We start from the raw sequence: 144179 nt of genomic DNA on the forward strand, positions 1-144179 counted from the left end.
TTCATCTGAAAATTTCAGGGCAGATAGTTCTTGACCTGATAAACATTTTTATCCCATGTCAGATTTCCTCAAAATGCTTTGGTTTTTGAGTTATAAGCCAAAAACTGCATTTTACCCCTATGTTCTATTTTTAGCGGTGGCGGCCATCTTGGTTGGTTGACCAGGTCACGCCACACATTTTTTAAACTAGATACCCCAAAGATGATTGTGGCCAAGTTTGGATTAATTTGGCCCAGTAGTTTCAGAGGAGAAGATTTTTGTAAAAGATTACTTTAATTTACGAAAAATGGTTACAAATTGACTATAAAGGGCAATAACTCCTAAACAGGTCAACTGACCATTTTGGTCATGTTGACTTATTTGTAGATCTTACTTTGCTGAACATTATTGCTGTTTACAGTTTATCTCTATCTATAATAATATTCAAGATAATAACCAAAAACAGCAAAATTTCCTCAAAATTACCAATTCAGGGGCAGCAACCCAACAACCGATTGACCGATTCATCTGAAAATTTCAGGGCAGATAGATCTTGACCTGATAAACATTTTTATCCCATGTCAGATTTCCTCAAAATGCTTTGGTTTTTGAGTTATAAGCCAAAAACTGCATTTTACCCCTTTGTTCTATTTTTAGCCGGGCGGCCATCTTGGTTGGTTGACCAGGTCACGCCACACATTTTTTAAACTAGATACCCCAAAGATGATTGTGGCCAAGTTTGGATTAATTTAGCCAAGTAGTTTCAGAGGAGAAGATTTTTGTAAAAGATTACTTTAATTAACGAAAAATGGTTAAAAATTGACTATAAAGGGCAATAACTCCTAAACGGGTCAACTGACCATTTTGGTCATGTTGACTTATTTGTAGATCTTACTTTGCTGAACATTATTGCTGTTTACAGTTTATCTCTAACTATAATAATATTCAAGATAATAACCAAAAACAGCAAAATTTCCTCAAAATTACCAATTCAGGGGCAGCAACCCAACAACCGATTGACCGATTCATCTGAAAATTTCAGGGCAGATAGATCTTGACCTGATAAACATTTTTACCCCTGTCAGATTTGCTCTAAATGCTTTGGTTTTTGAGTTATAAGCCAAAAACTGCATTTTACCCCTATGTTCTATTTTTAGCCGTGGCGGCCATCTTGGTTGGTTGACTGGGTCACGCCACACATTTTTTAAACTAGATACCCCAATGATGATTGTGGCCAAGTTTGGTTTGATTTGGCCCAGTAGTTTCAGAGGAGAAGATTTTTGTAAAAGTTAACGACGACGGATGACGACGGACGACGACAGACGACGGACGACGGACGCAAAGTGATGGGAAAAGCTCACTTGGCCCTTCGGGCCAGGTGAGCTAAAAATGGACCAACATTGAGCACACATATAGTACATTTGCATATTTTAAAAGGTAAATAGGCTATTTGCCAATTCCCGTAATTTACCCTGTAATTAGCGATCCCTAAAAAGGTTGTTTTCCTTATGAGGGACATTAATTTTTATTTACAATGGAGAGCTAGTAGAAAGAGCAAATCTATCTGTGCGTAATGTGAGTAATTTATAAGGTTTTCAAATCTTTTAATAACATTAATTTGTTGTTTAAATACTTGTGACATCAGAAATTATTTTTCATGAATTTTTTCCGGTATGGAACTAGTCTATGGTTGACAAAGGGAAGTAATTTGCTTAAAAAAGTGTTGAATAACAGAATCAAATCGGTAATTGGCAAATGGAATATTGCATGCATGTTTTGGTTTAATATATTTGTGATATTGGTGAATTAAGTTATGTCAGTTGCACACTTAATGTAGTTATGTATAATATAAATGATATAAATGAGTTTTTGGAAAGGTTTATATACACACCCATGTGGATTTTGGAGACACATTTGGTCACACAAACAACATTTCCTTGTAAAATTTTATTTTCATCTCAAAGACAACAACTTAATATTGAATAACAAATACAAAATGTATAAAAAATCTTAAATGATAAATGTTTGTTGACAGTGACATGAATTGTTTTGGCCATTTAGTACTTTACAATATATCCCTTTTAGAATTAATAAATTATTTCATTTAACAATAATTTCATTTACACAATTAAAAACAGATTATTTTCTATTTGGAAAACAAATAACACTTGTTCCACAAACCAAATACGACTGAGGTTCATGACCTGGGCCAGGCACATTTACACTAGACAAGGTAATACAATTATCATACAAAATATTAAAAATTTATTCAACTGTTTTATGAAGCACTATTTTCTCTTATTTCTTTAATGAATTGAAATCCAATGCTGTAATATTGCACATGTTTATCAGGTGTTTCCTCCAAGCCTATTTAACTCAGCTTGTGACATCTATAAACAAAAATGTGTCCATAGTACATGGATGCCCCACTCCCATTATCATTTTCTATGTTCAGTGGATCGTGAAATTGGGATAAAAATACAATTTGGCATTTAAATTAGAAAGATCATAACCTAAGGAACATGTGGACAAAGTTTCAAGTTGATTGGACTTCAACTTCATCAAAAACTACCTTGACCAAAAACTTAAACCTGAACAAACGAACGAAAGAACGAACGAACGAACGAACGGACAGACGTAAAGACGGATGGACGCACAGACCAGAAAACATAATGCCCCTCTACTATCGTAGGTGGGGCATAAAAACAGGTCTTGAACTTCAAGTACATGCTATATTGTTGGAATCATTTGAACACAATAAAGCTGTTCCACAAATTGTTCCAGTATTTTTATGTCTGTATCATTCACTATCTAGGTTTTGCTGGTTCCATACAGTTACCATCTGGGTATCGCTCTTTAAATCTGGCCACAATATCGGGATCCTTCAATCTCACTCCCTCTGTCTGATTACCTAGTGTTATCCTGTCATAAAATAAACATTAACATCATTTATAAAAAAAAATATTTGTTTGATTTATAAGGGATAATTTATTTCAGCAAAACAAAAATATATTGTTTAATTTTAATTATCTACCAGACTTGACCTGATGATAAAATAAAACTGCATAAGATATTTTATAAGTCAGGATCCACTTATCTCTTTTATGAAATCTTATTTTGAAATTGTTGACAGTTTACCCATCCAGGGGTCATTTTCTGGTGGTTTTTTTATCATGAAAAATTCCCATTGCATGAATTGAACACTTGATATTGGAACTTAAGGAGGTTTGCTACTCTGATTCAAAATAACAAGCTTTTCATAACACTAGTATATATTGATAGGGGATAAATAAAGGAACCAAAAAGAGTCAAAAAAATATATAGGTCAATGTGCTTGTTTTTTTTAGAGATATTAGCCATTGAAATTTTGGTGGGAAAATGTTCTCTCTTGATTTTTCATAGCTGTATCATTGACAAGTTTATGTTCTCAAAAACTATTAAAAAATAACAAAGATTTTATAAGACTTTTACAGATGGCTCATAATTATACATATAAAAGATTAATTAAAGGAACTAGAGGCTCTAAAGAGCCTGTGTCGCTCACCTTGGTATATGTGAATTAAACAAAGGAAGCAGACAGTTCATGACAAAATTGTGTTTAGGTGATTGTGATGTGTTTGTACATCTTACTTTACTGAACATTCTTGCTGCTTACAATTATTTCTATCTATAATGAACTTGTCCGTGTAGTTTCAGTGGAAAATGTTAGTAAAAATTTACAAATTTTATGAAAATTGTTAAAAATTGATTATAAAGGACAATAACTTCTTAGGGGGTCAATTGACCATTTTGGTCATTTTGACTTATTTTTAAGTCTTAAATTGCTGAACATTATTGCTGTTTACAGTTTATCTCTATCTATAATAATATTCACGATAATAACCCAAAACAGCAAAATTTCCTTAAAATTACCAATTTATGGGCAGTAACCTAACAACGAGTTGTCCAATTCATCTAAAAATTTCAGGGCAGATAGATCTTGACCAGATAAACAATTTTACCCTGTCAAATTTGATCTAAATGCTTTGGTTTTTGAGTTATAAGCCAAAAACATCATTTTACCCCTATGTTCTATTTTTAGCCATGGAGGCCATCTTGGTTTGTTGGCTGGGTAACAAAACACAAATTTTAAACTAGATACATCAATGATGATTGTGGCCAAGTTTGGATTAATTTGGCCCGGTAGTTTCAGAGAAGAAGATTTTTGTAAAAGATCATGGAGATTTACGAAAAAAGGTTAAAAATTGACTATAAAGGGCAATAACTCCTAAAGGGGTCAACTGACCATTTTGGTCCTGTTGAGTTATTTGTAAATCTTACTTTGCTGAACATTATTGCTGTTTACAGTTTATCTCCATCTAAAATAATATTCAAGATAATAACCCAAAACAGTAAAATTTCCTTAAAATTACCAATTTAGGGGCAGCAACCCAACAAGGGGTTGTCTGATTCATCTAAAAATTTCAGGGCAGATAGATCTTGACCAGATAAACAATTTTACCCCATGCAGATTTGCTCTAAATGCTTTGGTTTTTGAGTTATAAGCCAAAAACTGCATTTTACCCCTATGTTCTATTTTTAGACATGGCGGCCATCTTGGTTTGTTGGCTGGGTAACAAAACACAAATTTTAAACTAGATACATCAATGATGATTGTGGCCAAGTTTGGATTAATTTGGCCAAGTAGTTTCAGAGAAGAAGATTTTTGTAAAAGATCATGGAGATTTACGAAAAAAGGTTAAAAATTGACTATAAAGGGCAATAACTCCTAAAGGGGTCAACTGACCATTTTGATCCTGTTGACTTATTTGTAAATATTACTTTGCTGAACATTATTGCTGTTTACAGTTTATCTCCATCTATAATAATATTCAAGATAATAACCAAAAACAGTAAAATTTCCTTAAAATTACCAATTTAGGGGCAGCAACCCAACAATGGGTTGTTTGATTCATCTAAAAATTTCAGGGCAGATAGATCTTGACCAGATAAACAATTTAACAGCATGTCAGATTTGCTCTAAATGCTTTGGTTTTTGAGTTATAAGCCAAAAACTGCATTTTACCCCTATGTTCTATTTTTAGCCATGGCGACCATCTTGGTTGATTGGCCGGGTAACAAAACACAAATTTTAAACTAGATACATCAATGATGATTGTGGCCAAGTTTGGTTTAATTTTGCACAGTAGTTTCAGAGGAGAAGATTTTTGTAAAAGTTAACGACAGACGACAAATGACAGAGGACGGACGCCAAGTGATGAGAAAAGCTCACTTGGCCCTTCGGGCCCGGTGAGCTAAAAAGTGCTTTCGGGTTCTAATGGTCAATGATGGTTTCCTGTCGCGTTTAAAAAAAACTTTAATTTAACATTGAAAATAGATTTTAAATATTAACATGAAGCAAGTAACACTAGTAATGGTGTTCATTTATGTCTTTTGAAATATATTGTGCAAAATAAAGAAAATAAAGATTGGTTTCCTGTTAAGTTTCCTGTCACGTAAACGGTGAATCAAAATGTATTAATTTTTTCTCGAAAAACTCAATTGTTCCATTAATACTATTCTAACACCAACACAACCCACAGGATAAAAGTTAAAGTTTTAGAACTTGTAACTAGAGGCTCTAAAGAGCCTGTGTCACTCACCTTGGTCTATGTGAATATTAAACAAAGGAAGCAGATTGAAAATTGACTACAAAGGTCAATAACTCCTAACAGGGGTCAATTGACCATTTCGTTCATGTTGACTTATTTGTAGATCTTACTTTGCTGAACATTATTGCTGTTTACAGTTTACCTATATCTATAATAATATTCAATATAATAACCAAAAACAGCAAAATTTCCTTAAAATTACCAATTCAGGGGCCGCAACCCAAAAACAGGTTGTCCAATTCATCTGAAAATTTCAGAGCAGATAGATCTTGACCTGATTAACAATTTTACTTCATGTCAGATTTTCTCTAAATTATTTGGTTTTTGAGTTATAAGCCAAAAACTGCATTTTACCCCTATGTTCTATTTTTAGACGTGGCGACCATCTTGGTTTGATGGCCAGGTCACCGGACACCTTTTTTAAACAAGAAACCCCAAAGATGATTGTGGCCAAGTTTGGATCAATTTGGCACAGCAGTTTCAGAGAAGAAGATTTTAGTAAAAGATATATAAAATTTACGAAAAATGGTTAAAAATTGACTTTAAAGGGCAATAACTCCTAAAGAGGTCAACTGACCATTTTGGTCATGTTGAATTATTTGTAAATCTGACCTTGCTGAACATTATTTCTGTTTACAGTTTACCTATATCTATAATAATATTCAATATAATAACCAAAAACATCAAAATTTCCTTAAAATTACCAATTCAGGGGCCGCAACCCAAAAACAGGTTGTCCAATTCATCTGAAAATTTCAGGGCAGATAGATCTTCACCTGATTAACAATTTTACCCATGTCAGATTTGCTCTAAATGCTTTGGTTTTTGAGTTATAAGCCAAAAACTGCATTTTACCCCTATGTTCTATTTATAGCCATGGCGGTCATTTTGGTTAGTTGGCGGGGTCACCGGACACAATTTTTAAACTAGATACCCCAATGATGATTGTGGCCAAGTTTCAAATAACTTGGCCCAGCAGTTTCAGAGGAGAAGATTTTTCTAAAAGATTAATAAGATTTACGAAAAATGGTTAAAATTTGACTATAAAGGGCAATAACTCCTAAAGTGGTCAACTGATCATTTTGGTCATGTTGACTTATTTGTAGATCTTACTTTGCTGAACATTATTGCTTTTTACAGTTTATCTCTATCTGAAATAATATTCAAGATAATAACCAAAAACAACAAAATTTCCTTTAAATTTCCAATTCAGGGGCAGCAACCTAACAACGGAATGTCAGATTCATCTGAAAATTTCAAGGCAGATAGATCTTAACTTGATTAATATTATTACCCCATGTCAGATTTGCCCTAAATGCTTTGGTTTTTGAGTTATAAGCCAAAAACTGCATTTTACCCCCTATGTTCTATTTATAGCCATGGCGGCCATCTTGGTTAGTTGGCAGGGTCACCGGACACAATTTTTAAACTAGATACCCCAATGATGATTGTGGCCAAGTTTGGTTAAATTTGGCCTAGTAGTTTCAGAGGAGAAGATTTTTGTAAAAGTTAACGCAGGACGACGACGACGGACGACGACGCCGGACGCCGGACGCCAAGTGATGAGAAAAGCTCACTTGGCCCTTTGGGCCAGGTGAGCTAAAAATGGGTGTCAATAGGCAAAAATTGGTAGGGTATTCAAATGGATATACCAGAGGATTCCAAAAATCTGAGAAAAATCCCAAAACATGACAAGCGAACATCCTTAACCCTTGCATCAACATTTTAAGTATAGAAATCATGATAAATATCAATATTTAAATTTAGTTTCCTTCCACCCTATAAAAATATTTACCAGTTAGGCTGTACATTATGTGGCCGACCAAACAGCTCTACTTTCCTTGTCCCTGGAGACAACCTCTCTATCATACCATACACTTCGTCAGGTTTGTGACTGGTAGCTCTTACCTAGAAAAGGAAAAGTGCTTATGAGTTGTTGTATCTCAATTTTAGGGAAATATATTACAATGTTTTATGCGGATTTTAAAAAGTACTCTTTTGTTTTACCTTAACAAACTGGTATGTGACCCGCCTGACCTGATGAGAATATGAGTTAAAAAAAAATTTACATGACTAGATACCTTACCTTACGATAATAAAACTTTCCTCAGTATCCATAGTGCAAAATGTGTATTTAAAACACCAAAATTTGTATTTTGAAAGGTCATTTTCTATATTTGTACACCAGATGTTTAAACCATTAGCTATAAATTAATTGTGTTAATTTATTGGTGTCTGTTCAAAGTAACTAGAGGCTCTAAAGAGCCTGTGTCGCTCACCTTGGTCTATGTGCATATTAAACAAAGGACACAAATGGATTCATGACAAAATTGTATTTTGGTGATGGTGATGTGTTTGAAGTTCTTACTTTACTGAACGATTTTGCTTCTTACAATTATATCTATCATGAACTTTGCCCATTAGTAACAGAGAACCATATTTGGTAAAAATTTACATAAATTTACCAAATTAATGAAAATTGTCAAAAATTGACTATAAAGGGCAATAACTCCTTAAGGGGTCAATTGACCATTTAGGTCATGTTGACTTATTTGTAGATCTTACTTTGCTGAACATTATTGCTGTTTACAGTTTATCGCTATCTATAATAGTATTTAAGATAACCAAAAACGGCAAAATTTCTTTAAAAATTACCAATTGGAGGGCAGCAACCCAACAACCAGTTGTCCAATTCATCTGAAAAATTCAGGGCAGATAGATATTGACTTGATTAACAATTTAACTTCTTGTCAGATTTGCTCTAGATGCTTTGGTTTCATAGTTATAAGCAAAAAACTGCATTTTACCCCTATGTTCTATTTTTAGCCGTGGCGGCCATCTTGGTTGAATGGCCAGGTCATTGGACACATTTTTCAAACTAGATACCCCAAAGATGATTGTGGCCTAGTAGTTTCAGTGGAGATTTTGTAAAAGATTACTTAGATTTATGAAAAATGGTTAAAGATTGACTATAAAGGGCAATAACTCCTAAAGGGGTCAACTGACCATTTTGGTCATTTGACTTATTTGTAGATCTTACTTTGCTGAACATTATTGCTGTTTACAATTTATCTCTATCTATAATAATATTCAAGATAATAACCAAAAACAGCAAAATTTCCTCAAAATTACCAATTCAGGGGCAGCAACCCAACAACCGATTGTCCGATTCATCTGAAAATTTCAGGCCAGATAGTTCTTGACCTGATAAACATTTTTATCCCATGTCAGATTTCCTCAAAATGCTTTGGTTTTTGAGTTATAAGCCAAAAACTGCATTTTACCCCTTTGTTCTATTTTTAGCGGTGGCGGCCATCTTGGTTGGTTGACCAGGTCACGCCACACATTTTTTAAACTAGATACCCCAAAGATGATTGTGGCCAAGTTTGGATTAATTTGGCCAAGTAGTTTCAGAGGAGAAGATTTTTGTAAAAGATTACTTTAATTTACGAAAAATGGTTAAAAATTGACTATAAAGGGCAATAACTCCTAAACGGGTCAACTGACCATTTTGGTCATGTTGACTTATTTGTAGATCTTACTTTGCTGAACATTATTGCTGTTTACAGTTTATCTCTATCTATAATAATATTCAAGATAATAACCAAAAACAGCAAAATTTCCTCAAAATTACCAATTCAGGGGCAGCAACCCAACAACCGATTGACCGATTCATCTGAAAATTTCAGGGCAGATAGATCTTGACCTGATAAACATTTTTATCCCATGTCAGATTTCCTCAAAATGCTTTGGTTTTTGAGTTATAAGCCAAAAACTGCATTTTACCCCTTTGTTCTATTTTTAGCCGTGGCGGCCATCTTGGTTGGTTGACCAGGTCACGCCACACATTTTTTATACAAGATACCCCAAAGATGATTGTGGCCAAGTTTGGATTAATTTGGCCAAGTAGTTTCAGAGGAGAAGATTTTTGTAAAAGATTACTTTAATTAACGAAAAATGGTTAAAAATTTACTATAAAGGGCAATAACTCCTAAACGGGTCAACTGACCATTTTGGTCATGTTGACTTATTTGTAGATCTTACTTTGCTGAACATTATTGCTGTTTACAGTTAATCTCTAACTATAATAATATTCAAGATAATAACCAAAAACAGCAAAATTTCTTCAAAATTACCAATTCAGGGGCAGCAACCCAACAACCGATTGACCGATTCATCTGAAAATTTCAGGGCAGATAGATCTTGACCTGATAAACATTTTTCCCCACGTCAGATTTGCTCTTAATGCTTTGGTTTTTGAGTTATAAGCCAAAAACTGCATTTTACCCCTATGTTCTATTTTTAGCCGTGGCGGCCATCTTGGTTGGTTGACCGGGTCACGCCACACATTTTTTAAACTAGATACCCCAATGATGATTGTGGCCAAGTTTGGTTTGAGTTGGCCCAGTAGTTTCAGAGGAGAAGATTTTTGTAAAAGTTAACGACGACGGACGACGACGGACGACGACGGACGACGCCGGACGCCGGACGCCAAGTGATGAGAAAAGCTCACTTGGCCCTTCGGGCCAGGTGAGCTAAAAAAGAAAAATCATTTTTGAAATATACACTATATTCAGAACAAATCAAGGGTGTTTTCTTGCTTTATAATACTTTTAAAATAGTAATAGTGAAGTCATTAATGTTAGTGTAATATCTTTTGATATTCTATTTGGATATACACAGCCATACCTCTGCTACAATAACATCACAGTCCAAACCACAATTTACACCTTTAGGATTTCCTTTTACACCAACCTGTAGTAAACCAAAAAATAAATAGTTATTGATTTCAAAATGTTTCAAAATAAAGAAAAAAGTTCATGGTTTAACCTTAGCTAGCAGTAATATAGTTCTAAATAAAATGAAAGCGACCCAAATAAAATACAATTTAGCAAATGGATGCAAAAAAAACATTTCTATTTTGTCAACATTAAAAATATGACCATTTTAGGGTGAAAAATATTTACCAGACAATGTTCTTTTCCATGATTCAGCCAATGACCAGTTCTTCCTGTCCTTATTATTCTCTGTAGTTGATTGGTTTTCACCCATATTATTTCATCCATTCTTGTATATCTTTAAATTAAAATGTAAATGTAAGAAATATCTATCAATCAATATGTCACCTTTTTTAGTTTTTATTTTTTCGGTGAGGAATCAGAATTTCTATAAAATCAACTTCAACATTTTGAATTTAGTAAATGGTGATGGTGCTTATCAAAATTTTTACAACATTTCAATCTGCCTAATATCAAGAACATGATTTAAGCAATTTAAATATATAAACAATTGACCACTAAAAAGACTCCATACATATATATACATGTAAAAAACATGTGTTGACCTGGTATGAAAATCACTCTACCATCATGTAAACTATAATACAAAATTTATGTAGTACAGTGCAGCCAAGGTAACATTATAACAATAAGACTTACCCCCACAGATCCAAACATTCTCTTCCTAATTCCATAGCTCTGAAAGAAAAGTTTGGGCAAAAATGTGAACGCAATACAAAATAAATTTTCATTTATAGTTTATTTTCTAATCATATTAATCAATTATCACAAAGATTAATGAACCTCAATCAAATTACTTGACATCTAAGTGTTGTGAAGTCAATAAGGAATCACTTAAGCTGAAATCAATAACATCTTGATAACTCAGTACTTTGGAACTGTCATTAACATAGTTTTAAATTCAACCTTTACAGGAATATAGAAGCTTATCTAACTTGGAAAGCTTAAAAAAATACTGACAGGCATATCCTAAAAAAAATGAAAATTGGTAAGACAGATTCACATGGGCCTTTTATAACATGTTCAAGAGGATCATACCTTCCTGTGACCCACAAAAATATATATCCATCATCTTGTAAAGCTGGGACAGGTAACTTTCTCATTTCATCATCCTGCATTGTTCCGTAGGGTAATTCCATGTGGATATCCCACGGTGGATCAGCCATGATAACGGCACATTTACCCAGCACTGACATGTCAAAAACTCGAAGATCACACTGAATCCACTGAAAAAAACAAATAATATGGTGACTCTAAAAAAACAACAACACATTTACCAGAACAGTTATTGAAAAATCAAATCTGCTATTTAAAGAATAACTACTGTACTTTTTAATAAAAAAAATCAATCATCTGAGTTAGCTCCACTTATGAATCATGATCATCAAAATTTGGGATAAATTACTTTATCAAAAAATGTCCAAACTGTACAAAATCTCTTAAGTTAAATCAGAGAAATATATTACAAGTGATTTAAAACTAGATACGAGTTATTGGTCGAGATAGATTTATGTATATATACCTGAGGTGGAAACATTTGTACGTCAGTATTTTCTACTTTCTTTGTGACAGCTAATTCTTTGGTAAGTCCTAACTTAGCTTGGTATTCAACCTCATAATGTACATACTGAAAAATAAGAGAGAACATGCATAACACAATTCTACTAAAAAGTAATAGTACTTGATTGCTATTTATTTAATATTCAGTCTCAAATATTCAGAATAAGAACAAATAAGACAACACATCAAGTAAAGAAATATTTTATAAGGTATTATATGTATATGACTCTCTACATTATCTAATTTGTTCATTTTTGTCCAAAATATTGATCAAGCAGAAACTAACTGTGTGCTTTTTGTCTTATCTGCAATGCACATCACAGGAATTAGACAGATGTAGCGCAACTGCAATTTTCTTTACATTTTATATCTTTTCCTCTGTCAATATTTTTTTTTTAAATATAGAGACAAAGTTACAACTGCAAACTATCTTAATTGTTTAGATATTTTGTTTGGAAGATTATAAAAAATTACCAGTATCTTTATACTGTAAACCAATTTACCTTTTATGAGTGATTTATTTTTGCCACTTACGGGGATAAAAATCATCACAAATATGTCAAATTCATATCTTTCCTTCCACATCAAGTTACTTATAAAATCTTGAAATAATTAGCAGCGAAGTTGACTACTGTGAAAGTACTTTAATTCGGGGGTATTAATTTTCGTGGTTTGATCAATATAAACATGATCGTGGGTTTCTAAATTCGTGGATTTTAGTTTTTTAATAAAAAAAAATAATTGAAAAATTAAAGCCTTTAGAAACGAAGGTTACAAATAGTCTTGATTGAAGGAAATTGCAAAGTAAACATTGACCGTGTAAATCGTAGTGATAACACTAATTAACCAAAGATAAAGTAATGAACAGATTAAGACCATCAAAGGTGTTAATTAGGCCATAAACAAAACAATAACATAAACAAATGCTTTAAACGTATCTTGAATGGTCAAATAATTCTTATCAAAGTCAAGCCCAGCATGAAATTATTATTTCCCATATGTACGATATAACTATGAGGATATAAAATGAACACTTTATCATACTGACATATCAATACCGGAAATCTGACTTACGTCGATCAAAAATATTTTTTATGAGAATTAAAAGATCAAAAGTTGTACAGTTTAGGTTACTAAAGAGTAAATGGGTATAATCCTGCATGCATTTGTAGTTCTGTGACTGCTATTAAAGTATTCTCAGATTTGGCGTTATTCAATATTTCTCTAGATCATATCAATAGTCAAACCTACCGATGGGGATCTTTCCATGACTTGATTTGGACAATGGTTGTTTTATTTCGTTGAACACTTAAATTCGTGGATAAAGTCATCCATGAAAACCACGAAAATTGGTACCCCACGAATAAAAGTACTTTCACAGTATATAAAAAAAGTCAAATGTGAAAGAAAGTATCCATGATAAATAAGTTGGTTTACAGTACCGTATATCTTTCTTGATTTCAGACTTTTCTTTTTAAAATAATTGTTGTGTAGTGTATATACCTCATTTAATTGCTACCTTCATACACCATCATACACAAGTAGTAACAGAAGGTTATCAACCCCACAATTTTTGTTTATAACATTACCTTGCATGTGTCCATATGGAAACAAGTGTTCAGGAAAGAACAATCACCCAGGGATTCTGAAAAAATAATAAAAACATTTGTATTTATATGTATATCTTATGTTTTATCTAGACGTATAAAATAATCTACAATGTATCTTCATTTTTAGTCAAATATAAAATTGAGAATGGAAATGGGGAATGTGTCAAAGAGACAACAACCCGACCATATAAAAAACAACAGCAGAAGGTCACTAGCAGGTCTTCAATGTAGCGAGAAATTCCCGCACCCGGAAGCGTCCTTCAGCTGGCCCCTAAACAAATATATACTAGTTCAGTGATAATGAACGCCATACTTATTACCAAATTGTACACAAGTAGCTAAAAATAGAGGCTCCTGACTTGGGACAGGCGCAAATATGTATTTTTTACTAGAAACATTGAATGAAACCTGCAACTGTATATACTTGTCCAAATTCAGGAGACAGTTAGCCAGTGGTTGTGGTTCGTTACTGTCAGTTATATTTGTTTTTCTATGTTGTTTTGCACACAAATCAGGCAATTGTTTTTTTAATTTGAATTGCTTATACATTTTGTTATGTTGAACCTTTTATAGCTTGCCGTGGTTACCGTAATGTTTTTGGTCATTGTTGTTACATTTGTTCTTTCCTCGATAGTTTTCTCATTGGCCACATTATACCACATCTCCTTATTTTATTTTTTTTAACTTATCATAAAAACAATTTCTAATGTGTACCATCTGTGTGTTTGTTGATGATTTTTCTGAAATGAAGTCTTTTACACGGCTTTGATGATTCCTTTGATCTGGAACATTCTTCTCTAGTTCCAAACTGACAAAATTCCTTCAGTTGGGCACCTGTTGGAAAAAAAACCACCATCATATAACTAATGTAAATTCAATAAAGTTTTATCTCCAAAACAATCCTAAAGATGTCACTCACATCAATAAATAGATGTTTACATTCTTTTTCATTTATAACAGAGATCTTGGATTTAAAATTCCACTTGTTGCAGTGGTGGAATCTATATATAACTATGATGTCATAAAGATGTGACAAATTACATAATTGACCTCAAATAGCATATAGATTTAAATTTTTGAAATGGGTAACAAAATAAATTCTCCTTGTATTCAAACACTGACATTATTTTATTGACTGTAAAAATGTTGATAAACAAGTGTTGCATGTCCTAAATTAATTGACAAAAACATATTTCAAGGAAAGTTGCTGATTACATCAAGTATTGAGTAAATCTCAGAACAAATATAATGATAACATATATACCTCCTGAGTAAACATCAGGACAGAACCAATATAATGATAACATATATACCTCCTGAGTAAACATCAGGACAGAACCAATATAATGATAACATATATACCTCCTGAGTAAACATCAGGACAGAACCAATATAATGATAACATATATACCTCCTGAGTAAACATCAGGACAGAACCAATATAATGATAACATATATACCTCCTGAGTAAACATCAGGACAGAACCAATATAATGATAACATATATACCTCCTGAGTAAACATCAGGACAGAACCAATATAATGATAACATATATACCTCCTGAGTAAACATCAGGACAGAACCAATATAATGATAACACATATATACCTCCTGAGTAAACATCAGGACAGAACCAATATAATGATAACATATATACCTCCTGAGTAAACATCAGGACAGAACCAATATAATGATAACATATATACCTCCTGAGTAAACATCAGGACAGAACCAATATAATGATAACACATATATACCTCCTGAGTAAACATCAGGACAGAACCAATATAATGATAACATATATACCTCCTGAGTAAACATCAGGACAGAACCAATATAATGATAACATATATACCTCCTGAGAAAACATCAGGACAGAACCAATATAATGATAACATATATACCTCCTGAGTAAACATCAGGACAGAACCAATATAATGATAACATATATACCTCCTGAGTAAACATCAGGACAGAACCAATATAATGATAACACATATATACCTCCTGAGTAAACATCAGGACAGAACCAATATAATGATAACATATATACCTCCTGAGTAAACATCAGGACAGAACCAATATAATGATAACATATATACCTCCTGAGTAAACATCAGGACAGAACCAATATAATGATAACACATATATACCTCCTGAGTAAACATCAGGACAGAACCAATATAATGATAACACATATATACCTCCTGAGTAAAGATCAGGACAGAACCAATATAATGATAACACATATACCTCCTGAGTAAACATCAGGACAGAACCAATATAATGATAACATATATACCTCCTCAGTAAACATCAGGACAGAACCAATATAATGATAACATATATACCTCCTGAGTAAACATTAGGACAGAACCAATATAATGATAACACATATATACCTCATGAGTAAACATCAGGACAGAACCAATATAATGATAACATATATACCTCCTGAGTAAACATCAGGACAGAACCAATATAATGATAACATATATACCTCCTCAGTAAACATCAGGACAGAACCAATATAATGATAACACATATACCTCCTGAGTAAACATCAGGACAGAACCAATATAATGATAACACATATATACCTCCTGAGTAAACATCAGGACAGAACCAATATAATGATAACATATATACCTCCTGAGTAAACATCAGGACAGAACCAATATAATGATAACACATATATACCTCCTGAGTAAACATCAGGACAGAACCAATATAATGATAACATATATACCTCCTCAGTATACATCAGGACAGAACCAGTATAGTGATAACATATATACCTCCTCAGTAAACATCAGGACAGAACCAATATAATGATAACATGTATACCTCCTCAGTAAACATCAGGACAGAACCAATATAATGATAACATATATACCTCCTCAGTAAACATCAGGACAGAACCAATATAATGATAACACATATATACCTCCTCAGTAAACATCAGGACAGAACCAATATAATGATAACACATATATACCTCCTCAGTAAACATCAGGACAGAACCAATATAATGATAACATATATACCTCCTGAGTAAACATCAGGACAGAACCAATATAATGATAACATATATACCTCCTGAGTAAACATCAGGAAAGAACCAATATAATGATAACATATATATACCTCCTGAGTAAACATCAGGACAGAACCAATATAATGATAACATATATACCTCCTGAGTAAACATCAGGACAGAACCAATATAATGATAACATATATACCTCCTGAGTAAACATCAGGACAGAACCAATATAATGATAACATATATACCTCCTGAGTAAACATCAAGACAGAACCAATATAATGATAACATATATACCTCCTGAGTAAACATCAGGACAGAACCAATATAATGATAACATATATACCTCCTGAGTAAACATCAGGACAGAACCAATATAATGATAACATATATACCTCCTGAGTAAACATCAGGACAGAACCAATATAATGATAACACATATACCTCCTGAGTAAACATCAGGACAGAACCAATATAATGATAACACATATATACCTCCTGAGTAAACATCAGGACAGAACCAATATAATGATAACATATATACCTCCTGAGTAAACATCAGGACAGAACCAATATAATGATAACATATATACCTCCTGAGTAAACATCAGGACAGAACCAATATAATGATAACATATATACCTCCTGAGTAAACATCATGACAGAACCAATATAATGATAACATATATATACCTCCTCAGTTAACATCAGGACAGAACCAATATAATGATAACATATATACCTCCTGAGTAAACATCAGGACAGAACCAATATAATGATAACATATATACCTCCTGAGTAAACATCAGGACAGAACCAATATAATGATAACACATATATACCTCCTGAGTAAACATCAGGACAGAACCAATATAATGATAACATATATACCTCCTGAGTAAACATCAGGACAGAACCAATATAATGATAACATATATACCTCCTGAGTAAACATAAGGACAGAACCAATATAATGATAACATATATACCTCCTGAGTAAACATCAGGACAGAACCAATATAATGATAACATATATATACCTCCTCAGTTAACATCAGGACAGAACCAATATAATGATAACATATATACCTCCTGAGTAAACATCAGGACAGAACCAATATAATGATAACATATATACCTCCTGAGTAAACATCAGGACAGAACCAATATAATGATAACATATATACCTCCTGAGTAAACATCAGGACAGAACCAATATAATGATAACATATATACCTCCTGAGTAAACATCAGGACAGAACCAATATAATGATAACATATATATACCTCCTCAGTTAACATCAGGACAGAACCAATATAATGATAACATATATATACCTCCTCAGTTGACATCAGGACAGAACCAATATAATGATAACATATATACCTCCTGAGTAAACATCAGGACAGAACCAATATAATGATAACATATATACCTCCTGAGTAAACATCAGGACAGAACCAATATAATGATAACATATATACCTCCTGAGTAAACATCAGGACAGAACCAATATAATGATAACATATATACCTCCTGAGTAAACATCAGGACAGAACCAATATAATGATAACATATATATACCTCCTGAGTAAACATCAGGACAGAACCAATATAATGATAACACATATATACCTCCTGAGTAAACATCAGGACAGAACCAATATAATGATAACATATATACCTCCTGAGTAAACTTCAGGACAGAACCAATATAATGATAACATATATACCTCCTGAGTAAACTTCAGGACAGAACCAATATAATGATAACATATATACCTCCTGAGTAAACATCAGGACAGAACCAATATAATGATAACATATATACCTCCTGAGTAAACTTCAGGACAGAACCAATATAATGATAACATATATATACCTCCTGAGTAAACATCAGGACAGAACACATATAATGATAACATATATACCTCCTCAGTAAACATCCGGACAGAACCAATATAATGATAACACATATACCTCCTGAGTAAACATCAGTACAGAACCAATATAATGATAACATATATACCTCCTGAGTAAACATCAGGACAGAACCAATATAATGATAACATATATACCTCCTCAGTAAACATCAGGACAGAACCAATATAATGATAACATATATACCTCCTGAGTAAACTTCAGGACAGAACCAATATAATGATAACATATATATACCTCCTGAGTAAACATCAGGACAGAACCAATATAATGATAACATATATACCTCCTGAGTAAACATCAGGACAGAACCAATATAATGATAACATATATACCTCCTGAGTAAACTTCAGGACAGAACCAATATAATGATAACATATATATACCTCCTGAGTAAACATCAGGACAGAACCAATATAATGATAACATATATACCTCCTCAGTAAACATCAGGACAGAACCAATATAATGATAACACATATACCTCCTGAGTAAACATCAGGACAGAACCAATATAATGATAACATATATACCTCCTGAGTAAACATCAGGACAGAACCAATATAATGATAACATATATACCTCCTCAGTAAACATCAGGACAGAACCAATATAATGATAACATATATACCTCCTCAGTAAACATCAGGACAGAACCAATATAATGATAACATATATACCTCCTCAGTAAACATCAGGACAGAACCAATATAATGATAACATATATACCTCCTCAGTAAACATCAGGACAGAACCAATATAATGATAACATATATACCTCCTGAGTAAACATCAGGACAGAACCAATATAATGATAACACATATACCTCCTGAGTAAACATCAGGACAGAACCAATATAATGATAACATATATACCTCCTGAGTTAACATCAGGACAGAACCAATATAATGATAACATATATACCTCCTGAGTAAACATCAGGACAGAACCAATATAATAATAACATATATACCTCCTGAGTAAACATCAGGACAGAACCAATATAATGATAACATATATACCTCCTGAGTAAACATCAGGACAGAACCAATATAATGATAACATATATACCTCCTGAGTAAACATCAGGACAGAACCAATATAATGATAACATATATACCTCCTGAGTAAACATCAGGACAGAACCAATATAATGATAACATATATACCTCCTGAGTAAACATCAGGACAGAACCAATATAATGATAACATATATACCTCCTGAGTAAACATCAGGACAGAACCAATATAATGATAACATATATACCTCCTGAGTAAACATCAGGACAGAACCAATATAATGATAACATATATATACCTCCTGAGTAAACATCAGGACAGAACCAATATAATGATAACATATATACCTCCTGAGTAAGCATCAGGACAGAACCAATATAATGATAACATATATATACCTCCTGAGTAAACATCAGGACAGAACCAATATAATGATAACATATATACCTCCTCAGTAAACATCAGGACAGAACCAATATAATGATAACATATATACCTCCTGAGTAAGCATCAGGACAGAACCAATATAGTGATAACATATATACCTCCTGAGTAAACATCAGGACAGAACCAATATAATAATAACATATATACCTCCTCAGTAAACATCAGGACAGAACCAATATAATGATAACATATATACCTCCTGAGTAAGCATCAGGACAGAACCAATATAGTGATAACATATATATACCTCCTGAGTAAACATCAGGACAGAACCAATATAATGATAACATATATACCTCCTGAGTAAACATCAGGACAGAACCAATATAATGATAACATATATACCTCCTGAGTAAGCATCAGGACAGAACCAATATAATGATAACATATATACCTCCTGAGTAAACATCAGGACAGAACCAATATAATGATAACATATATACCTCCTGAGTAAACATCAGGACAGAACCAATATAATGATAACATATATACCTCCTGAGTAAACATCAGGACAGAACCAATATAATGATAACATATATATACCTCCTGAGTAAACATCAGGACAGAACCAATATAATGATAACATATATATACCTCCTGAGTAAACATCAGGACAGAACCAATATAATGATAACATATATACCTCCTGAGTAAACATCAGGACAGAACCAATATAATGATAACATATATACCTCCTGAGTAAACATCAGGACAGAACCAATATAATGATAACATATATACCTCCTGAGTAAACATCAGGACAGAACCAATATAATGATAACATATATACCTCCTCAGTAAACATCAGGACAGAACCAATATAATGATAACATATATACCTCCTGAGTAAACATCAGGACAGAACCAATATAATGATAACACATATATACCTCCTGAGTAAACATCAGGACAGAACCAATATAATGATAACATATATACCTCCTGAGTAAACATCAGGACAGAACCAATATAATGATAACATATATACCTCCTGAGTAAACATCAGGACAGAACCAATATAATGATAACATATATACCTCCTGAGTAAACATCAGTACAGAACCAATATAATGATAACATATATACCTCCTGAGTAAACATCAGGACAGAACCAATATAATGATAACATATATACCTCCTGAGTAAACATCAGGACAGAACCAATATAATGATAACATATATACCTCCTGAGTAAACATCAGGACAGAACCAATATAATGATAACATATATACCTCCTGAGTAAACATCAGGACAGAACCAATATAATGATAACATATATACCTCCTGAGTAAACATCAGGACAGAACCAATATAATGATAACATATATACCTCCTGAGTAAACATCAGGACAGAACCAATATAATGATAACATATATACCTCCTGAGTAAACATCAGGACAGAACCAATATAATGATAACATATATACCTCCTGAGTAAGCATCAGGACAGAACCAATATAATGATAACATATATACCTCCTGAGTAAACATCAGGACAGAACCAATATAATGATAACATATATACCTCCTGAGTAAACATCAGGACAGAACCAATATAATGATAACATATATACCTCCTGAGTAAACATCAGGACAGAACCAATATAATGATAACATATATACCTCCTGAGTAAACATCAGGACAGAACCAATATAATGATAACATATATACCTCCTGAGTAAACATCAGGACAGAACCAATATAATGATAACATATATACCTCCTGAGTAAACATCAGGACAGAACCAATATAATGATAACATATATACCTCCTGAGTAAACATCAGGACAGAACCAATATAATGATAACATATATACCTCCTGAGTAAGCATCAGGACAGAACCAATATAATGATAACATATATACCTCCTGAGTAAACATCAGGACAGAACCAATATAATGATAACATATATACCTCCTGAGTAAACATCAGGACAGAACCAATATAATGATAACATATATACCTCCTGAGTAAACATCAGGACAGAACCAATATAATGATAACATATATACCTCCTGAGTAAACATCAGGACAGAACCAATATAATGATAACATATATACCTCCTGAGTAAACATCAGGACAGAACCAATATAATGATAACATATATACCTCCTGAGTAAACATCAGGACAGAACCAATATAATGATAACATATATACCTCCTCAGTTAACATCAGGACAGAACCAATATAATGATAACATATATACCTCCTCAGTTAACATCAGGACAGAACCAATATAATGATAACATATATACCTCCTGAGTAAACATCAGGACAGAACCAATATAATGATAACATATATACCTCCTGAGTAAACATCAGGACAGAACCAATATAATGATAACATATATACCTCCTGAGTAAACATCAGGACAGAACCAATATAATGATAACATATATACCTCCTGAGTAAACATCAGGACAGAACCAATATAATGATAACATATATACCTCCTGAGTAAACATCAGGACAGAACCAATATAATGATAACATATATACCTCCTGAGTAAACATCAGGACAGAACCAATATAATGATAACATATATACCTCCTGAGTAAACATCAGGACAGAACCAATATAATGATAACATATATACCTCCTGAGTAAGCATCAGGACAGAACCAATATAATGATAACATATATACCTCCTGAGTAAACATCAGGACAGAACCAATATAATGATAACATATATACCTCCTGAGTAAGCATCAGGACAGAACCAATATAATGATAACATATATACCTCCTGAGTAAGCATCAGGACAGAACCAATATAATGATAACATATATACCTCTTGAGTAAACTTCAGGACAGAACCAATATAATGATAACATATATACCTCCTTGAGTAAACTTCAGGACAGAACCAATATAATGATAACATATATACCTCCTGAGTAAGCATCAGGACAGAACCAATATAATGATAACATATATACCTCCTGAGTAAGCATCAGGACAGAACCAATATAATGATAACATATATACCTCCTGAGTAAACATCAGGACAGAACCAATATAATAATAACATATATACCTCCTTGAGATTTGAACCTCTGAGTCAGGAACTGTTCCTGAAATATAAAAAATATCATTTTCTATTATAATGGTCAAATGTTGACTTAAAAGTCATAAGAAACCTCAAATCAAAAAAAAATAACGCATATGTTTTTTATAACTCAATGGATAGTTTTTATTGTAAAACTTATGTACATATACTTTTTTTTGAAGAACATTCTTTAATTTATTCATATTTAGAAGAAGTTTACTTTATTTGAATTGCTTCCTTCCAGCAAGCAATTCCCCCGATATATTTTCCGTATGCAAGGTGACCTCAGTGTGACCCATCTCGTAAAAATCCGGTGATCACAATATGCATGGATGTCCTTAAAATAAACTATTATCTGAATTTACATGTTAAACACGTGCTCAATTTCCATGCTTTTTTGTTTATTTTTCGTCAATTGTTGACAAACAGGTGACAATCGTTAAACTTCGGCTTCAAAACACGAACTTTAATTACCTGCCATATTTTCACAACAACACTGACCGATTGAAAAAAAAATTGACGATTATACGAAATTTACACGAAAAAAATGATAAATTCGAGCACAGAAGACTAAGTTTATGATGTTTGTATGCATTGGTTTTAGAATTGGAAGAACATTATTTTTCACTGGTCACTCGTTTCTTATGACTTTAATCAATATTCTGAGTATAACTCTGCTATTAGAAACTATTGTCCCAAGTACAAAGTAGAATATTGTCTGATTTTAGCTTGTACTTTGTTAAGGATAATAATTTATTTACAATTAAAACTTATTTTGAGTGACCTTGACCTTTGTATTTCTAACAAAAATTTTTAAAAATCATGTAATTGAAGTTTTACCTTTGCTGTGGGCTTATCCAACAATTCTAATATTTCTTCATTCAACTTTTTATTTTCCTTCTCTTTGGCTGACTCCATTGACAAAAGACTCTGGAAATATAACAAACAACATAAATTCACAATATATTCATGCTGAAAATTATCATACCTTGGACATATTTTCCATAATAAACTTCCCCACAAATGCTGTGTATTTTCCCCAAACCAAATTCTACTTCTCAGCATACATTTTCAAATATCAGCCTTTTCATACAACAAAGCAGATAAAATAATACTGAAACAGAGACTGTCAATGACTCTGACCATCAATCGTTGAATTGACGGAAAACATTATTCAATCAAAAGTGGTATTATATACAGTGATTTTGCTTGTGTCTGTCATTTTTGACAATAACCAAATGTTGCTACAATTTTTAAGCCCCACCTATGATAGTAGAGGGACATTTTGTTTTCTGGTCTGTGTGTCTGTCCGTTCATTTGTTGGTCCATCCCTGATCTGTCCTTTCATCCATTCGTCCCGCTTCAGGTTAAAGTTTTTGGTCAAGGTAGTTTTTTTAGGAAGTTGAAGTCAAATCAACTTGAAACTCAGTACATATGTGCCCTATGCTATGATCATTCCAACTTTAATGCCAAATTAGTGTTTTGACCCCAATTTCAAGATTCACTGAACATAGAAAATGATAGTGCAAATTTCAGGTTAAAGTTTTTGGTTTAGGTAGTTTTTGATGAAGTTGAAGTTCAATCAACTTGAAACTTAGTATACATGTTTCATGTGATATGACCTTTCTTATTTGAATGCCAAATTAGATTTTTACCCCAATTTCACGGTCCAATAAACACAGAAAATGAAAGTGCAACTGGGGCATCTGTGTACTATGGACACATTCTTGTTTAACTCATAACTTCAATTGTTTATTCATATTTCTGATCATTCTTGATAAACCAGAATTATTCAATATGATATTACATAAAGTGTAAATGTTAATTGAAATAATTTAGCATACAAGAGGTGAAGTGCAAAACAATCTTGTTTGTGAATATTAAATCCATATGCAAAAATAAGTTAAAGTCTGAGTCAGACTTTTTTTTTAGCTATTTTTAAAACTCAAATATCTTGAAAAACAGCCTTACTATGTTTTTCAGACATATATACAATAAAAATTCTACTTCCTAATTTTTTTAAAAGTTAACCATAGTATATTCTTTAAAAATCTATAAAATACCTCAATGCTGTTATCTTTAGCTTTGGATTGTTTTCCTCCTGGTTCTTCAGAACTACTATCTCTGGAACAAAATCAAATCATATCAATCACAAATCAATATAAATTACAAAAGCACAAATTTATCAAAAAATTGAAATTTCATGTAATTTTGCTTAACCTTGGATAGACCTTACAGTTAGATAAAACTATAATATACTGTATAGCGGGTTATTTTCACGGGGTGCAAATTTTTGCCTATTTTCGCGGATGGAACAAAATTGCCAAAATAAACTCCACAATTTAAAAATGTATTGAGGTTTTGAATCGGCCAAAATAATAACCGCCAAAATATTTCGTATACCTTATTGAATTAAAATCGTGAAATTTTACACCTGCGAAAATAATCTACTATACAGTATTTGATAAAGGCCAAACAGTGCATACCTGAACGAAATTGGTCTCAGGTACGTGGTTGTATCATTGAAAATCAAATAAATTCTTATTTTAAGAATATTTTATAAATTGACAATAGTTTTAACAAGTGGGTTAATTCTATATTAATTTTACCAAGAGCTGTACTAAAAAGATATCTGCTGTCCAAACATATCTCAGGCTAATATTTAGGAAAATTATGTGTATCAAGATGTTTCACATGAACAAAATAAATTTGAATACTTGGAAACTAATGAAACAGTTTTAAATAAAATTTTATTTTTTTGTAAGCCACTTTATAAATGAGACTTTCCTAGAGATCCAAGTGATTTGTGTATGAATTATGTCACATGATACGTACCCTTCATGTTTCCGTTTCTTTGATACTTTGTCATCACTTTCTTTCGTCATTGCAGATAACTGAAATAGAATAATATGTTATATATAAAAAAGATTAAGCAATGCTTGGTATCTTCTAAAACACAGTTAATAAATAAACTCATCATAGATATAAGGACTAAATTTAGTATATACGCCAGACACATGTTTCGTCTACAAAAGACTCATCATTGACGCTCGAATCCAAACAGTTAAAACAGTCCTTTGTAAGGAAACCTTGGTGACCTATAGTTGTTAATGTCTGTGTCATTTTGGTCTCTTGTGGATAGTTGTCTCATTGGCAATAATACCACATCTCCTTTTTTATATTGATTGATTATGATATTTATATTTTAATGCAATTCTTTTGATCGATTTGTATCCATGAAAAGTAAATTGATGATGACTGCTTGAATTGACGGGAAAACACCATCCAATCAGAATTGATGATATATGTCATATTGCATCAAATCAATATCTTTATCATTGACAGTAGCAACAAGACTTTGTGAAATGGGAAAGTTTTGCAATCATACAATTCTTTGTAAGGAAGCAATTATAAATTGCAATTTAAATTTTTTTTTTTCAATTTCCATACCAAATCAAATTTTCAACAACATGAAGAGCTACCATCGTGACTTATAATTAGCATGCATTCGACTATTACTGTAATTTTGCCCACTTGTAATAGTTACAGTAATTCAGACCCTAGATATATCAACACCATTGACAGTAAATAATCTTGATATTGATATTATAAAGAACTGAAATGTTTACTATCTTTCATAATATATTGTATATTCAACAAGACAGACATAGTTTCTTGTGTACAATTTCGAGTTTAGTATGGCGTTCACCATCACTGAACTAGTATATATTTGTTTAGGGGTCAGCTGAAGGACACCTCTGGGTGCTGGAATTTCTCGCTACTTTGAAGACCTGTTGGTGACCTTCTGCTGTTGTCTTTTCTATGGTCGAGTTGTTGTCTCTTTGACACATTCCCTATTTCAATTCTCAATTTTATACCTTAGTTATATCCATACTATTGACTGTTATTTTGCCTTGTTCATCTTCTGAGCTGTCTTCTTTCACTGTTATACTGAAAAAGATTATACATGATTTAAATATTTTGAATGTTTTAGATTTCTATTCATATAACTTAAAATTGGTATTTAAAGTAAATTGCATGTATAATGTTTTGATTGATTGATTGCTGTCTAAAGTCTGTCGTGAAAATTGTCATAGAAATACATGCCTTGCCTACACTAACACAATGTAACAGGTTGAGATGGATTCTTAACAGGTCACTTCAACATGTTATCCTGCACTTACTACATGATTACAACCAGTCTTGCTCAGATTACAAAATGCTGTAAGCTTTAGCTTGGAAAATAAGCAGCACATATCAATTTTAAAGTCTTAAGTTTATACCAGCAAGGGATAAAACTCACTATCTTGTGTATTCTATAATTCAAGGACAAGCACTCTACCACGAGAACACCTTTGCAATACCAAAGAAACAGATATAATTACCAAAAGGGGCAGTAAATCATTATTCCTTTGGATTTAAGATTTAAGATATTTTTGTTTATGTGTTGTTGCTACATGTATAGCAATATCATATGTATATAGCCCATATTTCATTTCATTAATCATATTCATACTAATTTCACCTACTTAATCAGCTGTTGTCCAGCAAATTTTTTAAGTAATTCTTCCACGACATCAAGTTTAACAGTCTGTTTGAGTATTTTAGATGAATGTTCGGCTATAACACTAGAACTACAGGGTATGTCTAGGTCTATGTCACAGAGGGCCAACATGACTTTCTTCTCTAAGACAGGGTCTATCTTTGTAGGTTCGGCAGTCTGTATGGACTTTACTGGACTGGAGGAAGTAGATGGTATTGCTTTAACAGGGCTGGATGATTCTGATTGGCTCTTTGTATCTGTAAAATATAAGTTCATGGTATCAAAATTTTATTTAAATTCAATTTTTTTTTTATTGGTATTGATTCCAATATGAAGAGACTTACATAATACATATACAAAATAAATATATAAATGTATATGGAATTTGACCATTGGACACAGATGATGCGATGCCCCTGCTTGCATATCACATAAAGTTATAAAGGGACAAAACGGTTTGAAAAGTGTGATGGTACCCAAATTTCCTCAATCATGATCTGTGATAATAAGTATTGTGTATAAGTTTCATAACATTTGGTAGAAGCAATCTTAAGTAAGACATTTGTAAATGAACGGAAACAAAACATTCAGCAACTTTTCAATGTGTGAAGAGACAGAACTCTTTAACAGTGACACCACCAAAATTCAGACTTAATCTGTATCTCTTTTTCTACAGACAATCATCTAGAAAGTTTAGTTATATGTTCAAAAATTGTATTTATCTGTTCTATTTGTTAGAAGTATAAATGTATGTGTTTTGTTTGTGAGGGCATCAAGGTAGATTGTATTTAGTGAATGCTAATTGAGTAACCCTCTTTAAATAAAGTCATTATTATTACTAATATACAAAAAAAAAGAAAAAGAACAGAACAGATTTCCAATATGTTTCTTATTATATCTTAGAGAAATGAAGGCTTTATAGCAATTGCTTTAGAGTAAATGTAATGTGATTTTCAATATAATTAAAATTTCAAAGGGGAATAACTCTTTTAAAAAAATTTGAACAGCACTCATTTTCTAAAGTATCAAAAATATTTCTGATATAATAGATATAGGAAGATGTGGTATGAGTGCCAATAAGACAACTCTCCATCCAAATAACAATTTATAAAAGTAAACCATTAAAGTTCAATGTACGGCCTTCAACACATAGCCTTGGAAGTTGGCTCACACCCAAACAACTAGCTATAAGGCTCATTAATGGGCCCCAAAATTACTAGTGTAAAACCATTCAAACAGGAAAACCAACGGTCTAATCTACATAAAAAAGCCTGATATATAAGTTTCATAAAGTTGATTCTGACTGGCAATAATTGTTTCAATGAGATGTGTGAGAGCTTACAAGACTAGACCACCTGCAGACTGAGGCTCCAAGCCAGTATTCTATTTCCCCCTCATTGCTAATGTGGGGAACAAAAAACATATACTCATTTCATTTTAAATGATAAAATTTCTCCAAGTAACCTATTTATAACAAAATATTAGTTTCTAATTATAAATCACATAATCTAATGATTTAATTTTGGATGTAACACATCTTCTGATTGGCTGACGTTATTTTGTTATGAGCCCATAGACATAATTTAGTCATGTGACCGTGATGTCATCAACGTTTTTTCATGGTTTTCTACGGTTTAAAATGAAATTTAGAATTAAATTATAAGAAATGACTGTAATATTTTTTCTGTCTATTCCAAATAACATAAAAAAATGTGGTCCACACTGTGAAATAACCTGCTACACGCGTTATTCAGTGTGCACCAATTTTTTTATGTAATTTCTTCATAGACAGAAAAAATATTACAGTAATTCCTTAAATAAATAAGTAAAAAATTAGCCATAAATAAAAAAAACTTGACTGTTGACTCATCCGTTTATGTGCTTTTGATAATGCATTGTTCCGGGGGACAGGAAAATTATACAATCTTTTAAATGTGTCTGATGTCCCAATTTCTGTTGAAAAAGTATGCATAGCACTAATTCATATATGACGTATAAAAACATATTCCATGATCTGACCATTGACAATGCAACCAAGATCATTTTTACAGGAACCTTTGTGATGTCCAGTAATGATGGTAGTAATGGCATGAGGAATAACGGTAAAAACTAGAGCCAAATGACATTAACAAAAATTTTTGGTGTATAACGATAAAATGTACACTTTCTGTTGGACGAAAAAAAATATAGACTGATTTTAACACATCACGTTAAATTTCCCCCAAAATGACACTAACGATATTTATATGAGTCCTCTGACAAATAACTGTAAGGATATTTTGACAAATCACGGTAAAATTTTAACCAATTTGACTCTAATAGTAGCTGAAAATTACCGTTTGACGCCTGACGGTATCAGCCATTACTACCCTTAGTAATGGCGTACAAATAGCGATCAGATCGACATTGACAATAATGAAAAAAAATGATATGGGTCAGTTATTTGATGTGCTAATATTTAGTGGCAAAATGGACAATTTCAATGAGAAAAAGACGGTCTCACTAATTAGCGACAACAAGAATTTTAGCGACAACAAGCGTCAACAAGAATTATTTTAGCGACAACAAGCGACAAGAAAACATATTTTTTTTAATTAAAATTAATTATTGCAATAAATATTTAAAGAATATGCAAAAGAAAATAATTTTAGCGACAAGAAAGTTAAAATTGATAGAAAAAAATGAAACATTATTGCGTAAACCCCTGAGGGTTTACGCAGCATATATTGGACGAGTGATGTAGTCTTTCGGAACACTGGATGTTATTCGGAACACTTCTGTTCTTTCTATCACCACCTTTCAAATACATGCGCAATATCTATGACCACCTTTCAAATGCAGGCGCAATAGCTTACTAATCTGTTGAATATGCATTGGCATCTTAAGTTGCTATAGAGATATTTTACGTATGATCTGAAATTTATTATGATATAATATTTTCTTGCACACCATTACAAGCTGCTAATATTAACCTACATGCGTATTATTTTAATTAGTCAAATGATGTAACCAGCTGTGTTTAGATATGAGATAAGATTTCATGTAAACAATGCGCTTTATATTCTGAACGAGAATAATTAAAAATAAAATCTTTAGAAAGAGTTTTAGTAGCATTTTATTTTAGATTTTACGTTTAGTGAAGATGTACCTGTTGTTTAAAAGCAAGCTATTTATTTTTTTATACCGAAATTAAAAGGAAGTCTTTCTTGCACATGTTGCATATGATTAAAATTACAGTTATTTTTTTTGGTTAAATATTGCAACTTTAATAAAAAAAAAAATGGTTATTAAAAATAAAATAAAATAGTTATTGAATATGAAAAAATCAAATATTTTGAAACGAGAACAATTTAAAATAAAATCTTTAAAAAAAGTATAAGCACTTTTTGAAATTTTACGTCTAGGATAGACCAAGGACATGGAAATATAATCATAAATACGTGCCTCAAATAGGTGTAAAATAAGGATTTAAAAAAAAAAATCGTTTATCGAAAATAACGTTTAAATTAATTATGAAAGTTATGTCCGTATTTATTTTCATTAATATTGCAAATTTAAAGTTATTTTCTTTGTTTAAATATTGCAACATTATTTACTTTTTTTTTAAAACAAGGAGGTCACATAATAACCTCTGAATCCTTTTCGTCATTAAAATGCGACTGATAAGTATAGATATTCAATAAGAAGGGGGAAAAAATAACCGTGACTGAAATCTAAATCTAAAATTTATTTTTAAAAAATACACATTTGACCGTGCAGATGTAAAAAATTATACTTCAAGCAATGAAACAACGAATTGAATGTGCCACTTTAATTACGACTGATAACCTAAAATGAATCATGCATGCATTTTTAGCAGACTTAGATAAGATATCGAAAATAAAAAAGAAGATATGGTTTGGTGTCAATGAGACAACTATCTACAACACTGTACAAGAAACCAAAATAACACAGAAATCAGAAATACAAACTATGGGTCACCGTACGACCTTCAACAACAGGCAAAGCATGTACCGCATAGTCGACTATAAAAGGCCACGAAATGACAATGTAAAACATTCAGTCAAAAAAGAAAATTATCAAAGTCCGTATCATCGTATGCGTTACTTAGTTGCTCACCAGAGGAACGCTACCCAAGCCTTTAAACCCGCGATTCATAAGTTTGAAGTACGTCGAAATGCAAAGGTATACACTTGGTGAACGCTTTTACTTCAGGAAAATTTTAATGGAACATAAAAAAAATCACTCAGCTCAAGCTTTTGTCACGCACATAATATACACGCTACACGAGCGTTGAAAACGCTACAGATAAGTTTGAGACACGTTAAGGGCACATTGCATACAAAATTAGTAGTCGCCTTAAAGCTTTTATTCAGGAGAAAATGTCCGATACGGGTGAAACTTCATCAAACCTACAGAAGATATTACATCCTCTCCAACCATGCAACATGGGACTAGACATAAGAGTACAGGAACTACTCCCATTAGTTTGAGCTGTACAAGATCTACAAAAATATCCCACCTGCCTCAAAGGTGCATAGGATCGACCACTAATGAGACAAGTACCAACCAGAGTTACAATGACGTGGTAGTAAGTCTTTAAGACCGAGCGGCCTCCAAAACTAAAAACAAAACACTATTTAGTCGGCTATTAAATGCCACGACCATTGGCACATAAACAATGTGGTGGCCATAAACCCAACCCTCCCAAATGAACCAAACCTTAAGGACAACACATCGCAAGAAAAAAATGTAAAATATCAGTTGCAATTCGCGTCCCTAAAAATATGGGTACGGTGCACAATAATCACTTACATAAAAACAATAGACACAAATCACAGAAATAATCGCACTTACCGAAAGCTATTTCAAAGCTAGTGAACATGTAGACGAACCAGTGGACATAGACGGACTGGTAAGCATGTAAACAGACGGGCGAATGTGACAGACTTATTGACCTACATTGACATATAGACAGACCTGCAGAATGTAGAAAGACTAGGAGAAACGCTTAGGTACGCTTTACGCACACCCAATACACGCTTTTTAAAAGCTCGTTGTGCACACGATACAGATATGATTGACAGGTTGAATGCATTAAAATTACTAGTGTATTGGTAGCGTGCATGATTTTTTTACCACGGCCGACGTATGTCAGATCTATACGTTGATGTGTGAAGCCAGTATTACATTAAGTAAACAGGCAATGTCAGTTTCTAATTCTTATCTAAACAAAAGTAATATAAGACAATACATCTTTATTAAACAATTATCTAATATATATATAATGCCAAACAAGCATTTGGGTTTACGATTGCATTTCTTTTTTTTAAAGAAAGCAACTTGTTTACATATTTATTTTATCATCTATTATGTATAACAGCCAGTATTACGTTTAATTATTGTATTATGAGATTACTTTTCCATGTGTTTTAGAACATATTATTTATCTTATAATTTGTTTTTTAAAACTCTTTTCGTGCATATTCTTCATATTTAAAAAAAAAAAAGAAGCTCAATCTCTTTCTTCTTCAAAATTGTTTAATTTCTTCATCTACCAATATACTAATATATACTTCACAATCTCTTTCTTCCTCACAAATGTTTCATTTCTTCGTCTATCTTTATAATAAAACATTTTGATTAGATATATCTGCTCGCAAATTTAAAAAAAACCATTGCATACAAATTTCTTTATATCTAATAAAAAAAATGTTTTCTTGTCGCTAAATAGTCTTTTTGTAGCTTCTTGTCGCTTGTTGTCGTTTGTTGACGCTTGTTGTCGCTAATTAGTGAGACCCGAAAAAGACAATGGTGTTTCACCTTCACTACTTGTTGTTGGTGAGATGCTAGACTTGGTTATTTCGGCTGCAATTCCCTCTCTTTCTTTTCGTCTCTGGAGCATTTTAGCTCTAAGGCTACTTTGTTTGCTTTTGATAGCTTGGATATCGCTCCATGCATCTGAATCTGACATGGCTGTGTTTTAAATCTTTTTCGTAAATAGGTAAATGGTTCGATCTCGAAACCAATCTCCAATTTTTTTAATTTGTTCAGTGTCAATTATTTGCAAATTAAACAAACGATATATTTCCTATTTTAAAGCGCTTAAAAGATCCAAAAGGGCACTTTGCTAACATAACTGGTTCCTTGTTTAGAATTATGTTGCTGATTTGCCTCAAATCAATGTAAAAAGAACCAGAATAAAGTAGGAAAACATTGACAATGGCGTCACATGGAAGAGCACACGGCGTTCCCCACGGTTGGCCTAAACAATCTAATACTGCATCCTTCCCAAAATATGGCACTGCAAATTCTATCGTTACTCTCGACAGACCAATCAATTTGTAAGCACTCTAGCCACATACAGTACGGGTAGGGACTTATTTTTATGGATGTCTTAATCCGACTAGTCGGATATCAATAATCGGACATTTTTATGGTAGGTAGTATGGCCATCAATCAACAAATCCAGGTGTGATTGGCAATATATTTGTCCTTTCATCTTAATCCGTGCTGCTAGAATTACGGTTCACTGATTTCAGAATCAGGTTACCTGTAATTTTAACCTCTCAGTCACTTTATTGATTACATCGTTTTTGACATAAAATATTTTTACAGGTGAAGTACTGGAGAACACTTTGTTTTAATAAAAATAGCCTATTTTTTAATTATGGTTTTTATATTTCAACTGCTATTTATTTTCTAATTTGTTCCTCAAAATTATTTTTGTTCTATGTTCTTTGTTGTTTTTTTTTTTTTTTTGTGTATCTGTTTCTTATTTGTTTGCATAAAATTTCAAACATTAATATTTTTACATGTATTCTATTTCTGGAAGCTTACGGTTATTTTTGTTTTACTCGTAATTCCATTAGCAGAATGCTGTCTCCAGGGTTAGTTTGACGCGGCCACATGCAAAATATTTCTATAATATGTATTTAATATTCAATTCAGTCTGTGTTGGGTCAGTTCCGAGATATAAAAAATAATTACAGTAAGCAATACTTGTATATTATTTAGTAGATTGCTGATTCTTTGTAGTTTTTACTTTTTACTGTAAACAATTTATTGTCCGAAACTTCAAAGTTGGAGATGTATCAATAAAATATAACGCAAATAATAACACTAGAAGAAGATATTGATTCTTCCCGGACATAAGTTTATTTTAAGATTTCCGTGTTTGTTCATTATGTTAAATTTATATAATTGATCTGCATTTGGGGGTAGGGGGTAAATAGGGTCCGGATCTCGAAATCCTGGGCTTAAAAACACGAAGTCCCAAGGTCCCGAATTTAAATAAATCAAAATCCCGACATCGCGAAAAAAAGAATTCCCAGATCCCGAAGTGTTAATCCCGAAATCTCGAACTTAAATTAATTGCGTAATATTAATATTTACGCACAATCCATGTAAAAAGGAAACTTGTATGTTATATATTTTTAACAGCAATTTGTTAAGAAAAATTTGCCGTGAAAAGATAATTGCATGATACACATATTTGTGATCAACAGCGTGTGCACGTGGTTGAACTTTAACTTGACTCCACTCACAATATTATTGAATGCTATTAAAAGATGTTAAAGATCGATTTTGTCCACTGCACGAGATTCTTATATGGCGGGAAATGTCGTAACAGTAAACTCAGGTGACCTTACTGAACGACCGTGGGAAAATCCATTCATGATTAAATTTGGAATGATTGACAGTATTGTGCGTTAGTTTTGAGGCTCTTGATCGATTGACCAGAATAGAAATTTAATCAATTTACATACATGTAAAATCAAAACAAGATTTAGTCTTCTTTAACTATTTTTATTTTATTTTTATCAGTCATTTCCCGGATTCCCATTTAAATATTCTACTTTGGAGAACTCCTTAAAACTTCGGACAACATCGATTTAAAAATTCTTACGGACTGCGCGAGCTATAGAATGACTAGAAGTACGACGAAAAAGTAAAGACAGCTGATCATGAATAGTACGATTAACCTTTGGGGTATAAATGTGCATTTATTCAATAAACTATATAAGGTTAAATTTTGATTTTCGTGTATCGATTCGTAAAATATATTTATAATAAAAACACCGGCGATTTTCATAAAAGAGTCGACTGAGACATGAAAATAGAAAGGCAATATTTCGATTGTCAACAATTTTTTGTTAAATTAAAAATAGGAATCGAAATATGATCACGGCGTTATAAATATTGTATTTAAAGAAACCAATTGTTTAACTTTCAAAGAGATTAACGGGAAATATGTCAAAATAGAAAGCACGAGTGATCTGTCTGACCAAAATGTTTTACTTGCGAGAAATGATTGACAGGTGTGAATTGATGTAGAGGCTCCGACGGGGAAAGTTGTATCAAAAGGAAAATAACTTTATACATATTTTATAAATACGATATGTTGGCCTTATACTTAAAATTGTGTTTCTAATAATAACATATAAAGGAACAGGACCTTAAAAGGGGGAAATAATATAACCATCAATGAAAACTCGTATAATTTACGGGATTGATGTCTCAACAATTTGATTTCAACTTCGATTGAAAACAGTCTTGGTTGTTATTAGGCTTATTATTTTGAATTAGATGAAATATTTTCGGTTTACAAATACAAATGCAAATACAAAATAGTTTATTGGCACAAAACTATTATAATAATTGGCAACACAATATATTGTTAAAAATCGTATTTATTTCATTTTCAAATTATAAAAAAAAATCCCACATTCATGATATTCAATTTTAATTTTAATTCTAAATATTCAATTTTTAATTTAAATTCTTATATTTAATTTTAATTTCAATTCTTTCTCTTTGAATACAAAACAATATTTTACATTTATCTCTTCTCCATAAATACAAATATATATGTACAGGTAAAATTTAATTCTAATCAAGCTGGTACAGATTGATTTACGACCTTCCACTTGGATATTGCACAGCAGGTGTTTATTACTCTGGGACAACTGTCCGACCAGTCTGACATCTAGACGGATTAAGGCTTCCATAAAAATAAGTCCCTACCTGTACTGTAAGTTCATGTGTCTTTTTATTTATCTATCAGAAATTCATGATCCTTCTTTTGTAGACTGCTAGTACTAGTGCAACACGCCAACAGCATGTCAGGATCTGCATGATTCCGTATAAGTGTTCCTGGTTATTTAGTTATTTTGAAGTATGCATAAACCACAGACCACTTAATCATGTCATAAACCAAACCTGCCAACCCTCATGATCACGTTGCAAGCGGGAGACGGTATCTGGATCGTTCGCCCTGATTACATGTTCGCCCTAGGTTCGTTCGCACTGAGTTTGTTCGCCCTGATAGTCTGTTCGCCCTTAGTTTGTTAGCCCTATATTCATTTATGATAGGTATATGTTACATCAATGAACGAAATATATATAAATATAATATTAAAATGCTTGTACATCTATTAAAACTGAAAGTAAAATACAGAATATTTGCCAAATTTATATTAAGTAATTAAATAAAATTCTGGCTACATTGTTGCACTTTTATTTTATAATTACTTTTAATTACTGTTGATTGACTGTCGTAGCAGCAAGACAACGTCATAATAACTTAGTCTTTAGTTGTTTTACATTTAAAAATCCAATGTAGTGCTCAATCTCATTAAAATCCGATGTTGAGGGTAGCGTATCAGAACATTGGATTTTAATGAGATTGTGTAGTGCTGAAATTCACAGAAACTTATAACCTAGTAGCAAGCAGCTAGCTTTAGACAAGGTAACATGATACATCGTAAATATTTGGCGAAATTGTAGACTGACTTCAACACTCAACGCAACACTGTCAACACTATAAACTAAAAAATAAAATCAGGGCGAACGGACTCTGGGCGAACAGGTATTAGGGCGAACTGAAACTAGGGCGAACCAGAATCAGGGCGGACGGACCCGGATTCGCGGGAGACCCTAGTGCAAACAACAAAATTACGGAAATCTCCTGTTTGTCTGTCCAGTCCCGCACAGAATTAAAATCGCTCGCCTTTGTATAATTTTTACCTGGAATAATATGACTTCAAAATTCTCTGCCTTTTTCATTACTTTCAATAGAATTTTAAGCTTTCTTTATAATTTGTTTCCTACATGTATTATACTTGTACATTAAATTGTCTTCCTTTTGGCCATGCAAAAATGATTTTTGGTTGTTTACTTACTTTTATTTTCTCTTTTCTTCTTTTCTTTTCTTTTTTTGGCAGATGAAAAAATAAGAGTTGTTTTGGTTTTAAAATTGTCTGATAATCTCTAAAGTTTTTCAACATTTCTCAATTCTCATTCCTTCAGTTTCACATAGATTAAACCACCATATAGAATGCTAAAGAAACATTAATTGCAGGTTTATAACAACATTGTTCTCTGTAGAATGAAAATTAAAATTAATTAAAAAGTTTTTCCTGTCTGCCTGGCCGTGATTATTTTCACATGTTAGAGGAAACCAACATTCATTTTTGAATGGCCCTATGCTGATGATCTTGAACTGCTTTCTGAAAAGGTTTACAGAATGCATTAAATAAGCTGGAAATATATTGTCAAAATTGAGGGTTAGAAGTTAATTTAAAAAAACAAAGTCTGTAATGTAGTTTTAATACATCTGGCAGTATTAAAGATGCACATGTACAGCTTTCATATAGAGACACTTGCATCCAAAGTACCCAACAATTTTTATAATTATTCTGCTCATTTTGGGTACCATGTCAGATTGGCAAATAAAATAGTTTTATGTTTGTTTGTACTTTTATCATTAATTTATTTAATATAAATACCCATTGATGGACCAACTGCATTAACCGTTTGGTCTATCATACATTTTTCATGTATACTAGATACAAATTATTGTGTGAATATGTTAATATAACTTTTTTGAAAAATCATATACATGTACTTATAAACATGTGTCAAAATCATTATAACATCATATAAGATATAGTTTTCCGATCATATTTATTAGCTTTCCAGTTAATATTCAGCTTTGGAGTTCTTAGGAAAATGTGGTTTTGATGATATAAACCAGTAGACCACTCTCCACTTATGTCCTTTACTGGAAAAGTTTGTCAATTATACATTTAACTGCTTTATGACATCATTAATCAGATGGAGGGGATTCCTTCTATCTATCAAGCTTCTTTGTGATTATAATTATGCAGCACAAACTAGAAATAAAACAAAGCGAATTACACATGTATATAATAGAATGTGAATTACGTATACACATGTACCTGAATTGAGGTGTAATTCACTGATTGATGGTTATTTCTTTTATGTTAATTATTTACTGCCTTTTACACTGCAAGAAATATCTTCTTTTATCTGTTTTAGAAAATTGGAGAATAATATGTTTTATAATTTTTTCAGGTATCCTTTAACCAACTACACATTTGGTACAAAAGAGCCTCTTTATGAAAAGGATAGTTCTGTACCAGCCAGATTTGCCAGGATGAGGGAAGATTTTGAGAAGATTGGTATGAGACGATCGGTTGAGGGTGTATTGATTGTACATGAGCATGGTCTTCCACATGTACTCCTGTTACAGCTTGGTACAACTTTCTTCAAATTGTAAGTTTGTTAGTATATAAACACTTAATATATCACTATATCTTGAACCTTTTATGGAAGTATATTTTTCTGAAGAAGAAGCTTCGATTGGAATTAGCATGATGGAATGTTGTTTGACATCCAGTGGCAAATAATACATAAAGAAACTGGAATAGTATATGTTTGTACTTCTTTTGAAGTTCATAACTTAATTATCTCGTTTTATTTCTTTTGAAGCATTCTGAGTTAGATTTAACCAAAAATGCAGTTCTAAATAGTTGTCATGAATTGTTGGAACCCAGAAAGGCAATCTAGATTGCTTGATTAAATCAAATAAAACCAGAAGTTGGATTAATATATTACCATCAACAATGAGTAAAAAGTGCTGACAAATGCAAAAAAGGCTGTAGAATAAAACTATTCAAAAAGAAAACAAACAGCCTAAATTAAAATTAAAACACATCAGAAGCAATTTAAAATCAGTTTCACTTGAAACCATATTTTCACACTATCACTTATTACAGAATAAGAACTAATATTGTCTGTGAAGTGTGTCAAATATTAATGTCTTATAAAGTACCTTTCTTTTACAGACCAGGAGGTGAATTAAATACAAGTGAAGATCAAGTTGAAGGCCTTAAAAGATTACTTACAGAGGTGAATTACGTACTTAAAATTGGACCATGTTTAGATAAGTTATCATAACATTTGATCTAAGTTGAGCTTTTTATATAAATATAAATTTTGCAATTCTGGTGGCAAAAGAATTATAGACAATATTTAAATGAGTTTCCAGATTGTTATATACATTTAATTTCCATTTTGCCTGTTGAAACGAATTTTCAAGTGTTTTGCTTAGCTTGTTTTAAATTAGAGACTTACAAAGTTCATTGGAAAAGAATTATGAAAAATATAGTTAGTTTTAAGTGTTTTCTTTTTGTTTCAATTAAAGCTCATTTTGATTATTTCCTTAGAATCCTTACAATTTCTACATTATATGTAAATACAATACTGATCCTTTGTAGTCATATAATTATTTATGGTAGAACATAACTATAAGTTATGTATTACATGTATTATGTATTACTGTATAGCGGGTTATTTTCGCGGGGTGTAAATTTTCGCTTATTTTCGCGCCAAATTAAAGGTGTACATGCAAAAGTATTGATAAAAGTGTTCATACGCCAAAATAATAACCGCTAAAATATTTCTTATACCTTGTTCAATGAAAATCGCGAAATTTTACTCCCGCGAAAATAACCCGCTATACGGTACTTATGGTTAATTATACTTAGCCATTGAACTATTAAATATGTATTGTATTGTATACAGACACTTGGTAGACAAGATGGAGGGACCATGGAATGGGCCATAGAAGATACGATAGGAAATTGGTGGAGACCAAACTTTGAACCACCACAGGTAAGACTTTTTAGATACTGTGTATTCATTTATATTTTCGTGAGTACCAATTTTCGTAGATTAAGAAAAACTTTTCGTTGATATATAATTTCGCTGTTTTGCCATATTGTGTATACAAGCCTGTAGGAAATTCGTAATTTGTTGAATATTTGATTTTGTGGTTCATCACAAATTACACAAAAATTGATATTTAACGAATATTATTGAATCCACAGTAGAAGGTGGAAATATTTTATAACCTCTTCAGGTACATAAATAGAAACTAAAAGTAAAATAGTACTACACTTTATTTGTGTAATGGCTCTTCGTTACAGTTTAAAAAATTTAAACCAAAACCTTGATTTCTGATTTCTTTAATAGTATTTTTAAGTGCTTTTTTAGTTAATAAAATTGAGAATGGAAATGGGGAATGTATCAAAGAGACAACAACCCGACCATAGAAAAAACAACAGCGGAAGGTCACCAACAGGTCTTCAATGTAACGAGAAATTCCCGCACATGGAGGTGTCCTTCAGCTGGCCCCTACACAAATATATACTAGTTCAGTGATAATGAATGCCATACTAAACTACATATTTTTCTAAAGTGAAAATTTAATTTCAGAAAGGTGCTTAAAGTATTTCTAGTCAATTTGATTATCAATGTGTTTTTTACAGTATCCATACATACCAGCCCATATTACAAAGCCAAAAGAACACAAAAGATTGTTTTTAGTACAGTTACCAGAAAAAGGTACGGTTAAAGTAATTTGTTTGAAGTAGAATAAACCCCTCTACAATCATCTCAGAGACTGCATTAAAAACACAGAGACATCTCATGAGTACTTCAAGTTATGCGTTTATTTTTATGCCCACCTAAGATTGTAGAGGGGCATTATGTTTTCTGGTCTATGTGTCTGTCCATCTGTTTGTCTGTTCGTTCATTTGTCTGTCTGTCTGTCCTGCTTCAGGTTTAAGTTTTTGGTCTAGGTAGTTTTTGATGAAGATGAAGTCCAATCAACCTGAAATTTGGTATACATGTTCCTTATGATATGATCTTTCTCATTTTAATGCCAAATTAGAGTTCTAACCCCAATTTCATGGTCCACTAAACATGAAAAATGATAGTGTGAGTGGGGCATCTGTGTACTGGTGACACATTCTTGTTCATCATACATTTAAGCATAAATACAAATTTACTGGAAGAGTATTGCTAACTTTAATGTTGAAGGTCATTCAGTAAGTTGGTGATGTGACCCTTAATGGAAGCGTGTTTTAGACATGTTTAGTTTAGGGCTGTTACTTCCAAATCGTGAAAAATAATAGAAGATTTTAATCTGATTATTTCAATTTTTATAAGAGCTCCATTAATTTAACTTGTTTTGGTTGTAATCTCTCAGTTTTTTCTATTTATTTCTTTTAAATTTACAAGGTCTTTAAAAGTTTAATGTATGTTCATTTCAGCATTGTTTGCAGTCCCTAGAAATTACAAATTAGTAGCAGCACCATTATTTGAACTGTATGACAATTCTGCTGGATATGGTCCTATAATATCAAGTTTACCTCAGGCACTGAGCAGGTAAGGCAATAAAAGAATAATTGACATCTCAGCTGCTAGATTGGGTCCAAATTTACAAAAAGTGTGATCAAAACACTGATCTCTCAGTGTAAATTATAAATTTATGGTAGATGGACCTATTCAACGATATTTTTTTTAGAAATATTTTTATTTGACTAATGCATGACCACTGAAGAGGGTACCTATATCAAAACATATAATTTTGATTTAAACTTATTGTATGAAATTTAAAATTTGATAAGGGGAGATAATATTGTTCAGTGTGTAATTGTTATAAGTTGTCTCCCATGTAATACAACTTAAAGCATATAAGTTTGCAAGTCAATTATGATTCCTACCTACTTTATTTAAAAAATAATAGAGCTTAAATTTTATCAATGAAACATAATCTATAGTTAGATAATAATAGCTCAATGATATTGAAACAATGTAATTATCAAGATCCTCTCATACCAGATAATGAGCAATCAACAATTATTGGTGCTAGATATTTAGAGTACATACAATCTAACTCTCTTTCATCTTGTAACAGTATTAAAACATTTGACTTTTCTACTCTTTACACAAGTATTCCACATTCCAAACTAAAAGACAAATTTAAAGAGTTGGTATTACTTTGCTTCATAAAAAAGAATGGCCAACGTAGATACAAGTATCTTGTCTTAGGGAGGGATAAATCCTACTTTGTAAAGAATCATTCTGATTCAAACAAAAAATTCTCTGAAACCAATATTATCAAGATGCTTGATTTTTTTATTGACAACATATTTGTTACGTTCGGAGGACATGTTTTTCAATAGACTGTCGGCATCCCAATGGGAACAAACTGTGCCCCTCTACTTGCCGACTTGTTTCTTAATTATTATGAGGCTGACTTCATGCAGGAACTTCTTAGGAAGAAGGATAAGAAGTTAGCAATATCCTTAAACTCAACTTTCCGCTATATAGATGACGTTCTTTCACTAAACAATTCAAAATTTGGTGACTATGTGGAACACATCTATCCCATGGAATTGGAGATAAAGGATACTACAGATACAGTTAAGTCGGCTTCATATCTTGACTAACATCTAGAAATTGACAATGAGGGTCGGTTGAAGACAAAACTTTACGACAAAAGAGATGATTTCAGCTTTCCAATTGTGAACTTTCCATTTCTAAGTAGCAACATTCCAGCAGCACCTGCAATCCTGCATACAGGGTATATATCTCCCAATTGATACGATATTCCCGTGCTTGCATTTCCTATCATGATTTTCTTGATAGAGGGTTACTGCTCACAAGGAAGCTATTAAACCAAGAGTTCCAAATGGTGAAGTTGAAATCATCCCTTCGTAAATTTTACGGACGCCATCACGAGTTGGTTATGGAATAAACATTTCACAAATGATATCGGATATGTTCCTTACATCGTAACTACAATCCCCTTCTCTTTCATGAATGTGACCTACCAAATTAGACTATTTACTGGATTTGTAATCACATAAGCAACACGACGGGTGCCACATGTGGAGCAGGATCTGCTTACCCTTCCAGAGCACCTGAGATCACCCCTAGTTTTTGGAGGGGTTCGTGTTGTTTATTCTTTAGTTTTCTATGTTGTGTCATGTGTACTATTGTTTTTCTGTTTGTCTTTTTCATTTTTAGCCATGGCGTTGTGAGTTTGTTTTAGATTTATGAGTTTGACTGTCCCTTTGGTATCTTTCGTCCCTCTTTTATTTAGTTTTTTTTTCAACTTCATCCTTTAGTTTTAGATTAGTGTTATATTAACAAATGTATTAATAAAATATTGAATCTGTGTATAGTAACAAATGTAAGGAAAAAGTAACTAAGATTATACAGAACTTATGTTTTGTTAAGGTTTAATATCTTTAAGATCACATACAACATTTATCATTATTTGTGCACTGTCACTAGTTAGTTATTTATCTCATAACTGTTGTATTTCTGTATCAAGGTGTACATTATATTTACTTTGTTCAATTGTTGACACAATTACATACCTTGGACTTTTTTAAGAATATTTATAAGTTACAGATCAAGTTATTGCTTATTTTGGACAAATTTGATTGAAGAGAACTTCCTTTAAAGTGGCACATGTAGTTCTCATTTGAAACCCTTTTGAAAAATCACTAAAAAATATTCATGTTATTCTCCATGTTCTCTGAAAGAACTATAACTAAGTTTTGCTGGAATTATGTATAGAAGAGCCTATACAATAATTTTTATTTTATTTGTTTTCTAATAGTAGGAAAAACACATTATACCAGCTGAAAAAGCTTCATGTTCTTTATAACATAAGATAAGTTAATATTACATGTATGCATATATGTATGAGCCAGTCCATGCAAAAAGGTACAAAAAGTTCATTTGATAAACTTTACAGGACACGTTATCAAAGTTTGTTATAATATTTTTGAAAAACGATTTTATCCAGAAAAAAATTTCATTAATGTAAACATTCATAAAATTGTCAATTCTATCCTGAATTTCTCAATCAAAACAGAAAAAGGCGTAGTAATATCTGAATTTTTGATATTGAGCAAGTGTTAAATCATTTGTTCCCCTGACTAATGCTATACCGACCAGAAACTTAAAAATTTACGACATTACAGAGACAAAAGTCAGTAATTTGCTTCAGTTCTACAGGATTAACAATAAAGACAACATTAAAACATGAGGGAAGTGACAAAACTATGACATCTTGTGTTTTAAAAATTTAAATTTAAGTTAATTTAAGTTAAGTTATTTTTTAATTTTATATAAATCAACTGTTTTTGCCCAGTTTGATTCCATTGATATCAGCATCGTTAGTGAGAGCCTTATCCCGACTGCTACTGTGTTTAACATTATCATTTGGCTAATTTGGCCATTTAAACTGTCCTTTGAAATATATGAAATAATTCATTAAAAATATTGAAAAAACTAAAGAAGTGGGGGGTTCCAACACTTGTAGATGCGTGTAGCTCACGGCTTAAGGATATGAGGAAAAGTTTATGTGTTTTATAAATCACAAGTCTACTACCAACAATTATGCACACTTTATAGAATTTTGTAAAATTTTCGTTTTTATACCTTTTTGCATGGACTGGCTTATATATCAGGGGGGGGGGGGGGGTGTCACATTGGTGTGTCTGTTCCATGATCCCACTTATTGATTTTGCAGATTCAGGCTTAACTGACTTTCATGTATCTCCCTTACAAAAAAATCAGCCAATCCTGCATCTTGCTTGGACCCCAAAAGAGACCCAGGAATATGTGATCTCCTGTATGCATAACTAATTGCAACAAAAAGGCTGATCCTTTAAAAAAAAAATATATAAGTGCATGAAGTAACTTGTGTCTTATATGAATACACCATATATGCTTTTTTTATGAGCTCACCTGGCCCAAAGGGCCATGTGAGCTTATGCCATCACTTGGCGTCCGGCGTCCGTCGTCTGTCCCCCCCCCCCCTGCGGAGGTGGTACTCAGCTGGCCCCTAAATAAAATGTGTACTAGTTCAGTAAACATGGACATCATACAAAACTCCAAAAAATATAAATGAACTAACATTAAAAAAAATATATATACAAGATTAACATAGGCCAGGGACTCCTGACTTGGGACAGGTGCAAACAATTTGGCTGGGTTAAACATGATTTGTGAGATCTCAACACTTCCCCTATCCTTCTAGCCAATGTAGAATAAAGAAACACACAGCAATAAGGTAAGTAAATATAAAACTCAGTTAAAAAGAAGTCTGAGTCCATTTTCAGAACAGGTAATAAAAGGTGCTAAGCAAAATGACAATGATACATAAATTAACAGAGGTCTACTAGCAGTTACTGACATGCCAGCTTCAGACCTCAAATAAACTAATAAAACGATTATGTCTTCATCTTATAAAAATCAAGCACAATCCCTTCAGGTAGGGGTTTAGTATCATAAATATACAATAGTTTGCAGATAAAGGATTTCAGCAGCAAATAAGAATAAATAATGATATTCCAAACTTAATTTGAAAAAATTAAACTGAAAATTTACTAAAGAAAGGCTATAGTAACTACAATATGCTTTTCATGCAACTTCAAATCAGGACTGAGAGGAATTTCATATTAATTTGTTATTTTCATTTAAATAACAGAGAAGAAAAAAAAAACATCCCAAGTTATTATTCATAAAAAAAATAAGTCAATTTTGATTTTTATTATTGATTCTTCATTGTACCTTTTAATTTTGTGAAGCGTTGGAAGAATTGTTGAGGAAGTTTCCTTTGTTATGTTGCATTGTTGTGATTTGACTCCAGACATTAAGGCGTTAATTTTGTCTGACACATAAAAGACTGGGATTAAAACAATGACATGTTTTTTATAGAATTTTCTTGAAGAAAATTTGAAGACAGCCTCATTTGCATACAATGACAAAGATGACACTTGTGTATTCAATGAGTCACTTGTTCCCCATCTGGCTCAAAGTCCAGCTTCATAAACAAATTTCCTCCCGACGCTTCTTAATTTGACGTAATAATTAATCCTTTTTTAGACTTTATCCTTTTAAGTCGTCAAATTGGTAATGGGTTCGCATTGGACAACAGAAATTAATTGCATTTTTAGGTTATGACAAAATGTGATAATTGGTATGGAGAGAAAAGTTATCAAATCAAAACATTCCTATGAGGGGGAAAAGATGATTTAAGTCAAATTGAAACTAGACGTGTTTAACTTTAATGACAAAATTGATGACTGGATTTTCCAGAGTAATTAAATTTCATATTTTCTTGTTTAATATTCCTGATTTTTGTTTTTTTTATATTAAATTTTTCTTAAGACAATGAATTTCTTTTTCAGAATAAAAACTAAATATGAAAAATATAAATTTTTAGGGTTTTGAACTTTAGAACAAAACCTAAATTTTGAATCTCAATTAAGTTATTGTTGAAACAATCATTTCAGCAGGTAGACTCTTGTGTTACAGTAACTTAAAATGTATTGAAAAAAGGAGAATTGTCTCAACTTAGTTGACAATACTTTATGAGCCCCCTAGGCCTCATTGTTGAAGGTCATATGGTTGCCTATATTTGCTTGCATCCACTTTATTTGAAATTGGATGGGTAGTTGTATCACACCACATCTCTTATTTTTAAAATTAATTGTATTCATGTTGTTTTTTGTTTTTTTCTTATACATGTCAATTTAATAGCTGAAATGTATGGAAAATTTCAGGACAAAATAGCAATGTATGTGTGAAGTTAAAAAAATTGTACAAAATGAAAATGCTTTACAACACAAACAAATCTAAAATATAATTAATTTCCATCTAGACTCCACAACAATATTTAAAGAATAGTGGTTTGATATTAATCTCATATGAACAAAACATCATAAGTTCTATATCTCTGTCCTGTAACAACATTTTCTATAAAAGTACAAAAGGACTGTGAATACTGTGAGTAGGTTGTTACTGTGCCTACATGCAATTCCAAACACTCTCACATAATATATTATCTTCTTGGGGATGTATATCTTCCCTTTGTTAGGCTAAGACTATACTTAAAGATTTATACCATGTTACTAAACCTTCATTAGCCTTATAAAATGTTACAATAACATCAGAATTGAACCATAGATCTAAATTTCTTACTACGGTATGTAAGATTTTACACTTTATTGTGAAATCCAACATGTTTTAGTGGAGAATTCAGCAGGTTGGATGTCAGTCCAGGATTTATACTTCATTTAAATTTTAATCATTTATTGTTCTCAGTTGGACATAAACCATTAAAATTGAAAATTCATCACCTGATTGTGCAAGGGAGAAGATGCTACATGTCTTGTTAACGGGGATTAATGTACGCAACTCCGCCAAAAAAATCACCAGATTTATTGATTTTGAAAAGTTAAATGTGAAAAGGCTTGGATTGATAAAGATAAATTATTAACTCTTACAGTTACAACTTCACATTGCCATTAAAGTAAAAGACAATCAGGTATCTATCTTAATTAGCGCAGATACAAGTGGCGTTGATTTCAAATTAACCCGTCCCAGAATCTATCATTTGTCAATTATCTCCCCTTATGGAATCTATAGATCAAATAGGTTGTAAAATATCTGCTAGTGCCTATCCAAGTCCAATTCTGTATCATGCCATACAGTGATGCAGATGAAGGAATCTTTTTTTATGATATAATAAATTTTTTATAATATGGCTTTTTCAACAATAATATTATAATTTTTCGAACACAGTGCTTGTGATAATATCAGTGTCACAGCTGGTTGTTAAAAGATGCAATATTGAAAAAAAGCATATAAAATATAATTTAGAAAAAATCATCTTACACCATAGCATCCCAGTAAACTGAGAATTTTGAAATACCATCTTGTTTGTAAAATGTCTGACAGTTGATATAAATATTCTATCTTATTATGATTTCTTTGATAAAGGGTTTTTGTTTTCCAGAAAGCTATTGGAAGGGGTCTGTTTATTTTTGCAAATGTTTTATATGTCCCTATTATAGATATCAGACACAATTGACAGATTTTATCTGGGCCAAATCTATATAGTGCCATACTAATGTAAAAGTCTGTCTCATGATACAATAACTAACACAAGAATGTGGTGCTAGAGTATGTAAAGAAAGAAAAATAATAATGAAAAAAAATATAAAAAAGGACCACCCATCTCAACCCTCAAATAGGGAATGAAATGTAAAATGACTGGCTCTTACCTTTATATATGCCATACTTTGATATGGATGCATCTCTTTAATACTTTAAAAAATCAATATTTATTAAACTTGTTAAATACTTGTTTTTCAAATTACATAATGAAATCATTTAACTTTGAAATATGAATAACTCAACAAAAAACTGAAAATTGTATCAAAAACAAAAATCATAATTTTATGAGAAAAAAGCCATAAATTGTGAAAAAATATTTGTCATTGTATAAAAAGTGTAAATAATTTTGAACATGGGACATCTGGAAAAATGACTAAAAATGTGTGATTCCATCTCATGATAATATAGCTCTAAAGTAGTTTTGTCAATTTAAATCAAATTCCTTACCAAATATTCATCAACAAGGAACAAAGAGATACAAGTCTCATATTACCATAAAGCATTAAGATTTAATAACAAAATAATGAAGAAATTTTGAGAAAACTGTGAATCTCTACCACTTGGAACTAACATTGTGTTATTTAATCGTTAATATTAAAGAGTTATACATTTATTTGGCTTGAAGAAACCCCTGGGCAACAGATTCCAACGTTCAATTATAACAGGGGAGCGTGTTCCTCTCATGCATAATAAGAAAATCTCATAACGTCAGACAAATTATAAAAGCCAAATTTCTATTGTATGGTAATATAGCAGCTTTTTTTTGTATGGGTCTTTTGACGTCTTAAAGAAGTATAATCCGGGTGAATCACGCCCTTGAATCATGGATTTTAATTGTTTGATCAGTCTGTTAAGAATTTTTTCTTCAGAATACACACTTCCATTGTTCTTAGAAGAATGGAGCGTTACAGACGATTTCAGTGAAAGTTATAATTATGATAAGAGGGGTGGTGATGTAGAAATATCAGATTAAGGTTTATCACATCACGGCAGACAAAGGACACATCCAATCGTCTGTCCGTGTTATTGTCACATTTTTTTAGAGATAAGTTTCAGAAGCTTTTTAAACGAAAAAGACAAAATAGGAAAAACAGAACTTATGTCATTATTTTGTTACATTTTGTTACATGTCTATGCATTAATTACAAATTACAGACTATGTTATTCTGAATATAAGGAACTGAACAAACACGAAACTATTGATTGAGACTGTCTTATTTATTTTGTTAATTGAGGAAATTTTTTGGCCAAAAAAGGACCTTTTTCTTTATTTTCAACGATTCGGATAATTTGATCAAGATAATCTAAACAAAAGATGTAATTATGAAATTTATGGAAAACTTGCAGAAAACAAACCAACTGACATTGTCTTGTAGAAACATACTTTAATTACTGAGATTGACTGTTGCTTCCCTTTATGATTGACCACGTGGATGACCAGTGCTGACCATTGTTGTGGTCAGTACAACAGTTGGTCAAACTGCTTGACCAGTTCACTGTAAGGACACTTTAATCATACATCTATTAATAATTCATTGATCAAATGAAGTTTATGATTTAATCCTCATATTTGGTGTTTGGTTGAAGAGTTCAAATGAAAAATAATTTTATCAAAAACAATACCTAAATTTAGAAAAGGTATATCTGGATTTTTCATAGAAATCTGTGATAGATAAAGTTAATGTTCAACATTTAAAAAAAAAATTGAATAAAAAAGAATTTCAAGATGGGTTACCTAGAGTATTTTTAAGATAGAATTCTTTAAAAGTCATAAAAAATGCAGGCTTGAAAAGCAAAACAAGTATTAATTACAAGGTGTAAGAAATTTTGGAGGACAATATACTTTTTATGTTAGAATCATAAAGCAAAGACACAAAAAAAATGTTTATGAAATGAAAGATTTTTATCAAATAGATTTTTCCTTTCCATCAAGTATTTTGTAATTTATAACCCATATAGAACATGATATATAATAATATTGGTGTGTTAGGTATTTTCAATTTTAGATTTTCTGCAGTGAGTTTCTGTTAGTGGTTCATTTTGAATATTCAAACAAAAGAACTAGACTTTTTGACATGAACTTAATTGACCAAGTTAGTGGTCATTTGAGGATACACCTGGCTGACCAGGTAGTATCCTACTGTACTGACCATTGGTCAGTCGAGGCCATATTTTATCCTAAATTAACCTGGCTGTGGTCAGTTTGTCCTAAAATAACCCTGGTCACTCAGGTCCAGTTAGCTCTGGACAATGGTCAACAGATGACCACCTGCTGAATAATAATCAGGAAGGGTCAACTGGTCATTTGGCTATAGAAAGTGACCATTTGGTCCGAATTTTTATATTTATGGATTAATTTGATTGGTTTGAATATAATCAGTTGATGCAGAAAAGTTATTATCTTAATATGAAAATGGTGATTTTATTTAGAATATGATCTGAGTAATTAGAGATGTTACTAGTGCCCACATCTGTTGTTAGATTGATGTGATGACCACTGGTGAACTTTGATATTTTTATATCAAATTCGTTCTATCCTGTAGGAAAAAACTGTTTACATCTCTGGCTCATTATTTCATGGTGTATTGTTATACAATGTGACATTCAAGTTTCTCTCAATCATTTTTGTTTTTAAATTTATTATAAATAAACCAAATATATGTGTTAGACAAAATTTTGTATCAAGAGTCAGTCTGGTTTATTTGCAAATGATAAAATAGCCAAACTTCATTAAGCATTTTGATTATGATTCAAAAGACAATATAGTGAGAAAAAGTTGTTAGTTCTATTTGTAATTTTGAAATATAGTTGGGCCATAATAAATAATAGGTTTGTTTGCCCAAACGCTAGAAAAAAGCTGCCTACTCAAATTCTTTTATTGTCCTGATTTGAAGAAGTTTTTTTTTAATCAAATAGGCATGAAGACTAATAAACATCTGATACTACAATTTCTTTTTTTGAAAAAAAAAAAAGAAAATGCCTACCTACCTACCCACTGTCTCAACCTTTGGGTAGGGTTTGGGCAAACCAAAATATTTTTAAGTGTGGCCTTGCTTGTACCATACTAAAACTTGTAATAGTTATGTTTTCTTAAAAATCAATTATGGCTCTTCATTCTGATGATGATGCTGTAATAACATAGTCACCCTAGGAGGGGTAGGTGTGATATATTTCTACTGGTTAGTTTAGACTAGGAATAATATGTCTGCATAAATTATTTTGTATTCCTTTTAGCTGTAAATCTTAATCAGCCTGTCAGACAAGTATGACTTTGCAGTATGGTGACCTATAGTTGTTAATTTCTGTGTCATTCGGTCTCTTGTGAATAGTTGTCTCATTGACAATCATACCATATATCTTCCTATGAATCAGGATAGTTTTATGTTACATTAACTTGTTATCTTTCTAAATGTACATATTCCAGTAAGCTGCAGCCAATCAATCTATTATTCTGATAAAGGCTTATCTAGGATAAACTAAAAAGAATAAAAAGATACAGAGTATCTAATCATATCAAAAGGACATTCAGAGTCAATAGTTGAAAATAAACTTGACAACACCATGGCAAACAAAGTATACATTTATTTTTGTTACTTAGAATCTGGGTCTGCTGTCAAAAAGAACTTTTATGAAGCTCCTGCCATAACAGATGAGGCATTAAGTTTTACTGTTGTCTGTCTGAGTACGTCCATCTGTACATCCCATAATTGGATTCCGTTCTCTAACTTATGTAAATGTTATGAAACTTATACACAATGCTTATTACAACAAAACACAGATCTAGTTTGAATTTTGGTAGCATCACATGAACCGTTCTAGAGTTTACAAATGGAAAAATTGCTGAATTTTCGTTTCTGTTCTCTAACTTTAGTTTTCCTCAACAAAATGTTTTGAAACTTACATGTATATACAATGCGTATTACAACAAAACACAGATCAAGTTTGAAATTGGGTAGAGTAACTAACTTTTACTATTTTGGAGTTATGTCCCTTTACCAATGAAAAAAAATACCTAATATTTTTGCGTACTTTGCCCAAAGGGCCAAGTGAGCTTTTCCAATCACTTGGCGTCCTTTGTCTGTTGCTGTCGTCTGTTTTCGTTAACTTTTACAAAAATCGTCTCCTCTGAAACTACTTTTTTGTCTTTGGACTTGGGAAATAAGTTAATCTCACAAGTGTCTCTAACATCTAAAGCCAAAAAGGAGAGAGAAAAAAAGTTGAAAGTAATTGTTTTCTGGAACCAGGGTTGCTTGAGGACATGTGCAGTTCGACAGATGAAAGTTTTTTTAAGGGTTTATGGACAGATGGACAAAGCCGTCAAATAAAAAAATTGTTGTGAATAATAGATAGAAACATGCAAAGATAAAAATGCTTAATGCTAGCTGTCACATTACAAACCTGCTATTTAAATCAGTTAATGTTGGTGCACAATAGAATCTAACATGTTTATTTGAATAGGAAGATCGCTGAATAAATATTGGTTTAAAGTGTTGATTTTATAAAAGAATAAATTAGATACAAATGGTCAAGTTCTATTGTTGTACACTACAAAGAATTAGTCCTCTTCTTATTGTATGATTTAAAGTCATTTCTGTAGAATTTACTGATTAAAGAATTATTACTCTTTCTTCCATCAAATGATGATTTTTGACATCGTTTATCTGCAGTTGATATCTATTGTAAGGAACACGTGCCTGTAATTTAAAAGCAACAATTCAATCCAACAAAATCACAATTGTATAAATATAACTATCTTGTTATTTAAATGTAAATAAGACAAATCTAATTATTTATTAAAAATGATATTCTTATGATTTATTCCGACTTTTATGAAAATTTAAGAGATCAAAAGAAATAATTTTTATGATTAATTGTTGTATCAACAATGTTTTTACCTTAAAAACTTAGTATATGATATTTTTGAAATTGTACAAAAAAGAAAAAAAAAATTATACACATATAATTATTTGTTTTTTTTTCTCTTATAAACTCAACTAGTATTGGCTAATTTCAATCAAATCCATCCAAGTTTTGAAAAAAAAAGGGATCCTATTCAAAACATTTTAAACATTAAACAACTTTTGAAAAAGTTCTGAAAAAAGAAAAGAAATTATAATGAAAAGAATATGTCATTACATGAAAAAGTAGTTCAGAACATAATGAAGAAGCTATGTGATATATATGGAAATCCATTAAAATGGAATTGACATTTGGGAATTTTCTTTTATTAAATATCTCTAATTATGCTGAAAGAAACAAACTTACAAAACTTTTTTATTGTGTTTTCATGTTATATTTATATAGTTCCAAAAATATAATGCTGATAGAATTTAAGTGTGGCAACCCTGTTCTCTTTAAAAAGAAGTATGAATAATTATAGCAATTTCATTATAAATAATTCATTTAAAATCTGCTTGATTTGGTAATTTTAACACATAACATTGAAAGCAACACATTTTGATAATGTGATAAGATCAGTTTACCCAATGGGTAACAGCATAGCTATGATTTTTATCAATGTAATGTTATACATGAGGTGCTCAACAAATTGCTAGTTATTTTATATAGATACTATCTTATGCAAAAGATGAAAAAAAACTTCTTTTGTTGACCAGATGTTAGAGGCGGGGTTTTAATACACATTAGTTGATTCTTGTTGTATTTTATGTTTACGCTGGACGAAATTAAATTAATGGTAGTATTACCCTGTTACTATAATTATATTATCACGATCTTTTGTCATGTCTGGTCTTACAGGAGGATGTTATAAATGATCGCAGATTTGTTGCATGGAGAGTTAAAGGTTATAGGGGGCCATTGTTGAATCAACCGTGTTGGAAATTTGTATTTTTATGTCTCAGCTTCTGGCTCTCCCCTGGGGATTTTATTTCTTTCGCAAATTATCTTTTTTCCCGAAGATTTTGACGATTTTACTAAAGTAAGAGACATGGAGTTTGTCACTAAAATTAAACATTATCCTAGAGATGAGAGGATTTAATTGGTTAGAATCAATAAACTGTGGGGGGACTTCCAGTCTGTGGGAAACTTTCTTTGTTTAGAAAATTATTATCTGAAGAAAAATTTGCCATAACTTGGTTCATAGAATAGGGTACAATTAGTTTAAATTGATGTGAAAGACTGTCGCTCAAGACATCCTTAATTAGGATTAATCATGCAAAAACTCCACAAAAAGCATGTTGACCAACTCATCTCAAACAAAGAAACTTGTAAAAGAATGAAAAAAATTATCTTTCTTTGTTGTGTTTAAAGGAGATAGTAAAATTATTGTCATTGTTCATTTCAGACAATTTTATAAATTCTATATTTTATTTCTTTTCAGATTCAATTTCATCTATAATTAATAGGATTTGTTTGTTCGTCTAAAGAAGAGAGAATTGGTGTTGTAAAAAGGCAGCCCACATACAAGCTGATCTGTTTTAGAGACAGGACTCTATTTTTTATTAATAAAGACATGTTTTTTTCATGATTTTTATATAAAAAGTAATCTATATGTAACAAATGAGGGTTATTCTTGAATACTGGATTTTTTTCAAGTCATTACACTATAGACAATGTATAACTGTAAAAATGAACTTTTTTTAAACAATCTGATTTTCACCTTTTATCATGACATTGCTAACGGCTCAATTGTAAGAGCCATGAGATTAATGTGTATGGACTTGTAGTTTAAAAGTGCAAAATAAAAAGGGGAAAAACAGCAATTTCATATATATTTTAGTCATTTTCATTGTTGCATTTGTAAGACACATCTGTAAGTTGTCATCATCAGAAATCATTTATGTACATACATGTTTCAATAATCATGAAAATATTTGTTATCCTCATTTGTTAATTATGTATTTTTTTTTACTGACTATTAAAAAGTAAATTCACAAAAATACTGAAATTCCAAGGAAAATTCAAAACGGAAAGTCCCTAATCAAATTGCAAAAATCTAAAGCTCAAACACACTTAACGAATGAATAACAACTGTCATATTCCTGACTTGGTAAAGGCACCAATTGTAGTTAAAACCCGGAATAGTACCAATGTGCTCTTCATATGATATTTGCACACTTTATACCTGTAGCCCAGGGAGGAAATGAAATATTTGCTTAAGTCATCTGAACTCACTGGTAATTTGACCAGATGTCAATAACTAGTTCTAAACCGAGGTGCTGGCTCATCAATATATCTTATTTGAAAATGTTTATGTGTTCAAAGTGCAATGGTTGCTCAATCCATACTGTTGGTTGAAACTGAGAAAACAGTCACTATAGTTATCAAAAGTACCAGGATTATAATTTTAAACGCCAGACAATGTGATAGTAGCTCAACCCATATTATTATAGAAAACTGAGAAAACAGTGACTATCATGCTATTTTTCTGTCAAATAATCTTTAAAAATTTAGGAAATTCAATTTTTCATAACTGGGGTAAAATGAACTAAAAATGAAAGAAGAAAAAAATCACTGTATAAATTTCACGCCTCTGAAAATTGGTTTCCTTTCACTCACTTTAGTTTTACTCAACTAAATGTTATAAAAACATATGCACAATGCTTATTATCACAAATCAAGATCGAATTTTGGAGGCGTCACTTTTTCCATTCTCCAGTTATGACCCTATATACCATCAGGGACGACATCAAAGGATTGATGTAGGATAAAAAACTTAAATCAAACAGTTTGGGATAGTTAAAGTCATAAGAAACCTCAAATTAAAAAAAAAATATGCATATGTTTTTTATAACTAAATGGATAGTTTTCATTATACAACTTATGTACATATACTTTTTTCTGAGGAAAATTCTTTAATTTGTCCACATTTAAAAGAAGTTTACTTATCTTTAATTGCTTGCAAGCAATTCCCCGACATATTTTCCTTATGCATAATGACCCAAGCGTAACCCTCCTCGTAAAAATCCAGTGACCACAATACGCATGGATCTGTCATTGAAATAAACAAATATCTGATTATACATGTTAAACACGTGCTGAAGACCCATGCTTTTTGTGATTTGTTTACTATAAGGTGACAATCGGTAAAACTCGGCTTCAAAACACGGCATTTAATGAGCAGCCATATTTGTTAAATCATAACAAACAGAGGAAAAAAAATTGACGATTATATGATATATTTGCGAAAATAATGATAAAATCATGCACAGAGGACTAAGTTTATGATATATACATGATATACATGCATTGGTTCAAGAATTGGACAAACATTATTTTTCACCACTCGCTCGTTTCATATGACTTTTTAACATTGCTGCAAGTTTTGTGAAAAAACTATGTAAATTATTTTTTTTATCCTACATTGAAATGTTCAGTGTCCCTTATATGGAACACATTTATCAAGTAAAGCTTGTATAGCTTTGTAATATTCCTCTTATAGTAGATGGGTTTTCCTCTGTTTGTGACACCAATTTGACTTCCCTAAATCAATTTATGACTTTTGAACAGCGATTTACCAAAAAACAAAGGATACCAGTTATCTATCCATGACACAAAATAATTACTATACAACAACAAAAAAACCACACAAAATACATTGGAACAGGGATTCTTCATTTCAAAGTTGCAGTGAGTCCTCAACACGGAGCCAAACAATCTTCCCACCTCACTGAAAATGTATGACTGACCAAGTACTGTCTTTACAGAATTCTTTGAAAAATGATTTGGATAGACTTTGTAAAATGTAACACCACCCAATTAGACCTGTCAAAAGAGGACCAAGAGTGAAGCCAAAATCTGTAAAGGAACCAGATATGCTTATGTGAGATACATTCCTTCATTTAAAATGATTTCAAATTATAAGGCAAATTGTTATCAAAGGTGAAATTGAGAATGGAAATGGGGAATGCGTCAAAGAGACCACAACTCGACCATAGATTATAATTTAGTATGCCAGATACGCGTTTCGTCTACATAAGACTCATCAGTGACACTCGGATCAAAATAGTTATAAAGCCAAACAAGTACAAAGTTGAAGAGCATTGAGGACCCAAAATTCCAAAAAGTTATTTGTAAAATGCCTGTTTCAAGTCAAGATATAACAGTTGTCCGTTCATTAGATTTGCTTGAGCTTTTGATTTTGCCATTTGATTAGTGACTTTCCATTTTGAAATTCACCAGGAACGATCAAACTGAAATATGTGAAAGCCAACAAATTTAAAGATCAGAAACAAGTAAAGCGCTATGTGACCAAAAACGACTTGCTTCTTTTGGAGTTCATCGATGCCCTCAGGTGTGTTTGTTACTTTTGATCTATATTTGAATGGATAAATTTAGAATTTACATTTGTCATCTACTGTTGTTGCAATATAACTCCGCTCCATGCTAAGATTACATAATTGTGGATATAAATGACAGAATATTGTAAAAATTATCAAAATACAAACATGAGAAAAAAGTGGTATGATTTCCAACGAGACAACTCTTCACCAGAAACTGAAAGACAGAAGTTAACAAATGTGCAGAATCATATGGCCAAATCAAATGACAAAACACATAAAAACGAATGGACAAGAACTGTCATATTCCTAACCTGGTACTTGGTCACGCCACACATTTTTAAAACTAGATACCCCAATGATGATTGTGGCCAAGTTTGGTTTAATTTGGTCCAGTAGTGACTTTTCGATGTTGCAGCTCACCCTTCGATGGTGGACCTGTGTCTATTTCCCTGGGCCTATCAGATCGTGTTTGTGTTTTAGTTCTACTGCCAAAAACTTCGACAACATTTTGGTCAGTCGGACGCCCGATACCAATTTACTATTTGGACATCCCATTACAAAATAAATGATATTTCACATGATACTGTCATTCCCCCGCAGAAAACCAAGAGGGTCATTCATGCAATAAACTAAGGGAGAAAATGGTGGATTAAACCTGCTTTTATAGCGCTAACCCTCTCACTTGATGACAGTCTCGTCAAATTCCGTTATATTTACAATGATGCGTGAACTAAACAGACCTTATAAATAAAATAGTCAAAATATGGATACAGCAGTCATCATCGTGTAACACTTTTAAAAGGAACAATTTAACAATACACAAAAAACATCTACCAACAAACACATTCATTGATTCACGTGTCTGACGTCAGAAAATGTTATACGTCTCATATATTTGTTGTTCAATGTATACATGGTATATACAAACAATTTTAAAATTTCACATGGGCAATATAAGCATACAGGGTTAAAAAATCAAAAGTATGTCAGTATTAATTTCAGAAATAGACCGAGATTTAAAATAGTTCAAAAGTTATACAGAATTTATATAGAATCCACAAATAGTTAATTTCACTACGCGATTGAATAATTTTGACGTTTGTGGTTCAACGAATTTTCTAATTCATGGTAGAAATATATCAAAATGGCATATAATAGAACAATATCATACTAACGTGATCTTTTGAAGTACAGAGTCACTTTATAAGAAACAAAGAAACACTTAAAGTCGCATATACAAAATTAACCATCTAAAAATGAAAGATATTAGGTCTTCTTCATATTTTTACTTTTATCTTATCATTTTCAACCTTCTAATGAAAGTAAATAGGAAAAACAAAACATGAAAGGTTTATGTATTGACTACATTAAAAAGTCGACTGTGAAATTTAAATATTACGATTATTCGGATGACAATTACCTCGTTGCTAACTCTCGACTTTAATGTAGCAACATCAAGCAGAACCTGGATATGGAATAACAATCATTATGTCAATACGATATTCCAGAACTTATATTTTCTATTAGGGTTGATATTGATGCAGCTACTTCGGGTATCCCAACTAAGTTATATCATTAATGTCATCTCTAACCACTGACTATGAGTTGTTACAGTTCACTGTTTCTTCTGTTTTGTTATTTACCTCTAATAGATGATGTGTTTTAGGTTGTAACCAGAATTTGTTTTCTTCAATCGATTTATGACCTTTAAACAGCGGTAAACTGCTGTTGCCTTTATTTGCCAACATTTTACTACTGCCAATGCTCTTTTAAAATGTATACCGGATTTTGTCAAAAGATTTTTATACTTTGCTACTAAAAACTGTTGATCTGACCTTCTTATTTATTTGCGATTGAAAGACGACGATGGAACGACACTGACTGGCTATACAGCTCTTGCACGGTCGGTTTGTGATTGAGTACCACTGATGAGTTCTTGACTATTTAATTTATAATGTCTGTTTAATTCACGAATCATCTGTTAATATAACGGAATCTGATAAATGAACTCATCATAGATACCAAACTAAATTTTGTATATACGCCAGACGCGTGTTTCGTCTACAAAAGACTCATCAGTGACGCTCGAATCCAAAACAGTTAAAAAGGCAAAATAAAGCACGAAGATGAAGAGCATTACGGATCAAAATTCATAAAAGTTCTGTCAAATAAAGCTAAATTAAGTAATCTATGCCTGAGGTAGAAAAACAAAAGTGAGAGGATAAGTGCTATAAAACCATGTTTAATCCACCATTTTCTACATTTGAAAATGCCTATACCAAGTCAGGAATATGACAGTTGTTGTTCATTCGTTGTTGATGTGTTTTGTCATTTGATTTTGCCATGTGATTTGAGACTTTCCGTTTAGATTTTCCTCTAAGTTCAGTATTTTTGTGAGTTACTTTTATATGTTCTGGCGGCACTGAATCAAAAATTAAGGTGACGATAGTTGACCGATGTTTTAGGCCTTGTATCGTTGGGTTTTGATCATCAGAATTTTTATTTACCATATATAAGTTTGTATATTTCTGCTCAAGCTATCAATAATTGTGTTGATCACACCTATCTCTTGAAATAAGGCTTATATGTTCTTTCATGGTGAATAAGTTTAGCAATTTAGCCAATTTATTACTTTTGAACAGCGGTATACTACTGTTGCTTTTATTTAGCTACACATGTTATAATATCAATTAAAACATTTAATTATACTTCTGAACATAATTTTAGATAAATTATTGTGACATAAAACATTGAAAATAAACCATAAGATGCATGCAAATTCTTAATTGACCAAAAAAAAATGACATAAATTTATCAACTTAACTCAACATATTATTTCAGTTTAAAGTTTTTGAATTTAAATTAAAACAACTTTCACATTTATAGAGGTCATAATGTCAACAACTTTGTTTTAATTTATATATTTGGTCAAGTTTCTAGATTTTCATTGTTTTTCATTAAATGTAATTCTAATTTTAGATTATGTATGTGTGCACACAAGAAAAAAACTTTATATTTGACGAGTTTATGTCAAAAGTTATAATAAAGCTTCTCTAAAATTATTTTATTGTTTCTTGGCTGCGAAAGATGTTTCCTAAATGGAAATAACGGTGTTACACTGCACAAATTCTGCATTTTTCACCATTTTCATGAAACGGTACATATTATGACGTCATCAGATAAAAAATCTGATGTTTTAATTATATTTTCTGACTCTATAAATTTTCAAACAATAGGTGCAAATTTGAAACGGTTGTCAAACATCTTTTTTTCCTTAATGCCCCTTCTCTATTCTTTACTCAGTATATATAATTGGACATACATCATATCTTGAATTACAAATAAATTATAATATTTTATTTCAATTGTTGCACTGAGTGCGAGACGGAACGGCTTGTTCACCTCCTATATGTGATGCGTTTCCCTCAGTTTTAGTTTGTTACCTGGATTTTTTTCTCTATCGATTTATGAGTTTCGAACAGCGGTATATTACTGTTGCCTAGTTTGTTATCTAGCATTTTCGCTTTAGTCAAGAGTTATGATCCAGGAGAACTGGATAGTGGCCCTTGGCTAGCGAAAATGCCTGCACAGAAAGATAATAATTTTTGTAACCATTTCTCTATTTCGAAGTAATAGAATCAAATTAAGTTCCGCACATAAATTTCACATTAAACCAACCAACCAATAAGACAATCAATTAAACCTGTAAATATTTGTTTTAATAATGGTTCTTGTAAAATGTTTCACAAAACTTTTACTTGATATTTATTGGTAAACGAAGGCTTTTGTTAAATAAATAATTGATTGCATGATTATAAAACTAAAGAATATTTCGCTTTACAGGTGTGTGATTGCTTCAGTATTAACATGTTTAAATCGTTAAAATTTCCACTTGATGAACGTAAAAACAACAATTAAAGCTTTAAAAAACTTGAAATCCATAAAGTCTATGCATGTTTAGCATCTGAAAGGTGTTGAAGTTTGCGAGTTACAAAACGTGTTCATTAATTAAAAGATAAAGTGAATCCTTTCAAATTGTTCTTAGATTTTTATAGTCCCTGTAATCGATCATGTCTGCCCCATAGTAAGAAAAGTTATAAAAAAAAGTCCAATAACCTTGTATCAAATAAAGACAAGAGTAGTATACCGCTGTTCGAAATACATAAATCGATTGAGACTAAAAAAAATTCAAATCAGGGTTACAAACTAAAACTGAGGGAAACGCATCAAACATAGAGAACTACGACACAACAGAAACACAACATTAAAATGTAACACATACAGATACGAACTATAATATAGCAATGACCATTTTCCTGATTTGCTACAGGACATTTTAAGAAATAAGATGGTGGGTTGAACCTGGTTTTGTGGCATGTTATATATCCCGCTTTTATGGCAATGTTAAAACATTAAAGTGACAACATTACAGGACAGGACTACAATACAAATAAATGGGAGAACATATAGGACAAAGAAACACTCGAATAATAGTTAACAAAAGGTACCAGGTTTAAAATTTGATATACCATACTTGCGTTTTGTCCACACAAGACTAACCACTGACGCTGAGATGAAAAAAGTTCGAAAGCCAAAACAAGTACAAAGTTGAAGAGCACTGAGGACCAAATATTCGAAAAAGTTGTGACCAATACGGCTAGGGTTTTCTCCCTGGGATAAGAATATCTTTATTATTTAGAATAATTCATACTTTTGCAAACAGTAAATTTTATAAAATGACTATATAATAGATATACATGATAAAACCGAAATGTGAATTATTGATAGAACAAATCTGCTTCCCTTGAAAATAGAACTAAATGAAAATTGTATTTACTTAAAAGTTGTATAGAAACTAAAGAAGTTCATCATGTACAGAACGCTGGCTCTTGATAAAATCGATTCATCTTATTACACAAGATGAAATTTTGAAGTGTATTTCTAACCTAAAACGTGGCAAAAGTCATGGTATTGATGGTACATTTAATGAGTTATTCATTGAATTTAAGGATATTCTGCTACCGTTCCTAGAGGAAATATTCAACAAGATATTAGCATCAGGACATTTTCCGAAATCTTGGGCACTCGCAGTGTTAATTCCTGTTTTTAAAAAAGGCAACTCGTCCGATCCATCGAACTATCGTGGAATCAGTTTAGTCAGTAATTTAGCGAAACTATTTACATCTATTATAAATTCAAGACTAATTAAATGGTCTGAGAATAATGATATTATTACAGATGCGCAATTTGGATTTCGCCCGGGTAGCAGCACTGTTGATGCAATTTATTCTTTGTTGACACTCGTTCAGAAAGCACTTTTCAAGAAAAAACGTTTATATTGCTGTTTCGTTGACTACAAACAGGCATTTGACTCCGTAACCAGACTTAACTTATGGTTGAAACTATCAAGAGTTGGTATAACAGGCAAATTACTTTCTGTTTTAAAATCAATGTATTCTACAGTAAAAGTATGTGTGAAAGTTGATGGTTTTTATTCTGAGCAGTTTACAAGTTCAGTTGGTCTTATGCAAGGGGAAGTTCTTTCTCCTATACTTTTTTCGTTATATGTAAATGACTTTGAAATGGAATTTCTAAGTAATAGTAATATACCATATGAAGTGCAAGACTTGTCATTATTTTTACTTATGTATGCTGATGATATGATTTTATTTTCTGATTCAGTTATTGGCTTGCAAGATATGTTAGACACATTATTATTATATACATGTAAATGGGGTTTGACTGTAAACATTGCCAAAACAAAAATTATGGTATTTAGAAACGGAGGTTTTGTAAAAGACGAAGAAATTTGGTATTATGATGGCAATGCTATTGACATAGTGGATGAATTTTGTTACCTTGGTGTACTGTTATATTTTAACGGTAAATTTGTTAAAGCTCAAAAACATTTAGCTGAGCAAAGTAGAAAAGCTGTTTTTGGTTTAAAGTCGAAGGTTTCGTCATTGTTTTTGAATGTTTTTACATATTTGAATTTATTTGATACTTACATTAGCAGTATTTTATGTTATGGTTGTGAAATATGGGGCTTCCATAAAGCTCCAAATATTGAAAAAATACAACTTGATTTTTGCAAAAACATATTAGGTGTGAAACAATGTACAACAAATGTTATGGTTTATTTTGAATTGGGTAGATATCCTTTGATATATTTTAGAATGTACAACATAGTGAAGTACTGGTTCAAATTATTATCCACAAGCAATTGTATTCTTAAAAACTGCTACAGGGAACAACTGTATAATTTCTGTAATATTAGAAGCAGTTGGATTTATCAACTACAACAATTATTATTTAACTTGGGTTTAAATGAGATCTGGTATAACCAAGACAATTTGATTATTGATACAAATTTATTATTATTTGTAAAAACAAGGATATATGATCAAGCAAAACAGACTTTGAATGATCAACTGAACGTTTCATCTAAGTGTTATTTATATAAATATATTGTCAATAATGTATGTTTACAGAATTATCTAACTAAACATATGAATTTTAGAGTGTATTTAACTCGCCTTAGATTGTCATCTCATAATTTGTTTGTTGAAGTAGGCCGTTATCATGGAGTAAATAGGTTAGATAGAAAATGTACTCTTTGTAATTTGAATATCACTGAAGATGAATTCCATTTTGTTTTACAATGTGAAAGCTATAGAGACTTAAGGAGACAGTTTATTAAACCTTATTATTATAGACGTCCATCGTCGTTCAAATTAGTGCAACTTCTCAGCACTGAAAATGTAAAAGATTTGCGTAATTTGTGTAAATTCTTGTTTAATGCACATAATCATAGGACCAAACTGTTATTGGTCAATACTTGATATTTATTTGCTTCTCTGATGTATTATGTTATGTTGTGTTATAGAAATGTATTTGTATTTATTGCACTGATAAGCATAATGTGCTTAAAGTAATAAAGAATTGAATTGAATTGTATTGTCTTAATATACAAATCCTTGATTAATGTAAGTAGAAATAAAATTTGTATTCACGATCAATGAACATTACAATTCATACGCGGAATCTTTACGTACAAAACGGATTGCGAAACAAAACATACACCCAGAGATAATGAAATATACTATTTTAATCCTATTTTTCTCATACGTAGATAATACAAATAGTTTTACAATAAGATAATGCTGGAATAATACGATTTAGAACATGTACAGAAGATACATATTTAGCTCATCAGAATACGTATATACAATTAACAAAGCATGCCGTAACAATGCAAATAGTTAAATAAATCGGCTACATCCATTGATAATTTCAGTACGAATATACAACGTACATTTAAAGAAAAAAAAATTGTATATATTGAAAGTAGTCGTATCTTTATCGCAATGTATAGTGTGATCAAATATATTTACCTTTGTAATTGTTTTTTTCTCTGGTAATGGTATGATTTAGCCATCTTATGTAAGTTTTTTTTATGGCTAAATCATACCATTACCAGAGAAAAAAAAAACAATTACGAAGGTAAATATATTTATCACAATATACATTGCGATAAAGATACGTACAATAATATATACAGAGATAAAGTAACTTAATCACAACAAACATTTCCAAAACAAGAAAATCAGCAAAGATATAAGGCTTATATTTTGTTCTACAAAAGCGTCATAAGTTTTGCTCAAATAAAAAAATATTGAAAGGACAAATAAGGTACGAAGCTGGAAGGAATCGCAAACAATTAACTTACTGTAAACGAAATTTGCCCCCCCCAAAAAAAAAAAATAGCCGCTGATAATAAACTTTCAAGATGTTTTAAGCTTATGTAGTAAAAATATGAAAATTGCTAAATGAACGTTTGTTTGATATAACAAACTGCATGATATATACCATCTATAAACAAATTAAAATCGTAGATACGGCATCAATGATATAAAAAAATAACTGAAAACCATATCTAAAACATAAAATTAGTATACACATAAGTAGCCTGTCAAACACTATAACTATGAGACACACTTAAAAGAAAATTGTATGTTTTCGGTTATTAATGATAATACATTCATAATCCTCACTTTTTCAAATGTACTAAAAATAATAAAATTCTTTGTTTCTAAGCGTAGCATCTAGTTGCATATTCACAGAGTAGTCTTGAATCATCGAGCTATGGTATCATAATTTTTTTCATTAATTTATATTTTTTTCAATGTAAAGTCATCCAACAATATACGGAACCAAACAAATAAATATAAAATATAGTTTTAACAGCAATTCGAAATCATGTTGGCGCTTTTAATAACATTATTTCTTACGTCAAATTTACGCTCGAATTATCAACTTGCATTGAAATACAATCAATTTTTCTATTCACCGTATGGTACAAGTTGTTGCAGGACATTTTCGCATAATTACGCAAATAAAAGTATAATTGAATTTTAGTTGCCTTATAAATAAATGATACAAAGACAGGTGTCGAAGCGTACAGTTTCATCCTGATCGACTTCATTTCTATAGTTCAGATAAATAATTCATCTTTTATATTGTTTTCTCTTTTTTTCCAACCTGTAGATTTTGTACCTGTTGTCTTATTGATTTTTACCTGTATCGATCTTATTATACGGGAAAACATCTATCGCCTGTTGCTTTCATACTGATATTGATATTATAAAGTCTATTTAAACATACTCAATTTGACACCTCGCTACTAATTCTTTGTTATACCTCGCTACTTATTCTTTGTTATAATGTTTTATAAAACTTAAGAAATACTTTTAACTCTTATTGGTTCTGTTGTACCCGGCACGCGACAGAGTGCTATGAACGCATACTAGCCTTAAATATAATAAGGACATCGAAATCGAGTGTTAAACGATAGATTTCCAAACGCAGCTGACTGGGCGGATTCGTTCATCTGTTAAACTCAATACTTGGAATCGGTTGTTGTTTATATTTGTCAAATAGTTCTATTGTTCCCTAAACTTATTATTCATGCCAAAATGATGCATTGTGAGCGGTGATTCGTTAGTTCGGATGCAGGGTTGTCTCGAGTATTTAAAAGCGCTGGTTTGTTAAAGAACCAGATGATTGTCAACCCACTAACAGAGAATAACGGTTTCTATTATGAAAATGTAAAATAACTACTTAAACCGTTATTTATACAAAAAGTTGGAGATAATGTACATTAAATCAATTCGAAATCGATCTGGAGGAATTGTTTGGAAAGTCTTTTCTTGTGAATAAAAGACAGATGTTATAACAAGTTAAAAAAAAGTATATATAAAAAGGGAACTTAAAAATGAATGAAGACAAGCGTGCCATAGAAAATATATATACACAGTTGTTAATCTAAATTTCATCATGCCAAGGTCGTTTTTGGTTAAGAAAAAAATAGATCACCACGAGAAAGTATCCAATTACCACTACCAGAGGTTACGAGCGGTGTATGATGATTCTTTGGAGAGTATAAAGGCCGTGGTTCCATTCACACCCAGTATACAGCCATTAACAGTCAGATTAAACAATGGTAAGTTCAACATTAAATAACTTTTTCAAAGTTTTAGCTCTTCATAAAATATATTCTGTTTCTGCAATAAAACTGCTGATGTTATATTTGTTATTTTCGTGGGATTTTGTCTGATGCTCGGTCAGTTTCTGTGTGTGTTACATTTTAGTGTTATGTCGTTGTTCTCCTCTTATATTTAATGCGTTTCCCTCGGTTTTAGTTTGTTACCCCGATTTTTTTTTGTCCATGGATTTATGAGTTTTGAACAGCGGTATACTACTGTTGCCTTTATTTCTTTAACATTGATTTTGATTATGTCAAGACCGTATGTAAGAACTGTGAGTCTTGAATCAGTGAACGGGCATATCTTTTCCATATTAATATCACCATTGTTTGTATTTTTTCCATATCTATATACTTATTATAACAATTATTACCATAATAAAACGTTTAAAAAAAGGAAACGTCACGACTGGAAGTTAAAACCCTTTGTTCATTATGCTTTGTTTGGTCAATCCAACATTTCCTGCAGTTGACTTTGACGATGCTTTTTTTTTAACACAAACATAAATGTATCGAATATAATGTTCATAATGATATGAAGTATAACCTCTTCCTGTGTGAATAATCATCATTGTATTATATATATATATGTCCTGGAGTTACTCTAGTTTGTTTTCAGTCGTTATAATACATTCCACATAATAATAAGCCTATAATTTCATATTTGACTATTTAAAAAAAATCGTTTCGTCTGCTGGACCGAAACTGGTGAAAATTAATACGTAAAAAGTCAAATCACAAAAATACTCAGAGGAAAATTCAAAACGGAAAGTCTCTCATCAAATGGCAAAATCAAGAGCACATACACATCAAACGAATGGACAACTAATCAAGTTTTTGATCGGGTTCATGTTGCTCAATTTTGTGATTTATCTCAAGAGTATTGTGTGGAATGCTATTCGTTTTTGCGCGCTTTTTGTTCTTTTTGTGTTTTCTCTTTTTATTCAATTAATTCTTGATGTACCCCCTTCAGTATATTCTCCCTAAGATATTAAAAAGGCATTTTACAAATTAAAGGATTGAGAAAACCCTTCATGCATTTATTTATTGTCAGTAATTTATTAGTAAAGCAATGCCATCCGGCTTAAAATATATATTAGGAACGCATATTTACGGGAAATGTATATAATATCGATATGGTTTTTATTTTCAGGCTACATGCAAGACATTGTTATTCCATCATCACTACAGCAAAAAGCAAACATCCCTGATGAATCTGGACGAATATCTGAACCCGACATTCCGTCCTGCAATAATGAAGAAACAGAAAATATATCACTTGTATCGTCATCATCTCCGCAAATTTTTGTTGACGACATTGAAAATGAAGGGATAACCATCGGTTATACTTATGATTCCTTCTTCATCAGCGACGGACGATCCAGACGAAAATCCATTGAGAAGGTAACCAGGCAACGGTATACCTGCAATGAATGCGGTAAGGACTACGCTACGTCATCAAATCTTTCCCGCCATAAACAGACGCACAGAAGTATCGACAGTCAGTCAGCCAAGAAATGTCCTCACTGTGACAAAGTCTACGTAAGCATGCCAGCTTTGTCAATGCATATTCTAACACATAATCTAAAACACACATGTGACATATGTAACAAATCGTTTTCAAGGCCATGGCTCCTTCAAGGTCACAGACGATCACATACTGGAGAGAAACCGTTTGGGTGTGCCCACTGCGGCAAAGCATTCGCAGATAGGTCCAATCTTAGAGCACACATGCAGACTCATTCAGCCTTTAAACATTATACATGTAAAAGATGTAACAAATCGTTTGCTTTAAAGTCGTACTTAAATAAACACTATGAATCCGCATGCATAAAAGATGGAAGCGAGTGTTTTTCTGACTCAAGTTCTGTAAGAGATACATATGAATATGAAAACTCGAATAGTTCTTGTTAATTGAGACTAAATAGCTAAATGACGTTTTGATTACATACATTTTATTTCCTAAGCCTTATAAAGCTAAGGAAAAAACGTTGCTAACTTTACTCATAAATGAAGATAGTCGAACATGAGAACATACAGGACAATAATTTACAATGTTGATAAATATCAGCCGAATATTGAAAGTCTTTACTGAATACAGAAATGATGAACAAAATCTATGGAATAATGGAAATATGAAAATTAATTCCTAGAAGTTTGTGTCCTCATTCAAAGGTTGTGTAAGATTGTATTTTTGCACATGTATATTTGACCAAGCTTATTTTTGCACTGACAAGCTTCCTTACCATGAAGTATTTATATTTATGAAGTTGTTTTCTTGTTATCAAATATGCACATATGTCCTCTATTTTAGATACTTACTTTTATACTAAATATATATCTAGTTTTAGAAAACCTTTTTATAAATGTCATCAACGAAAATAGCGTAGAAATTTACTCACTCACTCACTCACTCACTTATTCATTCATTCATTCATTCATTCATTCATTCATTCATTCATTCATTCATTCATTCATTCATTCATTCATTCATTCATTCATTCATTCATTCATTCATTCATTCATTCATTCATTCATTCATTCATTCATTCGTTCGTTCGTTCATTCATTCATTCATTCATTCATTCATTCATTCATTCATTCATTCATTCACTCATTCATTCAATCATTCGATCATTCATTTGTTCATTCAGTCACTTATATATCTTTTCATTCATTCATCTATTCATTATTTGATTGATTGATTGATTGATTGATTGATTCATTCTGTGTTCATTACTTCATCTCTTCCTTCAATTCATGCATTCTTTTATACGTTCGTTAGTTCATTTGTTCGTTCGTCCTTTTTTCATTCTATCATGTCTTAATTCCGTCATTGATTCATTGAATCATATATTCTTTAATTTGTTTATGATTAAAATCATATTTGAATACAATTCAATGATTTCCAACTTTACATTCATTATTTTATTATAATTGTTCACAGCACAACACCTTTTAAGTATTTGAGATAGTATTTGATAATTTATTATTGAATTTAATCGTATTTATAGTTATCTTCTTTTATACTTTAAAAAAATTGCACATTAGTTATTTTCAATTTTATACCAATTACTACCTTAACGCTTTGTATATTGATCTTGATTTTATTTATTGTTAGATAATTGTTATAAATCCATTGTGCCAATCAAATTATAGTGTTTAAGTAACAATTTGTGAGAAGTCTAAGCATACAAATTTCAAGCCTATCTTTTGAAGGAGAAAATTGAAGTAACGCAAATGTTACGGCTCACTATTCTTCTTTGTTTAGATAAATTATTATTAAAGTCATTGAAAGTTATACACATTATATGTCTGAAAAGCAAAGAACGGATAATTTCTAAATATGATTTTACTTTTTTTCTTTTTTAAACATACTTTACCATGTGTTAAACCCTTTGTGTTGTTTTATTTTGATATTTTGTTTTAGAAACATACAAATACCTTCCCTCACATTATTACCGACTGTCATTACGGTTGATACAATATTACCTGTATCCCAGATTCAAAGGCGTTACACACTATCATTTTTGCAAACGTGTATATGCAGATTTTTAATTATTGTTGTGATTGCCATTGTAATACAATGAACGTTGACCTGTGTGTATGCAGCATCTGCAGTGCCAATAGCCGATAATATATAGTTCTTCCGAGGGTGGGTCTTTTTCAGCTGTCTTGTTGTTTCAATAGCAGTATCAATATTCAGTAACAAAACCATGATGAATACATGTGGCCTGTATTGTTACATAAACACTTATATTTAATTGAAATTTTTTTTTATATTTTTCACATGTCGGTCTTTTTTGCAACATTTATTCACAACTATCACTATGATATATTTAAATTTGGAAAAACTTTGGAGTAAAAATATAGTCAATAAGTAATTGTTATTGATTTGAAGTGATATTTGGATATAACCTTTCTTGATTCAAGTAGATCTTCATACAGGAAACGACGTGAGCTGTTTAGATCTGATCATTTTATCATTGTTGTGTTAGTGCTTTTGAGAGTAATGTGCTTATAGCATTGTATATACTGTTATGTTGTATCCAAGTGCAATTTTGTAGCTATAACATGGCTTTGTTAAATGATTTTAGATTTTTTTTACAAATCCTTTGAGCTTTAACACAGTTTTGTTTAATGAATTTTTAGATTTTTACACTTTCTTGTGCAATAGTGAGAACGGTCAGTATTACAAATAGCATTTTTCTGTGTTACTTGCTGAGAATAAATTTATTAGAATTATGTTTTTATCTTTATTTGAATATTGAGTGTACAACAGAGTACTATTCAAAACTTCAGATAAATTCTAAGGATCGTGTGTTTTCCTACATAAGGACATGCCTGTACCAAGTCAGGAATATGACATATGTTATCGGTCCGTTTGGTGTATTTAACCTTTTAATTTTGCAATTTGCTGATGGATTTTCCGTTCTGAATTTTTCATTTTGTTAGGTATAGTTTTGTTATTTAACTATTCAACTACTATCTATATAAACATGTGCGGACTCAAAATTGAGTATTATTAAAAAATCAAAGGCACCAGTAGTATACCGGTGTTCAAAAGTGATAAATTAATTGAGCAAAACAAATCCGGGTTAAAAACCCAAACCGAGGTAAACACATCAAATATAGAAAGAAAACAAAGGAACAACAGGAACACTGAAGTGCAACAGAAACCAAACACCAACACATATATAAACGAACTACTTGATAAAAACTGCCATATTCCTGAATTGGTACTGGAAATTTTAAGAAAAATGGTGTTTAGAACCCGGTTAAATGGCATGACCAAGTCTATAAGAATTTTCTAGTAAAGAAGACGACATTATCTGTCTAATAGATAAAACTACAAAGTCTTAAGTTGATCGTTGAAAATGGTTCAGGATTTGGGTGACATTTTGTGTACTGTCCGACGTAAAACTGTTTCTCTGTGGAGGCCTTGTTGGTTGCAGGGCGTACTCATCAGGTGTTTGATTGAAAATCAACCTTATAAAGAACATTACTGTTCCCATTTATAGTTATCAAAGGTACCCGGAATATAATTTTGTACGCCACATACATACGACTCATCAGTGACGCTCATATCAAAATATTTATAAAGCCAAACAAGTACAAATATTAAAACTGACATAATCAAAAGCTGTCAACCAACGGAACAAGTGAAAACAAATGACAAATTCCTACTACGTTACAGTCATTTTCGGAAGCGATGGTGGTTTGAACCTTGAAAGCTTGCTAAACCTCCCTCTTATATGGCTGTTGTTTATTGTGGCAATTGAAAGAAACCTCATCGATATTCTTAATGCTAATGTAACTTATAAACATCTTCGGCTTATGACAATAACCTCGACATAACAAAATGCGGTAAAATCCATCAGCCTGATTTATATCAAAATCAAAAGTGAAAAACAAATATGACAGACATGAACCAACGATAACAAATGAAATACAGCCTCTTTGTTTAAATAGACACTTAGTTCACTTTTCAAAGCTGGTGTAATGAGAATCAACAATTATATATATGTGTGGTGTGAACATGTTAAAGTTGTTCAATAAATATAGAAAGATGTGGTGTGAGTGCCAATGAGACAACTCTCCATCCAAATAACAATTTCAAAAAAAGTAAACCGTTATAGGCCAATGTACGGCCTTCAACACGGAGCCTTGGCTCACACCAAACAACAAGCTATAAAAGGGCCCAAAAGTACTAGTGTAAAACCATTCAAACGGGAAAACCAACGGTCTCATCTATATATATAAAAAAAAACGAGAAACGAGAAACACGTATAAATTTTATAAACAAACAACAACTACTGTACAAACGATTCATGACTTAGGACAAGTGCAAACATTTAAACGTTTTGATGGATCCAAACCTTCTCCCTTTTTCTGAAACAATAACAAAACATCACAACATAGAAAAACACACGGTAAAATATCAATTGACAGGCTTAACTCAATAAAAAAAACGTAAATTAATACACTATGAATGAATAATGTTCCTTATTCTTTGGTACCAATATACTGCCTTCATTTGTAAACGATAATTTAAAACTACCTGCCTCAATTTGTAGTATCTTAAACAATTGTTTGTCGAAAGTGGTCCATGGATCCAATTTTGTTTTCTTAATTTATAAAGTTAGCGTGTTGTAATCTAAAACTTAACATTCTTACGTCACCAGCACCAAGCTTGCCATTATCTACACAAGAAAATACCTATACCAAGTCAGGAATATGACAGTTGTTTGCCATTCATTTGATGTGTTTGAGCTTTTAATTTTACTAGAAGATTAGGTACCTTCAGTTTTGAATTTACCTTGAAGTTCGTATTTTTGTTTGTTATTTTTTACGCTATAGCTGTATATGCAAAGCCTAAAACAAGCATACCCGGAAGATTACGTACCTTTTCATATACAAAAAAAAGTTTACAGCAATTGTGTTTTTTAAAGCAAACTCATGTAGACAGAATTCGAGAATTCAGAATAGAAGGGAAAACATAGAGTCTAATGTCGCTTGGTCAAATACCTCTCGTGAAGTTTTTGCGTAGATCTATTTTGATTATTTGATTTTTGAATAACATTTAGTAAGTCTTGTGTGGACAAATTCACTTCTGGCGTATTAAAATTTTGAACTTTTTGCCTTTTGTTAGCTATTATGCTTGTGTTTCCTTGTCAATTATGTTCTCCAATTTATTTATATTGTAGTCCTGTAATATTGTGTTGTCATTTTAATGTTATATTTCACATGGCCATAAAAGAGGGAGGTTTGGCATGCCACAAAACCAGGTTCAACCCCCCATTTTTTCCTTTAAAAGTTTTCTGTACCAAGTCAGGAATATGGCCATTGTTATATTAAAGTTCATTGGCCATTGTTATATTAAAGTTCATTTCTGTGTGTGTTACATTTTAACGTTGTGTTTCCGTTGTGTCGTTTGTTTTCTCTTATTTTTGAGTGCAAATTCACATTACTATAAGACGTGTAACGGTACTTATATGTCCCAAATTCATGTATTTTGGTTTTGATGTTATATTTGTTATACTCATAGATTTTTGTCTAATGCTTTGTCCGTTTCTTTGTGTGTTACATTTTAATGTTGTGTCGTTGTTCTCCTCTTATATTTAATGCGTTTCCCTAAGTTTTAGTTTGTTACCCCGATTTTGTTTTTTGTCCATGGATTTATTAGTTTTGAACAGCGGTATACTACTGTTACCTTTATTGAATTGATTATATCTCTAGAAGTATAAACATCATAGTCTTAAGCTGACAAAAGGACAAATATAAGCATACGTCTTCCTTAAACTTTTACAAAAATATTTGCCTCTGCAATTATTTGGTCAGATTGAAAATTAGCCACAACCTCTCCTGGTGTTAAAGGTATAAATGTGTGTAGAATAATCCTGCCGGTCAATCAAATTAACTCTCAAAATTGAATATAGAACAATGATATAACATACAATGAATGGCAAAATATGCAAATTGGTAAAACAAAGACTATATTGTCAGTCAATAAACCCATCATTAATACAAGCATTGGAAGTGTGTACCCCAGATGCGCGTTAAGTCTACAAAAAAATGTTCAATGACACTAAAAACAAACAGTTAAAAAGGGAGTATTGTTTTAGACTGTCAGAGCCTTTTAAAATGTATTAGAGAGAAAAACAAGTATAAAGCTATGGTATGCAGGTCGGAAAAACTGCAATGAAGTTTGACTGCCATATTTTGAAGAACTTTACGAACAAACAACAAATACTGGAAAACGACGATGACTAAAGCGAGACAAAACAAAGGCTCATAAAACGTGTCACTGATCATAAATACCAATGATGTTTGAACGACGGAGACAATATCTTTTGTTACACGCTAGATTCCTGGTAGTACTGCAGTCTCGAGGTATCTGCAAAAAGTTCAAAAAGTAAAATCAAAAAAATTCTGAACTTAGAGGGAAATCAATTCGGAAAGTCCACAATCACATGACAAAATCAAATAACAAAAGGGGTACTTTGGAATATAAAATGTCAATTGGTAAATATTAGCTTATACTTTTCTGATGATTTCCATAACATAATTGTTAATAATGATAATAACAATAATAATAATGAAATTGTTATAAATATCAGGTTTTTTTTTAATTATAAAATGCATTTTCTACAGTTGAAAATGCCTGTACTAAGTCAGAAATATGACAGTTGTTGTCAATTCGTTTGATGTGTTTTATCATTTGATTTTGCCATTTGAGTATGGACTTTCCGTTTTGAATTTTCCTCGGAGTTAAGTATTTTTGTGATTTTGTTGTTGTTGCTAACTTGTACAATGTTGTATCTTTGATGACTTTATTTGTATGCTTACTGTCCTCTATTTAGATTAGATATATGCATATCTACCCATTAAGTAACAACCTATTTATTTATTTCGTAATGAATAAAAGAATAAGAAAGTTTTGTGTTAATTGTATACCAAATCATCAAATCTAGAAAATATAATGATTATATGATAGAGTTTATATTTACATCAATTGTGTACACAAATCAAAACTCAAATTACATCTAGTCAAGTAAATTTTAATCTTTCAAAAAGCATTTTTTTATTCTTTCGTTTTTATTGTTTAACCATTAAACAACACAGATGTCTTCTGAGAAGATATATATATCAGTTGTTATACATTCGTTTTTGCCTTTAATTATGGACTTTTAGTTTTGAGTTTTCTTTCAAATTCAGTGTTTTTGTTATTTAACTTTTTCAATTGTCCGAATTTTACTGAAATTGATTTAAATTAAGACAACATATAACCTCGATACTATTTACGGATGACTTTATTTTCTGTCTCACTGATTCAATAAAACACAAACAACCAAAATTCGATTATTTAAACGTTTATATGATTCCAATGACCATAAACAGAACAATAAAGACATGTTAGTAAAGCTAACAGGTATTTTACTTGTTGCTAGTACGCCAATAAAACACGATGTAGATTTCCTAGCAACAATCAATCATTTTAAATAGAGATAATTGGTACTTACATGATTAATCAATCTTACTGTATCAATTAACAATGGTTTACTTTGTTTGGAAAAGCGACAAGGAAATCCATTTTATATTGATGTTTTAATGGGAAGAATAACATCAGAAATCACCCGAACAGTCGGAATTAGACCCCGTGATGGATGATTGTCTCCGATGTAAACAGTTGTGATTAGTATCAATATAAACTTATTTATCCTACATCAGAAACAGCACAATATTAAATTGAGGGGTAACATAGAAAGTTTTCAAACGTCAGAATTGTTCTGTTGAAGAAATGATAATAAATATATATGCTACACCAGGAACGTTCATGTAACCGTCGTCATATCGAGGTTCTAAGGACACTCCTATCAAAATCGAGAAAAATGGAGAAAAAAACCCAACCCAGACCTATTATACATTAATAAATGGAAAAAGTTAATCTGCTTCTTTTTCCTCTATTGAGTGATCTTTTGTTACCTACAAAAGTTTTTAAACCCTGGTAGTTCTAAATTTTTTTTTTTTAAATACTTAATTTTGTTCTGTGTGCTCCAACGATCCGTGTTAAAGAACGTACTGACATATAAGGGTTTACTTTTACACATTTTGCCTTTTTTGAGAGTTTTCTCATTGATACTCATACCACATCTTCTCATACCTAGTTAGTAGTATTACTGGACAAATATATCATATATATGTCATTTTTTTTTTAATTATGTTGTCCTTTATGTCCCTCTCATTGACGTATTTTACAACATCTAAATATGTGCAATGATGACATAAATAAAATAAAAGTAGTGGTATTTTAATACATGTTTGCAGTAAAATTGGTACTGTGTATGCTGTTATTACCTTTAAACTAACCTCTCATTATAAGCTGCGTGTATAGTATTTCAATCCTATATTTATTCCAATTGATGAGTATACATTTCTTTGTGTGTGTCAATTCAATTTTCGATAATCTATACAAATCCTAAAAGAGTTCTGCTAAGTAAATCCTTACTATTTCTATATTATTACATGTATCACGCAATTGACACACACTCAATTCCTTTAAATAAAAGCAATAAAGCTTTCGAGGGACGATTTTTAGAAGACAAAATAGCAGCATTTAAAGTTACTTTAGAGAGAATACGTATTGACAGCATTATTTGTACTTTAGAAATAATAGTTTATAGTATAGAAATACACGAAGAAAAATATTAAACTACAATGAAAAAAACAAAACTGTATTAGTGAAAATAAGTATTTAGAGAGGCAATGATGACCTCATATAGATCTGGCTATTATATTTTTTATCTTATATAAAAAAGAAGATGTGGTATGAATGCCAATGAGACAACTATCCACAAAAGACCAAAATGACACAAACATTAACAACTGTAGGTCACCGTACGGCCTTCAACAATGAGCAAAGCCCATACCGCATAGTCAGCTATAAAAGGCCCCGATAAGACAATGTAAAACAATTCAAACGAGAAAAACTAACGGCCTTATTATGTAAAGAAAAATAACTTAATATGGTTTTCGTTGAACATTTTATTTTGTGATTCACCTACACCCACGAAACCCACAAACATTGGTATCCAACGAATACTAATAAATCCACACTGTGACAGTATAAATTCTTTTGATATGAAAAGTTGTGTACTGAATACATTTTGTTTAGCACAGTAATCACATACAAAAAAAAACTTGTCATGCTATGTAAATTAGAATTTCACTTGTGCATGATCATTACTTTTATAAATAACATTAGATTAGCATTTCGTTGACGATCAACTTGTCTTGCGTTTTCCAATTTTACAGTTATCTCGCTTTCCACGGAAGATATTTGAAGTTTTAATGTTAAAACAAATAACCAAATTGAAAATCTCTTGTTTAATATCTCGGCTAATATATCTGATTTGAGCGTTCCTGGTGAAGGTAAATCCAAAAAAGCGCTTTTTAGGTTTAATCCACCATTTTCTACATTTGAAAATGCCTGTACCAAGTGAAGAATGTGACAGTTCTCGTCTATTCGTTTTTGATGCGTTTTGTTATTTGATTTTGCCATGTGATTATGGACTTTCCGTATTGATTTTCCTCTGAGTTCAGTATTTTTGTGATTTTACTTTTTTCGGACAAATAATTATAACGTATTGTTTTCAGTAATTTACCTAATTTAAACATATTTGTTGAATTTGGACTTTTCCAATAAAATATGGGAACGAACTGTACGCCTCTCCTTAACGACTGATACGATGCGTTTGTCCGCAATTTGATTTTGGTCCGCATTTGCTTTTTGTCCAAAACTTTTGCTTTTTGTTCGTTTTGCTTTTTGTCCGATAATTTTGCTTTTTGTCCGACACTTTTAATTTTTGTCTGTTACTTTTTTGTCCGTTTTGCCTTCTGTCCGATAATTTTGTTTCTTGTCTGACATTTTTGATTTTTGTCCGTTGCTTTTGCTTAATGTTCGGTATAAAAATGTGTATATTTTTAAGATTTCATTTTGAACTTCGAAAAAATCATCATTAGGGCATCTTATTTAAGAAAAAAAAATCTGATTACCTCGCCTACCAACCAAGATGTCTAAAACGATTGAAATAGAACATATTGGGTAAAATGTCTTTTATTTTAAAAACCATTAAAAAGAGAGAAAATCTGCCAACAGCAGGATGTTGAGCTCTACCAATTGTCAAAACTATCAGATGACGTCCAAACGACCTCTTATTATTTTTATATGACTCGGAATACCTTCAGATATTTTGTATTATCCTTAAGGTGTTGCTCAAACTTGTGCATCACGCCGATGTGATTGTTTTTGTATTATTGTCATTCATGTTTGCCTAAATGCCATTTTTTTTCTTCTTTGACATATTTTTTTTAGCGATTAAGATGATAACACAATGTTGAATGTTGTACCACAATTTTTGACATTTCTACCTGTTATGTCTGTTTGTTTTGATCACACATTATTGAAAATTAAAAAGGAATTTTATGCGACTGTCATGCAGGTAAGAGGTTAAGCTATCTTTAAACTGTAACCAGGTTAAGGTTATATGGTGGTACTGTTGTCTCTTTGACACAATCCCCATTTCCATTCTCAATTTTAAGCTATCTTTAAAATCAGTAGTTAAGAAAATGCGTATACCATGTCAAAAATATGACAGTTGTTTTCCATTCGTTTGGTGTGTGTGAGATTTGATTTTACCATTTGATAAGGTAATTTTCCTTAAAGTTAGGTATTTTGTAATTTTACTTTTAAGGATGTATAAATCACAGATTTAAAACAAATTTAATTATTTAATGTTGATATAAATATCCATTGTTGTACTTCGGTAAACCATGTTATTATGAATGGTAAGACGCTGAGTATCAAATCTTGCCCATGAAATTAGTAAAAGGCAAAATAAGTTCAAATTGTTTTCAGTTACGCAATACCTTAATCAATAGAATAGATATAGAACAAACGTTGATATAAAAAAAAAGAAAAATCACAAAAATACTGAACTCTGAGGAAAATTCAAAAAGGAAATCCCTAATAAATTGTCAAAATCAAAAGCTAGAACACATAAAAAAAAATGGATAACAGCTGTCATATTCCTGAATTGGTACAGGCATTTGGTTATGTGGAAAATGGTAGATTAAACCTCGTTTCAAAGCTAGCTAAATTTCTCACTTGTATAACATTCACATCAAATTCCTTTATATTGACAAGGATGTGGGAACAAAAATGATAGACATACTAGATAATGTCAATTTAAAAAAATAGATTAAAATGCATATCTATCTTTGTCGAAAGTATGAAACTACTACGGGTGTTTAAAGGTTAAGACATTGGCTTTCTATGAAGGTATCAAACGGTTAGAGACATAATCTGTCCACTGCTGAAGTTTGTCCACCGTTGAAGGCATCATAGTGACTTTTGAAATAACTGTTCTGATCTCGCAATGAACTGGGAAGCAAGATATTGAGATTTGATAATGGTAGTGGAATATGAATGGATGGATATATCAGAATGTTATGCGAATGTAATAATTCAATATTCATATATACGTGTTCATTATACATTATTGGATGTTTCTAAACCATGGGTTTATAGCTTGAAAGATACTAAGTATCAAATCTTAGAAATAATTCATTTGTTTGGAAAATAAATCGGTTGGCATAGAAAGTGTTCAAATTATTTTTTGTTGTGCAACAGTTTAACCATTGAAATAAATATATAGATGAAATGTTGATGTCATATGGATATGAAGCAAGTAACAGCGTGTCTTTGAGTGCATATATGTATTTGTCAAATGTATGAAACCTTACAACACTAACATGAGATAACTTGTGCGGTGCGGCGTTGTCTACACGAGTGAAGCATGTCTCTTTCGGTTTCCACTTGTCTCTGAATATCCGAAATGTCTTCTGGATGTTTTCGTTTCATCCAGTCTTGGTACGCCTTATCAGCTTCTACAGCTCGTTTAACGTCACTTCCGGGAGCTCCTTTTGAGTTTGATCTCATCAATAATCGAGGAGTTTGTGGATTTTTCCCGCGAAGCCAGTCATTCTGTGAGACGGCAGTACTATTTTTCATAATTTCCTTTCTCCACTTTTCCTTTTCTTCACTATAACTTTGTTGTATTACTCTTCTTTTTCTTTCCATTTCTTCACGTTTCATGACCTCCTCCTGCCATTTTGTATTTACATTTTGTACAGGAGCTGGATTCTTATCGTTCTCTTGTTCCATCACTTTTAATTGTTCATAATCTGCCTGTAAAATTTTGCGTATCAGCGCCCGACGATCATATTCTTGGTCCATCCATTCGTCATAGGAGATGGCAGTCATTAAAAGTTTCTGGCGCTTTTCTTCCAGCATTTTCTTTTGTGACATAAAATCTTTCATGGACTTTATTCGTTCTAAATTAGGCGTTCTCTTATTGGTTTTTCGTCTTTCAAACCAGTCTCTATAGGCTGTAATGTTATGTTCCGCGGAAGGATTTCGGCCATCACCCACCTCAGTGCTGCCTATTTTTATAATGTCATGGATAGGACGAGTTACCTTTCTTGGCATTCGTTTACTTTCCAATTCTTTTCTCTTTAACCAGGCTTCATAAGCCTCAGCATTAGCCTCAGAACCATTACCACTGTCATCATCGTCGAAATCACTGTCGTCGTCGTCGCTACTTGAGATGTCTTGTCGAACACTCTTATTGAGGACTTTTTTTCTATCTGCCCATCGATCATGAATCACTCCTGAGCGTTTTGGCGTTGAAGTTTCACGCTTGTCAGTTTGCTGTGCACTTCGATTGGCAGCTAGATTGATGCGTCTCTTCATTACACGGGACGATTCTGTAAAATCTGGAAACTCGGGTCTACAAATATAATAAAAACATAACTTATTGGAAATTGAAATGAGAAATGTGGACCGTACATACAACGATCCAATTTGAACATGAGATCTTCTGCACACTAGAACTCTTATTTTAAATGTTTGCATTATTTGCCAGGTGATGATAGTATTTTGCAATACATGAATTATATTATCGATATTCATATTGAAATTGAGACAGCTTAAATTCTAACATTCATTTTTGGTAAAGTGAATAAAATAAATAATACAAACATAAAAATTCGGAAAAGAAAAAGGAATTACAATTGTTATCGTTATAATAAAAAATATTAAAATGTTATATAAATTAAGGCAACAGTAGTATTCCGATGTTCAAAAGTTATAAATCGATGTAGAGAAAACCGTGAAATCCGGGTTACAAACTAATACCGAGAGATACACATCAACTACAAGAGGAAAACAAAGGAACAACAGGAACACTGAGGTGCAACAAAAAAAAACGTCAACATACATAGAACTTTTTGATAACAGATAGCTGTCAAATTATTGACTTGGTACAGGACATAATAAGAATATGATGTGGGTTTTACCTGGTCTAAAGGCTAGCCGAACCTTTATACAAAATTAAAAATGAATTCCCATCTGAGTTATCGGAATTCTTATTCTAGGAATTTTCTGATCTATAGCAACTGCTGGTATTCACTTTGTTTCAGATGATCCCATCGCAATTTAACCTTATATTGATACTACAAGCATGACACCGATTATAAATGTGATACTATCTTTGGTAAGTTTTACCGACCGTTGCAAGGGCTGTAATTGTTCAAAACGTCCATCATCATCATATATTTTTAAATATATTCTTTTACAGATTGGTCTGCGTTACAAAATATACACCACATCAAAACATTAATTATGTATGACAACATCGAAATAACTTACGTCTGACGAAAATATATGTGTACATGTGTGTTAAACTTATGATATCATCAATAAACGTGTAATATCAAATACAAAGAACAATAAAAACGTGTTTTTGGAATGACCGTCAACGGAAATGATCACAGGTCCATAAATGTTAGCAATTATTTGAATAAAACGTTTTCAGGCATAAAATCAAAAATCCTTACAGCTAGGCAAGTCCGATTCGTCTGAAATCTAATTTCTTTTATAAAGTTATAAAGTTATAAAATAATTTACAAAATAAGGGCGAAAGATACCAAATAGATATCCAAACTCATAAGTCAAAACAAATTGACAATGATATGGCAATAGCCCAAAACTACCAGAGATTTGCAACAGATTACAAAACGCAAAATAAAAAAAAACCAAAAGATTGTGCAACACAAACCTTACTAACTTTGAATTTGATACAAAATATATAAACTGTAAGTAATGATACATATCCTTTTGATAAGGACATCATACGACGAATAACCTAAAAAGGTAATTAAAGTATACCATTTATCTTTGCTATCTTTAACCCAAAGCTTTTGAGGGGTTCGTTTTGATTAGATTTAATTTTCAGTGGTTTTTTTGTACTATTGGTTGTCTCTTTGACTTTATTCTATTTTAGCCATTGCGTTTTCAGTTTATTTTTAATATACGAATTTGAATGTCCGTCCGAAATCTCTCGCCCATCTTTTACTACTTTTGCTAGGTCAGACGACCTATTTCGTTGCATCAACCAACACCGCAGTCAGTAATTCAAATATTATTGGAAGAAATACCAACTTACCTTTCCTTGTGAGAAAACGAAACAAGTTTCCCAGATTTACTAGATCTCGTTCTAGCAGACACTGCACGGTCGTCGATTGAAAACGACGTGTTCATGTCATCTGCTACAGTGCTCCCATCCAAACGGCTGCTGGGAGGTGCAAACAACATAGGCGTGGTAGAAACATCCGTCTTAGATGCCACGGGTGTTGTCTGCGTAGATCTAGAAATAGCTTTTTCATCAGCCCCGGGCGTAAATTTCAAACATGACTTCTTCTTCAATAGTGGTAATGGTTTACATGTTACGGCATTCTCGTCTAATGTTTTCATCTTCGTTACGTTTTGAAATTTATGATAATTAGGCGTTTTTCCAATATTTCGGTTGACTTTGCTGTCTTGAATCGATACCCATGCAACCGTTCTGGGACCTTTAGGGCTTTTGCCTAAACTTTGCCTCTGAGTATAATGAGTTTGTGGTCTTGTCTTTTGAGAATCATCATTTATAGTAATTCTGCTTTCCACTAATGATTTTGGTCTTATCAACTGATCTTTATTAATCTTAATATGTTTCTTGACAGAGAGTTGAAGTGTATTATATATTGCCTTGGGATTCTTCGCCATTTTGTTATTGCCACGTAAATTAAGTTGCATGATTTTCAGATTTTTTTCACACATAAGTGACGCACAGCTTTGTGCTACATCTAATGGCGACTTTCCTAACAAATCTGTTATGTTTATTTTTGCACCATGATCTATGAGATACTTGAGTGTTATAAGGTTGTCTTTAGATGCAGCTGCATGTAGTGCTGTTCTCCCAAATTGCGTAGTTCCATTGATATCTACACCTGAAAATGAAATGGAGAATCTTGATATGGTTATATTTATAAATTAACTGTTTACAAAATTTTGAATTTCTGAAATATTAAGGCTTTTCCACCTCAGACATAGATAACCTTAGCTGGATTTGGCAAAACTTTTATGCATTTTGGTCCACAATGCTCTTCAACTTTGCACTTTATTTGGCCTTTTTAACTTTTTTGGATTCGATCGTTACTGATGAGTTTTTTTGTACGACGAAACGCGCGGCTGGCGTATATACAACATTCAATTTAGTCCTGTATCTATGATGAGTTTATTGATAAGTTTCAAGTAGATTAACTGAGATAGTAAAACGGCGCAATACATAAAGGCAACAGTAGTATACCGCTTTTCAAATGTTATAAATCGATTGAGAGAAAAGAAATGGATTACAACTAAAACCGAAGGATACAAATCAACTATAGGAGGAAAACAACGAAATAATAGAACACAGGAGTGCAACAAATAAACCTTACAAAACAAGACATAAAAACGAACTATAAGATAACAGCTGTCATATTCCTGACTTGGTGCAGGTCATTTTAAGAAAAAAAATGGTGAGTTGAATCAGATTTTGTGGCTAGCCAAACTTCGCGCTTTATGGCAATGTTAAATATACCGCTAAAACATAGCATTATTCGCTAGCCTCAAGGTATATAAGAAAAGTAAAAAACACCGAGAGGAGGTAGATAAACTAGTGTCCTCTCAAGCCCTAAGCAATAATGCAAAAAAGGACTAAAAGACTACCAATCCATTTACAAGCATGTTCAAATGTTGAGGACTCAAGTCTTACCACTTCAGAAGAACGGAAGGAATTGTATAATGTAAATATAAGGTGTTGCTTGAAAAACACAGAAAATAATTGTAAAAAAAGTAACCTGAAAAACGTTCCCCAAGGGCAGCAACCATTTCATTTTCTGGTGGAGGTGGTGGTGGTGGTGGTGGTTTGGAGGGGGGACTGTTTTTTTTTTTTTTTTTTATAAAAGTTTGTTTCCAGTTTTGAGTGAACATAATAACTTGTTTTTGATCCCAATAAAAGAAATGTTTTTGTTTCACCCTCGGCTACCGCTATATGTAGTGCTAAAAGTGAAAGAAAGAAAAATAGATTGTTTTTGTCCGGGAAAAAAATCCATAGAAAAACAAATGGTTGCTGTCTAATATGAATATCATATAGAAAGTGTCCATATTTCGATAGGAACATATCTAGCTCAATTTTGTTTTCATTTACTTTTCGTACTCATAAAACATCTACATTTTGTATTCTTAACGGTATATCTGAAACAAAGTACCTCCGCGTAGACACTATCAAAACTTCAATAATCGGTCAATTGATTTTTTATGTTTTGGAAAGTGGTCATAGATCGTAACAAGTGGGTAGTTAAATCAAACATAAATATATTACGATGAATTATGAAATTGTCATCGCGCAATATACTTGGAATTTAATTACCATCTCTTTCATATGAATTTTTAGTTTAAGTAGTGTACACAATATGTACAATAGTATTTTTATTTCGATCTCAAAAATGTAGGTTATTATCAAATAGTCCATTTCTATGCATATTGGTATCATTATTTGTATCAGTTCAGTGTTTCTGTTGTTCCATTGTTTTCCTGTTATAATTGATGTGTTACCCTTGGTTTTGGTTTGTGCCACGGATTTGTTTCAGTTAAATAGTGGTATAATACTGTTGCCCTTATTCAGCATCTATCCGCTTTATTTGAACTTTAATAGATAGTTGTAGCAACACTCCAGCAGCGCCTGCATACGGATACGATATTCCCGTACTTGTAATTTCTATCATTATTACCTTGATGGAGGGTTGCTACTCACAAGGAAGCTTTTAAACCAAGACTTCAAAATGGTGAAGCTGAAATCCTCCCTTCGTAAATTTTACGGACGCCATCACGAGTTGGTTTACCATTATGGAAAAACCGTTTCACAAATGATATCGTCGTAAATACAATACCCTTCCCTTTTCACGAATGTGACCTACCGAATTAGACTATTTACCGGATTTGTAATAACATATTATATGACCAACACGACGGGTATCACATGTGGAGCAGGGTCTGCTTACCCTTCCGGACCACATGAGATCACCACCAGTTTTTGGTGGGGTTCGTGTTACTTAGTCTTTATTTTTCTATTTTGTGTATGCTGTACTATGTCTTCTTTACTATTATTTGTCTGTTTTAATGTTAGCTATGGCGTTGTCAGTTTATTTTCCATCTTTGAGTTTTATTCTCCCTCTGGTATCTTTCGTCGCCCCCTTGTCTTATCGGCAATCGTGCCGCATCTCCTTTTTTATATAAATTGTTCTAACCTTGTGCTGCTATATAGTGTCCATGTGAATATCGAATGTAATGCAGCATCCTTAGCAATGGAAAATATGTAACTTGGGTCTTAATCAGCTGTCAATCGTGTAGGGTCATAACATAAACGAGTTAATGATTCTAAACTCTTTGCGTTTAATATGATAATACGTAAATAACACATACCAAATACAAATAGACAACAGTGCAAAACAAAATTTAAAAAAAACCACGAAGAGACGAACACACAACTGCTATAACAATACTTACCAACGGTGATTAACATATTGCACATGCGTAGTAAGCCAAGAAAACTGGACATATATAAAGCTACACATCCTCGATCATAAACGGCGTTTTCTATTTTCCCCGACTCTTCGGCATTTATCACCATATTTCCTTTCAAGTGAACCCCTCCATTATGGTATACACTTTCTATATTGTTTCTAAAGACAGAGTTAAATAACGTTTCCCAATGTTCAATAATATGCACTCTCAGAACATAACCATCTTTTATATTTTCTCTCATCAAAAGTTTCTGATGGTCTTGTAACTTTTCGCCATCAGGATATATTAAGATAAAGATATGCGATGGAAGTCCAGCTATTAATTCTAGCCTCGCTTTAATCTCTTCGATATTTACACCGGAAATTAGGTTTCTGAGCGTGCACACACTGTCGTCTGGAAGAACCACAAACAGCGTAAACGTGTCTACTGACATTTTTGTTGCTGGTTATATAATGTCCATACTATCAATGTCTATGCAAATCTGTGTTGTGTCCTTTTGTTTCTCGTCACCATAACAACAATCTGAAAATATACAGAAACATGTGCTTATATCAGCCACGTGTTTAAATTCATTGTGATGTTTTGTCCAAGTTAATACATAAAACAACCAATTTGAGAACATTTGTCTCAGACGTAGTTAGCCTAAGAAAGGTTTGTCTATTATTTAATATTATTTTTGAATATATAGCTCTTCATCTGGTTCGATTAATACATCCTTGGCGTTCAAATATTCGTTTCTGGTGAAGGTAAATCCAGAAAAGCGCCTCGGGCGTGTTTGATTTATAACGTGTTGTTTCATATTTTTTGCACCACTTAAAACAACTCTCAACGATAAACCTTCAAGATTTTCAATGAAAACGTGTTTGCTTCTATCTGTCGTTATAAAACTTACTGAGTATAAGGTGTAAACTTGAAAGAAAGAGTATTAAATACAGGAAATGTTCTAATGAGATTTTCTCTTTTTACTATTTTAGGTAGTAAATCACTAGTTAAATCTTTAGTGAAGATTACTTTATATCATGCAAACTTTTGAAGGCACTTTAAACAGAAAAAAACGCATACCTGACACTAACCGTGTTACTTATATATAACCTAATATAGTCGTAAATTTATTTGTTATAACTTGGTATGAAAAGTGTAATGAAAAAAAATGGTTTCATCTTCAATTAAGTCTGTAATTCGTCGTAAATACTTTAAGTATAAGAGCAAACACGCAGATAGAAATATTATGTAATCCCATAAAATGAAAAGTATCTCAAACATGAAACTCAGTTTATGTATACAGTATATAGTAAATATAGGAATAGTGATATTTCTGGACATCAGTGAAGATCATGAATTTCGTTTCAAAATGTTCGCAGATTGTCGGTTAGGTCAGTTTTTAGTTAAACTGATTAAATTTGCTGCTTTCTTAAAGTTTCAAATATAGCTGAATTTCAAGACTAAAAATGAACAATAAAAGAGCAGGTAGAAACTACAACTCAGTTCATTCGAAGTTATTTCACCAACAAACTGCCATTTTCAGTTTTGTCTTACTGAACTAAAAGTTTTGTTTTACAGCTATATCTATGGTATAATACCAACAGAGATGCAGGTGCAGTTTTAGAAATCAAAATAACAAAGTAAAATTGAGAATGGAAATGGTGAATGTGTCAAAGAGACAAAAACCCGACCATAGAACAAACAACAGCAGAAGGCCAACAACTGGTCTTCAATGTAGCGAGAAACTCCCGCACCAAGAGGCGTCCATCAGCTGGCCCCCAAACTTATATAGACTAGTTCAGTGATAATGAACGCCATACTAACTCCAAATTGTACACAAGAAACTAAAAGTTAAAATAATACAAGACTAACAAAGGCCAGAGGCTCCTGAATTGGGACAGGCGCAAAAATGCGACGGGGTTAAACATGTTTGTGAGATCTCAACCCTCCCCTACCTCTAGCCAATGCAGAAAAGTATTTACTTTCAGTGTAATTGCAATAACAGAACAAATTATTATTATCAATTTGTGGGTTATATTATTTTTTAATGTGAAAATAATTAAGAGTATATATACCGATTTGAAAAATAATTGGAGTTTATGAAAAGAGATTTGTTTGAATATTTAAAAAAATATATAATGAACTCACCTCCGATCCCATAAGAAATTAAAAGTACGTTTTCTTTGACAATCACACTTATATAATATACAATATGTCAAAAGCGCTCAATGGTTGGTTACAGGCGATAAGATCACATGTCTTTGTTAATTAACAATCTGTTCATTATATCTTTTTTGTTACATACTTTCCGCTTATTAAGTTTATACCTATATTGACTTTCTATAATATATCCTGTCCTTTTTTCCAAGCGAAACTGTTTCGTATTATTATAGATATAAGTAATTTGTATTGTCAATATTTGATTAATCAACTACCTGCCACAAATCAAAGTGGAAAATCTGTTCAATTAAAAATAACACGATTGCTGGAGAAGTACTTGTTACGATTTTTAAAAGGAGGTTTCGCTCCACTAGTGTGATTTATTACAGCTTTCATTTTTTTCTTTCTGACGAAATATGTATAACCGTTACGTTTATCATACAAACACCTTTACAGCCGATTGCATTGAGTGTGTAGGTAAAGGTAATTTCTTTTGTCAGCTTGCTTGACTAGACTACTTCGAAAGGGGGTAGTTACTGTATACCTTGTTTAATAATGACTTCTCGGTTCAGCTAGCAAGCAAGCCAACTAAAGATATTACCTTTACCTACACACTAAATGCAATCGGCTAAAAGATGTAAAAATTCATAACATATGTTCCATAGATACATGTATACCCTTTTAAAACTGAAAATGTAGACTACGCGATCATATAAAGTAGCGAATGTTTATATTGATCGGTTACTGTCTATTTTTAACAATATTAATAACAAAAAATCGTTCCTGTCATGTGTGATGGTTTCTCATTTGTTTTCATCTTATGTATGCAGATTACTAGTGATGTCAAACAAAATAGTTATTTAAATATTTAGCTATTTTCTGTTAAGCAAACAAGTGTGAATTAATGGAGACAAAACATACCCAGCAGAGCGAGTTTAAAGGAGACTGTTGATAAATTGCATGTCATCGCGATGGCTAATATAGTTCTATGTAAGTACAGAGAGCATGGATTCCTTTGTAATTTAATTAACGTATACAGTAATACACGAGATGACCCTATATTACCACGCAACATGGCCGCACATTTTCTTATCTCTGTTTTATGTTGTTTTAAAAGAGTGTTAACGAGTCTATATAATTCCTTGTTAAATATTGAACTTATTTCAATATTAAATATGCTTTAGATATACTGACACGTAGGATTAAGTTTATACATATAGACTACATGTATCCCTCCCTTGTCTTCAATATTTATCTACAATAAAACCGAGTAAATTTACTTTACAGTAATGTTGGCTTTCTTGTTTTAAATATTTCTTTAACATTTAGACTTGCATTTGAGTTTTGGCTATTCTATCTGTTTCTCTTCTAAGGTTTTGCTATTCTATTTAGTTCTCTTTTGAGTTTTTGTTCTTGGCGTTTTTATACTTCCATGGCTATCAAATGTTTCGGTTTGGGGGTTTCTGATGAAAATAAATCCATGAAAGTTTTTCGGACGCACGAAAAATATCAAGTGTTGTTATCTTTTTATACCATTTTTTCACGTTTCATGCAATAAAAAGAAGAAAGCAACTGATTTACAGAACTTATCTATCCAGCATTTAGGAATACTTTTCGTTTGTAAAATATTAAGTCTAATTACATTTTGATATACCAACTAAGTTTTAAAAAATATGGAAAGCAGAAGACAACCAATGGGTCCTTTTTATTGTATTGTTAGGTCATTGTCTTAAGTACATGTACCCAAAGTCTTATTTTTCAATGCACATGGAAAAATCTGCAGAACGGTATGCACAAACATATTAATATACATATGGTAAATAATCGTACATACTATTGTAAAGAAATTAAGATCAACGCGAATGTTTTGAAAAGAAAGGTAACATATAAACTAAAAAGAAAATTTTCAATAAGCCTGTCTGACCTTTTAAACCCCCGCAATAAAGAAGATCACCTGAATTCAATGGGTTATAATAATATCAATTATCAAGGCTTATACTTATGTTACATAGAGTTAACTTTTCTTATGAATTATAAACAAGATTAAAGATCAATAAATTAATTTCAAGATTGATTTGATTTTGTTCGAATATATGTATGGTGCACAAATATAGTATATTTTATATTTGCCCCAAACACAGCAATGTTCATAAGAGGATATTTTAAAGTCAGAAAGACGTACCAAATTGTTATAGTAAATGAGCGTGTCCTTTATGAATGACAATTGTTGTGTCTAGGAATTGATCCAATTATTGGCCTGGTAAAACCTAGTTATAAAACGAAAGACTTGAAGTGTCTGTTAAAGCTGGAACATCCGTCTAGATAAACACGACCCCAGCTGATCAACGAGACTAAAAACCCTATCATTGTCACCATTTTGGTCTTAGATTATCATTATTTCTTTTTAGCCCCATTTCGTCACAAAATCATTCCGTATTCAAATAACGTACATCTTTTGCTTTTAAATTTTGGGGTTCCATGCAGCATTACGGGTCTGATGAATGGAAATCTGGAAAAGTCATTCAGGCGCATCAAATTTACATTTTATAGGAGAACATTTCAAAGTGTTGACATTCTAAAGCATCCTTTTTATGTGATTATTGTTTCCACAGGCGGATCCAGGGGTTGGGGATGAGAAAACATGAATGATTATATAGGGAATCGCTGAAGCGTGACTGGAGCCCCCCTTTTCGGTCAATTAGCGCCCGTTTACAAGTTCTGGTTCCGCCACTGTTTGCAGTGTAGGAAACATATCTTACATCATCTGTTTACCAACGCATGTTTGTCCTAATGTTTCAAAAGCATATAGTCATATTCTTTACTCTATAACAATGCTGTCAGACAAATGGATAATAAATCATGAACATTTATAATACAATATTTCAAATATTTAACGCCATTTCATAGATAAAGATAAAAACAATCTTGTCATAAGTATATTTGATACCTATCATGATAAAGTAAATTCTATTTTAACACATATATGATTTGGTAGTCGAAAATTTAAAACCACTTTAAATTAGATAGTAAATGAACCGAATTTAAATCTTTAAACACTTTCAATAAAATAATTCAAATGTCATTTATATAATGTTGAAGTATACGGGTACAACTCTAATCAAGCTCGTACAAATAAATGTAAAATTAAATGTTCGAACTCCAGCTTAGCAACTATACAAATCACTTATCATTAACCGTACACAACCATAAAACACCTTGCAAAATAATAGAAAAATGTAGGCCTTGTAATTACCCCTTAGATCGAGAGCGCATCAATCAATAGGAAAATAAATCTGAAATACAAGCCATAATAATGTTTCGTAATGTTAATAAATAATGTATCCCCTATAATGCTGCCTAAGAACAAAAACACAGCAAAAAATCAATTCAGAAAAATAAAGATAAACAAGAAAATGACAGAATAATCTGCTTATAAGAGATGAAAATCATTGATAGAAAAAATATACAATAATTCCACATCTAAGTACTCCTATCCAATAAATCACACAACTTACAGAATCCCTAGTGATTTTTCTTCTAAATGTCCAGTCTCAATTTGTAGGAAAGTTTTTTTCGTAATTACATTAATATCCTTGCGATTTTTCACAGTATTCCAATCTATTTTCGTTACACTTTACGTAACACATAAAACAAAATAACTGACAAAATAAACTTTTCAAGCTATTATTAAAATCATAAAACCTTTCCGATTTTACTTACCTTTAATTATACTCCATAAGACATCACTACACAACGTCGAGATACTTATCCCATATCAGTACTTATTCCATATCTTATATATATATATATATGACATTTATCAAAATCTTCTATCACTTTAGAATAAATCCCTGTATTGAAGCGATCGTTTTAATTCTCATTTTAAAATATACAATAGATAATATGAAAGTCATTTGTTGTCGAACTTGTCAAGGTGTTTGTGAATTTATATTTCACCGAGTACGTTTAAATGTCTTTGTGTTTAAGAAGATAAAAACTGCCAGTAAGGCCATTGACAAAAAATAAAGTAACAAATTTTCTTATCTGGTATATAATAAAGAAACATTAGATTAAAAATGATTGTATGTATTTTGTTCGGTTTCCTCAATTAACTGATATGATTCAAGGCATCTATCAAAATATCGATTACGAAAACTAATTTCTGAAATTCAAACAAATTGATACAAGATTTAGCTAAGTTATTACATATCCCATTTTATGTCAATATATATTGTACTTGAAAATACCCGTCTATAGAAAAGTCAGTTTATTATAAACCGTCATATAAACTGGTTATCTGTTGAAAAGGGACATACTTAAAATCGACAACACCCACCAAAAGAGAAGTTACAGATACCATAGGGACATCAAAACTCAACAGGCGAAAATAAACTAGACACCATGGCAAAAATAGAAGACCTAAAAATAAACAGCAGTATACAAAACACAACATAAACTAGAGGCTCTAAAGAGCCTGTGTCGCTCACCTTGGTCTATGAGCATATTAAACAAAGGACACAAATGGATTCATGACAAAATTGTATTTTGGTGATGGTGATGTGTTTGGAGTTCTTACTTTACTGAACGATTTTGCTTCTTACAATTATATCTATCATGAACTTTGCCCATTAGTAACAGAGAACTATATTTGGTAAAAATTTACATAAATTTACCAAATTAATGAAAATTGTTAAAAATTGATTATAAAGGGCCATAACTCCTTAAGGGGTCAATTGACCATTAAGGTCATGTTGACTTATTTGTAGATCTTACTTTGCTGAACATTATTGCTGTTTACAGTTTATCGCTATCTATAATAGTATTCAAGATAACCAAAAACGGCAAAATTTCTTTAAAAATTACCAATTGGAGGGCAGCAACCCAACAACCAGTTGTCCAATTCATCTGAAAAATTCAGGGCAGATAGATATTGACTTGATTAACAATTTAATTTCTTGTCAGATTTGCTGTAGATGCTTTGGTTTCATAGTTATAAGCAAAAAACTGCATTTTACCCCTATGTTCTATTTTTAGCCGTGGCGGCCATCTTGGTTGAATGGCCAGGTGATCGGACACATTTTTCAAACTAGATACCCCAAAGATGATTGTGGCCTAGTAGTTTCAGTGGAGATTTTGTAAAAGATTACTTAGATTTATGAAAAAATGGTTAAAGATTGACTATAAAGGGCAATAACTCCTAAACGGGTCAACTGACCATTTTGGTCATGTTAACTTATTTGTAGATCTTACTTTGTTGAACATTATTGCTGTTTACAGTTTATCTCTATCTATAATAATATTCAAGATAATAACCAAAAACAGCAAAATTTCCTCAAAATTACCAATTCAGGGGCTGCAACCCAACAACCGATTGACCGATTCATCTGAAAATTTCAGGGCAGATAGATCTTGACCTGATAAACATTTTTATCCCATGTCAGATTTCCTCAAAATGCTTTGGTTTTTGAGTTATAAGCCAAAAACTGCATTTTACCCCTGTGTTCTATTTTTAGCCGTGGCGGCCATCTTGGTTGGTTGACCAGGTCACGCCACACATTTTTTAAACTAGATACCCCAAAGATGATTGTGGCCAAGTTTGGGTTAATTTGGCCAACTAGTTTCAGAGGAGAAGATTTTTGTAAAAGATTACTTTAATTAACGAAAAATGGTTAAAAATTGACTATAAAGGACAATAACTCCTAAACGGGTCAACTGACCATGTTGGTCATGTTGACTTATTTGTAGATCTTACTTTGCAGAACATTATTGCTGTTTACAGTTTATCTCTAACTATAATAATATTCAAGATAATAACCAAAAACAGCAAAATTTCTTCAAAATTACCAATTCAGGGGAAGCAACCCAACAACCGATTGACCGATTCATCTGAAAATTTCAGGGCAGATAGATCTTGACCTGATAAACATTTTTACCCCTGTCAGATTTGCTCTAAATGCTTTGGTTTTTGAGTTATAAGCCAAAAACTGCATTTTACCCCTATGTTCTATTTTTAGCCGTGGCGGCCATCTTGGTTGGTTGACCAGGTCACGCCACACATTTTTCAAACTAGATACCCCAAAGATGATTGTGGCCTAGTAGTTTCAGTGGAGATTTTGTAAAAGATTACTTAGATTTATGAAAAATGGTTAAAGATTGACTATAAAGGGCAATAACTCCTAAACGGGTCAACTGACCATTTTGGTCATGTTGACTTATTTGTAGATCTTACTTTGCTGAACATTATTGCTGTTTACAGTTTATCTCTATCTATAATAATATTCAAGATAATAACCAAAAACAGCAAAATTTCCTCAAAATTACCAATTCAGGGGCAGCAACCCAACAACCGATTGACCGATTCATCTGAAAATTTCAGGGCAGATAGATCTTGACCTGATAAACATTTATATCCCATGTCAGATTTCCTCAAAATGCTTTGGTTTTTGAGTTATAAGCCAAAAACTGCATTTTACCCCTTTGTTCTATTTTTAGCCGTGGCGGCCATCTTGGTTGGTTGACCAGGTCACGCCACACATTTTTTAAACTAGATACCCCAAAGATGATTGTGGCCAAGTTTGGGTTAATTTGGCCAACTAGTTTCAGAGGAGAAGATTTTTGTAAAAGATTACTTTAATTAACGAAAAATGGTTAAAATTGACTATAAAGGACAATAACTCCTAAACGGGTCAAATGACCATGTTGGTCATGTTGACTTATTTGTAGATCTTACTTTGCAGAACATTATTGCTGTTTACAGTTTATCTCTAACTATAATAATATTCAAGATAATAACCAAAAACAGCAAAATTTCTTCAAAATTACCAATTCAGGGGCAGCAACCCAACAACCGATTGACCGATTCATCTGAAAATTTCAGGGCAGATAGATCTTGACCTGATAAACATTTTTACTCCGTCAGATTTGCTCTAAATGCTTTGGTTTTTGAGTTATAAGCCAAAAACTGCATTTTACCCCTATGTTCTATTTTTAGCCGTGGCGGCCATCTTGGTTGGTTGACCGGGTCACGCCACACATTTTTTAAACTAGATACCCCAATGATGATTGTGGCCAAGTTTGGTTTGATTTGGCCCAGTAGTTTCAGAGGAGAAGATTTTTGTAAAAGTTAACGACGACGGACGACGACGGACGACGGACGCCAAGTGATGAGAAAAGCTCACTTGGCCCTTTGGGCCAGGTGAGCTAAAAATAAGGTGGAACAACAAGAACCTCACAAAAAGCGAGGGCAATTGCAGGTGCTCGTGGCAACCCATCGTGTAGCTCATTTAAACAACAAAACCGGTGATAAGTCTCATTCGATATGTCACACTAAAAATGTAGTAAAGTATTGCAGAAAAACCTGATAAATAGTCGTTCATGAGATGCGATATGATTGCCAATGAGACAACTCTTCACGAAGGCGTTAGAAAATTCAACAATATGAAAACCCTTACCGCAAAGTTAATTATAAAAATCCCAGAATCCTTCACACATTTATGATTTCTTAGTATCCACGATTTTTTACCACCTGTCTGGGTCCTCCTCCTAAATGTTCCATTCTATCATACTTGTTATAGCCAATTAGTACAAGTATATACTTACTGTTTAAACAGATTATTCAAATACATTGTATTTAAAAAAAAAATCTCGATTACGTCATATTGCCAGTGATATACACTAAAAAGATCCACTAATCTGTCAAATTAAATGATGCATCGTTTTATAAAGAAGTAATATCCACTAAAGTATCTACCATTAATCAAACAGAAATATCGCATTCAATCAAATAATCATATACACTTTTCTGTCAAATTAGAAAGCCTACTTCCCTAACAACTAAACACATTAAAGTTATGAATTAAAAAAAAAAGAACAATAAAAAACCCGATCAATGTTCTTTCAAACTTGACATTTTCTTGTCTTCATAGAATTTCCTATTTATGACAACACATTATAATTTAATATGGTATTTTTTTTCAAACTCAACATTCAAATTTGAAAAATGCAAAATATAAGAATACTTACTCGGTTTAAATATGAATGTTGACTATAATATTATAATATAAGTTAAGATTATATATAAGAGGGGCGAAAGATACCAGAGGGACAGTCAAACTCATAGATCGAAAACAAACTGACAACGCCATGGCTTAAAAAAACCCAGATAAATTGGCAAATAAAAGGGCACAAAACACAACATAGATAACTAAAGACTAAGCAATACGAACCCCACTAAAGCTAGGGGTGATCTCAGGTGTGCTGATATGGTTGCTCATGTTTCTCAAGTTGCTCAGGTTGCAAAATGGATGGATCTATCTTTTTTTCCAAAAAAAACACACAACCTACAACAACATGACTGCCAAAATAAAACTTATGTTCCTATGTTTGATTTAAATTGTTTGAGCTCAGGAGAAAAACTGATACTAATGAAAAAAAAGATTAGTTTCGTCTATTTAATAACAAAATTACATAAATTTCATTCTAATATTTGACAAGCACAAAGATGTGACGGGATTTAACATGTTTTGTGAGATCTCAACCTCTCCCTATACCTCAAATCTGTTATTTGTGTTTTGTAATAATCTTTTGCTTTTTTTCAACTGATTTTTTAAAACTTTTTCCTTCTGTTGTGCGTGCTGTTACTGACCAAGGGCAGGTAGCTTTTAGAAGAGACGAAAGTTCTATGCATGTCTCTAGTTGGTATTTGTTGTGTTTTTTTTTCCCTCAGACAAAGAGAGGAAGAAAAAAAAAACCTTATCAAAGACAACACGCTTATCATGTGAAACGCCAGACGTTCGTTTCAAAATTTCATGACATATCAGAATTGATCGAATCAAGTATTGGAGAGACCAAAATTAAAAGTATCCAAACATTCAGAACAGGTGTTTCAAATACATGTACAATTAAAACAATCGCATGTCTTTGGGAAGAACACCGTCATGTTTCGAATATATCAACAATTTATAAATTTGAGAAAATGAACAAATCAATTCAAAATGGCTGAGTATGGGCTATTGATACCCTGGTAGATAGAATTCATGATAAAGATTGACTTATCTAACTTTGACCAGTAGTAAGTAGTGTGCTTAGGTGGTTTCCAGATCTTTGGCAGATTTCACATTTTCGGCAAACATGACGTCACAAACGCCATCATTAATCTATGGCAATTAATTGTTTTCTCCAAATATGAATTTAAAAATCGTTCATTTGTTTCTGATTACTCTCAACACCGTATTTAGCTCCAGGAATAGATTACCGTAGCCTATTTGGCACAACTGTTTTGAATTTTGGATCCTCAATGCTCTTCAACTTTGTATTTGTTTTGCTTTATGAATATTTTGATATGAGCGTCACTGATGAGTTTTATGTAGACGAAACGCACGTCTGGCGTACTAAATGATAATCCTGGTACCTTTGATAACTTATAAAACTGTTTTTGTTTCAATTTATATTCATCTTCCCTTTTTAACAACCCGTCAACGTTAGTCCATTCAGAGATGAGGTTTATCAAAGCAACTGGTATCAATGTTCTTAGCTAACCGAAGCCAACGATGTTATAACAAAAAGAAAGCAAATAATTGTATTCATAGTCCGCAATTTTAAGCATATTGTTAACAGTTTGAATGTTCCTTTCGTCATGTCCGTTAGAATCGTAAAATTGTGTACTATTCTTCACGTGTCGATACCCGTACAATGGAGGGAGTTGTATTAAATTGTTACACGATGATGACTGCTGTACCCATACTTTGACTGTTTTATTCATTTTGTTTGTTTACTTCAAGCATCATTGTAAATATAACGGAATTTGATGAGACTGTCGTACAAAGTGAGAGGTTTAGCGCAATAAACACAGGTTTAATCCACAATTTTCTACATTTGAAAATGCCTGTACTAAGTCAGGAATATCACATTCGTTTTTGATGTGTATTGTCATTTTATTTTGCCATACGATTATGGACTTTCCAATTTGATTTCCTCTGAGTTTTTACTTTTTGAATGTTAATAAGTTATATAATCCATGTCACGCAAAAATAGACTTTAAACGTCTACAGAAGTTTGTTTTCTGAATATAAACATAAGGAGGTATGGTGTGATTGTCAATGAGACAACTATCAACCAAAGTTCAAAAACAGTGAATGTGAACAGGTTTTGACAACCTCACGGTCTTCAACAATGAAAAAATACGATACCGTATAGTCGGCTATAATAGGCCCCGACATGAAAAATAGTGTGAAACAATTCAATTGAGAAAACTAACAGTATTTATTTAGTATCTGAATGTATCGCTAAAAATACCGATCAACACCGAAAAAGTCGGACGCTAGTTTCTGCCATGGTCGCGGTTCTGCATAATCAAAAGTATTGCAATACATTTTTGTCATATTTTGATAATATTTTTGTATTATTGATTTCACATTTAGCCACCACAAATGTTTGCTCTCGATATTATTAATTATTAATTAAAATATGACATTTTGAAATCGAAACGAGCCTTTGTTTACGTTAAATAACAAACAAGACTATTACCGGTAGAAACAACACAAGAATTGAAAATAATAAGCATCCAGTGCAACACTCAGATAGCAAAATCACCCGAATATGTTCAAAAAAGCTAGGGGTGATCTCTGGTGCCATGGAAGTGTAAGTACCCGTCGAATTGCTCATGGTTATCTCGAAATTGGCGATGAATCTAATTTAGGTTGGAAAATGATTTGATAATGGAACTTGTCAATTTATTCATATCAGATTCCCACTTTTTTTCTGCTCATTAATTGGGTTATTATAATAAATGGCATATATATGTCGAAGCTTAGTTTCTACAATTAGTGTATTAGTCAAAATTTTAAAAGAGGGGCATAAGATACCAGAGGGACAGACAAACTCATAGATCGAAAACAAACTGACAACGCCATGGTTAAAAAAAGGCAATAAGACAAATAACAGTACACAAGACACAACATAGAACAATAAAGACAAAGCAACACGAATCCCACCAAAAACTGGGGGTGATTTCAAGTGCTCTGGAAGAGTAAGCAGATCCTGCTCAACATGTGGCACCAGTCGTGTTCCTGTTTTTACAAACCCTTAGATAGTTTAATTCGGTAGGTCACACTCGTGGTGAAAAGGGAAGTGAATGGTCGTTACGACATAAGGAGCATATCCGATATCATCTTTAAAACGGTTATTCTAAATTGTCAACCAACTGGTGATGATGTCCGTAAAATTAACGAAGGTATATTTTCAATTTCACCATTTGAAACTCCTGGTTTAGTAGCTTTCTTGTGAGCAGCAACTATCTATCATGGAAATCATGATAGGAATACTAGCACAGGAATATCGTATCAAATGGGAGATATATAATCGGTAAGCAGGCACTGCTGTAATGTTGCTACATATAAATGGAAAGTTCACAATTTGGAAGCTGACATCATCTCATTTTACGTAAAGTTTTGTTTTCAACCGACCCTCATTATCAATTTCTAGATGCAAGTCAACATATCAGATCGACGTAACTGTATATGTTGTATCCTTCATCTCTAGTTCGATGGGATAGCACGTATTCACTAAATGTTGCATTATTTAGTGAAAAAAACATCATTTATAATGTAGACAACAGGTGTTTAACGATGTTCAGTTCACATCAATAAATAATGATAAAAAAAATTTCAAATGTAGATAGCAAACAAACATTTGTTTCATCCCATCATTTTTCTTTAAATGTCACGAACCAAGTCTGAAAGATGGCAGTTGTTATCAAATAGTCCGTTTCTATTTATTTTGGCGTTTTCCTCTTATAGTTTTAATTTGTAATCCAGATTTTGCTATTTAGGGTCTTCAATTCTCTTCAATTTTGTAAATTATTTGGCTATCATTAGTTTTATGATTCGAGCTTCACACATGCGTCTTTTGTAGACGAAATGCCGCGTGCGTCGAACGAATTTGCTTTGTGGATACAAAAGTTACATAATTTTTCAAAGAAGGGCGTTATTTCATAAAAGTGAGGAAATATATTGCCTAGCGTACGGATGCAATTCTTGTAACGAATTTAATCTTAAATGAGATACAATGGTCTAGTGTTACTTCTTCGTTTACTTTTAGCTAAGGCGTGTTACAGACATTTGATGAACATACATTATATATACTTCTTTTGTTATTGTAATTCTAATAATGTTAGTTCGTTTGGGATTCTAATACTCTAAGCTTGTACCTTTCATGTCTCTTTGTTTTGTTCACACATCTTTGTCACTATAATGGAATTTGATGCGACTGTCATACAACGGAGAGGTTAAGCTAGTATCAAAACCAGGTTTAATCCATAATTTAAGAAAATGCCTGTACCAAGCCAGGAAAATGAAAGTTGTTATCCATTCGTTTGATGTTTTTGAGCTTTTGATTTTACCATTTTATAAGGGACTTTCCTTTTTAAATTTCCTCGAAATAAAAACATATCATATGCTAAGTTTCAAAACAGGGAGCAGTTTAAAAGTATCTTGATCAAATACTATAAAATTGGAGAGGAACAAAATATCTTATAATAAATCAATTGTTGACTTTTGATTTCAATTGATATAAAGATTTATCAACGCATCATGTCTATGGCATCAATACATCATTGTAACAATTTCATCAAAAGTCAATTATCAATTTATTGTTAAAAGTTGGTTGGCCATAGAAATAAGATAAAGTATAAAAATATTTATATAAAAATAAGTTATTTAAATGTCCAGCAGATTACAAAAACTCTTGATTTAAATTTTAAACAAGTTAAAAGTAAAATAAATAAGGCACCACTTATACTAAATACTAGTCCTATTAGAAATGGCTCTAAATTCTGAAATAAAAAAGAAAAGGTAATAGATTAATTAACAGTAGTTTAATCAGTTATATCATACAATAAGAATTATGTGTATATATATGTAAAGTTGTATTTATTTGTCATTATCTGTATATTTCAGATCTGTCGTTGCCTTCTATTCTATGTTATATTTATTAAAATATATGAACGTTCTGCATTCAATTTATTTGAGCCTTATTCCACCTGATCACATGTAATTGAAGAAGAAAAAAATCTAGAGGCCCTAAAGAGCATGAATAGAACTCACGAAAAAAAAATAGGGATTCACCATTTTGAATTTTCCCCCGAGTTAAGTATTTTTTGTGATTTTACTTTTTAATCATGTAATGCTGATAATTTGGTCTGTTTATTTTCTCTATCCCTCTATCGTCTTTAGTTGTTGCTCAAAACACAAAAGAGGGTAAAAATTCCCCATGTAAGGGAAGTCATTCTTATAATAAAATAAACGATTCAATTTTTTTCTGCGCTACATACGCATTTCGACCATCAATGTCTCGTCAGTAATGCTCGATTGCCAAACAAAAATGACAGTCTACCTAATTATTGGAATCTTTCTAAGTTAATTAAACGGGTAGTCAAGGTCTATGATAAACTCCTCTCAGCATCATTTTTACTGATTCGTACTCGGTTGTAAACTATATGCATACGTCTTAGAAACACATGATACCGTACCTCATTTTGTGATTTTTACTAATAACACACTGAGTTTTCGTCCTGAAGTTTTGCTTTGCGTTATTTCTGGATGGTTATATTGTACTTTAACATGTAATTATGTGTCTTTTTAAAAGTAGATGTAATGAATATTTACTTACATTAATTTTCTTAAAAACAAGACTAGTACGATATTGGAGATTCATTTCCTCCATTTTGTCTGCACTTCGTTTTTTAATATTCTTATTCTTAAAATCGTTTCTATGTTTAGGTAACAGACAATAGTCTGGTCCATTTATATGGCCAACTTGTAGTCCCCGTCTGAAAAAAAAATGTAAAAAAGGTATGGTATGAATATGACAATGAAAGGTACAGCAGTAATACCCAATTCAAAGGAAAATTCAAAACGCCAAGTCCATACGAAATTGCAAAATAAAAAGTTAAAACACATCCAGCGAATGCGAAACAAGTGTCATAATCCTGTCTTGGACCATACACGCAATCCTCATATATGGATTAAACCTTATTTGATATATAGCTTGTTTGGTAACATGAATGAATGACATGCGCACATAGAAACTTTATTTCACAGATAATAAGAGAGGGGCGGAAAATACCAGAAACAGTCAAAGTCATCGATCGAAAATAAACTGAAAACATCCTGGCTAAAAAATAAAAAGACAACAAAAGAACATAGAAAACTAGATAAAGCAACACGAACCCCAACGAAAATTGGGGGTGATCTCAGGTGCTCCGGAAGAGTAAGCAGATCCTGATCCACATGTGGCGCCTGTAGTGTTGACCATGTTATTTAATGTTATGTAAGTCACATTCATGAAATTCATGAAAAGGAAAGGCGATTGTAGTTAAATCGTAAGTTACATATCCGATATCAACTATGAAACGGTATTTCCATAACGGTGAAACAACTCGTAATTGCGTCCGTAAAATTTACGAAAGAATGATTTCAACTTTGAAATAGCTTCCTTGTGAGCAGAAACCCTATATCACGTCTTATTTTACATTAGCACTTCATTTGAAGTTGAATCTGTTAGAAGTCAACATATACAAACGTATTTTGGATTCACATTTCAGGCGAACTAACTACCAAGTAGCTACACAAACTGGTTAAACATACATGGCAAACGTAGACAAGGACTTTAAAAAAAAAAATACAGTATAAGGTATAAATGTTTCTCAAAACATTTATTGTTTATGGAAATTATTCGAAATGCTGCCTCTTTTAAGTGTAGTTGTGTTTGGTCGTTATTTCATAATCGTAGCAGACTTTACTTGGAGTTCAGTATTTGTTTTAGACATCGTTTCATATGTATTTTCTTAAGTCGAGGGTCTCGTCATGAACATTATTTTGTGATTCCTTAATTTGTTTGTAATTTGGGGAACATTATGATATATCATTTCCATATAATTCATTAACAGACTCAGCATTTGGCATATTGTATTTTTATGACTATTCGTTTTATATCAAGGTGTGTATTGGTCTCCTTGGGATGCTGTCTCATAAACGTATAAACCTTATCCCTATACCATAGTATAATGATGATAACGGAGTGAAACAGCTATTATTTGCATTACATCATTGTGAATGGAAGTGACCCTTTATAGCTTGCTGTTCAATGAAGACCTTGCTTTGACCTATATCGGTTTACTTTTACCAATTGTGACCTGGATGGAGAGTTTTCTCATTGACATTCTCATATAGATATATGAAGATGTGGTGTGTGAGTGCCAAGGAGACAACTCTCAATCCAAATAACAACTTTAAAAAAGTAAATCATTATAGGTCAATGAACGGCCTTCAACACGGAACCTTGGCTCACACCGAACAACAAGCTATACAGGGCCCCCAAATTACTAGTGTAAAACCATTCAAACGGAAAAACCAACGGTCCAATCTATATATAAAAACGAGAAAGGAGAAACACGTATAAATTACATAAACAAACGACAACTACTGTACATCAGATTACTGACTAAGGACAGGTGCAAACATTTGTAGCGGGATTAAACCTTTTCATGGTACCAAACCTTCTCCCTTTTTCTGAAACTATAGCATAACATCACAATATAAAATATTTGGTTTACCTCAGCATTCTACACCGATGCTCCTGTAGACGTCTACCAGCTGATTGTATACTTACAACTGAGGAACTACTCCATAATCGTTCTGCAGCAGCAGATGCTCTTGGCCTGCCAATTCAACAAAGATGCAAATTTTAAAGTTTACATGAATACAAATGTACTAGCATATATTTATAATAGGTTGATGCTTCCGCTGGTGGTCCCCGATGGTATAGCATACCCTTCAGTCATTGCATTGTATTACACTGATGTTGTTCTCCTTTATATTTAATGCGTTTCCCTCAGTTTCAGTTTGTTACCCCGATATTGTTTTTTGGACATAGATTTACGAGTTTTGAACAGCGGTATACTACAGTTGCCTATATTTTATACCAAAGAAACGTTAACGAAATGTGATACATGTGTAACTTTTAAGATTATTATGCCCTTAACTGGTTTCCTTTTCTAAGCACTTTTTTTATTGCTCTGAAATGTTGATTTTTCGCACAGTTCACCCAGCATAATAAAAGGATTTGTCAAAATAACAAATGTATATAAAAACTGAAGATAACATAGAAGCAATCACAACAAAAAAATCAGAAGAAAACAGGCATTACGATGATAAAAGATACAGGACATGGAAAAATAGAAAAATTAAAATTGTCAGCATATGCATGTTGCCTAATTTTATCGTGCCTTGTAAAGGATTATGCATACACCTTCCGCCTATTCTTACATACATTCATTTTAATAGGATGTATTATAATGCCGAGAAAAACTACTGTGAAGCAAATACAGAGAGAGAAACGGTGAACGAAACAGAGATTACCAGACCCTAAAATAAACCGTTGAAAAGGAAACATACCACAAACCTAAACATATCTCAGACTTACCACATTACTGACATAAGAGACTCGCTGGTTATATATTCACTCCACAAACAAACTTCTCCACCTAGTATCTTGTCTTCTCTTCTTTTGAGATCTGTTTTAAAAAAAATGATATGGCTGAACTTGGATTTATATAATGGCTTTCATTCACCTCTGGTGGATAGTTTCTCATTGGCAATCATACCACATCTTCTTTTTTATGTAATACATCTCGTAATTGTTATAAAAGGTGATTTAATATTCGATTTGTAATATTAGTGAAGAAAATCATAAAGTCATATATATCTTTCAATTTTCCAAATCACAGAATAAACACATACAATTAATGTCATTAAATAGAACTATCTACATACATCATTTTTGCACAGAGTACATGTACACCTTTTTAAAATCAAATCAACAAAAGAGACGAATTGTTTTGTCATCTTTTCTTCATTTTGTAAGAGAACTATAAAGGTTACAGACAGATATTTCGATGTTGAAGTTTCTTTCTAACATCACACATCATTTATGGCTTAGAAGTTGAAAATTTATTAATTCATAATATGGTTCTTTTTATGTAAAACATTTACAATTATGTTTGGTTTGGGATTAAAACAACATATTTTATATAAAACAATCATTTAAAACAAATCCAACATGTGAAAGAAATTAAACGATACATCAAATGACTATAATACGAAATGAATAATGGACTGTTCGTTGCTTTACGTAAGTGGAAAATATTTTAGCACATTCAGGATCTAAAGTGTGGCAAGCATAATAAATCATCATACATACCAGGATTGCGGTTAAATATTTGTGCCAGACGCGTGTTTCGTCTACAAAATACTCATCAGTGACGCTCTAATAAAACAAGAATGTGTCCATAGTACACGGATGCTCGCACTATAATTTTGTATGTGCAGTTGACCATGGAGTTAGGGTCAAAACTTTTATTTGGTATTAAAATTAGAAAGATTATATCAAAGGATACATGTGTACTTATTTTCAAGTTGATTGGACTTTAACTTAATTAAAAACTACATCGACCAACAACATTAGCCTGGAGCGGGACAGACGGACGGACAGACGAGCGAAAAAACAGACCAGAAAACAATATTTCCCTCTACTATCGTAGGTTCGGCAATAAAAGTTAAAAAGGTCAAACAAAGTATAGTGGAGCGGCGAATGTTAAAAAAGTCGCTTAGTTAACGAGTTTAAATTACCTAAATACCTCATGGGATTTTAATGGCTTGAAATGTCTATCGATTATTCAACTTCTGAAAAATGTTTGTCGTCAAAATCAAATGTGGTACAAATGACGTTAAAAATAGCCTTAACTGACGTTACCCAACTTGCATCGTATACCCCACTGCTGATTCGGTACTCATATTTCATTTCAAACTCGTCCTAAAAAATAATTTGTGAACGAAATTGGTAAATATAGTTATTCTTGAACGTCATACAATTTAAAAGAGCATTTTCAAATAGTTCTATATGGAAATCACAATGCATCTGAAAATGGTTGAAAATAACACTGAAAAATCAGCGTTTTTCACCTATCATTATTTGCACGTGCAGTATAGGTGTGTTTTAAAGGCACACAAATAAAGCCGCCGTATAATACTACAATCGACTCGATTTACTTTTAGCAGTTAATTTCTTAATATAAATATTTGGCTAAATATCTGCTTTTTATCGAGATTTCAAGTCCGAATATTTGTCACAAATTTACCGACATTGGTGTGGTTTCTATTTATAGTCCAACATTTAGCAATTTTTCAAAGGTTGATTGTAGTCGTTTTCAAGCATATTTCTTTTTCATTTTGTAATTTCCGAAGCTTTGTGATTAATTTTTATTGTTTGGTATTGTTGTTTATAAGTTTTAATTGAATTCAACGGGAAAGTGAATATCATTGTAGGGTTGGTTTGGTTTTCAGGTGTGTTTGATTTTTTTTTTTTTTATCAAATGGACAATTTATCAGTCTCATTAAAACTAGTCCCGCCGGATGCCAAAAAAGGAGAGTGGAAGTTGGTGTTGACAATTGCATTATCTGTAGTTCTGTTGATGATGAAAATTTAATTTAATGACATCAACGGAATGCTTCGTCTGTTCCAGTGCTTCCTGATTTTGAAAAGTTAAAAACAGTTTTTATCAGAGATAAAATAGCAATTGTTCAAACATTTCATGTGAAAAAAAATCAACTTTCGGTGACCTGGCCAATGACTATGTTACCAGGGCTCTATTCAATTACAATCAAAGTGAAACTGTGATTGAGGTTTTTGACAGGTACGACGTATTACTATCAGTCAAATCTAGTGAAAGAGAACGAAGGTCATCAAAAACAGGATATTCAGGACTTTAACAGGTCATTGACAGTCGATTTGTGCCAGACTGGAAACGATTTTTGACTGTCTCTCAAAACAAAAAATCCTTTTTGCATTTCCTTGGTGAATATTTTACATCAAATGTAAATACTAAATTTGACCTGCTGTTTCCAAACGCTTTGTACATGGCTGGTTGTTTTACTGATCCGGAAATTGCACAAAAACTGAAACACAGTACTTAGTGTTATAAGTTGTCCGACATTGCGGTGTAACCATGAAGAAGCAGATACCAGAATGATTTTTCATGCTTTTCACGCGGATGAAATGTTTGTTGGGAAGACGTCAAGGGTAGAATTGTTATAAAATCAGATGATACTGATGTTCTTGTTCTGGCTGTACATTTCTCCCCAATGCTTAAAAATTCAAAATAATTATGGGTTCAAACTGGTTCAGTAGGTAGCTTGAAGGATAATAGACGTTCTATACCAGTATTGACCCAGTTGTCACGGGTATTCTGCCGGTCGTTCATGCTCTGAGTGGGTGTGATTCCACTTCAAGTTTTTTTGGAATCGGTAAAAATTCGGTATTCGACCTCCTGATAACAAAACCAAGCCGTTTCAGTAATCTTGAAGCCTTAACACACGATGATGTTGATAGTGCGGTAGTTGCTGCTAGGGAGTTTATTGCTGCTTTATGCGACTCAAAGTACAAATTTAAGAAATATCACAACGATTTTAATTTGCTGATACATCAGTTGGCTATCAATAAAGATAAAAGTCTTATAAAGCTTCCGCCATGTGAATCCGTATCTAAGCAACACGTACTGTGTGCAATGTGGCAAAGCAAAGTTTGGGTGTCGGCAAATTTGGCCAACCCGAATACTGGCTCCCCATGACCTTTTGGTTGGAAAACTGCACAAACTGACAAGTTAGAGCCAGTTTTCATTGAGGGACAAATGGCATCAGACTTTCTACAAGATCTAATTTGTTCGTGTAAGGGGAAAAAAACATGCCAGGAAGCATGTGTTTGCAAGGAGCAGGGTCTTTCCTGCACTGATTTATGTTTTCGTCAAAATGTAGGAAATTATAACAATGTCCAGTCAGTATCCGCTGACATAGCTGATGACACAGATGAAATATCATGAAAATAGTTCTTGTTACAATATTTAATAGCTTTATTTTGGTTTGCTATGTTTTTTTCCACGTTTCATTTTTTATGAAATTAAGCTCATCATAGATACTATTACCAAAACGTTCATGTCTTAATGTTTGAATAATTTCTACAAAATGCTTGCTCTCATTGTGTAGTTTACCACTCCAATAACTATATTATATCAAAAGGTATCTTGTATTGAGAAAGTTCATTTAAGGAAAACTCAGTGACATGTCTTATCCTTTAAAACTGAAAGGAAATTTAGCACGGCTGCAAATTTTTATTGTTTGATTTATAAACTATGCATCGGATACTCTTTTAAAAACTTTTATCATAAAGCGTTCAAGAAATGCTATTTGTCGAGGGGAAATATCAATGTTATTATGCTACTGGTTTTTATTAGGCTTTGAAATTAGTATACCTCGGACTACCTTCAAAAAAGTTGAATATAACGTTGTTTTGACGTCAAGTCCAAATAAAAAAAAAAAAATTGTATGAACTAACACATTGATACATATTAATACTCATTTAATTTATTGAATAGATTATTAATTTTGAAAAGTATCAATGGTATTGTTTCTCGAGATGAAAATATGAATATTTTAAGTGATGACCTTTGACCTTGATTATCGACATAATGGTACCAGCTTTCATATTGACGACACATATTTTCCAAAAGTACACGATTTCAGCTTTCCAATGAGCTATTCAAAATCCATGAGGTATTTAGGTAATTTAAATTTCTGAAATTGTCCTCTCCGCCGCTCCGCTAGTACGAAGCATATTATCCGTAACAATTAAAAATTGTTAGTGTAATACTAAAATAATCTGAACCCTGGCATAGAGGCTCTTATCAATAAACAAAAACCCATAAGCTGTGGGTTAAGCACATGAAAATTGGCACTTTTATACTGATCCTGGTAAATGATGTAATAATTAGTCATGATGTGGGTTAAAGCGACTAAAATAAGCATACGTTAAAGGAAAAAATATTACATTGTGGAAATTAAATGCATAACTTACAAAGCATGATAGGAACAAAACGAAAATTCACCAAGACAAACATTTAATATTTACCATTTATAAGTGAGGGTTGGTACTCTATAACATAAATTAATATAATAAGAATGAAGATTACAAAATAAGATAAAAAATCTGTCATCTAATTCAAAATACTGTAATATATATCTATACTTGTATTTATATCCAACAATCAATCAATCAATTTTCTTGAACAGATTGAATAAAACAACTCATTTGGATATTATAATATACGTTACACATCTTTTTACAAACTTCCAATACAATTAAAGTTCCATATAACAATTCACGGTTGTGGTTGTTATGTACTGACCTAGTCTAGCACGGGAGGTTTTTGTAATATATATTTGAGACATTTACTCTTTTTCATGACATTCGAGCTTTATAAATATTTACATAACACAATTAAAAACTAAATTCATATGCTTTATTCTATTTTTATAAAGGAGAAAGTTCAGTAAGACCCCTTTTTGTCCCCTAAATATAGCAGTTTTAGAAAATTGTGAAAATGTAATCTTTAAGCTATATTTTGGAAAGTAAAATGCTTCTGCTACATAAATATGAGCTGTTTTTGACAATGCAATGCACAAATATCTCGTTCTAGCATCATTAAGTCATGCTAAATTACTGAAATTTTCCAAATTTTAGTATTTTGGTTAACTTTTAGACGGTTTCCGTCTAAAATTACTGTGGCCGTATTCGTGTTCATTCATAATATTGAAATGTAAGTTGTATTTGATGATAATACAAAATATATATAAAGGTTGAGGATGAACACGGATGCGGCCACTTTCATTTTTGACAAAAACCATCTGAAAAGTGACGTTTTTTTTTGCATATTTGATAGACTTTTCATATTTAAGCTTGAATCAGAGAGTTAATAATGACTAAATCAGTTAAAATATTTCACATAAACTAATCGAATCAATTAAAATAGACAATTAAATGTTTAAAAAGTGTCTAAAACCGTTCGCTAGATGAACCTGAAATTTGAGGCCAAAATCGGCCCTTACCGGACCTTCTCCTTTAACTGTGACGTTGAAGCATTGTATGATGCACGTTTTAAAATTATATTGTGATGTACTGTGCATATAAGTTGTCCGCTGTTATCCTGGGGTTTATTTGTTGTAATGTCCCCTTATACCATTCATTTATATATTTCTGTCCTTAGTGTTCATTCGTTTATTTGTACTGTATTCCTGTCACGTAATGTTGTCATTCAAGCGGGTCCATTGGCTGCCTAAGAGGGAGCCCGCTGCAGTGATGCTTCGGTGATGTCCAAATTTCCCCCAAAAATGACTCTGTTAGCAGTTGGTTTGAATGATATGATGAAACAATGTTCAACGAACCATTTTTTTTAAATATGCTGGACCAAGTCAGGAATATGGCAGTTATTTTCAAATAGTCCGTTTCTAAGTATGTTGGTGTTTGTTTTTAAAGCAGTCGAGTTTATCTATTGTTCTTTTTTCTTTCCTCTTATAGTTCATGACCCGGATTTGTTTTCGCTTAATCTAGTTTTGTGACTATTTCGTCGATTTTTGAAAAATGCCCTACGCCATACATTTTTCAGTTTATTTTCGTGTTATGAATTTAGATGTCCCTTTGGTATCTTTCACTTCTCTTTTTTTTTATATAAAATATTAAAATCATTCAAAATTCTTATATTCCCCATTGTTATAAAGCTTCGGATAGGTTTTGCAAATCGATTTATGACTTTAGAACAGCAGTATACTACTACTAGTATTTCCTTTACTTGGATATTTTTTGTTTTCAGTTCTTTCCAACAACATAATTGATTTAGCACTTTCCCGAGACTTTATTTGAAAGCGGTGATAAATATAGCAAGTTCGGCGCAGTAAACTAAAGCTTGGTATATAATGAGTTTTTCAAATCCTGTCTTAAATTCAAATGTGTGGTATAACCGTTTTTGTGAGAGAGAGAAAAAGGACATAGTGATCATTAAGAAGGAAATTTTGACAGTACAGAGATTAATGTAACAGAAAGTACTGAAAACTGTATCAATATAATATTCCTGAATAAGAAGGATATTTTACCTCAGGTTAGGCGAGACACTTATGTCAGTATTAAACTAGTTTTTACTTTAATAATGAAAAAAATTATAAAAAAGGTTAATCCAATTTTAACATCATCTACTGGATATTAAATCAATGAAATTCTAAAACACATCAAACAAGACGTGAAAGATAAATATATATATCGACACATATGTATCTAATACTAGACATTCATCTCATTCAAATACCGATAAAAGAAATAATTTAAAAATTATAAAAGATTATATAAAGCTAAGATTTAAGGTAACATATGGTCATACAAAACGTGGGCAATAACATTTATTCTGAATTGCTGGATCTATTTTAAGTCGATTTGAAGTATATTTTTGATATGTTTTATATATAAAGTAATCTTCTTACATTTAAACCTTTTTGATATATGTTGACTTGAATAGAATTTCTGTGAAGAATATATAAATCGAGAGTGGTATGTTATTCTCAATTCTCGTATTTACTATATCTAGATGTTGTTTTTTTTAATTTAAACATATCTATTTATAGTGGATTGGGAAACAAGTTTTTGCAACTTATATGTCTAGATGTTTATATCTTGACTGTCCCTCTGGTATCTTTCGTCCCTCTTTTACTAGTAGAAGTGGTAGTTCTCTTATATTTGATACGTTTCCCTCAGTTTTAGTTTATAACACGAATTTGTTTTTTTCTCTATCGATTTATGAATTTTGAACAGCGGAATGTTACTGTTGCCTTTATTTACTATGTTTAGAGCTAATTTCCTAATGCTTGTAGATCAAAACATTGGTTAGCTTGTTTGTTGTACCATTGTTATTGCGATCAAATTTCTATGATATATATATATAGGTTTAACTATATACATTGTTTACAGATGTTATCGATCTAAATTACAAAGCTTAAGTTAACATTTGTACAAACAAAACAAGCAATCCAGCTTAAGTTTTACTATATAAAAAAGAAGATGTGTTATGATTGCCAATGAGACAACTATCCACAAAAGACCAAAATGACACAAACATTAACAATTATAGGTCACCGTACGGTATACACACTTTAGAGAATTAGCTCTAAACATTTATTTATATCTTACTTATATTATGATGCGTTGGGTCACAGAGATAATAATCTGTCCAATGGATGCCGTATTTTGAGTGATCTAAATACCAACAAGATGAAAACAGAACACGATATCCTTGATCTAGGGCTTTGAGAATTTCCCTGCCTCCTCCTAACCAGATTTGAATTATTGCATCTTTCGCTATCTGTAAAATTAAAATCAGTGTAATAATTATAAAGCAGCAATCTAACCGATGATATTGAAACATGTAAATGGTTAGACAAAATACATCTTCTCCATGTTTGTAATCCTCTTTCCAACAATAAAAAGTAATCCTTTATCGCCTCAATAAATAAATTAAATAGGGCTGAAGATTTTTAGTACTACTACTAATAGACTTTTACTTCTTTTGTTATAGTTTTCGAAAAACTTTAAAGACGAGTACCTCAATAATATTATCTTTATTTATGTTGTTGTTGTCGTATATTTAGCGAGGTTAACTTTCGTTGAAACATTATGATTTTGTTCTGATGCTGAATGCTTGCCAAAAACAGTGGTCCTCTTAATTTAAGAAACTTCTTTTTCTCTTTATGAATACCATTGGATGTTAGTATATGTTAATAAAACATAAACCAAAAGACACAACAGATAATGGCAATGCGTCAATAGGATATCAAACAAAAGACACAACAGATAACGGCAATGCGTCAATAGGATATCAACCAAAAGACACAACTGATAATGGCAATGCGTCAATAGGACATCAACAAAAAGACACGACAGATAATGGCAATGCGTCAATAGGACATCAAACAAAAGAAACAACAGATAATGGCAATGCGTCAATAAGACATCAACCAAAAGACACAACAGAAAAAGGCAATGCGTCAATAGGATATCAACCAAAAGACACAACAGATAATGGCAATGCGTCAATAGGATATCAAACAAAAGGAACAACAGATAATGGCAATGCGTCAATAGGACATCAAACAAAAGAAACAACAGATAATGGCAATGCGTCAATAGGACATCAACCAAACGACACAACAGATAATGGCAATGCGTCAATAGGACATCAACCAAAAGACACAACAGATAATGGCAATGCGTCAATAGGACATCAAACAAAAGACACAACAGATAATGGCAATGCGTCAATAGGATATCAACTAAAAGACAAAACAGATAATGGCAAAGCGTCAATAGGATATCAACCAAAAGACACAACAGATAATGTCAATGTGTCAATAGGACATCAACCAAAAGACACAACAGATAATGGAAATGCGTCGATAGGACATCAAACAAAAGAAACAACAGATAATGGCAATGCGTCAATAGGACATCAAACAAAAGAAACAACAGATAATGGCAATGCGTCAATAGGATATCAACCAAAAGACACAACAGAAAAAGGCAATGCGTCAATAGGACATCAACCGGAAGACACAACAGAAAAAGGGAATGCGTTACTAAGAAATCAACCAAAAGAAAAAACAGCCGAAATTAGAATCATTTAAATTATGTAATGGCATGATAAAAGTATTTACTGTAAGCTTTAATATTCAGATGTATTAAAACTTGAGTATTCGATGATCTGTATCACCGAAAGAGATCTAAAATGTTTGTAATTTATCATAACTCATTTAGTAAATAGCATGTTGAAATAATATATCATAACTCATTAAGTAAATAGCATGTTTAAATAATATATCATAACTCATTAAGTAAATAGCATGTTTAAATAATTTATCATAACTCATTAAGTAAATGGCATGTTTAAATAATTTATCATACCTACATTTAAGTTGTTTTTCGAAGCTTCTTCCCAAAGAATATACTGACCAGCTTCATTCCTTGACTGTCTTATGTCCTTCAAAATATTTATAAATCTGAAAAAAAAATATTTATACAGAAAAATATCATACCGTTATATTGAACTAAGGAATTAATAAAACTAAACAAATAGACGTTCACCCATTACTGCTGTAGCAAATATAACTGAAATTATATGGCAAAACATTTAGGATTTTTGGTCCTCAATGCTCTTCAACTTCGTACTTTATTTGGCCTTTTGACATTTTTGATTCGAGCGTCACTGATGAGTCTTTAATAGACGAAACGCGCGTCTGGCGTTTATAAATATAAAAATAAAATCCTGGTATCTATGATGAATTTGTATACGGGGGCTTTCAAATAAAGAAGATATATAAACCAGTAATAGTTTGATTTTGGCAGCTTGAATTAACATATATGCATACATAAATAAGTATATTATACACACAAAATATGAGTTCAATACAATACAAAAGATACACATACAAATAATCTTAATGAAGCGGGTCCAAAAGAAATAACAAAATGCGCCAACTTCATGATCACAACTGCACATTCAAATAGAAAACTTCAATTTTGTGAAATGAATTTAGGAATTTTGTTCATCAATGCTCATCAACTTCGTACTTTATTTGGCTTTTTAACTTTTTTGGATTCGAGTGTCACTGACGAGAATTTTGTAGACGAATCGCGCGTCTGGCGTAAATACAAAATTTCAATCCTGGTATCTATGATAAGTTTATTTACATCAGATTATAGCTCTAGTAGAAAAAAAGCTATTGAGACGGTAAACATGCATTTTAAAAAGTGTTCTAAATTAGCTTAACCAAGGTTTAAAATATTACCTGTTTGTGTACCATTCCCAGACAGGTTTCATGACGTCACCATACGATGGCGTTGTAATTCTATTTAACCTGTTTAACAATGCTGAAACTTCTGGATTCGTTACCCTATATGTTAAAAGAAAGACGAACATGTAAAAGATGGAGTAAATGAATATCTTAACATTATAAAACATATGCAAAGTCAAGTAACACATACTAATTCAATACGTGCGCATGGCGAAGAATGTATTTTCTTTTAAATATCTCGTTATTAGACAACTCAGTTGAATTTGAAAGATACCAGAGGATTCAGAGGAACTTGTACCAAATCAGAATATTTAGACCAAGGAACCTGTTCAAATTAAGATTATCTAGACCATGTGTTGTTCCTGTCTTGATTTCTAAACAATGTGTTGTTCCTGACAGAATTTTCAGATTCTATGTGTTGTTCTTTCATGGTTTCTATTTCATGCGTTGTTCCTCCAAAATTGTTGAACTTTGCGTTGTACCTGTCAGTGATTTTATTTTATATGTAGTTCCTCTCAGGGTTTCCGAATGATGTGTTGTCCCTGTCGGAGTTTCTAGACCATATGTCGTCCCTGTTATGGTTTCTAGACCATGTGTTGTCCCTGTCATGGTTTCTAGACCATGTGTTGTCCCTGATATAGTTTCTAGACCATGTGTTGTCCCTGATATAGTTTCTATACCAATTGTTGTTCCTGTAATTTTTCCTAGACCATGTGTTGTTTCTGTCATGGTTTCTAGACCATGTGTTGTTCCTGTCATGGTTTCTAGACCATGTGTTGTTCCTGTCATGGTTTCTAGACCATGTGTTGTTCCTGTCATTGTTTCTAGACCATGTGTTGTCCTTGTCATGGTTTCTAGACCATGTATTGTTCCTGTCATGGTTTATATACCATGGGTTGTCCCTGTCATGGTTTGTAGACCATGTGTTATCCCTGTCATGGATTCTAGACCATGAATGGTTCCTGGCATGGTTTATATACCATGTGTTGTCCCTGTCATGGTTTCTAGACCATGTGTTGACCCTGTCATGGTTTTTAGACCATATGTACAGTTGTTCTAGACCATGTGTTGTCCCTGTCATGGTTTTTAGACCACGTGTTGTCCTTGTCAAAGTTCCTAGACCTTGTGTTGTCCCTGTAAAAGTTTCTAGGCCAAGTGTTGTTCCTGTCATGGTTTCGAGACCATGTGTTGTTTCTGTCATGGTTTTTAGACCATGTGTTGTCCTTGTCAAAGTTTCTAGACCATATGTTGTCCCTGTAAAAGTTTCTAGACCATGGGTTGTCCCTGTCATGGTTTCAAGACTATGTGTTGTTTTTGTCATGGTTTATATACCATGTGTTGTTCCTGTCATAGTGTCTAATCCATGTGTTGTCCCTGTCACGGTTTCTAGACTTTTTGTTGTTCCTGTCATGGTTTCTAGACCATGTGTTGTTCTTGTCATGGTTTCTAGACCATGGGTTGACCCTGTCATGGTTTCTATACCATGTGTTGTTCCTGTCATGGTTTCTAGACATATGTTCTTCCTGTCATAGTTTTTAGACCATGGGTTGACCCTGTCATGGTTTCTATACCATGTGTTGTTCCTGTCATGGTTTCTAGACATATGTTCTTCCTGTCATAGTTTTTAGACCATGTGTTGTTCCTGTCATGGTTTCTAGACCATGTGTTGTCACTGTCGAAGTTTCTAGACCATGTGTTGTCCCTTTCAAATTTTCTAGACTATGTGTTGTTCCTTTCAAAGTTTCTATACCATGTGTTGTTCCTGTCATGGTTTCTAGACCATGTGTTGACCCTGTCATGGTTTCTATACCATGTGTTGTTCCTGTCATGGTTTCTAGACCATGTGTTGTCACTGTCGAAGTTTCTAGACCATGTGTTGTCCCTGTCATGTTTCTAGACCATGTGTCGTCCCCGTCATGTTTCTAGACCATGTGTCGTCCCTGTCATGTTTATAGACCAAGTGTTGTTCCTGCCATTGTTTCTAGACCATGTGTTTGTTCCTGTCATGGTTTTTAGACCATGTGTTGTCCTTGTCAAAGTTTCTAGATCATGTGTTGTCTCTGTCAAAGTTTCTAGACCATGCGTTGTTTTTGTCATGGTTTATATATCATGTGTTGTTCCTGTCAAAGTTTCTAGGCCAAGTGTTGTTCCTGTCATAGTTTCTATACCATGTGTTGTTCCTGTCATAGTGTCTAGACCATGTGTTGTCCCTGTCACGGTTTCTAGACTATTTGTTGTTCCTGTCATGGTTTCTAGACATGTGCTCTTCCTGTCATGGTTTCTAGACATGTGCTCTTCCTGTCATGGTTTCTAGACCATGAATTGTTCCTGTCATAGTGTATAGACCATGTGTTGTCCCTGTCACGGTTTCCAGACCATGTGTTGTTCCTGTCATGGTTTCTAGACATATGTTCTTCCTGTCATAGTTTTTAGAACATGTGTTGTTTCTGTCATGGTTTCTAGACCATGGGTTGTCCATGTCACATTTTCTAGACAATGTGTTGTTCCTTTCAAAGTTTCTATGCCATGTGTTGTTCCTGTCATGGTTTTTGACCATGTGTTGTCCTTGTAAGAGTTTTTAGACCATGTGTTTTCCCTGTTATAGTTTCTATGCCATGTGTTGTTCCTGTCATGGTTTTTGACTATGTGTTGTCCTTGTCAGAGTTTTAAGACCATGTGTTTTCCCTTTTAAAGTTTTAAGACCATGTGTTGTTCCTGTCATGGTTTTTGACCATGTGTTGACCTTGCCAGAGTTTTTGGACTATGTGTTGCCCCTGTCAATGTTTCTAGATCATGGGTTGTACCTGTTATGTTTTCTAGATCATGTGTTGTTTTTGTCATGGTTTATATACAATGTGTTGTTCCTGGCATGGTTTACATACCATGTGTTGTCCCTATCATAGTTTCTATACCATGTGTTGTCCCTGTCATGGTTTCTAGACCATGTATTGTCACTGTCAGGGTTTTTGACCATGTGTTGTCCTTGTCAGAGTTTTTACCCCATGTGTTGTCCCTGTTAAAGTTTTTAGACCATGTGTTGTTCCTGTCATGTTTTTTGACCATGCATTGTCCTTGTCAGAGTTTTTAGACTATGTGTTGCCCCTGTTAAAGTTTTTAGACCATGTGTTATTCCTGTCATGATTTCTAGACCATGTGTTGTCCCTGTCTTGGTTTCTAGACCATGTGTTGTCCCTGTTATAGTTTCTATGCCATATGTTGTTCCTGTCATGGTTTTTGACCATGTGTTGTCCCTGTCATGGTTTTTGACCATGTGATGTCCTTGTCAGAGTTTTTACACCATGTGTTGTCCCTGTTAAAGTTTTTAGACCATGTGTTGTTCCTGTCATGATTTTGACCATGTGTTGTCCTTGTCAGAGTTTTTAGACTATGTGTTGCCCCTGTCAAAGTTTCTAGATCATGGATGGTACCTGTTATGTTTTCTAGATCATGAGTTGTTTTTGTCATGGTTAATATACAATGTGTTGTTCCTGTCATGGTTTCTATACCATGCGTCGTCCCTGTCATGGTTTCTATACCATGCGTTGTCCCTGTCATGGTTTCTAGACCATGTGTTGTCTCTGTCATGGTTTCTAAACTATTTGTTGTCCCTGTCATGGTTTCTAGACCATGTGTTGTTCCTGTCATGGTTAATATACAATGTGTTGTCCCTGTCATGGTTTCTAGACCATGTGTTGACCCTGTCATGGTTTCTATACCATGCGTTGACCCTGTCATGGTTTCTTAACTATTTGTTGTCCCTGTCATGGTTTCTAGACCATGTGTTGTTCCTGTCATGGTTTGTAGACCATGTGTTATCCTGTCATGGATTCTAGACCATGTATTGTCACTGTCAGGGTTTCTAGACCATGTGTTGTCCCTGTCAAAGTTTCTTGACCATGTGTTGTCCATGTCATGATTTCTATACCAATTGTTGTTCCTGTCATGGTTCCTAGGCAATGTGTTGTTCCTGTCATGGTTTCTAGACCATGTGTTGTACCTGTCAAGGTTTCTAGACAATGTGTTGTCCCTGTCATGGTTTCTAGCCCATGTGGTGTTCCTGTCATGGTTTCTAGATCATGTGTTATCCATGTCCATGGTTTCTAGACCATGTGTTATCCCTGTCCATGGTTTCTATACCATATGTTGTCCCTGTCATGGTTTCTAGACCATGTGTCGTCCCTGTCATCGTTTATAGACCATGTGTCGTCCCTGTCATGGTTTCTTGACCATGTGTTGTCCCTGTCAAGGTTTGATAGACCATGTGTCGTCCCTGTCATGATTTCTAGACCATGTGTTGTCCATGTCATGGTTTCTAGACCATGTGTTGTGTCTATCATGGTTTCTAGACTATGTGTTGTTACTGTCATGGTTTCTATACGATGTACAGTATATATGGTAGGAGTGACAACTCACAATTTATAAAAGTAACTATTAAGGTCAAAGTACGGTCTTCAACACGATGCCTTGGCTTACCCCGAATAGCAAGCTATAAGTTAATATTACTGGACTAGTGAAAAACGATTCAAATGGGAAAAACAATGGTCTAATCTATATATATATATATACGACAACTACTGAACAGCACATTCCTGACTTATGATATATATAATCAATTGCAGCGGGTTTAAACGTTTTAATAGTTCCTAAAATTAAATATCAATTGAAATGGCTGTTATTGATAACTTTTTGTAACTTCATAGGGTTGTTAAAGCGTTGACCGTGCGCACATTCTTATAATGAAGCGCTTCCGCGCTTCATACATAATGTACTTCGGTCAACGATTGTACACCCCAATAATGTTACAAAAAGAAGATTTCAATTCTTAAACACATAATAAATAAGGACTAACAATACAGGGATTTTTTTTGTTTGTTATTTGTACCAGCCTATCTCTTCACAGAAAAACAATTATGGGGAAATTTAAAGAAAATTATTTACCATATGGGTAACTCAAATTAATATACGTTAAATAGTATTGAGGGGACCCCCCTCAGTATTACTAACCAACACTCAAGGGGCACTTCATCTCCACCAAGATGTAAAACTTTCTCTGGAAAAACATCCATAACTTCTGTAAAAAGTTTCTTTAGAAAAGCAAACGTAGAATTCCTTGCAGGATTCAGGGGACCGTAATATCCTTGTACTTTTCTAGAGTTAGTGTAACACTGTGTTAAAATGTCTGGATATCCGAATCCCCAGGAATACACGTGACCTAAAAAAAAGCGGATAGGTTAATATACATTATCGGCGAGCTGTTTAAACTGAATTAGAACGAAGAAAGAAGATTGTTTTATATAAAAGGAGATAATACAATAAAGCAAAACTTCTTTTATATATGTTTTTTTTTATAGTTTTGAATGATATTCTCTATATCTTGAAAGTGAGAGCCGGGTTCGAACATGAGTGAAGAAACCCCTACGTACTAGTATTTCAAAATCTGTTTCAATCGAAGTTTTAAGCATTGCCAGCATAACTTTTGAATCTATTTGATTTTAAATGTATTTGAAGCCATTTGAATTCTGAAATAAAAGACAGCTGTTATTAAAATATGATTTACGCATTCAAAATGGTAAATTATATTATTTTATCTAAATTCAAGTATATAAAAAAATGTTTCATTACATTACATTTCTTTGAAGTCAACATGTTCAGACTAACGTTTTAAATAAATTCGATTTATGTTGTAATAAACCTAGTTAAATATCTACATCTACATCTACATAATACTTCTTAACTTCAATATGTTGAAGATTACAAGAAGGCACATGCCAGGGAAACAAATTAAAACTAAACATATTTACAATAATTGCAAGAAAAACATTTTTTTTGTGTATATAGTTAAAAACATGGTTTGATTTAGCAATACATATGTGGTTTTGCACCAGACTTAAAAGCTTCTAAGTCTGGGCTACATGCTACTTGGTATGGTAGGGTATTCCACAACCTTATTGTTCTAGTAAAAAATGAATATAAATGATAGTTTGTGGGAGAGAATGGCTGTATAAATTTATATTCTTTGGATGGTATTAGGTATGTGTTTACTGGGATGGAGACTAATTGGTGTTGAATTTTGTATTGGTGATTTAGCATGGTGATGGATGCAAGATTTCTTCTTTGTTTTAATGTTGGCCATCTTAGATGTTCAAGCATGGCGGTTACACTACTTTGATAGCTGTATTGGTTGAGTGTATACCTGGCAGCTATTCTCTGTAACATTTCAATTTTATGTATTTGTTGTTTCTGCCAGGGGTCCCAGACGACACTACACTATTCAGTTTTTTGGTCTTACGTATGTTTTGTAAGCCAGTTCTTTTATTGACAAATAGAATAATGACTTCTATTTGAATGAACATCTTTATAATAAGTAATTGTCAAGTATAAACAAAGGCAACATAATTATACCGTTGTTCGAAATTCATAAATCGATTGAGAAAAAAAAATCGGGTTACAAACTAAAACTGTGGGAAACGCATCAAAAACAAGAGAAGAACTAAGACACAACAGAAGCACACCATTCACATGTAACAGAAACAGAAATCAAGTAAAATACAATAATGGCCTTTGTTTTCCGTTGTATGTTCAAGATTTTGATTTGCCTTGTGAACTGTTGCAAAAAGTTGAGTAGACCTCAATGAAACTGCAACCAAACAAAACACAAAAATATTAAACATCTTAAGGTCAACAGTGGCGGGTCCAGGGGGGAGGGGGGGGAGGGGGTTGAAACCCCCCTTTTTTTTTACCGATCAATGCATTTGAATGGGAGCATATAGTTGGACACCCTTTACTCTGGGTTGGGAACACCCTCCCCCTTTTAAAATGGTTGGATCCGTCCCTGGGTCAATATTTTCTTTCAATGACTATGCAAGTCTTGTATAGGGGTAGAGGGTTTAGAAATACAAACTGGAGAAGGGAAAAAATACGTTTTCCCCTCCTATCATTGAGAACATTATATTTTCTTAAATTTTTAAATGACTCTTCCTACGATCCCCATTTTGCTCCTTCGTTGATAAAGAACGATACAAATACACACAAATCTTTCCAACTTAACAGGTGAGTCAAATTCACATCCAATTTCCCATGACAGGAGAGTCAAATTCACATAAAACGAACCAGGTGAGTCAAATTCACATAAAACGAACCAGGTGAGTCAAATTCACATAAAACAAACCAGATGAGTCAAATTCACATAAAACGTATCAGGTGAGTCAAATTCACATAAAACGTAACAGGTGAGTCAAATTCACATCCAATTTCCCAGGAGAGTCAAATTCACATAAAACGAACATGGTGAGTCAAATTCTCACCACAGCTATTACCAGAATTATTACATTTATAACAAACTTACCTGGTGTGTCAAATTCTGGTATAACTCTTACACCACGTAGTCGAGCATACTCTACGATGTCTGCAATGTCTTCGTGGTTATATGTGAGTAATGGATGCTGAGCTCCCTGAAACATGGACAAACAGTGTAACGTCTTCCTTTATTCATTATTGCACTAGTACTTTGCCTCTTTATGAAAGGGGCTGTTGTTTGCTCAATGGTCGGGTTGTTGTCGCTTTGACACATTTCCCGTTTCCTTTCTCTATTTTATTTATGATTTAATCACGAGTTTGCTGACCATTATAGAAGAATATCTTAGTCACGATCTTTTCGTCGTAACCACAATCTCGTCCTGTGTTCTCTTTTTTGAAATCACCGAATTAGACTTATCATCGGACTTATTCTACCATAAACAAGATGGCTGTGTCATAAGTTGAGCAGGGTCTACTCACCCATCCGGATCGTATGAGATAAATCTCATTGTCAATCTTATCACATCTTTTTGATTTTATATTGTTTCCTTCCGTCGTCTTTAGTCTTTAGCAATGACAGTAACTATTTTAGATTTTCTTTGACTTTAAAGTTTTGAATGTATCTTTTGATTCCCACTACACTTACGCATTATATAAGACAAATTCCATTCGTGATTAAAACCCAATTAAAAAAGAAATTGAAACTTAAAATTAACAAAATATAGAAGGACTTATATTTCAACCTTCTCAATTGAAAAGTAATTCAGCCTATTCTTAAATATGAATCTCTTTTCCTTATTATGCTTTGATTTAAAGGCTATGTCTGTTGGACTTGTTCTTTAAAAAAAACCTCTAAAACACAACACGATTAAGGGAGAAGGGTTCAAAGCAATAGTTATATCAAGACGAAGTGTCGTTGTCATTTAATCATAACATAGATATATACCTACCTTTCCACTTAGATTTACTCTGGTAATTTTAACATATATATATGCCTACCTTACCATTTAGATCTGGGAATACTTTACTCTGGTTATCCTATCATAGATATATGCTTACCTTACCACTTAGATCTAGGAATACTTTACTCCGGTAATCCTAACATATATATATGCTTACCTTACCACTTTGATCTGGGAATACTTTTCTCTGGTAATCCTACCATAGATATATGCTTACCTTACCACTTAGATCTAGGAATACTTTACTCCGGTAATCCTAACATATATATATGCTTACCTTACCACTTTGATCTTGGAATACTTTACTCTGGTAATCCTACCATAGATATATGCTTACCTTACCACTTAGATCTGGGAGTACTTTACTCTGGTAATCCTAACAAAGATATATGCCTACCTTACCACTTAGATCTGGGAATACTTTACTCTGGTAATCCTAACATAGATATATGCTTACCATACCACTTAGATCTGGGAATACTTTACTCCGGTAATCCTAACATAGATATATATGCCTACCTTACCACTTAGATCTGGGAATACTTTACTCTGGTAATCCTAACATAGATATATGCCTACCTTAACACTTAGATTTGGGAATACTTTACTCTGGTTATCCTAACATAGATATATGCCTACCTTACCACTTAGATCTGGGAATACTTTACTCTGGTAATCCTAACATAGATATATGCCTACCTTACCACTTAGATCTGGGAATACTTTACTTTGGTAATCCTAACATAGATGTATGCTTACCATACCACTTAGATCTGGGAATACTTTACTCCGGTAATCCTAACATAGATATATATGCCTACCTTACCACTTAGATATAGGAATACTTTACTCTGGTAATCCTAACATAGATATATGCCTACCTTAACACTTAGATTTGGGAATACTTTACTCTGGTTATCCTAACATAGATATATGCTTACCTTACCACTTAGATCTGGGAATACTTTACTCTGGTAATCCTAACATAGATTTATACCTACCTTACCACTTAGATCTGGGAATACTTTACTCTGGTAATCCTAACATAGATATATGCCTACCTTACCACTTAGATCTGGGAATACTTTACTCTGGTAATCCTAACATAGATATATGCCTACCTTAACACTTAGATCTGGGAATACTTTACTTTGGTAATCCTAACATAGATTTATACCTACCTTACCACTTAGATCTGGGAGTACTTTACTCTGGTAATCCTAACATAGATATATGCCTACCTTAACACTTAGATCTGGGAATACTTTACTCTGGTAATCCTAACATAGATTTATACCTACCTTACCACTTAGATCTGGGAATATTTTACTCTGGTAAGGAAAGGACTGATCATCAACTAAGTGCCAGTGCAGCACGTTCATTTTGTTCTGGAACATTCCATCCTAAAATAATAGTGTTACAGAAATAGAATAATGTTTAAAAGATTTCCGTCTTCTTTTCAACATGTCAATTTATTTGGAAATAACGTATTAAAGATACCATGGGTACATTGTAAGCATTGAGCTGTCATACCACCAATTACTCCCTCAAATTTAGGCCTACTCGGACAAAAAATAGTGCATTTGATGTCATTGTTTTCTTAAACTAACTAACAAATTGGCAAAAATTAAACTTTTGGTGAAAGAGAAATATATTAAGACCATTTGAGCTAATATTTACATGTTTATGAGTTTGCATTCAAAATTGAGGATTAATACACTCCATAGTGATTTCAAGAAAACCAGGGGTACCTCTATTCGGAAGACCTTTTCTTTTTTATATGATTTTAAACTAATACTAAAACCATATTACTAATTTTGAACGAATGCCGACTTATATAGGGTTATTCAAATGACTATAATTATAGATAATTCATGTTAATGCCATGAAATTTCTACATGGTCAACACGTGACGTTACCTAACCAATAGACCACTTTCGAGTTCATCCGTCACCGGCAAAAACTCGTCAATTATGCACGCCTTTTTGACGTCATTTACCAGATAGAGGGGGTCGCCTGTATCCCTGCACTATTTACGTTCATCAAGCGTCTTAGTGATCGTCTTTGTGCAGGATAAAATAGAAATAATGGTTGCTCTGTAGGTACTTACTGACAATTCCCTAATGACAGCAGTGTTGATTGTCAATTTTGAGAATTCAATTTGCCGAATAATTCGTACAATATAGAATTATAGTTTTCCAACCACTCGCTCAACATAGGGAAGTGACGACGCCCCAAAACGCACAAATGACGGTGATAAAGGCGCGTATAATTGACGAGTTTTTTTCCGGTGACGGATGAACTCGAAAGGGGAATATACTGAATTCTATAAGAGGTGGAAGGTATGATATATATATTCACATACTTACTAAAACATTATATATTACGTCTTTTGTCATAAAATGTCTGGCAGAATCAACAAGAACACCTCTATGTTTAAAACGAGGAAAATCTCGTATCAGTGTATCACGAACAAAATACTAAAAAAATAAGAAAAAAATATATACAATGATTTTATCTGTTTCTATGAGAGTTTGTTCAATTAACGTATAGCCATGACGCATTTGTCAGGTATTTGGGCATATATTTTGACTATATTCTTGTTTTGTTATTTCAGTGGTCAAAAGTATATATTCCCAGCGTCATGATTTCAAGCTGTCGTCTTGTAATAGTTATTAAAGGTACCAGACTTATAATTTAGTACGCCAAACGCCGTTTCGTCAACATAAGACTCATCTGTGACGCTCAGATAAAAAAATGATATAGGGTTTACATATGCTATTTTATATATGTACAATCATATATAGAGCTTGACATATGATATATTATATATGTACAATCATACATAGAGCTTGACATATGACATATTGTATATGTAAAATCATACATAGAGCTTGACATATGATATATTGTATATGTAAAATCATATAGAGAAGTTGACATATGATATAGTGTGTGTGTAAATGAAATAAGGAGCTTAAAATATAATATATCTTATATGTACAATCTTGAAGAGAGCTTGATTTAGTTTAAACATATTTTATTTGCTGAATTAAAGCAAAATGGATTAGACACAAGTAAATCATACTTATGAAGTCTTCTCCATTAGAGCTTCACCTTGATGTATTATATATTAAATATTAAATATGTACATATAGATATATAGATCTTGACATACGTTTTATTGTATATGTTATTTCATATGAAGTTTAACGTATACTATATAGTGTTGATATACAAATATATTCAGAGCTTGACATATGATATATTGTTTATGTACAATCATACATTGACATTGACACATTTAAATTGTATTAGTACAATCATACATTGACATTGACACATTTAAATTGTATATGTAGAATCATAGAGAGAACTTGACATACGATTTATTTTATATATAAATTCATATGGAGTTTGACGTATACTTTTTTGTTAATATACAATCATATTTAGAGTTTGACATATGTTTGAAGCAAATATGCAATTATAAATAGAGATGGACATCTGAAATAATGTTTTGTACAATCATATATAGAACTTGTCATATGATATATTGTATATGTACAATCATAGAGAGAACTTGACATACGATTTATTTTATATATAAATTCATATGGAGTTTGACGTATACTTTTTTGTTAATATACAATCATATTTAGAGTTTGACATATGTTTGAAGCAAATATGCAATTATAAATAGAAATGGACATATGATATAATGTTTTTGTACAATCATATATAGAACTTGACATATGATATATTGTATATGTACAATTATATAGAGTTTGACGCATACTATATTGTTAATATACAATCATATTCAGAGCTTGACATATGTTTGAAGCAAATATGCAATTATAAATAGAGATGGACATATGATATAATGTTTTTGTACAATCATATAAAGTTTGATGTATACTATATTGTTAATATACAATCATATAGAGTTTGATGTATACTATATTGTTAATATACAATCATATTCAGAGCTTGACATATGTAATTCAGCAAATGTGCAATCATATAAAAGCTTGACATATGATATATTGTATTGATACAATCATATATTGAGCTTGACATATCAACATTGTATATGTACAATCTTAAAGAAAGCTTGACATATGATATATTGTATGTGTAAAATCATACAGAGAAGTTTATCATCGTAGAAAAGAGGAGAAATAACTTTGTTATAGTAAAAGTTTAGTTCGACAATGATTTAGACCAGGTGTCATATATATGATTATAATTTTTGCTGAAGAAAACATTTTTAAAAACGTCGTGTGCATACAATTTTTGACATTATACAATCTAGTGACAGCTGAAAACTTAATTAACACTAGATACATCATACATACTAAATGCGTCGTACAACCTGGTATACAAATGTCTGTTATACTGATACATTTCTGTACTAAAAATCTGTAGTACTGGAAATGTGCTTTTAATGTTTAGTACTATTTCTTTACTTTAAAAATAATTGTAATATTTACAGTAAGTAAGTAAGTAAATTATTTATTATAGTGACATGTGTAAGTTATGTACAGATTATAAACATATAATATATGATAAATAGTAATACACCCGGCCCAATGGACCTATAAGTCACCTCAAATAAAATAGAATAATTATTAAACAATTATATCACGTTCTAATCTTTTGTTGACTTAAGTAAATTTCAAAATTATATATAGACATAAAAATATGTGTAAACAAAAATTTAAACTAGAAATATGCAAAAAAAATTAAGTGTTATACAGCAACTGACGTCTTATATGAAATGCACGTCGCAAACTATATATTTTGCCAATTTTCTTATGGGAAAAAACATTAAAAAGTGCAATTTGTCAGCATGATTCAAATCTGTGAAATTTATTTATAAAAATTAGTACAGAAATAATACCAACAGCGATCACAAAAGAGGGACGAAAGACACCAAAGGGACAGTCAAACTCGTAAATCTAAAACAAACTGACAACGCCATGGCTAAAAATGAAAAAGACAAACAGAAAAACAATAGTACACATGACACAACATAGAAAACTAAAGAATAAACAACACGAACCCCACCAAAAACTAGGGGTGATCTCAGGTGCTCCGGAAGGGTAAGCAGATCCTGCTCCACATGCGGCACCCGTCGTGTTGCTTATGTGATTACAAATCCAGTAAATAGTCTAATTCGGTAGGTCAAATTCATGAAAGGGAAGGGGATTGTAGTTACGACGTAAGGAACATATCCGATATCATTTGTGAAACGGTTATTCCATAACGGTCAACCAACTCGTGATGGCGTCCGTAAATATTCCATGTTTGCTAATCATAACTTTAAGAGATTTGAAATAGACAAACTTTCAAAATGTAACGGTAGTAAACAAAAAGCTGTAGTACTTAAATTTCAAGCAGCAAATCAAGTACTCTACAAAACAGTACCACAGGAATGTACAAAACAGTACCACATCTTCCCTTATCTACCTAAATATTACAATGATTTTAAAGTAACAAAATAGTAATGAATATTAAAAGTAGATTTCCAGTGCTACATATTTTTGGTACACATATAGTACCTATGCAAAAGTAGCTGTGTAACGTTATGGTGAATTTCTGGTATCCTTTTATTACTGCTAAATAAACTCTAATATTTACTAATGTGTCTATTTATAGAATAATTAAGATATCTGTTGATTTACCTGATCTTTCCAGGTAAATATAACTTGACTGAGCGTTTCTAGCCCCCTAAGTGCACCCCATACTTCATCACTCATAAGCACTATTCCAAAGTTCTTTATCAGCAAGCTGTCTACAGATAACAATAACATTGTAGAATTTATAATAGGAGAATGTTATTTTTTCATCATGTACAGCGGAAAAAAATAAATGCATACTCAGTATTCAGGACGATAACATGCTGATGTAATTCATTCGAACCTCTTTGTGTTGAACTCGGTTGTGTCGAAAACTTGGATGAGTCGAAGTAATTTGTCGGTCCTGGTAAAATTCCCTTTTGATTATGCTTAATTTCCTCTGATGAGTTGAACTCGGTCGATTCATATATGTGTACACATAACCTCTACTAGACTGTCATACTAGTGAGAGGTTTAGCTAGCTATAAAACAAGGTTCAATCCACCATTTTCTACATAAGAAAATGCCTGTACCAAGTCAGATATATAACAGTTGTTGTCCATTCGTTTGGTGTTTTATCATTTTATTTTGCCATTTGATTAGGGACTTTCCGTTTTGAATTTTCCTCGGAGTTCAATATTTTTTTATGATTTTACTTTTTACAATGAGTTTGACATTTGCCTAGAGTAGCACTGAAGTTATGTACACTTTTCAAACATGGATCTTGTTATGCTGTTTCTTAATATACAAAATATGGAAGTTATTGTTGTTAGAATCGTCTTGTTCCCATAGCTTTCGTTATTAACGAATATCACATCACCTTTATCTCGGCTATTTATAGTTTCAGGTAAATTGTGGCAAACAACAACTCGGTTCTTATTTCAGTGGCATATTTAATATTTTTACTTTACGTAAATTTATAGAATTACTATTTATCTATTTTACAAAAAGGTACATTGAACATTGTTTCATTCCTAAAATATGCGAAATTACATGCAGGTTTGGAGATGTGTACAAAGTATTTGTATTCATAGCAAAGAAATGATTTAAATATATAATCTGGGACACAGTTAGGTTATAAATACGTACAAGATTCGTCTGACTCAAGCTTTGGATACTTTGAACACTCAGAATTCACATATATATGAAATGTTGTGAGATTAACAGGTTTGGTATATTTTGAATGCTGATATTTTTTGTCTAAGCTTTCGAAACCCGATCCTTCAATATGCACTAAGTTTGTATAGTATTCCTCTAAGGCAAACCTAAACACAGTGTCTTCAAATCTTTTAACAGCACTTTCTAATACGTCACAAGTATTATTCCTGATTTTTATATTCAACGGTTCGGAAATTCTAAACACAATATTTTCATTGACTTCATATTTCTGTGGTAATGGCCAAGGTTCTCCTATCGTAGCAATTGGCGCTCTTCTTATCATCAGAGGATTCATGGGGACATTTTTGAATTTCATGTAATAATTTCCCGCCGTAAGAGACAGAGATATGTTCGGAATCGCTGATTGACCGTGGCTCTGGTATCGTAATCTACTTGCATCTGTGAAATAAACAGGATACAATACACACACAAATTTGAAAAAATCCCAAACCATTATTGAAGTGATATAAGTTAACAATAAATCCTATTTTGATCTAATGTCTTCTATGTTAAAACCATCTGTCGACAAATCGTATATAATTTTTCTTCCATATTAATAATAAGTTGATATAATGTAGGGTAGAGTCATCATTTCAAAAGCAACCCAATAACGTCAAACGAAAAAGACTTTTAGAGGTCAACATTTGGCCTTAGTTTATGTTAATTTAAATCAATATTAGTAGCTTAAGGATGATACATGTTTTGTGATATATATATATGATTATATTTAACAGAGATAAAACATAAAAACGCTTATTTTTTTCTCTCTTTTTATTTCTGCTTTTCGTGTATGTAGTAGGGGCACATTTTCACTTAATATTAACATCAATTGTTTGAATTAAAATGCTAAACACGAAGAATTTAAAAGACTGTTTTAAATGGCACCTGTTCTAAACATTTTTTTATATTCATAACATATAAAACCGTGGCAATAAAAGTAAACTTGTGAGCCCCTTTTTGTAGCAATTTTGGCGTGCTTTGTTTTAGTGCAATATTATAAGAATTGTTTACATTTATAGTTCAACTTTCATTTTTTTGAGTTTGTTGTCTTTTTGCTAGTTGTATTTGTGCTTATTACCGGTCTGATGCCTCATAACCTTTCAACTTATTTTTACAGTTCGGTCTTACGTTGCAATATTTAGATTACACTGTCCTTAGATATACATCATCTCATTGGTTGTTTTATTCCATGTTTATTATGATACGAAGTATATGATTCGCCGTACAAACTTCAACAAATGAACAAAACCTCTGGCCTTTGTTAGTCTTACATGTTTTTTTTTGTATCTTTAGTACATTTGTGTGTTTTTGGAGTTTAGTATGACATCCATTATTATACTGAACTATATAGTACACATTGTTGTTTAGGGGCCGGCTAAAGAACGCCTCCAGATGCGGGATGTTCTCGCTGTGTTGAAGACCCATTCGTGGCACAGGCTGTTTTATGCACGTTGGTCTCTTTTCCCATTTCCCATTGCCTTTCTCAATTTTAAATACCGTAAATAGTCAGTTGTAAAAGTCATTGGCATGAAAAATTGGTAAACAATTCAAAAGACAAAACCAAAGGCTTAATTTAGGCAAAACTAACTCTTTTTGTAGCAGACAGCAACGAGTTTATACAAAATTAATTAGCAACGTAGAAATGTATTTCGAGTCCACAATATCAAATATTATATTTCTGTGGAAAACCTTCTTTGGACAATTTAAAATTTACTTTTAATAGTAAGTATTTTTTTTAATTCAAGTCCAGACATTGGACTATCATCAAATGAACATATGTATACATACATGTGTTTACACAATTGAAAACATATTTTAAACAAAAATTCATTAAACAAAACAGTTAAGAACCCTTGCAACCAACAACTCTTTGAGTGGACCGTAGGTGACCTGTTGCAAGGCAAAAATTCATGTTCCTATATCCTATATACCCCCATTTTCAAGTGGCAAATTTCCCCGATCATCATGTCCTCTATTACGACTTCACTATATATTTTTATTTATTGTCAACTTGTTATCATATGCATGAAATCATTTGCCACTAAACGTTAAGCAACCAATAATTAATCAATCAATTAAAACTGATTCCACGACAGAGTTCATCTTATATTTTTTAATTTCTTAGTTATTTCAAAGAATTTACAGGTTGTCTCCCTTATTACACAATAATGAAAAAAACAACATTAATTCGATCAGTCTATTTAAATTCGTATACAGTGAGTAATTAGTATCATACATCTTGTTTTAAAAACAGATTAGTACGGTATATATTCACACAGTTTCAATTTATTGTATGGGGCCCAAAAAGGTGGCTGTAAGTTGTTGAACTTGTTTGTTCTAACTGCTTTAAACACATGTGACAGGCAGTGGCGGATCCAAGGGGAACAGTTGGAACCCCCCTTTTTGTAAAAGATCAATGCATTTTGATGGAAGCATATAATTGGAACCGAACCCCCCTTTAAAAAGGCTTTATCCGCCCCTGACAGGTTAGGTCTAAGGGGGAGGGGGATAGCACTAATTATGGTACGAGTTTTTCCTGATTGTCGAAGGCCGAAGACATTAAAAATATATTTCAATGATAGTCAGTGCAATTTTTTTCAAAAACTATATTTCAATGATAGTCAGTGCATTTTTTTTTAAAAACTATATTTTTTTTGGAAACACTATGTAACTGAAAAAAAACCATATATATGAAAGGACAGAAATATTAATTAAAATGACTATCGTCAATTGACTGGTTAATTTCCCTTATAACGAAAACTTGAAGATTGCACTAACTAAGGTTTTATAGATGCAGATTTTGATAGTACTGATTAGGGTTCGTTAGTGGTTAGGGCATCGGACTACTAACACAAAGGTTCCTGGTTCGATTCCCGTTCCGGGATGAAAATTTCAGGGACTGAATTTTCGGCTCTCCCTTGACACCATTTGCGAGTATGGTCTTGAAGAAACGATGATAGCCCGTCGGAAGTGGACGATAAATGGCTGACCCATGTTAAAAGAGAGCCATATCTCTTGCACGTTAAAGACACCCTTGTAGATTTCGAAAAAAGAGCAGACTAATGCCACTACAAGGCAGCACTCGCACCCGCAAAGTGGAAAGGTTGCAAAACTTGTTTCCCAATGCACTACAAATAAATATGTTTAAACTAAGGTTCGTTCATTAAATTCATTTGATACAGCCTTAATAGTACTAACTAAGGTTCATTCATTAAATTCGTTCCAGTGATACTTCATATCTATAATGTTTACGTAATACATCAACGTTTTATTTGTAAGCCCTTAAGGATTTGACTAACATATGTTCTAAATATATCAATTAAACTACGTGCAACATACATAAAACGTAATTATTTAACAAAATGTTTTCCACAGCCCAACCCTACAAACAAAGAAGGATATGTTTATGTCTTACTAAAAGTAAAGTCCCGTGCCTCACCATGCAACGTATATATACGTTTTACATCCTACTAATGACAAAGTATCAAGATCATTCCGGCTAAGAGAGTAGTATCTAACAGTGTCTTAACTATGTTTAAGTCAAGATCCCCTCCCTGGGGACAGGGATGTTTATTTTATGTCTTACTAATTGTAAAGTCCCATACCAACACTGCAAACAGAGTGAAAGAGTTTTGACACAAGAATAATCTAAAAATATACTAGTAACAGGTATTTGAACATGATAATGAATTCTAAAATATAAACTTTTCCGTATCTTGATGTTCATAAAAATAATTCAAAATAAAATTTCATTCTTTAGAATTCTTGATATTATATGTAAAGGTTATAAATCGAACTTTAAAACGAGAAACCGTTCAATATGTATATACAATTGGCAGAAGAACAAACTAATTAAACGAAACGCGCAAGAATCACATACAAAATGTATATTATACTATAGGTATCAACCTAAATGAGAGGTCAGTGATATAGTTAAAAAATAGTAACACTGAAAGAAGAAAATGAAATTGCAAAACACCAGACAGTATTTATCATTTAAAACACAAAAATATGCAAACTTACATGTTTCTGATGAGCTTTTCTTTGTGTTCTGTATATATTTTAACAGTTGCGTTGGCCTAGGGTTTTCAGTTATTTGTACGACTTTCTGGAGCTTCAGGTTTGCATCTTTTTCATTTCCTCGATGAACGTCCTGGTCGTTGATATGATAGTGACAATGGATGAAAGATGCCAAACAGCATACAAGTAACAGATAATACCGCATCACCAATTCTCAGGTTCATCCCATATCAGAACGTTCTTCAGCTGTATTGAAACCTGATATATGTAAAAGTATGACGACTTATGTTTTGTATGGTTCAATGACCATTTGATGGAGTGAGATGTTAAAAGGAAAAGACAATTTTTGTTTGACAATTTCACGTTACTAATTATAACATAACGATTAGAGTTAAAAAAGGTAAATCGCAATTAAAATATGAAATAAAATTTCCGTTCATGTCAATATTTTGCGCAAAATTTACTTTCAAAGTAACTACTACATCAATTAAACAAATGTTTAATTTTAAAATTCAGTCAAAAAAAATCCTAACACTCAATCGTGTTGCCACGACACAATACAAAAGAGGAACTATATATATATATACAACTCGTCTAAACATCAACCCAACAATGTTAGATTTGTAAATTTGCTTTCGCAAATTTTTGGTTCTTCCCTCGCCTAGATTCGAACCCATGCTACTGTGATATCGTGACACCAAATCGCCTGCACTGCGGCCGTCCCGCTAGACCACACGACCACCTGGGCTTCACAAAAGTAAAGCTTTCGATGGGCATGTGTTACCTTTCCACGTCAGTTTTAATCTAGCGGCGTACTACAGTACATGATATATTAGGCATGTAGATGTTATTGTTACAGATCAGCTAAATTATCTATAGTAAAGGATCCTACAAATTCATGTAAGATACAGTCACAGAAAATAATTATATGCATAAGTACGTCTGAGTCAGTGACGACTCTACAACAGATTTATCCATCGGATCGCCTATAACTCGTCTAAACATCAACCAAACAATGTTAGATCTGTAAATTTGCTTTCGCAAATTTGTTTGTTCTTCCCTCGCCGGGATTCGAACCTATGCTACTGTGATATCGTGACACCAAATCGCCTGCACTGCAGCCATCCCGATTAGACCACACGACCACCTGGGCTCTACTATTATAAAGCTTTTAGTGGCCGTGTGTTACCTTTCCTCGTCAGTTTTAATATAGCGGCGTACTACAGTACATGATATATAAGGCATGGAGATTAAATATTTATTTATTTAGAGACTATCCCTTTACAACGGGGACAATCGCGGACGGTGTATCGACAAATTCGTCTAACAACACAATGCAATGAATAAACACAGACAAGTAAAAATATTCAAAAAACATTTTCAGACTTAAAATTGGTACATTGTAAATAAGACATCATCTTACATATAAGGAAAAAAAACAACATTATGTACACTATAAAAATATGAACTGAACAAAAAATAACGTAAAACAAATAACATTTACAGTTGAAGTTTAGGTTCCAAAACCAATTGTCTCTTAGAGAACATTTCATTAAACTGTTTTACTTAAACAGTCCAAAGTATTACTTATATATTGATAAACCTGATAAAAACAATCACCAACCAGTATTTAAAAAAAGAAGAAGATGTGGTATGATTGCCAATGAGACAACTGTCCACAAGAGACCAAATCGTATTTTATCGTAGGACGATAGGGAAAGCAACTAATTTAACTTCATTAACTCAAACTACTTACAATCTAATCTGAACATACTTCTATGATCACACTATCGATAATAAATCGAATGTCCATATTTGATTCGACAATCAGTATGACTTTAAATGGTAATTTCCGTATTAAATTTAAGAATGATAATTTATGAATGATTATTAATGATGAATTTTGAAAAATAGTGAATGGAGAGAGGAAACGGAAGGATTTGATACCATTGAAATTTAGCTGAAACAGTGACATGAAACAAAAAGCTGTATCAATATGAATAAACTCACCATAGATACCAGGATTGAAATTTCATATTAACGCCAGACGCGCGTTTCGTCTTCAAAAGACTCATCAGTGACGCTCGAATAAAAAAATGTAAAAAGGCCAAATAAAGTATGAAGTTGAAGAGCATTGAGGACAAAAAATCCTAAATATACAATCATTGGATGATAATAACTAGACATTGTATAAATTCTTCTAGCGTCAGAAAAAAATATAGATATTAGTAAATGGTCATAAAATAAACCTACATCCACTCGTGCTTAGTCTTTATCTATATATATATTTATTTCATTCATTAATATTCGCTGATAACAAGAAAATCCATGCTTTTACATTACTTTTATGATAACTTTTGGGAATCTAGAATTATTGCTGTGCATTTTTTCCAGAACTTTGAATAATACTTGATGATATAGATTTTGTCCTACCTTCTGAATGATATTTTTCAGTCCCATTTTTTCTTCTTCATTTCGACCTTGTTTTCCTTCTTAACCCGAAAACAACTTTATGGCCATGAAAATACTTAGATACTTCGACTTCTTACCTACTAAGGAACTTAACGTGTGGCAAATCAAATCACTTCGTTTCCAAGATCTACTTACTTAATTTACTAATCGTTTTGCTCATATCAACGATATACAACCGGATTTGTTTTTCAGTATATGAAGTTGTATTTGTTTTTTTGTTTTTAATTTAATATATTTGTTTCTATAACTACAAATAAAGCTGAAGGGTAGGAAGCTGTCGTTACATGAGATGGGAGATGATAAAATGGGTTGATTAAGATGAAAGTTATGAACTTATGTTCAACACAAAATTTATTTAACATGAAATACCCTTTGGCCGTCAAAAGGTAAGTCATCCACCGATGTTAATAGTTACCTTTTCTCCATAATTCGGTTAAACCACAATGCCTATTTAGATACATAAAAAACATCAATAAGTAGATATTACATTCGAACTGAGGACAAGTACCTGCCTTGCACATATCAACACGCCAAAACAGATAATGTCTTTATGGTAAGCAAGTCATAAAAAACTCGCCCTATCTTATGCATTCCCGAAGTTGTCTCGCCCTCAGTATAGAGACAGGAAATATCAATGTAAAAGAATTGATTTAACTCGACCTGATCCTCGAGGAGCGCAACTTATACTTTAGGAACTAACAAAAAAGTTAAACTGCATCAAGTTTGTTAAGCTGCATTCGCCAGATAATCAGGATTAGCTATCACCAGGAACGCTCACAGAAAAAAAAAGATGTAGAAAAAAACCAAGGGATAAATACACGGGCACTAAGAAAGAGAAAGAGCCAAACAATTCTACAAAAACTAGCTTGGTTTTATTTGAAATCAGAAGAATCTTAACCCTAAACTCTTAACAGATCTAAGGGAGATGTGGTAAGAGTGCCAATTAGACAACTCTCCATCCCAAGTCACAATTTATAAAAGTAAACCATTACAGGTCAAGATGCCTTTTTTTGTTGGTAAAATATACAATGACCTAGTGAAAACATCTAATTCTATTATACTTGTATTTTATGAATTCATTTATCATGGAATATTAAAGTTTTTATTACTATATAGGTCGATATCGTTGCTGGTGGAATACCACGAGTAAATCCATCTACCATGTTGTGATGTCCACGTCACCAGTTGTTTGAAAAATAAATAATATTAGAACCAAAGTCTTTTTTTTTTTTAGAAAAAGGCTATAATATTGTAAGCTTACAAAAGAATTTAGAGTGGTATACGAAGCTGTAATACTGGGAAATGTCGTAAATATTGAAGACTTTTTGAAAATTGCAATTGTGTGAAAAAAATTCAAGGAAATTGGCCTGACCTCCCGATAACTTTTTAATATAGGAAATCGAAATTTATAATTTAATACTTACAATTCTTGCCCAGAAGAATTTTGTAAAGTTATCAAGATGTTATTCAATTACGATCGAATACTAGTATCTTTATACAATTTACAATTATCTTATGAATTTATATGAGTGTTTCTTAAAGCCTGCTAAGCACACATAGACCATTTTAAGCCGAAGAATTAATATAGCATAGACACAATTCTAAGCATAGTCAAATAAATCGATTTCTCATTTGTAGTCTTGGATTAACATTAATAGAGTTCCCTCGAAAAGTTAAACATCTACGAATACAGTAAAAGCCAAGTACACGTATTAGAATAAAACATATAATACTATAATCTAACAATGAATATCCTATCTAAACTTTTCATTTCTTTCAATGATGGCATTGAGGGTATTCTTGGGTATAATATCAAGCTTGATTAAAATAATAAAAAAATGGTACAAGTTTGTCGTCCATTTGAGTATGCAACATGTTTTTATACACAGCCACGTCCGACTGGAATGGGGTCCAGTTTACATACTTTGCAGAATCAATTTGTTTTACTTATTGTTTTAAAATGTGTCTTCGTCCTGAATATGAACGAATTATTTGACACTGAAAATAAATACAAATAAGCAGCAAACACTTAATCTCAAAAAGACACACTACTGAATGATGATATCAACAGCTCGATTGTCACCATGTGAGGGTTAACATTATTATTGTATATTTTGAAATTAAGATTCCAACTAGCTCAGACAGAACAGACCTTGTGGCACGGGCATTGTTCATTGTCGAAGGACATAGGGTGACCTATAGTTGTTTATTTATGTGGCATTTGGTCTCTTGTGAAGAGTTGGCTCGATGGCAATCATATCTCATCTTCTTTTTTAAACTTAGATTAATTTGGCTATTTTGTTAATATCCTAGATTTGATCATATAAAAAAGAAGATGTGGTATGATTGCCAATGAGACTACTATCCACAAAAGACCAAATTGACACAACCATTAACAATTATAGGTAACCGTACGGCCTTCAACAATGAGCAAAGCCCATACCGCATATAGTCAGCTATAAAAGGCCCCGATAAGACAATGTAAAACAATTCAAACGAAAAAACTAACGGCCTTATTAATGTAAAAAAATAGCTTGCTTAGATATAGGAAACTGTGGTGTGAGTGCTAACGAGACAACTCTCCATCTCGATAACAATTTATAAAAGTAAACCATTATAGTTCAATGTACGGCCTTCAACACGGAGCCTTGGCTCACACCGAACAACAAGCTATAAAGGGCCCAAAAGTTACTAGCGTAAAACCATTCAAACTGGAAAAACAACCGTCTATAAATATATATATAAAAAACAAGAAACGAGAAACACGTATAAATTACATAAACAAACGACAACTATTGTACATCAGATTCCTGATTGTCTGCCTATCATTCCACAGATCGCATGACATCAACCACAGTTTTGTTAAAAAGCGGTCCGTGTTGTTCTTGCTTTCGTTTTTAGTGTTTTTATTTTTTTATTGTAATTAGTGTGCATTGTTTATACATGTAACAATCTTTCTATTGTCAATATATCACAGGATTAAAAAATGTACATGACAGATGGTTTATTAATTTGTTGATGGCTTAGGGTTAGAAAAGAGTATCAACCCCGCGCTATTAATATCACGTGATGCATGATACAATTAACATTCCGGAGCACCTGAGATCACCCCCGTGTTTTATAGGCTTCGTGTTGCCCAGACTTTAGTTTCCTGTGTTGTGTTTTGTATACTGACTGTTGTTTGTCTGCTGGTCCTATTCTTTTTTTATGCCATGGCGTTGTCAGTTTATTTCTATTACGAGTTTTTGTCTCTGTTTTCTTATGTTTATAGGGTATTTTGAGATATTAATAATACATGTATTTCACATCGCCGTAAAATGGTCTCTGTACTTATACATCCCGTCATTGTGTTATTGTTCTATGGTAAATTTGTGTATTCCTGTTCCTTTTTTTTTTTTAATTTTCCTCGGAGTTCAGTATATTTTTGGGATTTTACTTTTAACGGTATTTTCGCATCCCTTGCTTTAAAATGTTTAGGTTTGAGCGTTCCTGACGGAGGAAGATACAGAAATATAACTCTATATGCAGATTGCGCTTTTATGAAAGCTGTTACCCTAAAAAGTTTCAAAATAATGCATTCAATTCTTAAGTTACAAAATATTTCATACTCACTACAAATGAAGACTATTTGCGGCATATTATTTTTCTTTTCTTCATTTTTTTTTATGCTGCGATGTGTATTAAAATCTAATTATAAACCTTTTTTATCCGAGTTGAATCCATTTATTTTAATAATTAATCGAAGATTCTCGTTAAACGTTATGATAATCCTCTTTCTATATGTATTATAGTAAAAGATACCGTGAAACATGATTTAAGAGGAATTATTTATAAATCATTTCTAATTTCATTCCAGTTGGCAGTTTAATCTACTTGTTTATGTGATTGGCAATTTACTACAGAGTAGTATAATACAATTCATTAAAAAAAATACCAAGTCGGGACAAAAAATGTCAATACAAGGTTAGGACAAAGACACTAACAGTAAAAAGAACTTAACCAGGAAAAGGACTCGGCATATTATATGAGACATACACCACCTTTAACATCGCTAAAATAAAAGCGAACACTGAATGGTAGCCAGGGAAAGCATATATCTTAAAACTAAATAGCCATCAAATTACAGTACGTGAGTAGATCGTGCTTTTCGAGAATTTCAACATTTCGAAAACGCAAAAATAAAAAGTGGACCAAACGTAGAATCTTAAGGATGCTCGATCTATTTTTTCAAAACAGCAAGCTATTTAATTTATTGAAATTTCGTATCTTTTGGATAATTTCGTAAATTATACCCTAGCTTTTGTTGAAAGCCCCGGCTTTAACCTGACGAAACCGAAGGTCGAGTGAGTTTGCCGGGGGCTAAAATTAATATATCCGAATCAGCATTTTTAAAATAGTAAGTTTCTAAAAATAAATTGACAAATGACAAGACAATACAACAATACTTTATACTACATAATTTGAAACCAGTGTAAGGGAAGTAATTCAAACACAACATTTTACTTTTAAAGTAATTGTCGATCAACCAGGAAACCATGTTTTTTGCCTTTTTTGTCCTTAATTCCTAAGCCGTTAGAGACATAACCCCCAAAATCCAATCATAACAATCCCTTTGTAGCATGGAAATTTTCAGCGGGGATATCAATACAAAGTTTAACAAGTTATTGTCTGAAAACTACACAAATGCTTATTTGGGCCCCTTTTTGGCCTTTAATTCCTAAACTGTTTGGACCATAACTCTCAAAATCAATAAACCTTGTGTTTACATTTCATAGATTTCTAATTACTGAAACTAAATTTATTGTGAAAAAAACAAATGTCTTCGGACGACGCTGACGACAACGACCACGACCTGATACCAATATACGATCGCATATTTTGTCGCGGTCGTATATAAAATGAAACTTTAATGATGAGAAAATAAGTTAGAGAAAGAAAAAAAAACGCGGTGTACTTACCTTTATCGTGTCGGCTTCAACATGCTGTTCGGAACTTGAGATAGAACGTATAGCTTGGTCACTTACAGTTAATCGCAAATGATGGGGAAAAAATAATAAGAAGTTCTAATTCATTGGAGAAAACTATCAATCAATAAGATATCGTAAAAAGAGTTGTATTGTATTGATAATTAATTAGAAGATAAAATACAGAAAATAATTAATAATTGATATTAATTATAGATAATACGTAAGATAATAGGATGCTGTATGCATTATTTACATTCATCCTGTAATCGACCTTTCCGTCCTTATACAAATGTATATATAGGGGTAGCTATAGCTTTCTGGTACCCTGCTTCGTATGTGTTCGTCACATTTTATATTAGATATAAAAAGATGTTGTATGAGCGCCAATGCGACAACTCTTCATTCAAGTCACAATTTATAAAAGTAAACCGCTATAGGTCAAAGTACAGTCTTAAAAAGGGAGCTTTGGCACACACCGAACAGCAAGCTATACAGGGACCTAAAAATTACTAGTGTAAACCCATTAAAACGGGGAAAACAACGGTCTTTATTTTAAGAATTGAATGCTTCTTTTTGTAAATTTATTGGGGTGTAAAAGCGTTGACCGAAGTACATTTTGTAAAAAATGTGCGTAGGGTCAACGCTTTTACAACCCTATAAAGTTACAAAAAGAAGCATTCAATACTTATAATTACATTTTTTGCTATGATCATGAAAATACGAATTTTATAATTTTTGTATTTCATTCACCAGTGCACTTTATTGTGGGACCACGTGTTATCATGAATGAAAAGTTTTATTGAGTGATGCAATTGCTTACGGAATAACACGTGATGTGCAGTTAGCCAATCAAAATAAAGTATTATAATGAAACATACATCAAATGTTATTATATAAGCCTGGTACCTTAGATGAGCAAGTTCCATAGCAGGAAAGTCGCCTCCCAAAACATCAATATAATAATGAGTAGTTTTAATGACATCAATGAAGAATTTCAACACAATACCGACAACCCAGGACAGATTAAAAACAAATACTTTCAAAGCCACACTGGGGAATTTAATTGAGTATTATCGAATCAACTGAACAAAAATTTCAAACCAAATGCAAAAGAGGTCTCAAATCGTTGTCAATAAGACTTGCATTGGCCAAAATATTAAAGACGAGAAAGTGAACATCTACACAACAACAACAACAATATTTATATGTCAATCAAGACGCCACTAGCAGTACAATTACAGTTTAAATTAAAGTGTACAAGGGTGACTTTTTTCATTGAAATTACAATACTTGACAATAAAACTAAAACTATATGAGAGAAGGGAGACAACAAACACAGTATATATTCTCAAAGATTCTCAAAGATTAATACACATGAATTCGAACTGTATGAAGAAAAAAACAACAACAACACAAATAAGCCTCCTGTTATCCTGCTACTTTTGTTTTCGTCACATTTCATAAGCCTGGTTCCTTATATATGATTTTTTTTATAGCAGTATTAAAGTAAGTAATCATTGAAGAATTTCTACACAATACCGACAACCCAGGACGGATTAGACTTATGAAGCAACAATGGTGATACTTAATTGAGTATTGTCGAATCATCTGAACAAAAATTATAAACCAAATGTGAAAGAGGTATCAAATGATATGGGTGGGGGTGGAGGGGTGG

General features: G+C 32.2%; 5 protein-coding genes across 7 annotated transcripts; 2 read left to right on the forward strand and 3 right to left on the reverse strand.

Annotated features, from left to right (window-relative positions):
• Positions 1-2031: 2031 nt before the first annotated feature.
• On the reverse strand, positions 2032-33728 carry LOC134720590 (N6-adenosine-methyltransferase subunit METTL3-like). Its single transcript, XM_063582931.1, has 16 exons — positions 33482-33728; positions 27645-27915; positions 26994-27066; positions 25951-26009; positions 25179-25239; positions 23956-24045; positions 23104-23140; positions 14314-14433; positions 13579-13634; positions 11952-12056; positions 11468-11655; positions 11069-11107; positions 10598-10706; positions 10320-10385; positions 7426-7538; positions 2032-2901 (listed from the first exon to the last, which is right to left on the reverse strand). Exons 1-16 carry the CDS (start codon positions 33630-33632, stop codon positions 2787-2789), a joined length of 1653 nt encoding a protein of 550 aa, XP_063439001.1. The 5' UTR covers positions 33633-33728; the 3' UTR covers positions 2032-2786.
• Positions 33729-33778: 50 nt separating this feature from the next.
• LOC134720591 (cleavage and polyadenylation specificity factor subunit 5-like) lies at positions 33779-55641 on the forward strand. The gene is made up of 7 exons (XM_063582932.1): positions 33779-34002; positions 39038-39238; positions 39811-39874; positions 40550-40639; positions 41296-41371; positions 42082-42196; positions 55137-55641. The coding sequence occupies exons 1-7, from the start codon at positions 33881-33883 to the stop codon at positions 55156-55158; spliced, it is 690 nt and encodes a 229-aa protein (XP_063439002.1). The 5' UTR covers positions 33779-33880; the 3' UTR covers positions 55159-55641.
• An 11204-nt stretch (positions 55642-66845) lies between these two features.
• On the forward strand, positions 66846-70017 carry LOC134723136 (transcriptional repressor scratch 2-like). Its single transcript, XM_063586774.1, has 2 exons — positions 66846-67540; positions 68736-70017. The coding sequence occupies exons 1-2, from the start codon at positions 67375-67377 to the stop codon at positions 69494-69496; spliced, it is 927 nt and encodes a 308-aa protein (XP_063442844.1). The 5' UTR covers positions 66846-67374; the 3' UTR covers positions 69497-70017.
• A 10433-nt stretch (positions 70018-80450) lies between these two features.
• Positions 80451-93221, reverse strand: LOC134720592 (uncharacterized). Of its 3 annotated transcripts, none has more exons than XM_063582933.1 (4): positions 92952-93221; positions 87072-87611; positions 83650-84472; positions 80451-81933 (listed from the first exon to the last, which is right to left on the reverse strand). In XM_063582933.1, the coding sequence occupies exons 2-4, from the start codon at positions 87520-87522 to the stop codon at positions 80892-80894; spliced, it is 2316 nt and encodes a 771-aa protein (XP_063439003.1). In that variant the 5' UTR covers positions 87523-87611; positions 92952-93221; the 3' UTR covers positions 80451-80891. The 3 variants fall into 3 exon arrangements, with proteins under 3 accessions (XP_063439003.1, XP_063439005.1, XP_063439004.1); XM_063582935.1 differs by lacking the exon at positions 92952-93221 and adding an exon at positions 92747-92812; XM_063582934.1 differs by lacking the exon at positions 92952-93221 and adding an exon at positions 89220-89506.
• Positions 93222-101940: 8719 nt separating this feature from the next.
• Positions 101941-135333, reverse strand: LOC134722269 (beta-hexosaminidase subunit beta-like). The gene is made up of 15 exons (XM_063585878.1): positions 135069-135333; positions 130977-131444; positions 129954-130063; positions 126633-126743; positions 125565-125666; positions 123351-123456; positions 121010-121217; positions 116000-116104; positions 115120-115210; positions 113349-113520; positions 110247-110270; positions 105711-105801; positions 104842-104946; positions 102897-103056; positions 101941-102060 (listed from the first exon to the last, which is right to left on the reverse strand). Exons 1-15 carry the CDS (start codon positions 135268-135270, stop codon positions 101941-101943), a joined length of 2175 nt encoding a protein of 724 aa, XP_063441948.1. The 5' UTR covers positions 135271-135333.
• Positions 135334-144179: the final 8846 nt, after the last annotated feature.

This window comes from Mytilus trossulus, chromosome 6 (assembly GCF_036588685.1).
Source record: "Mytilus trossulus isolate FHL-02 chromosome 6, PNRI_Mtr1.1.1.hap1, whole genome shotgun sequence".
In the NCBI taxonomy this organism is placed as follows: Eukaryota; Metazoa; Mollusca; class Bivalvia; order Mytilida; family Mytilidae; genus Mytilus; species Mytilus trossulus.

Bases quoted from the DNA above. Each gene is read 5' to 3' on its own strand.
- LOC134720591 (XM_063582932.1), top strand. From the start codon at position 33,881: ATGGCGTCACATGGAAGAGCACACGGCGTTCCCCACGGTTGGCCTAAA. The intron at 34,003-39,037 runs GTAAGCACTCTA...TAATTTTTTCAG, and splicing joins CTCGACAGACCAATCAATTT to GTATCCTTTAACCAACTACA. The intron at 41,372-42,081 runs GTACGGTTAAAG...TGTTCATTTCAG, and splicing joins AGTACAGTTACCAGAAAAAG to CATTGTTTGCAGTCCCTAGA.
- LOC134722269 (XM_063585878.1), bottom strand. From the start codon at position 135,270: ATGCGGTATTATCTGTTACTTGTATGCTGTTTGGCATCTTTCATCCAT. The intron at 126,744-129,953 runs GTAAATCAACAG...TTATTTTTTTAG, and splicing joins TATTTACCTGGAAAGATCAG to TATTTTGTTCGTGATACACT. The intron at 104,947-105,710 runs GTAAGTCTGAGA...TTGAATTGGCAG, and splicing joins TCTCTTATGTCAGTAATGTG to GCCAAGAGCATCTGCTGCTG.
- LOC134720592 (XM_063582933.1), bottom strand. From the start codon at position 87,522: ATGTCAGTAGACACGTTTACGCTGTTTGTGGTTCTTCCAGACGACAGT. The intron at 84,473-87,071 runs GTAAGTATTGTT...TTTCATTTTCAG, and splicing joins CAATATGTTAATCACCGTTG to GTGTAGATATCAATGGAACT. The intron at 81,934-83,649 runs GTAAGTTGGTAT...TTATATTTGTAG, and splicing joins TCGTTTTCTCACAAGGAAAG to ACCCGAGTTTCCAGATTTTA.
- LOC134720590 (XM_063582931.1), bottom strand. From the start codon at position 33,632: ATGTCAGATTCAGATGCATGGAGCGATATCCAAGCTATCAAAAGCAAA. The intron at 27,916-33,481 runs GTGAAACACCAT...TATATTTTACAG, and splicing joins ACCAACAACAAGTAGTGAAG to ATACAAAGAGCCAATCAGAA. The intron at 11,108-11,467 runs GTATGATCCTCT...CTTTTCTTTCAG, and splicing joins TTTTTGTGGGTCACAGGAAG to AGCTATGGAATTAGGAAGAG.
- LOC134723136 (XM_063586774.1), top strand. From the start codon at position 67,375: ATGCCAAGGTCGTTTTTGGTTAAGAAAAAAATAGATCACCACGAGAAA. The intron at 67,541-68,735 runs GTAAGTTCAACA...TTTTATTTTCAG, and splicing joins AACAGTCAGATTAAACAATG to GCTACATGCAAGACATTGTT.